The 115,066-nt window shown below is 33.5% G+C and overlaps 6 protein-coding genes across 15 annotated transcripts; 1 reads left to right on the top strand and 5 right to left on the bottom strand.

Moving 5' to 3' along the window:
• Window positions 1-774: 774 nt before the first annotated feature.
• On the bottom strand, window positions 775-4,062 carry LOC133175777 (uncharacterized). The gene is made up of 5 exons (XM_061310889.1): window positions 3,964-4,062; window positions 3,284-3,386; window positions 2,587-2,726; window positions 2,049-2,177; window positions 775-1,742 (listed from the first exon to the last, which is right to left on the bottom strand). The coding sequence occupies exons 1-5, from the start codon at window positions 4,033-4,035 to the stop codon at window positions 1,062-1,064; spliced, it is 1,125 nt and encodes a 374-aa protein (XP_061166873.1). The 5' UTR covers window positions 4,036-4,062; the 3' UTR covers window positions 775-1,061.
• Window positions 4,063-8,918: 4,856 nt separating this feature from the next.
• Window positions 8,919-12,545, bottom strand: LOC133175660 (uncharacterized). The gene is made up of 6 exons (XM_061310771.1): window positions 12,491-12,545; window positions 11,819-12,015; window positions 11,181-11,328; window positions 10,485-10,649; window positions 9,810-9,894; window positions 8,919-9,561 (listed from the first exon to the last, which is right to left on the bottom strand). Exons 1-6 carry the CDS (start codon window positions 12,543-12,545, stop codon window positions 8,919-8,921), a joined length of 1,293 nt encoding a protein of 430 aa, XP_061166755.1.
• Window positions 12,546-18,365: 5,820 nt separating this feature from the next.
• LOC133175659 (uncharacterized) lies at window positions 18,366-22,746 on the bottom strand. The gene is made up of 6 exons (XM_061310770.1): window positions 22,555-22,746; window positions 22,341-22,454; window positions 19,650-20,428; window positions 19,341-19,554; window positions 18,949-19,119; window positions 18,366-18,638 (listed from the first exon to the last, which is right to left on the bottom strand). The coding sequence occupies exons 1-6, from the start codon at window positions 22,744-22,746 to the stop codon at window positions 18,366-18,368; spliced, it is 1,743 nt and encodes a 580-aa protein (XP_061166754.1).
• A 2,143-nt stretch (window positions 22,747-24,889) lies between these two features.
• LOC133175658 (uncharacterized) lies at window positions 24,890-26,659 on the bottom strand. The gene has a single exon (XM_061310769.1). The coding sequence runs from the start codon at window positions 26,657-26,659 to the stop codon at window positions 24,890-24,892; it is 1,770 nt and encodes a 589-aa protein (XP_061166753.1).
• A 4,437-nt stretch (window positions 26,660-31,096) lies between these two features.
• On the bottom strand, window positions 31,097-110,416 carry LOC133175862 (twitchin-like). Of its 10 annotated transcripts, none has more exons than XM_061311000.1 (98): window positions 110,263-110,416; window positions 105,253-105,581; window positions 99,743-99,755; window positions 97,878-98,026; window positions 97,217-97,372; window positions 96,175-96,486; window positions 95,837-95,849; window positions 95,013-95,223; window positions 89,087-89,177; window positions 85,372-85,404; window positions 84,531-84,745; window positions 84,202-84,293; window positions 82,796-83,012; window positions 82,441-82,528; window positions 82,045-82,347; window positions 80,586-80,650; window positions 80,390-80,419; window positions 79,503-79,602; window positions 77,508-77,524; window positions 76,948-77,080; window positions 76,451-76,693; window positions 76,244-76,289; window positions 75,971-76,029; window positions 74,595-74,642; window positions 73,286-73,374; window positions 71,617-71,796; window positions 70,268-70,535; window positions 69,399-69,538; window positions 64,779-64,917; window positions 64,339-64,460; window positions 64,021-64,165; window positions 63,763-63,904; window positions 63,399-63,529; window positions 62,855-62,947; window positions 62,393-62,587; window positions 61,776-62,075; window positions 61,388-61,539; window positions 60,976-61,126; window positions 60,669-60,796; window positions 60,483-60,521; window positions 57,097-57,271; window positions 56,847-56,952; window positions 56,285-56,481; window positions 55,851-56,023; window positions 55,494-55,623; window positions 55,234-55,382; window positions 54,841-54,976; window positions 54,624-54,731; window positions 54,113-54,307; window positions 53,893-53,997; window positions 53,559-53,753; window positions 52,822-53,121; window positions 52,244-52,525; window positions 51,779-52,081; window positions 51,504-51,654; window positions 51,157-51,308; window positions 50,570-50,688; window positions 50,270-50,435; window positions 50,036-50,118; window positions 48,625-48,844; window positions 48,139-48,327; window positions 47,834-47,947; window positions 47,624-47,728; window positions 47,337-47,534; window positions 47,065-47,176; window positions 46,709-46,881; window positions 46,330-46,518; window positions 46,063-46,152; window positions 45,732-45,904; window positions 45,474-45,603; window positions 45,035-45,337; window positions 44,667-44,778; window positions 44,282-44,454; window positions 43,881-44,165; window positions 43,354-43,519; window positions 42,864-43,018; window positions 42,681-42,746; window positions 42,397-42,490; window positions 42,027-42,230; window positions 41,466-41,607; window positions 40,989-41,188; window positions 40,679-40,831; window positions 40,416-40,461; window positions 40,146-40,223; window positions 39,893-39,995; window positions 39,561-39,678; window positions 39,265-39,437; window positions 38,977-39,028; window positions 38,676-38,820; window positions 38,215-38,395; window positions 37,297-37,515; window positions 36,884-37,026; window positions 36,301-36,457; window positions 35,835-35,939; window positions 35,186-35,377; window positions 33,311-33,421; window positions 32,894-33,129; window positions 31,097-31,962 (listed from the first exon to the last, which is right to left on the bottom strand). In XM_061311000.1, the coding sequence occupies exons 2-98, from the start codon at window positions 105,563-105,565 to the stop codon at window positions 31,957-31,959; spliced, it is 14,397 nt and encodes a 4,798-aa protein (XP_061166984.1). In that variant the 5' UTR covers window positions 105,566-105,581; window positions 110,263-110,416; the 3' UTR covers window positions 31,097-31,956. The 10 variants fall into 10 exon arrangements, with proteins under 10 accessions (XP_061166984.1, XP_061166977.1, XP_061166982.1 ...); XM_061310993.1 differs by having other exon boundaries at window positions 79,503-79,820; window positions 80,398-80,419; XM_061310998.1 differs by having other exon boundaries at window positions 32,951-33,129; window positions 79,503-79,820; window positions 80,398-80,419.
• LOC133175865 (uncharacterized) lies at window positions 66,458-68,405 on the top strand. Its single transcript, XM_061311006.1, has one exon. It carries the CDS (start codon window positions 66,458-66,460, stop codon window positions 68,387-68,389), a length of 1,932 nt encoding a protein of 643 aa, XP_061166990.1. The 3' UTR covers window positions 68,390-68,405.
• Window positions 110,417-115,066: the final 4,650 nt, after the last annotated feature.

Raw genomic sequence — 115,066 nt, 5'->3', positions numbered from 1 at the left:
CTCAAACACTAGGATCTCAAATTATTCTCATAGTCTAGCATCTCAAATTATTCTCATAGTCTAGCATCTCAAATTATTATCATAGTTTACCACCTCAAATTATTCTCATAGACCTTAAATTAATATTTTTTTCGTGTATTAATTCTAAAATTCTCTTAAAATCTGCATTTCAATGCTCACATTGCTCAAAATTCACATCAATTGATATTCTTCTTTGAACAATGAACATGTTGAAGTCATTCAAAATTTTTGAATACACACTACTTATCAGATGATTTGGCTTTTTTCAAGTATATCTCATGTATTTCACTGACCTGCAATTACATATATCCTGCCTATATCATTGGAAATAACAATGTAGATTGTACTCCTAGAGCACTGAACTTCATCAAACCATTAATAAAATTCAAAAACTACCATCCATCTCAACACCCAATCATCAATAAATCAATCTAATATACCAGGGTCCAATTCTAGAGGTTTAAGGATGTTTGAAGTGGGCCTCGTGTAACTGAGTGACCCATAAACTTTTCTAAGTTCTTGTAGTTAGGGGGATCCAATTGATTTTTTTTAATCTGAATGAGAAATGAAAACATTGGTCACAGTATAATTACTATAATAATATTTCTTTTTTAAAAATAAGAATACAGATTTGCAGCTCATATTGTCTTTGTTAATGGTGACCATAAAATGGAATTAATATAATATTGTCTGTTTAAGCACTGTCCATTTCCTTGGATCTTATTCAGACTATGGGAAAATCTAATAGTTGCAAACACTTAGAAAAAACTTTAATTTTGATGTTATCAGTTTTTTCATAGGAGTGGAGTTAAAATTAAAAAGGAAGAGAGCTTTTCTACCAATTCTGACTTTTTTATAACATGATAAAAGAAACAAACATATACCGTGTCTTTGTTTTACACGGAAACTTTGAAGAGCACACACAAAATCACTTCACTGTATTGATTATAAATGAAGACTGAAAAGTTCTCATCACTTTCGAATGAAAAGTTGATAAAGTAATTTTATAGCAAAATCTGTCTTTAAATCACCACAGAAATTTAATTTTTATCACACCATTTTTCTATCACTTGCTTCTGTAAGTAACAATATAGAAGTTCAATATCTTTCTTTGTGTATTTGAATGCTGTTTGACTGACACATCTTCTGTATCCACTTTCATGTTCATATGTGTATTCCACAACATAAACCTGATGTCTTTGTACTAACAAACCAAACAGAGTCCCACATTTGTTCAGGCTTAACAGCATTTTGAGATGGAGTTCCTGTATTTTTCTACTTTCAAGTTCACAAAAACTAGCCACATCAGCAATCAAAACTAAATAATTCCCAATAGTGACAGAAACATCAGGTGTCACTTTTTGAGAAGTTTCCTTCAAGTCAAATGCGACTGTGTTCTGATTTTTTAACAACATCTTGTATTTCTCTTTAGAACTTAACTCTGTGTTCAATTTGAATTGATCAGCACTGTCACAGGACTGTTCTTCTGTGGGGCCTTTTAAGATATACCCACTCCGATCCAGGAAAGAATCTGGTCCTGTGGTAGAGTAGGTTACATTAACATTGTCTATTCCTGTGAACAGCATCCTAAGGAGAGACACGGTAAATAGTTTTCCTCTCAAATCCTGAAAGCCCTGAGCTCTGGCCTCCCAGTAAAATTTTGCTATATCAGAGGGACACACTATAGATTCTTCTGTTTGACTGATTAAACAGGGTGAACCCTGAAAGAATACAAAAATGAGAATGTCTTAATAAACCTGGCATGAAAAGTTTTCAGGGCAGACAGACAAATATATAGAATTGAGAAAATTAATACAAGTACATGGCTACAAACTGTGCTAAACACAATCATTTAGTTGCATTGTCCTAACTTTTAATTAACATTTCTACAAACTTTAAGTAAATATGGTCTGAGACCATTTAGTCTCAGTAATCTAAAGAAAACTTAAATCATTTTTTTTGTACAGAAATAGTTGGAAAAATAAAGAGATAATGATTATCTATTCCAAGACTTCTAATGCACTTACTGCTTGCAGATTCTGCATCCTTTCTGAAGATTCAGGGAGTTCCTCTAGTTGTGCTGTTTTAAATGCCATTGTCAAATGATGGATATCTGTCATCACATTCTCATCAATTAATAAATCTGTGTCTGTATTCTGGTAGAAGATACAAAAATTTATTTTGATCTAGATGGCTCAATTTCCTTTATTAAGTGATAAGTGGTTGATATATTCATTTTCTTGGTCCCATCAATTTTGAGATAACGAGGTTTGACTGTATTTGTACAGTAAAGAGGAGCGACAGTAAAAATTTTATAGGTAAATAGGAAAAAAAGAAAAGAACCCATTTTATATGTTGAATGCCTGAAAAAGGTGTAAAAACTATTATTTTGTACAATTGATTAAGTTCTCTTCATCTTAAAATTCATTTTCGGAAATACATGCAAATCTAAATACACTTGGCACGATAAATTAGTGACATAGATATACATTAACTAAAAGACTTGTTTTTGATAGTACTTCATTGTATTTTTAAATCTTATCAGGAATTTGTTTTCTCACAAACCTTTTTATACCAGCCTTCATCTCTCCTTTCCACTGGGCTGAAATAAAACCAGCTATCAAACATGTCCCCTGAGTAGTACATCATTCCCTCGCCTTCCAGTGCTCTGGACACTATCTCCTCTGTCTCTCTCACAAGGAAACCTATATTCAAATAAACTTATATTTAAGAGAAATCTAAACTGAACATAGATTAGAAATCTTTTTTTAGTGTACATGTTAATAAATGCAACGAGAAAAAAATTCGTGTCAAGTTTCACTTTAAAGTGCATGATGAAGCCTTCTTAGCATTTCAAAGATTTTAAATATTTGAACACAAATATGACAACAGTTCTCATTAGAAAGACCATCCAGTTACTTTCATCTACAAGGGGTATTCTTTAAAAGCTCTCCCATATTTTCTTTTAAAGCACTTAGACCTTTATTAATGGCAGACTCAGACAATGAAACTCAAACACAGGATGGGTACAGGAGGATATTGGCATATTTATTTGATAAAGTAATGTAATCTTATCATTCTTTTTTTTTTGTCTCTAAACATTCTAATATTGATATATCAAGTAAATTTCAAAAAAAATATTTAAAATAAAAAATAATCTATATGCCTGCATGTATTCACATGGTACTTAACCCTCTGAAGCATTTGTGGTATATATTACAGTACCCAGACATATCTATATGTTAATGATCAAATATTTCACCTTCACTCAAGTCTTCCCAGTGAACAAGCACTGTTCTCTTCATTGCCAGCTTTTCCCTTCTGTGGTTCAAAAAAATTCTGAAAGCCCTTTTCCATCTTTTAGTCTGAAACAAGAGGAAAGCTAAATACCATGTATGTATAAACTGTAGTAAAAATTTCACAAAATTCTTAGTCAATGTAACATTTTTTTTCTCTTTAGACTTGATGTAATTCTTTTAATTATGTACATATGGTGGTGTTTAGTGATTTATTCAAATTCGATTTTAACAAATTTTGACACTATGTTATATGGAATTCAAATATATTTTTTGATAGATCCTAAATTAGGTTCCTTTATTAAGAACTTGTGTTAAAAGAAGGAATGGACCTTTGTTAATGCTATAAAGGTTAGTATTATATACAACCAAAAAAAAAAAAAAACTTATCTCTTTTAAGTTTGGAAATTTTTGTAACAAAGATTAATGTCAAATTTCTCTGTACACATGGCGTGATAACTTTCCCTGAACTAAATGTTTAGTAGTATGTCAAAACTGAACGTACAGCAGCTGTACAAACCGTGAAACGTTGAAAATTAATGACTCTGCTGTTACAATGCAAAATAAAGAGGTGAAAAAGTGTATGTAAATAGATACTCTATAGTTTTAGTCTAAATCTATAAAAATCCAAGCTTTTGAAACATACTGTTTCTTCCGTTTCGTCGTCAGAAATAGAATTTCTTCTCCGACTTCTCTTCTCTCCGAAGTTTGACGCCATTTTTTTTTTAAATTTCTGTTTTCCGAGCCCGATTTAAAAGTTTTTGTTCTTTTTTTTACTCTATATACCATTAAGGATATCCGATCCTCAGCCAGGAAGGACAATTCTTAAATTTATTATTTTATTTCAAAAGTCTCAAAATGAAGCTTGAAATTGAGATCTTTTCGTGCAACAATTTTCTTTTTCATTTCAATTCATTTTATGTATCTCAGTATGATAAGGATTCTTTGAAGTCTTAGAAACGGGTCTTGTAAAAAGTTGACATTTGTACCACATAAAAGAAAAAAATTAATTAATTATTAGAGAAATTGAATTTCCTTTAATCTAGCATTAGATATCAATGCTTATTAGCATGATATGAAATTAGATGTAATTTGTGATGTCTAGCAATGATAGCACAAGCATCTCAGTTACACTATGTACATGTATTATATAACAATTGAAGTAAATAAAAGATGCAGTTTTCTCCAAATGCCTGGAAACCTATATCTTTTGATCCTAGAATATATTTGTTGATCAATTTTCAATTAGAAAATGCATATAGCTGGTGTTTTTATTCGCATTTCCTGAAAATATATTTGAGATTTGATAATTTTCCCTATATAATATGATTAACTATAATGATGAACTTTGAAGAAATACCATGGGTAAATTCATGTTACTTTATGAAATCAGAGATATTTTTTTGAGCATTTTTAATTTCTTAAAAGCTGATTTTCAGAACCTGAGGATCGGACTACCTTAAAAGGTATTGAACACAATAGATTAGAAATGTAGACTTTTGCCGGAGCATCGGCTCGAATCTCAACCGAGCTAAAGGACAGATGATCCCCACCCCCACCCCCCCCCCCCCACCCCACCCCCCGCCAAAAAAAAAATGGAAGCTATATTCTTGGACCTATTGCTGTCTGTTGTAGTATTTTAAAATATAGAGAAACATACATTGTAACTAATTACATCATGATTTCTGTATCCTTGGATCCAGTCTTCATATATCTTTGGATTTTGTTGCCCATGTCCCGTTCTTATTTTTTTTAAAAATACATATCTTGGAGCTACAGCAACAACAGAAAGAGGGGGAGATATCAAAAAGAGACCCTCAAAAGCAATGAACACCTTTACCAGATGTAAGAAGATTTATAACTGTAATAACATCAAAAGGAAAGCTAAAATGAAAACAATACTAAAAGTTTGTACTACCTGTAACCAGTACTTTTACATGTATTTGGAAGTGAAACATGGAAAATGATCAAAAGAGACAACATCGGTTACATCGTGAGCCCCTTGTAGTGATCCAATTACACAGAAGTCCTTTTACAATATGAAATAAATAGCCTAACAATTTGTATAAAAAACGTCAGTCGACTTAACGACAGATTGTAATTGCATACAGTGTCATTGTATTGACCTAGAATTTGCGAAATGTTAACCTTAATTGAGATTCTTGATACTCTTGTAACAGTATCATCAAGGTTTAAATTGTCAGTAATCTCTGTCGGATTAGAAATTGTTCATACGTAGAACATGCCAGGCTCATAGCAACGGTTTCAAAAAGGGGGGGGGACTTCCCCAAAAATCTTAATTACAAGCAAAAAAAAAAAAAAAAAAAAAAAAAATCTAATCTCACCAAAAGGGGGGGGGGGGGCAACTTACCATAATTATCTGACATGCTTATAACTTAAAAAAAGAAAGAAAAAAAAACTAATTTACCGTTCATATCCTGGAATTTACCAGTGCTCGACCTTACAACATCAAAAAGTGGGGGGAGGACAACCAGCATCTAAAGGACAATTCACTAAAGAAAAATTCTATACTCAGAAAAAAGTGAGTTGGGAGCCCCCCCCCCCCCTCCCCCCGCGTTCTACGGGCCTGCATGCTCTTGTCCCGATATGCAGATGATAACGGTACATAGATGTAAAAAAAAAAAGTTGGTCACCACGTTCGTCAGAAAGTTTAGTAATTAGTTTATACCATCAATATCTTTCTTTAGTTTAACATCCAAACATGAAACAGATGTGTCAGACTCCGTGATTTCTTTGATTTCGAATTCAGTGGGATATATGGAATTAACGTATATGAATGAAATTGAATACCGGGTATTGCCATTTTTAATTGATAAAATGTGGTCGATATGTCTTGAAATCAAACTGAAAGTCAAAGCAAGAGACTTCTTTTTTCGTGAAGTTGTTATATATATATATATATATATATATATATATATATATATATATATATATATATATATATATATATATATATATATATATATATATATATATATATACATATATATATATTTGCTTGATAAGAATGCAAAATCAGGTTTGGTAATAAAGGAACACAATTAGGACACAGGCATCGTCTCAAGCCACGGTCCGGAGTCCGCTCATAGCTCTCTCCAGAATGGGAGAGGATCGTACATTTTGGCCGTGGTTTGCGACAATGGGACACAGGGGAATTCCAACAGACTGTTGTAGGACTTGACATTGTAAAATAATTTGAGAAAGCAAAAATATGTCCGGGGTAACTAATTTTTCCTCTATTTCATTGAACACAGAAGTGCTAGTAATGAGATTTTTGTCTTAAAACTTTCTGAGGATGTATAAGGTGTGGTTTGGGCTTTGTAATGATCGAATAAACAGAGAAATCTGACAATTCAATATGAAATTAATAGTCTAACAATTTGTATAAGAAAACGTCAGTCGACTTATTTTTTAGGCACGGATTTAAAGAAAAGGATCTGAATACATGTATGTAGTGCTGGTTTAAGAATAGAAATTTTTCATTTAAATTTCTTAGGGTGTATACGGAGTGGTTTGGGTTTGTTTTTAGGCATAGATGGAAATAGAGGGTCTGAAAAAAATATACACTAGTACTTATTTATTGAAAATTTTCATAATGCGAAAGATATAAAAAAGAAATGTACGAGGTTTGTCCATTAAAGTTCGTGGACAATGACGTTTTTGTCAAAATGAATCGTTCTAGATATACTTCTTGTATATCAATTATCTGGTATGAAAATCCAAGCCAGAATAGATTGGTTTTTATTGTTTGAACTTAATATTTTTGTAAAATTCGCGGTCTTTATAGGTTGCAGATAGTGTGCACGGCCCAGGACTAAAATGCCATAAACTTTTAAATAAAGTGTTCTGATTAAAATGATTATTTTCTTTTAAAAACAAGTCAAAGCTTAGTAAAAATTAAATGTGTTGCAAATAAAACGGCTTTTCATTTTCTGATATCTTTAGTATCGCTTACTATACAGCCAGTGAAAATATTAGATAAAAATCTACAAGAAATATGTTTCAAAAATTAACAGAAAAGGCAGCGATCGGCCTTCCCAATGGAACAATAGAACCTAAATGTGTTTTAATAAGGTTGAAACAACGTCAGAAAAAAATATTTATTCAAGCAACTTAAAATTATTGGATTATACATTTTGTATTTAGTTCATTGACTTGATATTGATCTGTATCATTTTTCAACAGTGTGTACAATTTCGAAGACACTACAAGAAGTAAAAATTCATTGTTATGTGATGAAAATAGGATATGCCTATATTCATGACATTGTTATAAATCCAGAGCAACGTCGGTCTCGTGTGTGCAGCCTGTGTATATGAAGTGTTTATAAATATTGATGACGCTTGTAAATTATTGTTTATCGTTTTGAATTTTAAAATTTTTATCAATTATAGTCTATACATAAATATTATTGCACAAAATTGGCAGTGTGGCATAATAAAGAAAATGTGACATTTTCAAAATCCATATTTTTGACGTTATCTTGAAATTAGCTTTACGTCAGACTGGGCCATGCCACTTGAATAAACAAAGTATTTACACTATAACGTTTATAAAATAGTGTGTTTTTGATTTAATTTTTACATAATTTACTTTATTATGGTCTATATTATCGTACACAATTGCAAGTGCGAACTTTATTAAGAAAATTGTAAAGCCTTTTTCCACGAACTTCATGGACAACCCTTGTACACTTACAATATTTGAAATCTGTTTGGGTGTTACAAACGAACTCTGTAATGATCTACTTGTATGTACAAAACGTATGTCATCTCATAATCTAGCTTTTGAATACGGTCGCCACAGTTAAATAACAGATACATGTACCTGCATGTATTGTGAAATGGGCCTTTCAGATTTTTCATTTTTTCTTAAATATCCTCTGTTTTGTGATATTAGATGCCAATATATTTAGAAATCCTTCAGTTTTCAAGTTAATTCAGCCGCTAGGTGTAAAGAATTTTTGATAATTGTGTAATCCAGGCATTTATTTTCAATGTGCCTTTGAATTACGCAAACACTAAACCATTTTCTGTCAACAAAGGCGGATCCAGTGCCACTGCACTAGGAATAAAAAGACAATAGTAAAATGTTGCTAAATTATTTATTTCCCCCTGCTTTCGCCAAAAAACGAGGGAACATTAAATATCAATCATCTGTTAATCTGTCACAAAAACTTTAACATTGGTCATATTTTTTTAATGAAAGATAAAACTTTCGTATTTCACAGGTACATAACCTCTGAAAAACCCTTTCCAAAAATACTATGACTTTTGACCCCGTAACCTTGACCCTGAAGTTTGACCTACTTTTCAAGTATTTTAAAATTACTTTACCATGATCATAACTTTTGAATGCGAAGAGATAGGACTTTTATATTTCAAATGTACACTACCTGTAACAAGACTTTTCCAAAAATACTATTGATTTTTTACACCATGCCCTTGACGTTTGACACACTTTTCAAGGGGGGGGGGGGGTCCTGTCAACAAGTACCTGAGGTTCTGAATTTGTCATTCATAGTAATAAATTCAAAATTGACCGTTTACTATAAATTTTCTAAGTTATTGAAAATCACAATTAAGAATTCACAGCAACGTTTCTTCTTGCTGTGTTTTTCTTATTGGAGCATTGCAATCGTCTCCGTTGCTTTGTTTTATTTTCCACTGGTTTAGAATACCCTGACGACGTCATACTAGTAAAGCTATTACAGAGCAAAGCTTCGGTCCCATCACCCACCACCTCGATGTACGAGTGCGGTTTAGGTGTTACATTTAAATAATTATTTTCTTCTACTTTTTTGCTTTTGCTCCTTTTATTTCGTGGACGATTAACTCGCTTTTGAGCACTTTGTTTGGACGAGAACACAGCATTCCGTGACAGGGAATTGTCAAGATGTAAAGATCTCTTTCCTGATTTTTCCCCTTTCCCGACATCGGGTCGGATTACCATGGAAATATTCATATATTCGCATTCAACGTTCGTATTCACATTTTCAGATTCTATGGTCATATTGCCATAAATTGGAGTTTCATTGCCATCTGGCGAGTATGGTGTCGGTATGGCATACCCGGACGATGTTGTGCTTCTTGAGAAATTATCAACAGCTTCCGTAGTCAGTGCAAGGGGATAGTCATATACGGTTTGTGTTTCAGTTTCCAGCGAAGAAAATTCGGATGACGTGTAACTGATGGAGTATTCAGTCTTGTTTTCTGGTGGTGAACTATGCCATGAAAAATAAATATCATAGTTAGCGATTCAAGGAACATTAAAATTGAAAAAAAAAATGGTTTGACAAAGTTAACTCAAGATGTGAAACTAAGTTGTGGATGATCTGGCTTTTGTTATAAATTAGAATGGGCTTAATCTAATGCAAAAAGAAACCTGACAAAAAAATATATGGGATGGTGATTAAGATCATGATAATTTACACCGGTATTTTATGTGTTTTGAAAAGTGTTGTATGCGTACCTTTTCCTTCGGTGACAACAGAATGCCACAGTGACCACAAGTAGTGCTGTGGACAAAACACCTATGACCCCATCTTTTATGTATGCTGCATTGAAACAATCATAATTATTTTAATGTGTAAGTACTTTCAGAGATCTTAAATGGACTGCATCAATGACAGGGATGATACGAAGAATTCGAACAAGCATAGATTAAGATACATGTGTATTCCATTTACATCAAGATTAAGGTCTGTCGACACATTCCTCGATTATATTAGTTTGTATCTTCTCGAAATAAAGTGTTCTAATAAAGCCATCTAGAGTTGCTCCTAAATCGGTTTCAAAAAGTATATTCAATTATGTCACGTTTGAGTTTGGAGAGAGTTCAGGGATTTCCTTTATATAGGATTATATGGGTAATACCATCCTCTGGAATCTTGCAAAAAAGTCCTTAATTTTTTGTGATAAAAATTGTACAAGTAGCAGTTGAATAACAAAGTTTGGGGAAAACTATGTGCTTGTATTTTAAGGAACGTGTCATGAAATCTGATAATATATAGATCAGATGGTACAAATTTAGTGCAAATGTGTAAAAACGGTCACCAAGAGCAAAGCTCTAGAGATTCTAGTTAAAGATTTATACATGTATGTATGATATTAAATATATATAGACAATCATAAAAAAAATCCTTACATATTGTTGAAGTTTGACAATAGAGCAGCTTCTCGATGTGTTCTGTTGGTTCATTTGCAAGTTTGCTTGCTTCTGTTGTTAATGGAGATCTGGCTGTAACTGGGAAAGGGGGACAGAAAAGTACTTTGACGATTGGATCTTTGCCCTCTTTTCTGTAGTCTCTGACTGATAACGATAAAAAAGGGCGTAAATGATGTTTCTTGTAAAAGGATCAAGTTCACAACGTAAGTCAATATTTTTGTGATGGGTCATTAATTGCTTTTGATTGATTTTTATGAGATTAATGCCTGCTTTCTCTCAAGATGTTTAAATACATACGAAGGGAGCAAAATACAATTCTGTCAGTTTCCTGCAAACATCGTGTATCTGTCTTTGGGATTTAAAAAAAATGTTTTCTTTGTAAATCAAAATCAGAACTTTCAAATGTTTGAGGAATTTTAAGACTGCAATCTGCAGCGCATTGCCATCTCAGCTCAAAGTATTATTTCAAAGGGAGATTATTCTTAATGAAACATACAGTACAGAATACATGTAAACTGGTCCATAGACAAAGAATTAGGCCTATATAGGTCTAGATTCCTTCCTTAATTTCATTTTTGACATCGGAAAATTCCTGTTTTCAAAGATTAATTTTTGGAAGTATAGAGATAATGGAATCGGTTTTCATAATTTTACGCAGTAGGTTACTTTCTTTACCTTCCCAGTGAATCCGAAAGCCTTGAGCATTGTTTTCTCCGTCAGTTCTGAATGTGAACTTCAATTTGTTTCCAAGTAAAATGTAGTTTGTTTTAGGGATGGTTCCACATCGGTTAAAAAAGTCAAAGTTCGTCTCCACCTCAGTAATCTAATATAAAAAAATTAAATAATTCAATCTTGAAAAATACAACAGTGAAGAGGGATTTTTTTTTTTCAATATAATGTATGAAACTTTTTGTCGGTCGGTTAAGTTCAGCACTCCATGATCTATTTTCTCTCAACTTATTTGATGGGTATGAATATATTTCTTTGTTAATTTAACACATATATAGTGAATACTGTAGTAGCTTTCAAAGAGAAGTCTGTTATGAAAATACTACACTCTTACGACTTCTTGTTGTATTACATCACTGCACCACAAGGTATGGTGAACTTATGTGCAATTAATTTAGATTTAATATAATTACCATAAATAAAATTTTATATAAGTGAGAAAAGGGGCGATGGACCGCTTTAATTGAATCATTGAAAGTCTATGCAAACAAAAAGATTTTTAATGCGAATTTCAGAGCAAACTTGTGGTAATTGAAACGTACATGTATTCCAACACTTTAGTAAGCTGCATATAAAACTTATACCGTCAGAAGATCCTGGCACGGAAATCTAGGATCGTAGTAGACGTCAAATTGAAGAATGGTCACCATCAATGATATGGCATCTATGGGTCCGTACGTCTCCCACGTGATATTGAGGTTGTTTGAGTAGTTTTTAGGAAAGCTTGGAGATTCTATTGTCCCGTAAGTACCGTGCCGTACAATGGGTTGTGAACTACTGCCTACTTGTAGAAATTATAAGTAAATACAATGAGTTAAATCTTTTCCTCGACCATTTTCTATTTTTTTTTAAAGAGTATAAATGTTTGAACTAAGGACAGATGATACAAACAAACTTTTATCAAAAATCTTGAAATAACAACTTAAGTCATGTTTATATGAGTGAAATGAATAAATTTAATTGCATAGTTTTTGAGTTTTTCATTCAAAGTTTCACAATAATGGGATTTAAATTGACAAAAAATTGTATAGATTAATAAGGATGGTTTCAGAAAGGTAGAATTTTGAACATCATAGAAAGTTTACAATTTCTTAATACCTTGTAGATTAGAAATGCATCTTTTACAACCAAATACATGTAGATCCAAATATATATACCAATCCAGGCATCCATTTTTTTGTTTGTATCATCTGTCCTTAAATATCATTTTCCTTCTTTCAACATTAAGATTTATTGGCAAAAAGCATTCGACTTACCTTTTACAATCAAAACAAAAAACACATAAACTATTACGCCCAATTTTACTTTCATCTTGTTCTTATGTATATACTAGCAGTTTATTGTATCATGATGTATCCACGCAAATGAGCGAACAAAAATATGCTAGAGTGAACCATTCATAGTACCAAATATAGACAAAACATGCTTGTGTTGACACTGAGAAAAATGCTGTTTCGGAAATTTAGTCTATGAATGTTTTCCTGCAATTGTACTTTTGTCTAAGGGCCTTTATTTCAGAACTTTTAATTAATTCCTGATTAAGTACAATATTAAAACATAAGATGAGTCAGGTGTACCTTGTTTTTAACTTAACTAAATATAATCATAGACTAATTTGGAATTTAAATATCTGCATGATTAAAGGTCTATGGCTGAGATATTTCTACTTTGTCAACATAGCTGTTACTTAGATCTCCGTTACTCTACTTCCGATGTTAATTCTGCTGTTCCTAAAATAGCCTTCTATGTGCATACATCTAATTATGTCTCTTCATATTTTGTTGTATTTTATCTGTATAATTTATATTAATTTAGTTTAATAACACGCAATTTTAAAAATATCACAGGATCAGTAAAAGGAGTTTTTTTCGAATTTGTTACAAAACTAGGAAACGATAGCATATTTATTAAATTGTACAATTCTCCTCCACAACATTTATATTTTAGTGAGGAGTAAGGATAGGGTCTTATTGAAAGTTTACAGGATTACAAATTGGCTTATTATACAATGGCTTACTGCATGAGATGTAATTTTCGACCCCCATTTAACCCTCAGGGTAAAAATGAAAATTCCGAAACCTTATTGCACCATTGATTTGATTTGGCTCTTGCATAAAATGTAAGAAGAGTTTTGGGACCCAGGTTTTTGTAAAAAAAAAAAAAAACAAAAAAAAAAACAAACAAACAAACAAACAAACAAAAAAAAAAAACACACACACAAAGTCGTTTTCTTCTTTCATTTGGCTCCTAGGATGAAAATGAATACTTTGAAACCTTAAAGACAAATTTCCTCATTTTGCAAAGTCATGGAACTCCGTGCATGTCCGCCAGAATTATTGTCATACCTTTGAGCTTTGCTGAAAACATCTGTAAAGCATAAGCATCCCATTAATTTTTTTTTTGCTGTTTAAAGATAAAATATAAAATTAAAAATAAACATTATCATGCAAACGTTACTGTTGCTTTACAATTTTATTTACACTTTTTTTTTTATTTTGACAGCAGAAAATAATTCCTAGGTAAATCCATTTCCTTCTTACAAGAGCCATTTACAAAATATCGTTCTGAGAATCATAAGCAGCACAGAATTAAAAAAAAAACATCAAAAATTAAGAAAAAACAAAACATAACAAAAAACAAAACATAACAAAAACAAAACAAAACAAAAAAAAGGAAAACAGAATGCATACAATACAAAAAGTTATTAAATAGCTAATTCAAATACATGTTTTCTAATATGTGCAGTAAAAATAAACAACGAATAATAATATTTTTGCTGACTTCACTTTTATCTTTAATTAAGTGTTTTAAAATATTGAAGAACATGAGATATTATTTGTGTTCTATACAATAGTGTCTTGATGTAAAAAAGAACAATAAGAGTTTGATATCGGTAGAACATTATGGAAAAAAAAATAATGTAAACTAAAGCTATAAAATTAGGCACATTTATTTTAGATGATGCATTATCTATTAAAAAGTGATCGAAAAGGTAGGTCTGTATTCAAGTTACTAGCCCTGTTTTAATTGACAATGCAAAAGACCTTCCTCCTGATTCCTACAATCAAATATTCCATTCTTTTTCAGTGTTATCTCCTATCCAATTTACATTTAAATGCAGGTACGGGTGCGACTTATTTTACTTCTATTTGTAGTTAATTCCAAAGTTTAATTGTAGATAGTAAAAACCTATTTATGCAAGATGCAGTTCTAATTTTAGAAAGTCAATAGTCCCTATCTAATTAGATTGTACATGATTTTGAAAATGTTTAATTGGTTCCAACAGTTCAAACTACTAGTATATATATATATATATATATATATATATATATATATATAATTAGGGATGTCAATTTTATTCGGAGAGCTTAGTCGAATAGTCGGAGGCTTTAGTCGAACGATAGTCGAATATTCGTTGAAATTTAAATCAATTTTTCATGTCATTTTCACTATTAGCCTTTTATAGACTACTTGTACAATATTTAACCTACGCTATCACCATTATACAGCGAATTTATGAATCGTAAACATTTACGTAGTACAATGAATACTGTACATCTACATTTATCCAATGCATTTGATTTCAAAATTAATATAGTATTTAATGCACATTTTATATAAATGCAGGATATCAAACGCTTGCATTTGTCCTTTCTTTTCATAACGATAGTACATGCACCCATTAATTGAAGCCATTTCTACGTGTCATGTCAGTGACCTTTGACTGGTAAACAATTAAAGCGTGCCTCTTCTAAAAACAGAGAGAGGTTGCAATAAATTTTAATTATGAGATTTTGTGCAAATAATTAATACAGTCTTAAAAAGACTGCATGATATTAATATCAGAAAGAAACACCATTTAATTACGCTCATAACTGTCCCCCAATTTACATGTATTTACAATTTTGTAACAGCTGTTTAATTATTCTTTATGAATAGTTGCATTACGTCAGATCTTATGGAATTGCAGGTTGAAACTTTATAATTTGAATCTACAAAACCAAACAATTCTTGAACGTCCTCTCCATCAATAAGTGGTAGACAATCCTTGATAATCATGTTTGTGATAGCAACATCTGCTTTTTTTTTTTAGGGGGGGGGGGCATTTTGAGGAGAACTTACTTATCCCATATTTTTCTTGTCATAATACAATGTACATGTAGGACCATAATATGACAACTTTCCAAAGAAATTAGAATTCAAGAAAAGTTGTATATTAACATTGTGTAGAGTTTACTCAATATGAGTTTAAAAATGATGATAAAGATGAAGATAGGACCATCTTTAAAAAAAATTGTTTGGTTGCCCTCTCCCGATCGACTGGCTAAAAATGGCCCGACTCAAAATTTTTTATAACCTCCAGGAAGCAATTGTTTTTTATGCATTCTGGAAAATAGATTTTGAAAATTCAGCATTGATTTTGAAATTTCCTTTAAAAAAAATGACTCAATTTTCTCATCCCGAGTCGGGAGAGGGCAAGCAAACATTATTTTAAAGTTGGCCTAACGGACAGTGATCGATCTCAAAAAAATTTTTCCTACAAACAGTACAAATCTATGAACAGGGCATAAAACACGGAAACCCTGGAAATTCTAGAAGTGTGATCAGGTGGGGTAAGAACCTCTGTTGGCCGGTCGCACCCACCGTGAGCCCTTAACAATTGGTACGAATAGTTCATACCAATTGTTAAATACGACCCAAATGATACGTTAAACATGTATTTGCTATCAAGGTCATCATAATGACCATAGAATTTACGAAATGCTGACTTTGAACGAGGTTGTTGAAATCCCTGTGACATCTACTTATCTGTCAGTAGCCCGCCTCGGTTTAAAAATTTACCGTACTCAGAGCTTTTGAGTATCGAACAGTTTTACCCTGTTATCTTATTTGAAAGATTTTTTTCAAACTTTCCCCTACAAATTTCCTTGGAAATGGTGACTATGTCATTCCTTTGTGGTGACTATGTCATTGCTCGGGGGTGGGGTGGGGGGGGGGTATACATACTGAACAATCTTGAATCTCATAACATAAATGGCCTTGTAATTAAAATTTAGCATTTTGAAAATAATTCTCCTTGAAAATTAGATATGTTGATAGTTCGTATTTTGTTTTGTTTTTTTAATAATCCCTTTATGGCCTCATTCCAGCCCCGGGAAAGATATCTTAATTCGACAAATTTGAATCGGTATCACTCGAGCAGTATCACTCGAGCACGCTGAATTTTTAATTCTGTAATCCTCAATAAAGAATTTTAAAGGAAAATTCAATATTGCAGGGTGTCTACATATTTCTTTTGTAAAAATATGAATTGTTTCTCCATAGCAGAGTTAGATGAATCCTTATGTCAGCAACTTATTTGTCAATAGCGTGCCTTCTTTTAGAAATTGTTTGTACGTAGAACATGCTCTTACGTATCGAATCAACTGGGATACATAAAACCCATATGCAGGTGATAATGGTATATTGGCACATAAATAAGGGAAGGTAGGAAAAAAAATTATCACGTTTATCATAAAGTTTGCTCATTAGTTTGCAATCAATGTCTTTCTCTACTAAAATATCCAAATATGAAATAGATGTGTCAGACTCGACTCTGTGGAGTCTTTTATTTCGATTTCAAAGGGATTATATCGAATCATTGTAGGGATGAAAATAAATATTGTTTACTGATAAAACATCATCGATGTATCGTAATGCCGAATTGAAGGCCACAGAAAGAGACTTTTCTTTTCATGTAGAAGTTTTTGAATAAATTCTGCTTCATATGAATGCAAGAAAAAGTCTGCTAAAAACAGGGAGCAATTAGTACCTATGGGAATTAGGTGGATTCCTCTGGGAAATTGGAACAGAGGTTTCCGTTCAATAGCTGGAGAAAAACAAGGAGTAAGGAATTATACGAGACTGGAACACGCTGAAATGAGAAAAAGAAGAGCAGGAGGTGGGGGACAACTGTGACATCCCCATATTTCAGAAGGAGCGAAGAGGATCAAGTCCTGAAATCATTTTTGTTCATTTGTCGACTCAATATATCCCAGTGAACACGAAATAAAGGTCACAACAGAATTTGCCTCATCTGCTACATATTTGGATGTTTTACAGACAATAGTCGTTAAATGCCAACTAATAACTAACCTATATGAGAAACGGGATAACTTCTTCTATTGATGTAGTAATATTTCACTATCATATGTCATGTATGCCTCCCAGCTGATTCGATGATCAAAAGCGTGTTCTGAGGACGATAAAACCGAGGCAGGCTGACAAATAAGTTGATATCACAGGGCTTTCAACAACCTCAATTAAAGTAGGCATTTTGCAAATTGTATGGTCATTATAATGACTTTATTAGTATCACAACATATCGTTGTGTCGTATTTTGACTGACGTGTTCCCAATTATTTGATAGGCTGTTGTTTTTATATCAATTTTGACTGCAAACTACTCCGTTAACCTGATCAATACAAAAGTGACCGGTCGACAGGGTATGCTTACTCATACTAGGCATCAGATCCTATCTCTAGTGTTTCCAGAGGTCTGTGTTTTGTTTTGTTTGTTTGTTTGTTTTTTTTTTTGCTGTTCATGTTTTGTATTATTTACATGATTCATTACATTGATCACTTAGATTATCTCTACCTTTTTCATTAATAAAACTTTTCATCACGATAAATTAAAGACCTGGCTCCTTGACAAAGACAACGGCTTCTTTAATGAAAATTGAATTTGAAAATCTTTATATTTTGTGATGTCATCACAAATTATCTCGTAAATTTGTTTCATTTGGTAGTTATATGCTTCCGTAGTACCGGTAATGTTTTTTATTGTAGAAAAATAGAACAGAAAAAGACTCTGTAATTATTTTCATGTAACTTTGTTCTGTGTTCTGTGTACCGGTATTTACCAGTAAATGAATTTAATCAGATCAATAATATGCAGTTATTTTAATTACTCGATATCAATAAAGGCTTTAGAAATTACAACTTTGTTCACCAACTCTTGAACATGGTGGCATATCAATTACAATTTACAAGTCTGTATATTGTATCATGCGATTTATTTAATGAATTCAATATTTCTACTTTGGTTCAGAAATCTATTAAGCGGTCTAAAGTTTTACAGCTAATTCTGTAGCTAGCCTCTTCCTTGAACTACTCCTTTTGATAATATAGCGCCCTCTTCTGAGAGAAGTAACGCAGGCCAAACGACATAGTCTACGTAATGTCCGCTCCGAGTATAGAATGTAAACCGACTTGTATCAACAAGACTGCCTTGTGGGATCCTCCACTCCAAAACCAAAGGTGGATGATGGACGTTCATGAACCAGCAGAGCTCTGTACACCTATCGAAGAATCGGATGACTTGTTTTGGGTACGATTTAAGATTGGTCAAAATACTCCGGCATGTCTGCAAAAATGAAAAGAATTACGAGTAAATTATGAATATAATTCATCATCATTATAACGACATTTCTTTTTTCAATTCTTAAAATACACACAGTTAACACAAAATGAACAAAAAAAAATTATAATAGTGGATGAGTTTGGATGTTGCAGTTTCAAGATGGATATGATGTTATGCTAAGGCAAACTTGTTATTTTAAACTAAAAACTTCAATCACACGTATTGTAGCAATATCTGTAATAAGATAGCTTTTAATATGCAAGCATAAATTTTTTCTTTGTATTGCTTTTGTAGAATCGATCCGCTTCAGCACCTTCTTAATTTCCGGTAGATCCTCTAGAACACGTTCACGCTGTAGCTCTATGATCTGGATTGGAACTTCCAGAAGATTATCTGGATTTAGTAATCCATCCACCAGTTTACTATCACGGTGAAGTTGACGTCTTTGTTTCTCTGCCATATCCTTACACTTCAAGTAAATATTCTAAAACAAAGCTTCAAGGTCATCAGTAATTCAAACTGGAACAATCTTGATTGAAAGAACGGCTTATTTTGTAGATTTTTGCATGCTTAAAACATCGAAGTATTGTCAAAATGATTGACCGCCACCGTCTTTGACAGAGTTACTGTTTCAAAATCTAAACTTGGCACTTGACCTTGGCATTGCATCATCACAAAAGCAACAGAGTCATAGAAAAATCTCACCGTCATACAGCTTAAGAGATCTGCGACCACCTTTCTCTCATTGAATACTTTGGATATCATGGATTCGTAGGCGAGAATCCATTCATTGTTGTAGAGTTCGGACAGATGGAGGGTCAGGGCTGTCGGTCTGATCAGGTCACTGAGGTCGGCCATAAACGTCTGTGTGTCTCCGTTCTCATCCTCCCCAACATGGCTGTTGACGAGCCGCCCTAATCTACAAAATCATCCATATCTATAGATATTTTGACAATAACAATATTTTATTATTACAGTTGTATAGATGTTGTTAACCTGACGACTACGAAGTACCTGTTGAGTAAATATTTGCGCTCTGTTTCTAGTGTTTGGACTAATTTCCACAGTCCCTGAACTTGGCTCCTTAACTCCAACAGTTCCTTTTCCTCTGTCTCATTTCTTGGAGTATCCGCCATCTTTTCCTTCATCAGTCTGTTCACTTCTGCTTGTAGGTACTCATTCTGTTTGACCAGGTGCGAGTTCTGCTCTTTAAGATTAGCAATTGTGTTCTGAAGATGTTTTTCATATTCTTTGTGTCTTTTCTTGGGATTGTTTGTTGTTTTCATTGAGCTAAAGTCACTGAAGCTTGCTCTCAAAGTTTTTTGCCCATCTTGAAATTCCTTTGATTTCCCAGTTTCGGAGGTGCTATTTGTTTCCTGAGTTTTTAAGATAGTTTTTAAATCTTTTGTTTTGTCTCGGTTCTGGTTTCTCGGGGATTCATTTTTTTCTGATAAAACTGGCTTCTCCATTTTATCTCTTTTTAAGGGCAGTATGAGAACCTTACTCTCAGCTTTTTCTATAGACTGTTTCCTTGGTATTTCTCTAGGAGTTGAATCTTTTTCTATAGACTGTTTCTTTGGTATTTCTCTAGGAGTTGAATCTTTTTCCATTCTTGAGGATACCTCTTCAATTGCAAAAAGAGATTTGTAAGCGTTATCTAATTCTCTGGACAACAGTAATCCACTTCTCAAGTCTTCATGTGTATCCTCTGTCGTCTGCGTTGTGTCTTCTGTCGTCTGCGAGTCAGTTTCCTGTAGCTCTCTAATGTTTCTGTTGGCAGATTCTAAAAGCACCTATTCAGAGCTTTAAAATTAATCAAGAGTTTCAAAACGTTTTACAAGCATTATAATCAATTTTTAACAAAAACATCTTTTTTAACTCTAGTCCGAAATATCTGACGTATTCCAAGCGTTTTTTCACGATTTTTGATTTGACGTGCCAAGAAAACCTCAGAACCGGCACCATTATGAAAAGTGGAAATTTCGCCGCCCCCAACTGAACTCGATTTTCAATACTTGCAAATCGAATAAAATATCAAACTCACAACTTATCAACAGCCCAATGCTTCTAGTTCTCACCAAGATCGCTTAAAAGAAAATATCACTCCACATTTCCAGGTCTCACGAGTTTTCAGAATGCACGAAATCGGAGCAATTTAAATCTCGGCAGTTTGATAAAACGTTTTCACCAGACACTTATGTTATACAGTCATTCTACGATATATGGACCAATCAGGGTATAAAACAGGAAAAAATAAATGGACCAATTCAGGGTATAAAACAGGAAAAAATAATTAATTGTTTCAAATAGCAAAATGAACATCATAATTCTCTAAAGGACGTATCAGTGAACTTGAAAAAAAAGAATTGTTCACAAATCTGGTATCGTTACATTCTTACAACAATTTTAATATTCCATTGATTTTAAGGTAATGTTACGGAAGTTAATGCTTGAGCATGTCTTATTATTTTTTAAATAAAGCTGAATTTGACCAATTTTTCGTTTCTGATGTTCAGTAAAAAAGTATGATTCATGAAGTCTTGCATGAATCCGATATTAAGTTAAAATTTCGGGGAAAATATCGTTACGGAAGTTAATCGTTAGGGAAGTTAATTCCCAGCAATAAAAGTTAAAATTCTCGGCAATAGTTAAAATTTAAGTTTGTTTTAGGATATTTAACTAAAGTATGAAGCATTTCGCTCCCAAAATAACAAAAAAATTATACCTTTAATGCAAAAACGTTCCTTAATTACCGTTATGGAAGTTAAATTTTTAAGAGAAACAACTGTTTTTTTTTCTAATTCATTTTGTTATGTCGAAAATGCAATGGTCTAAAATAGCTGATTCGCAACTAGAATCAATGATATAAGGTTCCGTGGTCACTTTCAGATAAGTTTTAGCTCTTTTTGAAATCTGCATTCTGTGCGTGAAATTTAAATCAAAATCGTTACGGAAGTTAATCGATTTTTAGCGACATGCTATAATTTCGCATGAAAGAAGATCCATGAATTTCTTTGCGAGAAGTAGTTTGATTTCTTTTAATATAGGATAAAAACCTTTTTAAACATTTATTACAATATATTCGGAACGCTTTTACGGCTGACAATTTCATCCTGAAATTTGTAAATAAATGAAGCAACATTGAGATTTGCAGTGGAATACATTTTTCAACATTACATTATGTTCATATCAAAACTTTAACTGCATATACATGTATATCGGTGAATATTTACAAAACCATGTGTGTATGTTAAGTCTTAGAGTTGAAATCGATCTTTAAATTCATAGTTTAGATATTACAAATTAAAGTAAATTTGTAAGCGACATAAAAAATTCTTAATTGGTCATGTTTTTGTAGAATGACTGTACAAAGGAACTATACTAGCGGTATTGGTAAGTACTAAAAACATTGTAGTGTTGATAAGATGTGAGATAAATTTTTACTTCGGTTCGTATGTCGAAAATCGACCCGAGAATGCAGCCTCCGGTTGAAGGCGGCGAATTTCCACTTTTCATATGGCGCCGGTTTTGACGTTTTCCTGGCACGTCAAATATCAAAATCATGAAAACGCCTGGTTAACGTCAGATATATTTCAGACTACTTTTATCCCTAATAGTAAATTTTCTGGAAGATAAATTTAGGCTGTTACATGTATTTATTGTTTAAGAATGTTACTAAGTAATTAATATTCAGTTAATATTTACCGACAATCTCATCTGCTCAGTGTTCAAAGTGTGAACCTGCTTCTTCAAAATTCTGTTTTCTTTTTGGAGATTGTTCCATGTTGGTAAATTTGAAAAAGACACTTCTACTGGAAGCTAAAAATTAAAATTTTGTTTAGATTGTTCCGTCTTTTTTGCAGTCTTTACTAATCAGCAAATCATAATCATTGAAATTTCTTTCTCTAACAAGCCTTACATTTTCTGCTCTCTTCACTGCAAATTCCAGTAACTCTATAACTATACAACAATATCGTCGTTTTTCTGTCTCCGTGATGTCGGGGTAGGGAGCATCTACTTTCAGCATAAAAGATTCTAGGTCACAACGTAGGCGCTGTAACTTATTAGAAAATGTTCTTTTCTCGTCTGAGTGTGTCGTGCTTACAAACATTTTGCCGCTGGAATTACAGATTTTTAAAAACAATTTTATTTATTTTGAAAGAGAGGTATTTAAAAATAATGAAAATGAAACAGTATTGACTAATGTTGTGTGAAGTAACAGCAATCATAATGGTATTTATATCACTTTAACGAATATCTGAAATAATTTAATGCACAAAAAAGGAAGATATTTAACACTACCTTGCTATTTTTCTTACCTCAGAAATAGAAAAGACGCCGGCCCGCTCCTTTCATTTGAAAGTTTATGAACGAATGCTCTCAAGCATGTTTTAAAAACAATAGAAATTTATGACTTATTTTGATTGATTACTGATCTGGAAAAATAACTTCCATTAAAGATTACCTTGCTAAATTTAAAGGACATGCAACGCTCTGTACTTTGTTATAGATAGTTTTTTTTTTAAATTAATATATGTTTGTCTTGCTAAAACCTGCTGCAAATTTGGAAACATATCAGAAAATGTCTTGTAGAAAAATTATTTGAGCATACCTGGTAGGTATTTGTAAGTCAACGTTTCATGGAGCACCAAATTTGCATGAACTAAAATAATTGTAGATAACTTTAAATATTTGCAATGCACATGCACAACAATTCCATTAAAGATTTCTTCAATACTCTTAGTAATTCATGATTTCTTCCATTCTGAATTATGGCGTGCATTAATTCAATTGTTGAAATCAATATTTAAATTGCTGAATTGGTTCGCACAATAATTGAATATTACTCTTTTCAAAGCATTTGATTAATACACAAATGATTCAATAAAAGAGGTGATTAATTTATCTTATATCTAATTGAATGTTTGCTTTCTTCAATTGAATTATTGCATGCATCAATTTAATTAAAGCGTGCAAAATCTGAACAATTGCTCTCTTGATATCACCAATTTATTTAATGCGAAAAAACAATTTGTGGAGAAAAATCAATTATCTAATTAGTGTTATCTCTATAACTGAAATAATGATCTTTTTCATTGAATCATTGATATCTTTAAAATAATTTACGAGCCCATTAATTCCTCTAACAAATTTGTTGTGTCGTGCTTACAAACATTTTACAGCTAAAAGGACAGAAAAATAAAATTAAAGACATTCCACCTGAGTTTTATGAAGCGCAATATTAAAATAAACTCAAATATTTGAAAATATCTTTAATTTTAAGAAGATAACATCAAATTTCAATTTCGCTTGTAATTGAATAAATGCGCATAAATAATCAATTAATGAAATTTTGCGCGCACCAAATCAATTCCTGTTCCCATCAACTGAATTTATGCGTGCAATTATTGTTCCCATTCATTCAATTGATGCGCACCTCAATTCCACTGATAAGAATAATTGATTTTATGTATGCAATTCGATTTTTGTGCACTATAATTTATTAAAGGTATCTTTAAATAATTTAATATATCTTCAGTTATTTGAGTTTATGCTAATTTGAAGATTACTAAAGCTCGGGTGGATATTGGATTTCATTCAATCAGTGACCAACCTAAAATATGAAGATATTATTTTTTAATATGTCCAAAGTATATAGAAGCCAGAAAAGATTTTTTTGGATAAATTTCTTATTACTATTTATTATTTGATAAAATTCACATTTTAGATACACATGTCTTATTATGGGGGAAAGATTCTATGAGTTCTGATGAGAATAAACGTCTTTTCTCCATTGTTCAAACGTTTATCAAACATTCTGGCAGATTCACATGTTAGTATTATTATTATTTAATAAATTTATTTATATATACATGTATATACAAAATTACATGTATGTTTCTTTAAAATGCGTTGATTTGTAAATTTGGCAAATACATGTATTGAATATTTTGAATGTACATATTTAACTGTGACCTAATTTAATCTTTGTAATTAACATTTAGGGAGAAGGCTTAATAAGTTTTTAGAACTTGTACCCAATCCCTTTGTAATTAGAAATTACAATAAAATATGTTCAACCCAAACGCAGGCTAATTCATCAATAACTTTAAACTGTTTAGCCAACACCTGCGCGTCACATATAGCATGACTGACATCTTAATTTAAAAAGATTTTTCTATAGTAGTTTAATTAAAATTTTTGTCATATTCCAAACATGAGAAAAAAATTTTCTAAAGCAACACTAGTATCATTTATTCAAGGGTAACTTTAATAACAGCTATGATATTGTTCAATCGATTTCCAATCCATAGGTTCCCTTTTGCGCCAAAACAAATTGATAACAGTCCCTCTACCCCGTGGTCTTCTGTTGAGATTAATGCCAGCTGTTTGCCGTCTGCTCCAAGAACGTGCACTGCATCGCTCCATCCATCAAGGACATAAATCCGGCCTGTGTCATCTGTGGCAATCCCTCGTGGATAAAACCTAGATCCACTCCCCGAGTATGAAAATTTGTGCTTTCCGCTTCTGTCTGTAACGATTAAACACTCTCCGTTCCAATCGGACACGCAAATATCTCTGTTTATATTTTCGGTTATATAGCAGGGATTGCGATATAGATTAACACCGTTGGCATCTCTCTGGCTATCGCACAGTTCTCTTCCCTTATCATCATATCGTACGATCCTTGCATCGTGTTTGAAGTACATACCTATCAGAATATCTCCATTTCGCGTGGAACAGTGGAGAGTAGTTGGGGTCCATTTCCCTGTGTTGATGAGAGGAATAGATTTCTTTTCCTGTGTGACTTTGTAGATTTGGTGTTTGGGGAGATCTATAATTAACAGATCTTTTTCTATAGTAACTGCATGGCAGCCGTAACCACTACTCACCATAACAGCTTTCTCCTTCACCATCTCTCCTCTCGAATTTGCGAGAACTAAACTAGAGTTGTTGTCACTGAAAAAAGCCATCCCATCCCTTACATAAGAAATGTGACTAGTATGAGAGATTCCCGATACTTCAAAACTCAAGACTCTCTCCACGACAGGAGTGAATTCGAACTGGATTTGTCCTTTCTTGAGTGCAACTTCCTTCAAGCGCCTCAGTTCGTTGACGCTTCCAGGCTTAACTGTAATACATCCAAAAAGCTTGCTGACTTCTTCCAGTGTTAATGATTTATTAGAATTATAGTTCATTTTGGAGACTAAGGCTTTACTACACCTTATAGGATTATTTTGCAGACTTGTGTGGAAATTGACCATTTCTGCAAATTTATTTGACGTTTTCATTTCATTATAATACCGCACTGCACATTGCAGATCCGAAACTTTGCCTTTAATATCATTTTCTCTTTGAATGTAATCTGCAGTCAACATAATTTGAATATCGTTTATTACTTTCAAACCACTTGCCAGGCTTTCATCAAGCAGCTTCTTTGCCCGTTCGGCATCTGACGCTAGTTGAGACTTTACCTTTTCGATGTCAACAATACAGTCCATTCGCCCCTGTATTGCATGGTCAAGAAATCCTTGAGTTTGTGGGATCTTAGAAGAATTCATATCGAATACGCACCTTTCTATCTCTTCTTTTATCATCTCATAGAACTCTTTTATTTCTATAAATACGTGACCGTTGTGTTTCTCTTTTATACATCGGATGCAGACGGGCACCTTGCATTCTTTACAGCATACTCCGTAGGTCATGCTAGGGTGAATACTGCACATCTCAGAGATCTCAACATTTCGTCCAGAGATGATTTTCTCTTCTATCAATGTTAATTTGTCCTCTACGAATACCTCAATATTTTGACCGGATACACAACTTTCTTTACTATCACACTTGTATTTCTGACTGTATATGACCACTTGGTGAGAACAATCCTCTTCTTTTTCTCTAGTATGTTCGAGGACACACTCCTCGCAAAGATCCATTTTGCATGTTTTGCAGAAAAACGTAACATTTTGTTCACAGCAAGAACACCTGATGAAATCTTGTGCATGCACAATTTCTTTGGCCGCCATTTTATACTTCCTTTTACATGACTTTACACATATGTAACAAGTGTGCACTTTTACTGATATTGAGTGGTTTTTCAACAATCATGCATGGACATCAATTTGTACTTTGATTACTTCCTCCTTTAATATTCGCTGAAAGTAGATAAAACCAATTTTTTTTAAAAAAAATATGACTCTTTTGAAGCTTAATTAGATATCAAACTAAGTCAGATTTCTGTTCTTTAGACAAGTAGGTCTGAAGAAACCGGGGATTCGTGCCCCCCCCCCCTCCTTCATAATTTCGCCAGCATATATTTTACAATAGAAAACAAAGCTACAATTTTGTATGTGTAAATTGTGTGGTCATCTACCTTATTTACTTTAAAAAATTACCTTCAGTAATTAATACAAAGTGATATTATTTTTACAGTCTATTACAAGCAGTGAAATTAAAATTCACTTTGAATTATTTCAGATTTTCCAAGGACATGTGGAATCTAATGAAAAAAGCCACTGGACACATTCCAGTATGTGAAAATCTTTTTTGTCGTTAATTCTTCTCTTAAGTTATTATGTGTCCTTCTCTTCTATTCATTTTTATTTTCTTGTTTCTTTACTGTCTATCTCAGCAAACTCATATCAGTATAACTAATGGCTATGTTGTCCTTGAACAGAAATTTAAAAAAAAAAAATTAAGATTTTTTCCCCTATATATTCCTTTGTAAAAATTTGACCCCCTACTCATGGCTTCGCTGTTCTTGAGAAGAAGATTTTTAAAGATATTTTCCTATATATTCTTATGTAAAACTTTGATCCCATATTATGGCCCCATCATACCCCCGGGGATCATCATTTGAACAAATCACACTACCTGAGGATGTTTCCATATCATTACATGTATGACTACCCATGCCTTTGCTGTTCTTGAGAAGAAGATTATTTTTAGTCCCTATTTATTCCTATATAAAATTTTGATCCCCTATTGTGGCCCCACCCCCAGGGGTCATGATTTGAACAAACTTGAATCTACACTATGTAATGAAGGTTTCACATAAGTTTGAATTTTTTTGGCTTAGTGGTTCTTGAGAAGAAGATTTTTAAAAGATGCCCCAAAATTTCTTTTTTTAATTATCTCCCCTTGAAAGAGGGCGTGGTCCTTCATTTGAAAAACTTGAATCCCCTTCATCTAAGGATGTTTTGTGGCAAGTTTGGTTGAAATATGCCCAGTGGTTCTTGAGAAGATGAAAATGTGAATAGCTTACGACGACAACGACAAATTTCGATCAGAAAAGCTCACTTGAGCTTTTGGCTCAGGTGAGCTTAAAATATATAGCATCCATAATTGTAATCCTCTTTGATTTAACTCTAGATAAATGCAAAAAAATCAATACAAAGTCTTCTTTTTTTCTTCAACAGTTATAAGAAAAATTAACGTTTTTGAACCCTTCCCAAGTAGATTTGGGTGGAAAAAAAATGAGTGATTGTTAAGAAAATTCGATACACGAAAAATAACCGATATATGGATTGTTCTGTGTATTTTTGGATCAGTTCATGTCTTGCATAACTACACTTTTTGAGTTCAGGTAAGATATTCTAATAAAATAGACACTGATAATTTGAGCTGAAGTCTGTACGCACTTGTACCACTACGGAGATCCTAAGGAGTTGTAGCCCACTCTAAATTGAGATAGCTACATTATTGCAGCTAATATTGAAATTTGTAGTCCAGGGTCAGGTTTTCTCTGTGGGATGAAAATGCGTTTAGAAAAAAAAATTCCGGAAAACCCTGAAAAATGGAAATGGTCGTAATTCCGTCAAAAATCATTGAAGCGGAACGAAATGCAAACTTGATCTGTAACTCATCAAGATACACTCACATACCAAATATCAGCTTAATATCTGCGGAAAACCAAGTGGGACAGACTGACAGAGGGACAGCTAGACGGACGGACAGACAGACGGACGGACAGACTCAGAGGAAACCTATAGTCCCCTCCGGTTTCACCGGTAGGGGACTAATAAATTATCAATCCTGTGCTCAATTAATGTGTAAAATGATAGAGTCATATATATATATATATATATATATATATATATATATATATATATATATATATATATATATATATATATATATATATATATATATATATATATATATATAAGAAGTGGCGTTAAATAGGGGGAAGGTTATTTGCTCCCTCACCAACAAGTATATGACGCGTAATTTGACTATAAAAAAGAATAAAGTTTACTTCCGCGAAAGTGCAAGGATATGTGTCAATCAAACGCGCCCCAAAATTCGTAGTTTTAATAATTTCCAAATAAAAGAAGTTTCTGTACACGCTTTTTTCATATTTCGACATGAAATGCTCTAGCAACATACAAATTATTATATTATACTGAAAATTTTAGAAAATATTAACTTCAAATCTGTGCCCAAGCCCCTTTAATTTCTGTCGTACTAGGGATACTGCATATAAATGTGTATTGTACAAATTATTTTTTTCAATGCCTATATATGAAATAAAAGGAGAAATGTAATTATAATAACTTAAGATGATTTAGCAACATAATGAAAGGATGGAGCTCATACCGGATATTAACACTTGTTAGAATTTGAAATGCACTCGTTCGCCGATACATTTGAAAAGACAACATCCAATAATACATACGCTTTTGGGTAGTTATTTAAACAGTCCTGTTTGCATCTTACTATATGCGTCGGTTGAGAAATAAATATCTAAAGGGAAATGATGATTTCACATTAAACCGCTAATATCTTGGGAACATGTGCATATCGAATTTTGGAAAACCAAAAAAGCTCAAAAGTTGCTGCAATGCCTGTAAAAAGTTGCAAGAATTGATTTTGATTTTTAAAAAAAAAACTATAATCATGACCCTGTGGTTAAATGTAAAGGAAATGTTTTCCCTATTACATGTATGTATGTATTTCATTGGATAAACGTCAAAATGCTAGTTAAGTTTAGGGAAGTATTGCATAAAAACAACTAAGGCAAAAATGATAAAATTGTTATATCATAACTTGTAAATTCTAATGAAGATTTTGAACGAATTTTTAGGGTATGTTTTCTGTAACCCCCCCCCCTTAAACCCGCGAGCTAACTTAAGAAATGTAATTGAAAGTGAGGGTATTACTTAATGCCTTCAACAGACATAATTTATATTCTATGAAGCTCATTAATAGCTGACACTTTTCTATAACATGTTCTTCCCTCACTGAGTACTTTGTTGAGTATACACTTATTTATATGAAAAAGTCTATTCCTATGACCACTATCATTATGGTGATACATTTATAATCAAGGAAAATGTAACATTTATATGGAACAAGACTTAACTTTTATGACATGTACATCACAATAACTTCAGGCCCGTAGCAACAGTTTCAAAAGTGGGAGAGAGGGGAAACTTCCCAAAAAAAAAAAAAATCTGACAAGCAAAAAAAAAAAATCTCAACTGAACAAAAGTAGTGGTGGTGGGGGGGGGGCAACTTCCCAAAATCATCTGACAGGCCAAACATTTTTTTTTTTAATTTACCGTCCAAATCCTGGAATTTGCCAGTGCTCGACCTTACAACATCAAAAAGTGAGGGGGGAGGGGGCACCAGCATGTAAAGGAAAATTTACTATGGCGGAATTCTATACTCAGAAAATTTGGGGGGGGGGGCGTTCTACGGGCCTGAACTTCGTTCAGCAAATATCCTGCGCGCGACAAAGTACATATTTGACATTGATAAGACACATACAAAATCTGTTCCTTACAATCACTGCCCAATTAACGAACAGCGATTCAGATGACTTACCAGAAGAACCCTGATCCCAGAGGGTGGTAATCTCCCTTAATCTTGATAAGCTATTTGCATAATGTAAATGAATAATGACCAAAATTAAGAAACGTCTTTTCCCTTCCTTTAATGTTCAGCCCAATGTCTTGATCTAAGTTATATATAGAGAATGCATTGGTTCTTAAGGTCTCTTTACTTGCTGACACCTTGCATGTTTTCTTCTACAATGATAGCGTTTCCTACTTTTCAAAAGGAACTAAAGAAATTTACAGATTCTGAAAACTGTGTGAGTTAATCATTTCAATATTTCCTGAAGATCATTATGATACCGTCTTCTCTGTTGAGTAGGTAAGTTTACTGTTAAATACTTCCCTTAGCACATTATTCAATTTAAAGAATTACAGCAAGTACTGTATGTGCAGTTTTCTTTCCACTGGATCAAATTCAAATCCACTTTGTACAGATAACTTAATGTGGCTCATTATTCAATTTAAAGAATTACAGCAAGTACTGTATGTGCAGTTTTCTTTCCACTGGATCAAATTCAAATCCACTTTGTACAGATAACTTAATGTGGCTCATATCTTCTGTGTTCACATTTCCTTATGAAATTCATGTTGCTATGGCTCTCCATAATAAAAGACAAACAACAGTTTTGTGGAAAACAGCATTTATATGTGAACATTTGTCATGGAGTACAAAGCAGGGGAGGAAACTGATACAAGATTCCTAATGGAGAAATTCCATGTACAACAGCAATTATCTACCTTTGACAGTGGGCAACAATTTTGATGATATTTCCTTTGTCTATAAAATATGCTGTGTACTTGGTTTATTCTGCACAAGAATCTAGAAGGGATTAGCACATCACTCTAAGCATTAAATTTTAATAGCTACTGGTGAACTTTTCTTCGAAAAATCACAAGCCAGATCGAATGTCAATTCATACATTATAAGATTTTCATTCCTCATACAACAAGATTCTCTCAGATATTTATCAAGTTGGTGTGCTGTTTTATGTAACTGACAAATAAATAAAAAATAGTCTACTGTTGAACAGGGCTATGTCCATTAAAATAAATAAAAAATATACAATGAAAATATAGTTTAACTCTTCAAACCGATAATGAAAGACGTAAATGGTTTTTCATATATTCAACAATATTTAAATATATTAAAATTTAATCTGTATATGATAAAATAGAAAAAAAAACACATTTTATGAGAATAACATTCCACATTTATCAACTCATTCAACTGTCTGTGAATTTCTGATGAGAGTTCATCAGATAGAATTGATTTGAAAATCTCCAATGCAAGTCAAAACAAGCCAAAGTCTGCAGCCAATATTTGCACAGTCATATTGGTATTATTCTGTCTTTCTGTACGGTCATCTGGTTCCCATTATCAGAAAGACCCTAAACTGGTTCACCAAATTGATGATCACGTGGATGGAATCCATGACTTTTGGCAAACAAGTGGACAATGTCTATGATGATAACTATCAGAAACTTCATTGCTGTAAAAACAAATTTTTGCATAAAAATAAATTTTTAAACAAAGCAAAAGGATATGACACTATACAGAGTTTCTCTTTACATTCATTGATAGTTGACAGGTAAATAAAACTTGTTTTAAAAAATTAAAAATTTAGATATATTATTTGAAATGAACCATGAAAAGATTACATTAATTTTTTTTTTTTACAGGAATAATTATTTAAACCTTTATAATATACAAATACTTACTTACTATGGGTACATTTCACAAACACAATACGTGCATGCAAAGACAAGAGGTTAAAGGTCAGACAAGCTCTATTATATTGTCAATACTTTAATGTTCACCATACGATTTTTTAAACAATAAGCTTACTAGTATATAACTGAAGTAGATTTTTCTTTTCAAAATATATATGATACATATGTGAGTTTTTAGAATATATACTAATACATCATCTAGACTACTTGTGCTATAATTAATCCATTACAAATATATCAAAATAGTTAAATGTTAGAAATTATCAATTAGTTGCAAATTATGCATATCTGTATTAAATGCCAGCATATAGGATTTAGCAATAATTATAATTCAGGAAGTCTACCTAAAACAAATAACAAAAAAACTAGGCTATGAATCTCTTTATAATGTGGTTTCAAGGTTCTTAAAATCTAAATACAAGATTTACTTCTCTCCACATCAGATCTTGTCAACAATGAATGTAAACACAGAAAAAAAAATGCTTTTCAATGGATACTTTTCAATGAGAATATAAATCCAAAATCAGTTAAAGTACAAAGCTGAGCAAAATTTTGATCATAATTACTTCAAGTATAAGTATTCTAAAATCATTCCATTTAGACAATTTTAAGATGTGAGTAGAATTCCAATTCTAGTGACCTCAAAACCACGGGTTACAGTGTAATTGTCTGTGACCTTTGACCTCTCACCTGCATTGACTTGATCAGTTGCAGAACATCAATATCAGCACAAGGGGAAGAACTTACTCGCACTACGAGTGTGAACTGCCACTCGGCCTTTCCTTTACTACTTGTTGCCTTGGCACAGTAAACACCAGAATCTGTTGCCAGTGCTGCAGGTATCTCAAAGGTGAAAGAGTTACCATCTTGGCTGAATTTGAATCTACCTGTGTCTTCTATTTCCCGACCATCTTTGGTCCAAACAACTAAAAAAAAAGAAATCAAGACATAATATCCTAACTATTCATGAATGATACTAGTAAATTCAAGTGTCATACCATTCAAATATATTTTATTAACCTAAATTTCATAAAGCTAATCTTGGTTCCAAATGATTGCTGCCTATGCTTTTTCTTTCATAGTTATAAAATAGGGTTTTTGACATACCAGATTCCACATCGTCTAAATTAGCAGTGGCTGTGAAGGAGGATCCCTCATCTACAGTTCTGGATTGGGGGAATTTCTTAAATTGGGGACCTTGGGGTTCCTCATCAGGCACTGCAAGGAGATTAGAGATTATTTAGACTGTATTGCAAAAATCAAAAGAGTATGGCAGTCCAAGAGATTAAAATAAAACAAATGATTTTAAAGAAAGAATGTGTGATGACTACAAAATAAATGTATATAAAGTTCATCCGCAAAGTCCAAGAATCATATGTTTATGTGACAGAAGCAGAAAGCTGCATTTTTTCTATAACAATATTTGACAATTAATTTCAGTTGAATAACTCTTTGATCTAAACAACAACTCTTCAAGGATCATTTTGAGGTTTTGACCATATTTCTAAGTACATCTATGATAAAATCTGCCATCTGCGTTCTCTACAGGATTCGGAACAAGAGACTCATGGATCACAATGCTCACTGCAAGTCACAGCAGCAGGGTTGTCCCCAAGAATTGAAATAGCAGGGGATATTAAAATAGTAGAAGGGTGTCTGAGGCTCCCCTAACAGAGGGTTGAAGGGGGAATTTCAGAATAACCGGGGAACTACATCAAATAGGTGGGGAAATTCCCCGGCTCCTGCGTCTTAGGGACAACCTTGCAGCAGAGTTCACCAACTTCTTTATCTCATTAATCATTATATTGTACTTGTTTATTAAGTCTTACAAATAGAAAACTCAACCAATTGGGAGATGAAAATTTAATTTTTTAATTTACATCTGTTCAGCTATCCTCAATTTTTGATCAGCAATGGAAAACCCATTCTGAGGAATCAAAAAAGAATGACTTACAAAGTTGTCAGTCTGGAATTTCAAACGTGCTTCAAAATAATCTCTTCAGGACTATTATGATAAGTTTGCTGACTACTCTTTCAAAGTAATCAAATTTTAACAGACAGAAATTATAACAGACACACAACAGACAATTTATATCAGAAAAGTTCATTTGAACCTATGGCTCAGATGAACTAATTAAAGACCAAGAATGCCAAATACAAGATCTCACAAAACATATTCACTTCATTCAGAGGATAAAAGTATGTTGCAATTTTTCAAAAATGTCACAGTTCAAGGGAAAAAATGGTACTGGTTTGTCTAAAGTAATACTTAGAGGAATCTTGGTCATGCTCTCAAAGCAGTTGTGTCAAATATTGGTCCGAAATAATTTGATTCATTCAATGGATTCATTCAATAGACAGGTATTTTAGGAAGAAACCTTTGAGTTCTAACACAGTTTTTTTTTCTTTTTGTCTTTTCCTTTTTTTTTTTTGGGGGGGGGGGGGGTGTCTAGGGAGAACACAAAAACTATATACATGTATATAACTTGCAAAGTAACAACCAGATAGGTACAAATGTAGAAATATATACTGTTGGTAAAACATCACAGCACCCAATTACATATATTACCTGATTTTCCTGTTAAAGAAAAAGTTTAATTTAATAAAAAAATTAAATATTTTATCTTTATTATCTCATCCAAATTCAGTTTACCTTTGTTCAAATGTAAACTACTGAACTACAATGTTATGAAGGGGATAGCACTCTCCAAGATCAAAATATTTTCAAAGACACATTATAATTCTTATTATAACAATTATAATTTAAATGTTGAAAATTATCAAATGTTCCAAATCCAAATATAATATTCTCAACTGATGTTTTTCAGCTTTGTCTTTGTAAAACATGCTCAAGGTTAAAATTGAGGACTGTTGCATGAAAAATGAAAAAGTTGACATTCCAATGTTACATGATCATGTTTATCTCCTGTAAACAAAAAAAAAACCCTGTGAGCAAAAGCCTGAAAATTTCCCCTCGTGTACCTTCTACGAAAACAGTGAAGCTGCTAGAGGTGGAGCCAGCCTCATTTTCAGCCACACACTTGTACATTCCACTGTCCTCAGGGAACACTTCAGCTATTACCAGTCTGTATGTGTCACCATCGTTTTCATAACGGAAGTCTTCGCTGTCCATGATTTGTTCTCGACCTTTGTACCATTTAACCTCAGGTGAGCCTAAAACAGGGTCACTTACCATAAACAATCTCCAGAAAATGCTACTGCTATATGCTTTCCCTCACCATTGCAAAACCACTTTTCCTGTTGGTCTTGATATTTTTTTGCCTGACCTAGTTTCTGAAAACTGTGCCTACCATCATGGTCTCCCATTTTATGAAATCAGTGTTTATTTTTTGGAAAACTCAGGATTTAGGACAAGATTTGAATTCAAACAGGAAAGGAAAAGAGGGTTTCAAAGGTGAGGCTTCATTACAATCCAGGAATAGATTTTATATGAATATATACATGTAGTTCTGGCATGTTATATAAATTTTGATATACATTTACCTTAAATTTACATTTGTTTTAATTTTTATTTGTCTTTTTCTTTCTTTTTTTTTTTCAATTATGATTTTGTTTAACATTTTCCATCAAATTTGCAAAAAAAAAGAGATTTTCTGTAGTTCATGTGTACCTGAAATTTGACATTCTAATGTGGCTGGGTCGCCATCTTTTAATCTTAGACCTAAGGGGTGGGTAATAAACCGGGGAGGTTCAGCTAATTTCTCTTGTGGCTTGGCTGTAACAAAAATTGATAGGTAAAGCATATCACAGATAGTTTCTGCAGTTGCTGAATATTTTTGTGGTCCAACCAAAATTTGCTTAATCTGAGAATCTCTCAAGCATTTGTTGTGGTAAATTTGTGAAACTGAAAAAGAATTGAATGCTGTAACCTTTGAAGGTTTAGTTTTTAATATTTTGAACTGCAGAAACTACCTATACATGTTTTATTTCGATACATATCAAAGGTAGCATTTTGAATGGACACAAGGAATGGTTTTCAGTGGCTTAACATTCGATCAATTTCATGCTTGTATTTTTGGTAATGGATTTCAAAGAAAACGAGGAAGAAAGGAATGATTCAGAAAGGGCTGACCCACCAGTGACTTGTACACTAGTTTTAGTGGACGCTACTCCTGCTGAGTTGAGGGCTTTACACGTGTAGGTTCCGTCATCATCCATTGAAACCTCGTTAATTTCTAAAGAACAGCTACCAGCAATGTTCCTGATCTTCACAGAACCACCACTCTTTAACAGCTGAAACACAAAAATATCAAAGCATAAACACTGTGATGTACCATCATATTTCATCACCTTCAGACTGTATGGTTAACTCCTGAAAGGTGATTTCAAACATGGAATGGTCTGCCTTTCAAGAGTCACAGCTCTGTGGCAAACAAAACTGTTTTATTGAGGGAGCTATTTTTTTCTAGTATGTAAATGCCGGTACATGAATTTACTTCAAAAATGAAGCAGATCAAACAGCAAGTTCTAGTCTATAAATGCTCTCTCCTTCTTGAGGCTAGAGGTTCTAAGGTATCTGTGCAATACTCCCCCCCCCCCCCCCCCCCTTCCATAAAAAATTCCTAGAGGGAAATCTTCGCAATATTCCTCTCTGCAACAATCAATTTTCCTAAGGAGGAAATCTTCATAAGGATCACATAACCCTGTTAAGTTTAGTACCTGTCCATTGAAGTACCACTCAATGTCTGGGTCTGGGGTTCCTTTGACTGAGCAGGTCAGCTTTAAGCGATCTCCTTCCTTAAGAATTTCTGGGGACAGGTTTGATGTAAAGGCAGGGGCTACTTCTTCTGGTTCCTCTCTCTCTGTAAAATTGTTAAATCATTGTATCATCATAGATCATAGATAAATCACAGAGTGTTAAAACATTCTCTTGTAACTGTTTCACTGAAGAACAACTTAACTACATGTATTAAAAAATAAATAAAGACAATGCACAAACTTGCTTAAAGAGAAGCATTTATGAAATACATGTGTATCAGACATGGCTTTCAGCATATCTGCACACAAATGAAATTTTGAATGCTTTGAAAAACATCATTGAAAAAATAAATGATATTGAATATTAGGCTTACTTTTCCTCTCTGAGCGGTCAGATCGCCTGGAGGAATAGGAGCTTTCCTCGACAGTTTCTTCAGTGTATTTCCTTGAGGAGCGACTTGTCTTCGTGGATGAGGAGTAGGAAGATTCGCTGTAGCTGGAATCCTCATATCGACTGCTGTAACCAGATTTTGTCTGGCGTACACTGCGAGATTTAGCACTCTTCCTCAAGTCAAGTCCCTCATGAGCTCGGTCTGAAGGGAATTTTTTTTTTTTTGACATTTCAGTTTCAAAATTATATTTTGCAATATGAACAAGTCAACTGATAGTGTAGAACATGAAATATCAAATTCATATCTGATTACACTAAGGACAAATGTGATTCACATACATGTACACACACACACACACGTAACACATGTGGGACTTCAAGTTTCTTAGGTGGTAATACAATCTACACGTAATGTGTCAAAGACTACTTATTATATTTCACACATAAATATGAAAAGGTAAATAATCATTCTAATGTTTAGAAGGCTAGAATATGTTATAAGTATTGTCAGGCATCTATCTGTTGAAACTATTAGAAGACATATTATGGTGTGAAATATTGTCCATTACAATGTATGTCTTGTTGTTTTCCTATATATAGATATACAGTATTCTATTTGTGCTATCTATAAGACTAGCTACAGTGTTGATCAGAATCAACCTAAACCATCTGTATAATACCTTTTCTGTCTGTTCCTGCACAACAAAATCAAGCCTAAAGATTTGCTCATTGTGGTCATGTTTATGTAAGTGTAACCTTCTTTGAATAAAATTTATCAATATACACATATCCTCAATCATAAATTCACTTATAAAAAAAGCATTAAAATTTGTATTGAAAAAATTCCTTCAGAGTTTTGATTTTTCATGGAAATTGTTCAATAAGCTTTAAATGTTTTTACCTTCTACAACAACGTAGCTGGATGTTTCCTCTGTTCCAAGTTCATTGACAGCAATACATGTGTACGTTCCGGTGTCTGACACATGTGCACACTGTACTTCCATTGTACACACACCACTGGAATATGTACACAAGTAGTGGTCACTGTGGGTGATGTCACGACCATCCTTTGTCCAGGTCACCTGATATAAATAAATTTTTCAGTTTATACCTTATATGGACAAACAGTAAAATTTTTTCTTCATCAAATCTAACTTACAAGTGTTTAATGAGTGTTTTACATAATAATGTATTTCAACATTGTCTGTCCATCTTTAGAAATTTATTGCTGGAAAAACTTCATGTACCAGTAACTTTTCTTGAATTTTCTAAGATACTTGTCAGAGGCCATCGTAACAAGTATGATCTTTACCATTATTAAACATCTTTTTACTGTGTAAATTTTCTATAGATAACATCTACCTTTGGTGTTGGTGTACACTGAACACAACAGATAAGTTTAAACTCCTGTCCAGCCTGGATCAGACGAGGACGCAGGCCAAAGTTGAAGTCAGGCCGTTCCTCTTTTGGTTTCTCTATCTCTCTCACCATGGACGGTGGTCTGGATCTAAGTACAAAATCAATGGAGGTGATTTACCATTCTTCCATGTAACATTTTTTTATCTGTTGATACTTTTTTGTTATTTTGTTATAATACAGAAAATACAGTATCCATGTATCTAAGATAGCAAACTAATAATGGAAGGAAAAAATGTTGTTCTACCTGCGCATTGGTGTGGTATCCCTGCTGAGGGGAATCTCTCTCTTAGGAGCAGCTGAAATTTTAACAAAGAATACACTGTGATATTAATCTATTAAGATACATGACAAAAAACAAATGTCATTGTTAGGTTATTTACCAGATTTTTAAACAAAAACAAATTGGTAATACATGTGTGAGGTCAAAAAAAGCACCAAAATCAATGTTAACACCTTTATAAAGATCTTAAAACGTCACCAAAATCAAGTATAAATCAGTTCTAAACAAAAAGATCATTAATTACAGACTTACGTTCTACTTTGAGTGATGCCTTCTCTTCACGTTTTCCAAACGAGTTCTCGGCTATAACAGTATAAGTTCCAGCATCCTCCTTCTTGCACCGACTGACCTTTAACTCGTACTCGGTGCCCGAATATTTCTGCATGTGCTTCACACTCTGAGAAAGAGCACCTCCATCAAAATGCCTGAAAAAAAAAAACTCCAAGAATTTCAAATCAAATATTGAGACTAGAATCCATATAACTTACTGATGCAGTATACACTACTGACACAACTACATACAGTTTTTGTTTGTAGACAGATCTTACCAGGTGACAATGGGCGCAGAGGCAGCAATAATTCTACAGTCAAACTTAGCAATATTGCCTTCTCCAACAATAACATTTCTTGGACGCCTGATAAACCTTGGAGCAGCCTCCTTGCGATCTATATAATAAAACATACATTATTTCATACAGTTTTTAAACTTACATTATTTATGAAATATGGGTTTAAATTGAAAATCTTCAGTTGTCAGTAGTTTTCTTTACATGAATCCAGATCATTTTCTCTCCCCTGCAACTTAAAATTAGATACAAATGCACCTATGTAAATGTTTTTGTAAAAAGTATTATATTTCATGTAATGGAAAAAAAATTACCAAAGTAGGCATCATAGATGTTGTATTCCTTGGGACGATGTTTCCTGAGGGAGCTGAAGTTAGCCAAGCGTCCGATAGCTGGCATAGGTTGTGGCCAGTCAGCCTGTATACAAAATAAATCAATCAAGGTTTATTTGCTGTACATCCTTCATTTTTTATTACATCACTGCATGCTATATCTCTTTAATACACAACAAGTGTAATTTTTTCAAGTTTTCCGAGAGAAATTTATTAATCCAATCAGCTGACTTACATATCGTTCCTTGATCCTGGCTCTGATTGCATCATAACGACTAGATGGAATTCTGGTAGTCCTACTGCTAAGATCACCCTGATAAAAAACAATAACATATAAATATCAGTCATATTGTGCTAATACATGTACTTTACAACAAGCTTTTAAATTAGAATTGGAAAAAAAAATTTACTATATCTGAAACCATGTTGTCAGTGCAAGCAAAAGATTTATCTAATGTTCCTATAAGAATAAAATTTATGAGCAAGCAACCACAGAAAAGTTTACCTTCAGCCATGCATGATCTAAGCAGTCATGGACAGTCATTCTTTCTCTGTTGAAAAAAAGAAACATGCATTACCACAAGTAAGAACTTAAAACTTTTTTTTGTATAATATTACTTGTAACCTGAATCAACTGATTTTTGGAAAAAATCTATTGTGTAACATTTTTGTGTAGTCCTGTAGCAAGAAAAACTATTTGTAACATTTTTTTGATAGAGATCCTATAAAGCCTTTTTTGTATTATTTTTGTGAGGATACTATACTTACTGAGGCCTTCTGACGAGGAGTCTCCTAATGAAGTCCTTGGCCTCAGGAGAGACTTGAGAGAAAGCCTCCTCAGCAAACTCCCAGTCACAGCGACCTACATTCTGTAGAGTCTCCAAATCATCTTCACCAGCAAAGGGAGATAATCCACTCAACCTAAACAGAAGAAACACATGGTACAACGTACAATTATAAAATAAGAAGAAACAATATTCTTTAAGACACTTGTATACAAAAAATGGGCCTCTAACTCAATGTTGATATTACATAAGACCTCAAAAAGAAGAATTTTCCTTATTCCAAATGTACTCACAGTACGTAAGCCAGCACTCCAACAGCCCACATATCTGTGTAGAAACCAATGGGTTCTGAGTCTACAATTTCAGGGGCAGCAAACTCTGCTGTGGCTGTGGTCACTTTAACTATCTCATCAGGATTCAGTTTGGTGGCCAAGCCAAAGTCAATCATCTTCACATTGGTGGACTTCTTTGTTTCACACATCACATTTTCAGGCTACAAAAAGTAAAAAGAAGTCAAATCACAATATGGAATATTTTTTATATGATTTACACAATTTTACCCCTAACAATATTCTACAAAATCAGTGTCTATTAATTTTACTTTACTGGTACATCCTTTTAATCTTCTACGTTTTTTGCAAAACTTGCCACTTACACCTAACTATGCAATTACTTTTGATCATGAACTAAATAAATTTAGTTAAATTTTCTCTCTTGTTTTGTAAGTTAATGTGAAATGCACAAAGGTCCAACAATTAGAATCAACTGACCTTGACGTCAAGATGGACAATGCTGTTCTCGTGCATGTGTTTGAGTCCCTCGCAGACTTGTCTCATGTAGTTTATCACCTCAGCCTCAGTCATCTTGTAATCCTCCGCAGCTATTCTGTCAAACAACTCTCCCCCAGACAGGCTGGAATCAAACAGAAAGAACTGTAGACTCTACATTCACAGAAGACTGTAAACATGGGTATATTGATGGATTGAAAGTCGGATGATTTCCTAATTTTAGAAAGTTGGCAAATGGAAACTATGAAGGTCTAGAAGTGTCTAAATGATTTCTTTAATGACAATGAGAAAACTGACAAGTGAAACCACTGACAATTTTGTCACTCTTTCTACTTCCACATTTACAGTATACTGACAGTATCACAGGCCTGAATTTGTGCTATCACTGAATGGATACATGTATCAAAAACTAACAAATGAAGTGCATTAAAGGTTAAGTTTCTTTTTTTTATTTAGAAATTGATCATAAATATTTGTGTAATAGTGTGAAGCACATTTTTTTAAAAAAAAACTTCTTACTTGTGCAGATTTAGTTTAACTTACAATTCTAAGATTAAGATCATTTCATGACGATCATCAAATGCATCCTTGAGTTGAAGGAGTTTAGGATGATGAAGCTGGTTCATGATGTTGATTTCATTTTTGACTGTAGCCTTGTCCAGTGGGTAAGGAGTGTTGATAAATTTGGCCACAAACACTCGGCCAGTGGCCTTCTCAACACAACGATGGACTACTCCAAAAGCACCACTGTAAAACAAATTGCAAATCATTTTAAATGTTGAAAATAAACAGAAACCTGTACTTGCAAGTCAATGTTTATCATATTAAACTATCTGTTAATAATTCTTTTATGTCAATGACTAAAAGCTTCTGGCCAAAGACAGAACTGCAGTGTGATTTTAATTTTCATTACCTGCCGAGTTCCTCCAGAATATCATAATAATCGTACACATTGTCTGTTCGGACCTGGACTGGTTGGGGTACATACTTTTTCCACAAATCCTCATCTGTAAGACATGACAATGTAAAATACCCACTCCTAGATTTCTGTTTTTCTTGTAAGTATGTATATATATATATATATATTTTGGGCATCTTAACTTATATTTACTTTAGACAATATTCAGAATTTTTTTTTATTGGATAGGGCATCAGGAATGCCTCTACATTTTTTGCAAATACCCTATGCATACTTACAGAATTTGTCGTAGTCATTAATCTTGGGACCATCATATTTTCCTCTGACTTTTCTTCCCATCTCATCTATAAAGGCAGAGAATTAGACATTCTTAGTTCTGGTATATAATTTAACAATCACTAAACAGCATTGATCTATAAACCCATCCTTAAAGACAAGAAGTAAATAAACTGGTGCTCTACCTTCATGCTTCTTTCTCTTCTTGTCCTCAGAGTCCTCCATTTTGATGGTAGATGTGGGCTCACAAGGGTCACTCTTGCCGTAGAAGTTCTCAGCGATGACTCGGAATTGGTATTCCTTACCAGCTGACAGACCCTGAATGTTGTGGAAGGTCATCCTACACACACAAATACATGTTACTAATTAAGTAATTCACTGCTTACTTAAGCAAGTTATCAATGAGGCTCTCATAAATATACCTTAATAGGCTCAGTATATTGCTGTTTACTACTTCAAGCATTGATGTTTTTCTTTGTTTCATTCATTCAAATGATACATAAAGCTTTTCACAAAGAAATTCAAAAATCCTTAAAATACATATTTGTCTGCCAGAAATTAAAATTTTCTTTCTCAAAGATTGGCATAGCTGTTTACAGTGTTTTTAATAAAGACATAAAAAGGTTGAAAACTCTTATTATTTTATGTAGAAATAACGATTCACATTCTTCATACCTTGTGTTAGCCACTCTGACCCAGTTAGTTCCTGGTGGTTCACATTTTTCAATGTCATATCCAGTGATAAAGCTACCACCATCATTCAGTGGTGCCTTCCAGGAGAGGACCACAGAGTCACTTCTAATGTTCTCCACCACAGGGAATCGTGGTGGGTCAGGACGATCTGAAACACCACAAAATTACACTTAGATATTGCAGATTTACAGTCACTGTGTTAACTAAGACTCAAAATAACATAGCATCAATACACTGACAAGTTACAAAGGATGTCAGTTTAGTAAACCAGATCCACAATATTGTCTGTACAACATGGATGTTCATGGATTCGTGGACTGCATACCCACAAATTAACATCCATACAAATGATGTTTTTGTACATATCAGTTCAGAGTCTTCTGTGTGTATGAGTTCCCACGAAATAACATCCCCATGAGCCAGTAAAATTTTGGTTTCCAATGAACATTGACCTTCATGACTAAAACAATTCCAGAGTATCCACTATATTACAGTTATGTTACACCCACCATTGACCTGGATCTTAATAACAGCTGTGTCAGTTCCAAGTTCATTCTCCAAGGTCAGTCTGTAAGGACCATCATTATCCTTGTTAGCCTCCTTGATGGTCAGAATGGCATGGCGGTCAGTCACTTCCTGAACGTAGTTACGGCCCTTGACCTCCTCTCCATCTCTGACCCATTTTACGGTCGGTTTGGGGTTACCTGTAAATGGTATCTTGATGACAACTGGCTCTCCCTTCTCGAATGTGCTGACGTCCTTAAATCTGGATGGTACATTAATTTTGGGTGGAGCTGTAAAAAAGTATTAACAAATGAAAGGATACGTAACATCTCTACAAACTATTTAAACACAGTGCTTATAGAACAAATTAATTTATTGGCTGATGTCTAAGAGTGAATTAACCTACCTCTGATGCTCAAATTGGCCCTTGACACCTTAGATCCACCTTTGTTGAAGACTTTAGCAGAATATTCATCAGCATCCTCTCCGTATACATCCTTGATAGACAATATATGAAGATTTCCTTCTTCAATGATCTCAAACTTCTTATCATCATAGATTTCTCGAGATCCTTTGTACCTGATAACAGAAAATAGGAATTGCACAAAGTTATCTATATATAGTCAGAATATCAGCCATTTTTGAAAATAAAAATATTTCAACATTTCAAGGAGCTAAGCACCTAGCAATATTTCATTTACACTAGCTTTGTATTTCTGTGCTCTTCAGATTTTCCATAAGGTTACCTTGAAAAAATTTGGAATAATCAGGATTGACTGTATTTGACTTACCATTGAACCTCTGGTTTGGGATTGCCAGAGACTTCCAGCTCAAAGGTGGCATTTTTGCCAGCCACTGTCTGAATGTCTCTAAGACCTTCTACAATCTCAGGGGCTACAGCAGCTGCAACAGATTATGTACACGTATTCAGTGAAACAACTTCAAAATTCATTATTACATTGATTACCATTAGTATTATTATAGCAGATGTCGACAGCTCAGTCAGTTAAATTTGTTCAGGAAAAATGTCATTTCAAGGCAAAATTAAGCTACTAGGATATGAACCTTTGAGTTATAAGTTATTTATTGTTTCAATTAAAACATGTATTTGAAAAAAAAACTTACATGTATTTATTAAAAACAGAGGAATGAAACTTACCATGAGGATCCTTGATTTTCACACTGGTGGATGCTAGTGATGGTTTACTCATTCCTGCTTCATTCTCAGCAAACACTCGGAATTCATATCTTTTATCCTCGATAAGGTTTGGAATATTGATCATGTTTGTAAGACAGGGAGTAAGATTGACACGATGCCAGTTTTCGGTTCCATGCTCACGTTTGTCAACCCAGTAAGACTTGATCCTTCCCCCTCCATCAGACTTAGGTTTATCCCATTTGAGGCTAACGAAATCTCCACCCACTTCTGTGACTTCAGGGGTGCCAGGAGTATCTGGTGCATCTAAAAATACGCATAGGAAAAAAAATTAATAAAATACATGTATGTCAAGAAAAATAAACATTTTGTGGTTTTTACTTAGTGAAGTTTTTCTGTATCTTTTTACAGAGGTAAATCTTATTCAATAAGTTTCACTTACCAAATGGCATTTTAGCTACAATAGGATTCTCAGCTTGCAGAGGTTCCGATTGTCCATGCTCATTCACAGCCATGACCCTGAACAAATACTTCTCATTTTCAAACAGGCCTTGGACATCTTGGTGAGTGTCCTGTCAACATAAATGAACAGGTTATTGATAAATATTCCTTTTATGTAATAAAAGGGTATATCAGGCAAATTTAACATATTCAAATTTGCTCCTGCTTCTAAGACCTTATTTTTGGTTCTTGTTCTTACCCTACAGTGGGAGGATACAGTGACCCAGTAAGGTTTGCCCACTTCCTGACGTTCAACAACGTAACCAGTTATCTTGGCACCGCCTGTCTCCTTGGGAGGTTTCCAAGACAATCTGCAGGCATTCTTTGTAATGTCACTGATTTCCAAAGGTCCAGTGGGGGCAGAAGGAGCACCTGTTACAAAGGAAATCAACACATTCACAAACATTGGCATCAAATTTCAGCCACTAAATAGTTGTTCACTTTACATGAAACAAAAACTACTAAATACATGTAATATTCACAAAACCAAAAAGTACGACTATTAGTATAGCAATAACTGAGTGACTTACTGACAACATTGAGTCCAAAACCAATCGAAGCACTTCCAGAAGGATTGCTGGCCTCCAACTGGTATCTACCTGTGTCATCTCTGGTACAATCTAAAAGTCAATTAAAAAACTCATGATTTAACCAAAGGAGAAGTACATGTAATGTCAATCAGACTGCACAGATAAATAGAATAAACTGCACACTTCAACAATTTTTCTACAATAAAAACTTTTTTCACGTAAATGGTAAAAATATCAGATCTAATGATTGATGTTAATATGAATTACCTTTGATTATTAGTATTAAGTAATCATCAAATGGTGTGATCTTCACCCTGTCACTTTCTTTCACTTCACGATTATCTTTCTTGAGTTTGATATCGAATGGTCCAGTGCCTGAGTAAGGAATCTTAATCTTGAGTTGTTCTCCAAGCTCTACATTCTGGTCTTTGATGTCTCTGTCAAATTTGGGTGGATCTGAAAAAGGTATATTTATAATTCAGTGATTAGTAATAAATTGTGATATTTATAAAATTTCCTGGATATAATTTGTTCTTGTCCATTTGAAAAAAAAAAGAAGAAAAAAAGCAAACACCTATAATTCAACAAGGTAACTGTTAATTTTTTTTTAACTTTCAATCCATTTGATTTATTCAAATTGACATACTTTGAAGTTCTAATCGACAAGTTGCTTTTTCTGATCCAAGTGGGTTTGAAATTTCACAGGTAAATTCTCCCTCGTCTTTATCATAAATTTCATTAATAACGAAAATAAAGACGTCATCCTCTTTAATCATTCTCATACGGCCACCAGTGCCCACAGGAATGCCATTCTTGTACCTGAAAAATTTAATTCAACAAGGATATATTAAACTAAATGTATAGAGCTTCTAAATATACATGTATGTATGTTTAAACTATTACAGATAAAAATTTTCAGGATTTACTGGTTTTGCTTTCAAATGGCATACAAAACAAAGCCAAAACAAAAAAATAAAAAAGAAAACAAAATGCTCTGCTTACCACTGACAAGTAGGGAAAGGTTTGCCATGAACCTCAGCCGTGAAGGAAACTTCTCCTCCAATAGGTGCCTTGCTGTCTGCAGGCTTCTTGATAAATTCTGGGGCTGAGCCAACTACAGAAAAGAATGGTATGAATTTACTTTACATACAAGAAATTCAAATCATGGTCTAAAAATAGCAAAGTAACTCCAAAGAAAAAATTATTAAGGTTTTGAGAAAAACAACGTTTGATTTGATGGTTGAATCTTTTTTGGATAAAAATTGACAACATACCAATCTTTTCCTTGATCTTGTATGCTGGTGAGCACAGACTGGGTTCACTATTTCCAGCAGCATTAACAGCCATAACTCTAAACTCCCACTCTGAGTCCTCGGGAAGGTTGGCGACAGTAAAAGCAGGGTCAGTGCAGGGGTAGTCATTACACTTGGACCACATCTCTGCTCCCTTTGGTCTCTTCTCAACAAGATAGCCTATAAAGTTCATTATTATCATCAATGCTTTGTTGAATACAATCACCATTTGTTTTTCTTCTCCTTTAAAACTTGTAATGTACATGTACCTGTAATTTTAGCTCCACCATCATGTTTAGGTGGCTCCCATTTAAGATCAACATATGTTTTGCCAGTGTTGACGGCCTCTGGTACTCCTGGTGGAGATGCCTTGGCTAAAATAAAAGTTTTAAAAATTGAGGAAAATAAGCATGTAAGATTACTTCATAACAATTTAGCCATTCTTTTAAATATATAAATATTTTTCCAAATATACTTACTGTATTTAGGCTTAGGAGTAATGGGACCGACCATATCACTAGGCTCGCTGAGGCCTGCGATGTTCTTTGCCCTTATGCGGAAATCATATTCCTTGTCCTTCTTCAATCCCTTCACTGTTACCAAAAAAAAAAAAATCCTCTCATCCAACTTTCGAAAAGTAGTACACATTTTAAAAATATTCTTGTAAAGCATCTTATCAGTTTCATATTTCATTAATATGCTAACCACACAACTACAAAGAAATTCACCTTGCAATTCACAAAAATAGATTCCTACATCAGATATCTTGTAAATCTGTACTCACCCTGATAAACACATTCATCCACTGGGTAGTCGTTAGCTTCCTTCCAGCGACCAGTGGTGGGGTCTTTGTATTCCACGACATATCCTATGATCTTCTTTCCACCATCATTTCTTGGTTTGGTCCAAGACAGAGTAACAGAAGCTTCGTCAATGTCTAACACACTGGGATGTCCAGGAGGATCAGGGCGTGCTGAAGAAAATGGAAAGTTGGTTCATAGAATTTTACAACTCCACTCATCAAACACAACACAATTACTTTAAATATATGCACCATTCAATGATGAAAAACCAATGCTAAAACTTTTAGAAATCTCCTGGTATTAACACTCATTCTTAATTTCAGAATAAAATTGATAGTAGAGAAACACTTCATCTCCAATATAAATTATCTCTAAACTACAGTTAAGCCTAAAAAGAACAGTGATCATTTATTCAACAATTCTAAAGCTCAAGAAATGTAAAACGCTTATTGTACAACTGGACATACTGTATGGATGCTGAGCCACAATAGGAAGAGAGGTTTCCAGTGGTTCACTGACACCAAACTGGTTCTCCGCTGAAACCCTAAACTTGTACTCATGTCCCTCAGTGAGACCCATTACTTCATAGTTGGTACCCCGTACAAATTTGCTGACTGGTTCCCACTTTCCAGTGTCAAGATCCATCTTCTCAACAACATAGTTAGAAATCGGACTTCCTCCATCATCCTGCAATGAAACGGACATTAACATAAAGATCCTTTTATCAATTTGACAGCCTCGAAGCTATTCCATTCACTCAAGTTTCTCAGATATTAAACTTTGTGGTCGTAAAATTTTGCTTATTTTTCCCAAGTATCTAATCACAGGTGTTTAATTTACCCAAACATAAAGTTTGTCTTCAATGTGTAAGTTTTGACCTTTTAAATACAGGTAACTCTCGATACCTCGAAGTCTGCGGGACCGAGGAAAAACTTCGAGAGATCAAGAGTTCGAGTTTTCAAGAGTCTGGAATTTTCTGGGTTTGTTGACAGGTTTTAAAATTAGTTTTACTGGATGTAATGATTTTCATGCAGCGCTAACCTTTTATAAAACAACCATATTTTTTCGTAATTCAGATGAATATTTCATTAAACTGAGTAAAGCAAAAAGCAAAAAATGTATATCGTCATTTCATGTATATTTATTTATTCTTCGTAATACGGACATCATACTATGCATTCGTTACATGAAAACAACATTTTACAGCATCGTACATAGCTTTGACTATTCCAAAAATGATCATTGAATGCAGTTCTGTAAGTATTTGTCCAATAATAGTCGTCATATTGACACTGAGGCTGTTTCTGCTTTTTTCAAATTTCATTTAACTTTGACATGACTCGAAATAAAAATTAAATTAGTGTTTTGCCTTTTAATCAATCACTACTTTTCAATGACACTGTGTCTCTAAATTATTGCAAGACAGTTGATGAAAATTATATTAATAGCATATAGGCAAAATATGATTAATTATAAATCAGTTATCACCTTGCAGCATAAGTGTCACCTGAATAAACATAACGTTCCTCGAGACCCGCGTCTTCTACCTGGGGCCATTTAAATGTCCAGGTAAAGGTGCTAATTATATAATCTTGTATACACAAAGCCACTTCGAGGTATCGAGGGTAAATTCTAATAGAATATGCATAGCGGGACTGCATTTTGACTTCGAGGGATCAAGGGTTTCAAGAGATCAAGAGTTTGAGAAATCAAGAGTAAATTTGCTTAGTTATATAGTGGAAAAATTCCGGACCGGAGACTCACTTCGAGCGATCAAGAACTTCGAGAGATCGAAGTTTGAGCCATCAAGAGTTACCTGTATAAAGATATACATGTACACGTACACTTAAATGCTGCAGTACAAATTGACAAACTTACCTTTGGAGCATTCCAGGTGAGGACACAGGAGTCAGGGGTGATGCTTCCAACCTCCAGTGGTCCCTCAGGCTTAGTGGGGGAATCTATAAAGCGGGGACATTTATTTTATGATTATACCAGAAATTCTTGAGAAGAGTGATTCTTTAAAACTATAGATTGCAAGCCATATACATGTATGAGATGGTATGCATAAATCTATCATAAGTATATACTAGAAAAGAGTAGGTTACTGACCGACGACATTAACGTTGATAGAGGCAGAGTCGCTGCCCTTGTCTGTTGACAGGAGGACACTATATCTTCCGGAATCTGATTTTTCAGCTGCTTTATTGAACAGCTTGATTTCTGTAGGGGTGTTCTCAAAACTCACACGACCACCTTGGGAGAGAGGTTTACCAGCCTAAAAAAATCATGTTAACAAAAAATACATTTACGTTCCAATACATTCATTGACATTTTAAGGTCTTGTGCCAAAAAAAACGTTATAACATCCATAAAAACAGATCCCCCCTTTTTGTTAAAATAGAGACTTACCACAGACCAGTCTGCTTTAGGAATAGGATTACCATCATAAGGAATAACAATCTTAAACTCTTCTCCTCTCTTGACAGTGATATCCTTAGGAAGGAAGTTTGGACTGACTTTTGGTGCAACTGAAAAAAAAAGACATTTCAAACTTACTTTAAAATTCAAGGAAATACTATAGATGGCGAAAAATTTAGCGCCCCGTTAACTTAGTTCAATTGTGTAATTACTTAGGTAAATTCTTGAATCCAAAATTTGCAAAATGAATTGTGTAGATTCAAAAATGAGCTTCCATAAAGAACCAACCCTTCTGAGCCCATGGGGAGCCCTGGGGGTCATGGGGCAGAGATCAAAATAAAAAAAAAAAACCTTGTGGCACATCAACAATGAATGGCCAATCTCATGCAAAAAAATATTTTTTCTACCACTTAAATTTTGCATGAGTTCTATTAATAAGAGAGTGGGACACACATGAAGTGGGTTCAAAAGACAGGGATGCAATAATATACTCAAACTTTCTTTGAAAAAATACCGAGCTGATAGATTCCCACCATACCTGGGAACAGAGAGGTTCTGGCAAACTTAATCACACAAACCTGGAGGTTGCTGAGCCTTGATAGCATCTGATGTTTCAGCAAAGTCTCCCAGTCCAGCATTATTAATAGCCGCCACACGGAACTCGTATTCTTTACCCTCAGTCAGACCCTTCACTGTGAACTCGTTGTCCAAAACATCAGCAAAGTTTGCTCTATTATAGCAAGTAAAACATGCACAGAGTATGTCTTTGAGCATTTTCTAAAATTTAGACTAACATGAACATGTATTGACTTTACGTTTAAATCATATTTCATTTTAACTTTTAAAAAATATATAACATACACTGTACATATAAATTTAAGGCCAAAAAACAGAGAATACAGTAAAATCTTCGAAAGAGACTTACTTGGTCCACTTTTTCTCCCCAACTTCCCTCTTCTCCACCTGATATCCTTTGATGGGGTTCCCTCCATCTTTCAGAGGTGGACTCCATTCCAGGGTGATAGAATCAGGGGTGTAAGCTGAGCATTTAGGAGTGCCTGGGGCACCAGGAGTATCTATCAAAGAAAAATAAACATTATTTATAAATGCAACCAAACTTTTTTTTCAATCTTGGACAAAAGATGATTATTATTTTTTTCCTAGAAATTAAAACCAGAAATAATGAAAACTGTTACTAACCATAAGGCAATCTAGCCAAAACTGGTTCAGATGTTTCTAAAGCATCACTGACTCCAAGCTTGTTTTCTGCCATCACTCGGAACTCATACTCAGTACCAGGCTCGAGATTCCTGACAATACATTCTGGAGTATTTATAAAACTGGACACCTTCTGCCATTTCTTGCTGCCAGCTTTGCGTTTCTCCAGAATGTAATTATTGATCTTTTCTCCTCCGTCATCATCAGGAGCATTCCATTGAAGAGTCAGTTCTTCTCCCATGATGTCAACAGCAGTCAGGGGCCCTTTAGGAGCTGCGGGGCGATCTGAAAAAAAGCAAGGGGACAAAAATAGAAACATTAACAAATAGATATTTGTACAATTTATGTCACATTATAAATTATTGATAATTTTTCGAAGGTTTCTGTCCAAAATGACCTGGTAAAACTCCTCTTTTTCTTCACTCTGTTAAAGACTAAATCATTTACCTATAACATTGACATTAAGAGAGCCAGAGTCCTGTCCTGATGGATTTTTCAGTGTCAATCTGTATCTACCAGCGTCTCCTCTCTCAGCCTTTGTGTTTGTAAGGGTAACATGATCAGCAGCCACTTTCAAATGTACACGCATGTCATCTTCAATCTCTTTGTTTCCATTCATCCATACAGCCTTTGGTTTGGGGAATCCTGTGTATGGAACTTCGATCTGGAAGTGCTGTCCAGCTTTTACATTGATGTCCTTCACGCCAGACATGCTCAAGTTTGGCCTTTCTGTTAATTTTAAGAGAAAATCTGATATAAACTACCATGTTAATGTATCATTATGTATAACAACCATATTACCTTAGAACTTCATTGTTGTAATTTTCAATGGTAATGAAATGCAATATACATGTATACATGTAGCTCTCTAGTTTGGGAACAGTTGTTAGACACCTGCATCTACATGTATATGCTCAGGAGGAAGTGTTGTAATACACTGTTAATATATTTAATACAAATATACTAACAGATAACTAGATCACTTGGGCAAAACAAAATGAAACTGTACATTCAGTAAGACAGACCTGGTTGTTGTTCCACAGTGATCATGTTGGTAGGCCTGCTGGGCTCCCCTTGACCGGCCTCGTTCACTGCGATCACACGGAACTGCACCTCGTCCTTCTCCTTCAGATTAGGTACCGTGCACCTCGTCTCATTACCAGGCACCTCCTTACAATCCTCCCAGTCGCCTCCCTTGGATTTCTTCTGAATGATGTAAGAAGTTGGTTTTTTGCCACCATCCTTAGCTGGTTTAATCCATGAAAGGTCTACAGAGTCCTTGGTGATCTTGTCGATATTTGGTTGTCCTGGGGCTCCAGAAGGGACTAAAAATACAATATGTAATGATTTCTTTTTTAATGACATGTTAACATTTTGATCTCTTGAAGAATACTAATCACAAGATTTTATGCTAATTCTGTAGGAAATGCTTCTATAACTGCAATTTAAGAAATGTGTGAACCATAAATAATCCGTTTATTTGTAATGTTATTTCAATATGATAATTTAAAGTAATAAATTTTGAGGTTCAACATTTATTGACTATCTTCAGCCACCAGGTCCTCAACAAAACGCAATCATTAAGGACATGCTCTTGTTCGGGTGAATGGACCATCTATACAGTCTTCATCCTTGACTCAATAGTTTTCATTCCCTGAGAATTTCTATTCATATGAGATGGTCATTGTACCAAATTTTACAAAAACTCTATTTAACTTCTACTCAGAGACATCCTTTCATTCTTAGAAAGAGATATACTTACAGACTTGGTCCCTGACTTGATGTGGGGGCGTCGCCTTGCTGAATTTTCCTGGTCCTCCATCATTAACTGCTGCCACTCTGAATTCTACAACAGTTCCCTCCTGAAGACCCATGACAGTGAACTTATTTTCCTTCACTGGGAAGTTGTTAACTGGTACCCAGTCACCTCCCCTACTTCTCTTCTCAACAACATACCCTGTATTGGAAAGTTTAACAAAATAATGTAGGGAAATTATCAAAAAAGGAAAAGAAAATTATCCAACAGATCTGTGGTACTTTTTATTTATTCTTTGTCTTGAATGCCAAAAGAATTGGTTATTATGAATATTCTTTACCAGAGATGGGATTTCCTCCATCAGAATCGGGTTTGTCCCATGTCAGATCACATGATCTCTTATCATAATTGGGAATCTGGAGATTCTTAGGAGCATCAGGAGTGTCTGGAAATAATTTCAAAAATATGTTTATTGTAGGTAAAATTTCTTTCATCTAATAATAAAGTTCTCTCACTGTAATCTGGTTTATAAATTACAGTTCATTAATATAATTACTAACCAAATGGATTCTTGGCAACAATAGGTCTGTGTGTTTCCAAAGGTTCTCCAGCTCCATAGATATTTTCAGCTTTGACACGGAATTTGTATTTTTTGCCCTCCTTCAGACCCTTGACTGGCATAGTGGTTCCTGATCCCAGTCCTGTCACCTTCTCCCAAGTTGGCGAACCTTCTTCTTGTTTCTCAACAACATAGCCTGTACACACAAAGGTTTAAAAATGCATTAAATGCATTAATTTTTTTCTCCGACTTTATAAAAGTACATACATGTATATATATGTACAAAACATAGATTATGTAAAGTTGTTCTCTAAATATTTATATTTAACTTTTTTTTACCTCATTATTTATGAACATAATTTTCAAAACCATTTTTTTAAAAAATTAAAGTAACATTTGAATTTTCTACATAATAATATACATGTATATGCTGAAATTGCAAATGTTTTTGTGAGATATGTATAAGCATAAATATATATATATATAAATGCACTAGTATAAGTGTATATTACCAGTAATTTCAGCTCCTCCATTGTCCAGAGGTGGTTTCCAGGAGAGTTTACAGGAATCGGCCATCAAGTCAAAGACCTCCAGGGGTCCCTCTGGGGCACCAGGCTTATCTGTCATCAGAAGAATATTAGTGCATTAAATGGTAATACAGTGATGTATAGTAAATGGGAAATTATTCTTATTGAGTAAAGTTCTAGAGATGATATTGAGTATGCATACCAAGGACCACTACAGGGATATCAGCGGACTGTGTGCCGTACTGGTTGGACACAGTGATGGTGTATTTGCCGGTATCCTTCCTCTCGCATTTTGGAATGTGAAGTTTAGCCTCATCTTCATTGCTGGTGCATTGGGCCTGTCGAAAACACCAAATCAATAAACTATACATCTCTGTTGTTAACAACTGCTCATCTTTAGCACAGTACTGAAGTGGACTTTTAATCTATTGCATAGTATTGTAGTGGATTCTTAATTAATTGCATAGTATTGTGGTGGACTTTTAATGTATTGCATAGATTGTGGTGGACTTTTAATCTATTGCATAGATTGTGGTGGAGTTTTAATCTATTGCATAGTACTGTGGTGGACTTTCAGATCTGATAAGATACTTACCCTGTTATCCACTGGACCTCCATTCTTATTCCAGGAACACGTTGGGGTTGGGGCACCAGAGATTCCTATTGGAATAGTCAGTGGCTCTCCAGCCTTGACTCGAATCTCTTTAGCACCAAACAAGGCATCTAGGTTAACTTTAGGAGCCTCTGTGTGACAAATTCAAAGTTACAGACTAACAATTTTCATCAGCATATCATTTTCTTCAAATTTTTGTACAAAACTAAAAATTTTAATTATTTGTAAAATCAGAGACTAACCTTTGGTAGGCTTGGCAGTGATTGGTTTACATGGTACACTAGGTTCAGAATTTCCAGCATCGTTGACGGCCAGAATTCTGTATTCATATTCCTTCCCTTCTGTCACCTTCTCGTCTTCAAACTCACAGTCCTAGTTTAATTAACAAACAATTACAATTACAATCCTTAATGATTATGTCAATGCTACATTACATAAAAATCATGCTTTTTTCATCAGTATTTAATGTATCTCATATATTGAATTACAAAAAAATAAATAAATAAAAGGGAAAATTATGCATGTAAAATTTCTATAAAAAGTAATGGAAACATTCAAAATTGCACTGGCATTAACATTCAGAATTTGATATTACGTACGGGAACAAGTCCTCTGTTGATTGGCGTCCATCTGTTGGACCTGGGTTCCTTTCTCTCCACTATGTACCCCTTGACTGGATTTCCACCATCATTCTCCGGAGGTTCCCAGGCGATGACAATGTGATCCTTGTCCTGTTCAATACATTTGGGCTGACTTGGAGGGAAGGGCTCATCTGAGAGTACAAAGGAGAAATATCATTGATAGTCAATACTTCAAAATTTTATCTTAATTGAGGACTTCTCTATTACTCTGACTTTTTTTTCTGTCTCATTTGCAGAATTACATCAGAATATATGCTTATGAAGATTTCAAAGAGTGCAGCAATGTCTGCAACCTCTATAAAGTATTAAAGCTTAATTCAAATCCAATCATAAATACAATTTACCATCTTTCTAACTTTTCTTAAATAAAACAAGCATGTTAATAACATTACCAAATGGATTTTTGGCAGTGATAGCAAAATCTGTTTCCAAGAACTCTGATTCCCCGTTCTCATTGACGGCAGACACTCTGAAGTGATAGTCATGTCCTTCGGTGAGTTTGGGGACGGTAAATGGACTTCCACTAATATTATCCTTGACTGGTTCCCATCTCCCTTTTTGTGTGTCCTTCTTTTCCACTCGGTAGCCACTGGAATTTGTTGAAACGTTTTTTATTAACTAGATAACAGAACGTTAACATGATGCATGTTTCTGATTGAAAGATATTTTTCCAGCCCCTCTCCCCCCCCCCCCCCCCCCTCCTTTTTCAAAAAATAACCATCTTTCATCTGTAGAATGCTTTTTACCTTTTCAGATTAAGTATTTTATACAACCAAACCTCATTATTTCAAACTTGATGGGACAGAGATAAAACTTATATTCAAGGGTTTGAAATATTGAGGATAATGGTCGCTGTTATAGAAAATAACTTTGACATATCCATGATGTTTGAGATGTCAAAGTTCAAAATACCAAAGTTCAACCATATTTAGTCTAGTTCCCTGATGAACGAACCTGATGGGATTGCCACCAGTGTCTGTGGGCTCCTTCCAGCTCAGGGTAGCAGTGTCCTTGGTAACATTATCCACAATCAAAGGTCCATTTGGCTTAGTAGGTGGACCTGAATAAAACAAAATGTCACAGAATATACCAAAGGTTTTACTACGTTTTATAAATCTTTATGATTTCCTCATGAATTTCCAAAAGGTTTTTCTGCAAAAATTTGAAACTTTATGTGCCAAACATTATCAGAGCAAATACCTACCAAGAACAACAACTTCAATGTTGGCGTCGTCTGAGCCATGTTTGTTGGCTACTATCACTGTGTATTCACCAGTGTCCTTTCGATCCCCTGATGTGTATTTGAGACTTGTCTTCTTTGGCGTGCTGTTGTCGATGCGTACGTTAGAATCGGGTGTTATCTCCTCCTCTTTGCCTTCCTAATTTATTCAAAACAAACAGATTTCAATGAAAACCAACTGAAACAATATGTTTGCCTTAAAACATGTCATGCAAAAAACTGTGTTAAATAATTATGTTAAAAAAATCTCTGTTAAAGAATTAGAGTATGCCGTTTAGCTTCAACATATTAAAATTTCAACATGAGCGCTTTCTTTCTTTTTTTCTTGCACATGATTTGTTTGCCATTGCAGTAAAAGTGCTGCTCAAAATTAAGCTGCTTGCCTTTAAAAGTTTTATCTTTGCTGCTGCACTAGTTTTTCAATAGCTCTGCTTAATACATGTAGCTTGTTACATGGCTGAATGTTTTATGATATGACCCATTATTTGATTCATGTGCTTATTAAATATTTTTATCATTTACTGTATACATTTTAAGGATTTGCAATGAAAAAAAGTAACCAGAGCAAGGAACTGGTTAAAAACAGTAAACAAGAGGCCCATTGGCCAAAATGCTCACCTGAGTCACTTTGACCCTGTTGTTTTTCACAGTTCACAGTTGATTTTTATTTTAATTTCCCCCTTTAATTTCATAAAAATTTTGACTTCATATTGTGGACTTAAACCTAGCCCTAAAAGAACTATGATTTAATCAAAGTTGAATCCACACAACATTGGGATGCTACAATATCAGTATGTCCAACATAGCCCTCTTGTTCTGGAGAAGGTGTTTTTTCCTATTCACATACATTAAGTAAAGTTTGAATCTCTACTTTCAGCCCAAACAAAACACCATAATTAAAAAAAAAAAATTATTCCACATAACTTAGGTATGTTTTGCTTTTTAATATGATTTAATGTAGTCTTGCCACTCTTGAACAAATTTCTTTCTATATACTCTCTTGTAAAACTCTGATTCCCATATTGTAGCCTCAACCTATTCTTGAGGGCCTTGATCTGAACAAACTTGAATATAAACCATGTGAGGATGCTTCCATATAACTATGACTATCAAGTACTTTGCTGTTCATAAGAGGAATGATTTAAAGATTTTCCTTATATATATAAAATTTTGATTGCCTAATGTAGCCCCACCCTACTCCCAGTGGGTATGATTTGTACAAACTTAATTCTACACTATGTAATGAAGCTTTCAATAACGTTTAATCTTTTCTGGCCAAGTGGTTGTTGAGAAGGAATATTTTTAAAAGATGCATTTAAATATTCACTAAGTTCTAAATTATCTCCTTTTGAAAGAAGGCATGGCTTTCATTTGAACAAACCTGAATTCCTTGCACCCAGGAATGCTAAATTTGGTTGAAATTTGCCCAGTGATTCAGGAAAAGAAAATGATTTTGTGGAAAGATTATGAGACAATGGATACGAAAGACAACGGAAAATTTTGATCAGAAAGACTCACTTGAGCCTTTGGTTCAGGTGAGCTAAAAAGGAACAGTATTTCTTGGCCAAGAAAAATGTGTAATTCATGTGATTTATTGGAGAAAATATGGGTCAAAGGTATTAAAATGTTGTCAGAAGCTTGTAGCAAATGTGCCAATGGAAACATGGTAGAATAGTTTATGTTAGGATGAAACTCAAGCTGTGTAAACTTTGATCACATTTTGAACTATTATCTTACCCTGTGACCTACAACCTGAAATAATGTTAACCAGTATATATAAGTGTACATCAGAATGTGAAATAAGATTAACCAGTATTTATGTGTACCTCAGAATGCTGTTTGGAATATGAAAAACTCTCAAGTATCGAGCAATAGGATATCGATGTTCCTTCTTCTAAGATACATGTACATTGCAAAAAATCCAATTAATCAGTTTTTTGGATGAATTTTCCTACCAAGCATCAATGTTTTAAAAAAATGTAAAAATGTATTTCAATAGCTATCATACATAGCTTGTAACTTATAACATCCTCAAAACCGAGATAATATGCGCAGTTGTTATTTCGCATGCGGCATACCTGTATACAGTAAAACTCGTTATAGCGAAGTCATGGGGACCTGTGAATTTACTTGGCTATATCTGTAATTCATTATATTCGTATAACGTATACATGTATATAACAAATTTGCAATATGCATCTTTTCCTTCAAGTATGACTACCAAATATGTTCTGGGAGGTATTAAATACAAAATTTTACTTGGGGTACTAAATATTTCTGACAAATGGAATTTAAAATCTAAATACTTAAATAAAAATAATGTCAGTTTAATATTTTGAATTTTAAGATATTGAAAATTAGTTATAAAAGATGTAATTTTTGTTATTTTTAACTTCTACTGGACAGAAAATCACTTCGCTATATCCTTAAATTTGTTATATCAGAGTTGGTTATAAACGTAATATTTTCCTAGGATTTGTTAAGAATTTCGAAGGGGATTCCAACAAATTTTGCTATATCAGTAAATTCGCTATATCTGTCTTAGCACTAAACGAGTTTTACCATATATTTCCAGGTATCATAATAGACAAGCTGTATGCTTAATATGGCTTAGTGTTTTCTACTAAAAAGTTACAAATAAATTAATAACTAATTCTACTTGGATATGCCTGTAAAAAAAATATTATAGATTAAAGAAAAAACTAACATAAAGGTATTCTATTAAACAAACTATAGATAAATATCAATACGATATAAAATATGAAATATAGAATAAAAATTGATTACTGTAGAGTGAAACAATGTAGTGCAAACCCAGGCAGAATTAAGACACTCGTAGTCCTTTAGGTACAATTAAGCACAGCTTGAAATTTTTACATAAAATGTTTAGTATACAAGGTTTGTTACTCTTGTAACTCTTTGCAGAATGCTAGATTTTAGCCCAAAAGAGCCAGTCCAAATTTGATGTGCTGAACATCACTGAGATAATTATATATCTATTCCTTAGATGATGTCTATGCAAAAAGTTTCTCTGCTTGCCTTTAATGTCATTAAAAATTCATACAGTCATCAAACGCCAGATTTCAAACCACTGAATCTTAGATGTACTAATGTTTGTGAGCACATATGTCCAGTGCTGCACTTTATAAATTAGATGGTTTAATCTGCAATCTGACTGTTTCACTAATTTGAAAAGTATACATTCATTGAAGTAATGCATTTCCACTGAAGCTGTTAAAAAAAATTTGCACTAATTGTCTCAGTTTACAGTGTACTTCAGAGAGAAAGAGGTCTCTACAAGTAATAACCGTGCAGGCCTAGATGTATAGATCTAAACACCAAATATAAACCTTAAAGTCTATTTCTGTATCTGAATCTGAGTCTATATCCTGTAAAAAAAATGTAAATGTTTCTCTGCAGATCGTATTCACAAACAGCTTAGAAAGCATTTGTTCTTCAACTTTTAAATATATTTACAGATTTTCATTGTCATTATTTATACTTTAGCCACTCAAAGCATTCATAAATCAGCATACCAGTGTCTTTCTCTTCCATGTGATAGTTGGTGTAGGTTCTCCAATGTAGCTGACATCAATATTAAATGGCTGACCTCTCTTGATTCGGATTGGTAACAATTTGTTTTTGTCCATAATTCTTGGTTTGACTGTATGGTTAAAATAAACATTTTTATTCCTGTTGACTTGGGTGTTTGTATTACTACAACATCATCAAAGCTTCTGAAATTTCATTATTCTAACTTTATCTTCTTGATCACAATATATAACAGAACAGAGATATCCATTTAAAGAGTGACATACAGCAATGTGTAAGGTATACTAGTACCTCTGCGAGCCTTTGTGACAACAGGAGGTGACACTGTACTGGGCTGTGATAGGCCAGCACGATTTTTGGCCAGGACACGGAACTCATATTCCTTTCCTTCTGTCAGTCCCTCTACAGTCCCTGTAGTATCATTGCCATCCACTTCTACGCCCTGATGATACAACGAAATTCATTACATGCTGCCTACACTAATATCATACTGACAATAGTTCAATCAATGATCAATAATACTATCATTAATAAAATTCATAAACAACAAAATATATTCTATTTTTCAATAATTACTGTACTTTCACAGCTCTTAAGGCATTAAAATAAAGAAAATTTCGATTCAATGGCTAGCAAATCATTTTGTCAATCACTCCAAAGAAGGATACTCAGCTTGTGAACAAGTACAGAGTATCTTACCCACCTTTTCCCATTTATCAGATCCTTTCTCTTTCTTCTCAATGATGTACTTTTCAATAGGAGCCCCTCCGTCATTGCGTGGGGGTTTCCAGGAGATCTCTACATAATCCTTATCATAGTCAATAATCTCTGGTTTCTCCGGGGGATCAGATGGATCTAAACAAAAATTTTATCACAATTAATAATTTCATCGCATCTTTCAATCTGATCATTCCTTAAACCTATTGAGATTAACCAATCAGAACCTGGTATCTCAGAGTAATGTGAAGAAAAAATCCTATATGAATATTATATTAAAAAGTTTAACTCTCAAAAAATTTAAAGATAACAGTCGAACTTTGCTCCATTTAGACCCAGAGTCTACTATATAAGTAAAGAAGTAAAAAGTTTACCCCAAGGATCCTTGGCAATGATTTCACCATCAGCCACAAGAGGGTCACTAATTCCTTGAGCATTAACTGCCTTAACTTGGAACTGGTAGCGATGACCTTCCTTGAGTCCAGTGACATCAATCTCTAAGTCCTCTGTGGTGCACACATCCTCCCAAGTATCCTTGGCGGCATCTTTCTTCTCCACTGCGTAATGCTTGATGGGGCTGCCACCATCATCCTTGGGTCTGTCCCACAGCAGTGAACATCGGTCACAATACACATCCACAACATCCAAGGGACCCTCAGGTTTACCAGGACGATCTAAAAGAAGAGGATAACAAAGTGTTATAAATTTTTCATTCTTTTGAGCATGCATTTGTGTTAATTTATTTTCTTACAGTGATAAAATCCTGTCCAATTTATATGATTGTATCACAAAAAAAGTTCATAGTTAGTACTATGACTAATTTTTTAACTTCTTTTAATAAGATGTCTGCAGACTTAGCATCTTTTCACTTCCAAATTACACAGTCAATCCAACCATAACTCACCTTTCTCCAGCCAAAATAGACTTCGCAAAAAAAATTTAAAATACATGGAGTGCTACATAAAAAAAAATTCTATTTTTAGAATCTTACCCAGAACTCTAACGGGAACAGGAATGATTTCAGATCCCACTTCATTGGTGAGTGTCAGCTCGTACTCCCCAGTGTCACTTCTCTGAGCATCAGGAATCCTGAGTTTAGCTGATCTGTCTGTTGTTTGTATGTCAGTATCAGCTTCACTGAGGCCTGTACCATCCTTCTTCCACTGAGCAACAGGTTTAGGTGTACCTAAAGAACAAACATTTACATTTTACACATTACAAAGCACCAGTGTCAGGCATACTCACACCGCTATGAAGGACAGTGGTGTTATTCTAGGATACACTAAACTGAAAGCTTCTATTAACTTTTCAAAAATCGTTCTTTCTCTCAATTTTCATTATCTATGAATAAATTGGTATTAATTCTTCTCAAAAATGAATGTATAATACAACTGTAAAATGCTTAAAAGCAAATTTCTTGGCTCAATTAACACAATAAAGCTCTTGTACACACCAACATATGGAATTTCCAATTCAATGCACTCTCCTTTTTTGACAACAATTTCTTCTGGGATGTATTTGGGATCCACTTTTGGTGGTTTTGGCACTGTAACAGATAAATACATAAACTATTAACAGATAAATTCTGCTTTCAATGTGTACTATGATATTCCTATACTAGTACAGTGTCTCTCTTTCATGTTGTACATGTATTTTAGAGGTAATCATGTTTTGGTGCCTTTTATGCTAGTTCATGTCCTCTTATTCATGTACACACTAATATATGATTTAAACCAACACTGGTAGTTTTTAAGACTTAAATGTACTAATTTATGATTGTGCTGATCAGTTGAAGAGAAACATCACACTAAATTTTGAGTCTGCTAATTTATGTACGCTTCCAGTACTTAAATAATTATCCTAGTACTAATTTTACTTCAATACTAAATTCTACACTCAAAATAGAAAGGAAGCTGTCATAAATCTGGATTAAAATCACTTCAGTATCCATGATTAAAATTCTCTTTGAACTATCCATTACATTTCTTTTAACTTACATTCTTCAACAACAACATCAGCCTTGGTTGGTCTCTCTCCAACTTGACATGTGTACTGGCCAGCATCATCGCGATTCAGATTTGTGATGACAAGTTTATGCATCTCACCCTTCCTGGTTACCTCTATTCTCCTGCAAAACATAAAGGCAAAAACTAGATAAAAAATTATTTAAAGAAGTGCTCTTGACGGTTAATTTTTGAAAACCTCCCTTCCATAGGAAATTTTATTATGGGTGCAATTTTCATCTCATGATAATATATTGAAAATTCTAACATTCCAACACTGAAAATAATAAAAATTACATGTATGAACAGTTTTCTTTTCTCAAAACGATCTTTAAATTTTAGATTTATCAGGACTTACGAATCATCCTTGTTTATGGGGAAGCCATCTTTCAGCCATTTGACAGGCTGGTTGTGTGGATTAGAAGCTTTACACTCTAACACTAATGTTCCTGTTTCCCTCTCTTTCTTGTTTTCCAGCTTCTTGAAGAATTTGATGTCAGCTGAAACAGTCATAACATATCTAAGTACCGGTACTAATTTAACTACGTAAGTTGAATCAATCTTCTATGTTGAGAGATGTCAAATCATGCTACCAGCTAACAAGAAATCAACCTACGTTCCACAAAGAGGTTGGCAGTGGTTGATTTATCCAAGACTTTACAGGTGTATTCTCCATCATCCTTCATGTGACAATTCTTGACCACGAGTCGACGTTTGAAGTTGTCTTTCTGGATCTCATATTTTCCACCTCCACTCAGCTCCTGTTCAACACAAATACATCCTTTAGTTATAGATAGTACAGCAATGTTGCAAACTTAAGCAAACAAATGGACAAGATTCCCCTTATGTATGATTTTTAGGCATGTAAATAATTATAACAGTATTTTGAAGTGAATTCTTTGTTTTAAAAGGGTGTACTTTATGCACAACTAACCTTGTTTCCTTTCCACCATGTGACCTCAGCCTCAGGGTCGTTGACGTCACACTCAAACACGGCCTTATCACGTTCCACTCCCTCTACATCCTCTAACAGCTTCATAAAGTCCCACTCAGGTTCTGTCAGGGACACACAAGTATGAAGTACACATTGATTTCACATTTTGTTTTTGTATAGTATTTGTTTTATTTATGAGGATTTCAAAATTGAAGCAATTTCAACATCAGGACTGCAATTTTTTGTTTGCCAAAAAATTGTTTTAAGCTTCATTTCTCTATGATTTATTCCAATTTTCTAAATTTTGCAATCACTATTACAACATTTTCCAATGAATACATTCATTTGGAATAAATTGTTAACACAGTATCAGATCTCTCAAAATTTATAAACACACCATGAAAAAAGTCTAAATTAGGTTTCTAACATTCTGTACTGACCTTCGACCTTGAGTTTACAGGCAGTGGTGGCGGCACCACACTCGCACATGAACTCGGCCTCATCCTCGGGCTGTGCGTCTTTGACCCTCAGGATACAGCGGTTCTCTCTTCTTTGGATCTCCAATTTTCCAGGTGTGTACTGTAGCCAAGGAAATAAAAGTGATGTGTAGTTATTGCTTATTATGTTTTCTGAGTTGTTGATTAAAAAAATAATGAAGGAAAAAATGTCTGTCAGTTTTCAATGAAAATGACTTGCTGCATGTAACTTGAGGGTTTTGTGCACTCAGGGTAATGCTTGATGCTTCGTCAAAATTTACTGAGAAATATCAACATCATTTTAATAAAAATTACCAGTATACATGATTATAAGAAATTACAGAATAAGAAACACTAAGTATGATAAGTGACTTCTGTAGACTTTTATAAATTGTATCATATACATTATCTATATCACTGACAGTTAAAAGAATACACAAAATTCAATTTAAAAGGCAACAACACAGGTTTAAACATTTAAAAAAAAAACTTTCAAATATGAAAATTGATATCTTTCTTACTTGACCTTAAATTTCTTTATGCATGAACAGATAAAAACATTTGATGGATAAGGGGAATGATTATAAATAAAAGCTTTGTCATTATGAACTGAAATACAACTGAATGCTTTAAATCTTCAGCATACACGAACACAAACTATAAATTTAATACAGTGGAAGTGGTGGTGATATTGATATCTAAAGGTAACACATTTTAACATTAATCATGTTAATCTAGTACCCTTACATTAAGAAGCAACTGTTTAAAATATGGGCCAGGTTAGATAAATGCTTTTTTACAGAATTCAATGGCTCTGCATAATACTGCTATCAAAATCATTTTAACCTGTCAATAAAACTCTTCAAACAATGGTAGATTACTACTTAATAGTCTGAAATTAAAATGTTTGGTAAAACTGACAAGGAAAAGTTTTCAGCTATTACATGAAAAGCAGATTAATGGCCATAAACATGTGGCAGTTTGATAAACACATGAGTATAATTAAATAAATATTTCATATAAGAATTATTTTCTGATCTACAGATGTGTATGATGACACATGCATAAGTTGTGTATTCTGGTGAAGAATAATGGACCAGTTTTATGAGAAGCCTGTGATACAGAGTGATATTATTTTACCTACTTTACCACCAAAGGTAACAAATTCTCTATGATCAAATTAAATATTTCAAACACCTAGAAAATTAGTTTAAATACATTGTAATGTTCATCTTTAGAAATATAAAATAAAATTGTCTCTCAGAAAAACAAATACATCTTTTTTTAAAATATTCCCTGGCCCTGTAAAACAAATAATAAATTCAAAGTTTTTTTTTTCCCTCTACATGAAGGGATCGTCTATACTGATACAACCCCAGGGACTGAGCGGTTTTACCAGGGACCCTGACGACGACCGGAGTGAATCCTCTTTCTCCAGTGATTCATCAGAAACCTACAAGAATGAACTCATCTACCCTGTCCTTAACTCCAAAGGTCCAACAGCCCAGACAACTGCAGTCTGGAGTTACCTCAAACCTGACAGCATCGCAATCTTCCCTCCAGGAGAATCAAACCTCATGTCACGGATAGTGAAATATTCACAAAATAATCTCGGCTATGAAAGACACCAACACAAACTGATGATGCTGACCCCCGGGCAGTTATCTCCCTTAGATCTTAAAAGTGTATACAGTGTCAGACCAGGATCAGTTGTCATGATTTTTCCACGGAGTCGTGATCATGTGACCATCGATATTGCTCAATTGGATGTAAATTTCACACTGTCTGTTGATCCTTCTATGACGGTGTACAGTCTCAAAAAGCACATCAGGAAGATGCGAGGGATTCCAATTGATAGACAGGAACTGCTTTATATGGATCAAGCCTTAGAGAACAATCGCCGTCTGCTGGAATACAAGGTCAAGAACAGGTCCATCCTGTATGTAATGATTCAAGCTCATTTTGATTTGTTGATTAATGTGGATACATTTTGGGGGATCACCTACAGATTTTATGTGGATCCCTGCAGCACTGGCACTGACGTTGTCCACAATGTGTTCAGTCGTACATTTAGTCCCTCAGGTCCCAGGGAATATAATGGTGTTCATGAATTCTTTATCCCACTACACACTTTAGTTCTGAGTCACAAATCCAGATTTGTTCTTTGGGATTACTGCCTAGCTGGAATGGCCATCAAATCAGGTGACAGACTTTCACTTACTACTGTTGGCCATCAAAACCACATGAAATCACAAGCCATTTCAGTAGTTACAGACAATGGACAAAGATATGAAGTCAAGGCTTCTAGATATGACCGATGGTCAGTGGTAGCATTTCTGATGCATGGATTAACAAATGTTCCTGTGGATTTCATTAAACTTTACAAAGATAAAGAACTGCTGAATTTTATGAGAATGATTGGTGAAGTCCCTAAAGGTACTGCAATTGTCATGAATGTTGTCATGACACATGTAGATGGGGACCTCATGTTTGGGGTACCTTTGAGGGTGAGTCTAGGGAATGGAATAATAGAAAACGTAAAAATTTCTGCAAATAAGACTGTTAGGAGCATCAAAAAGAAGCTAGAACATTTTGGGGTCCCAAATGCCTCGCAGTATCAACTTCTCATTGGAAATAAAAAACTTCCAAACAGCAATATTATTCAGAATGTTGTGTACGATCTTAAAACACCCCTCGCGTTAAAACTTGAGGAGTTTGCCGTGTTTGTCCATACACCTGATGGAGTCATTTACAAAACTTATGCATCAGTGATGCAAAGTATTGGTCAGTTTAAAGAAAAGATTCAGACAAAATCTGGTTTTGATATGCGTCAAAGTCGTCTTTTAATAGCTGGAGAAGAACTTCATGAATATGACTCCGCCATCTTATATGATGCAGGAGTTAGCGTAAGAACATCTATATTTGTCAAAACAGGAAGTGAATATGAGGTATTTCATGTCCTTGGAAGTTCATTTGTCACTAAGGTCATTCTTCCAATCAAACCTTTGACCTCTGACATTGAGAAAGCTCTGAAAAACAGGAGAGACATTCCAGAGGGCAGTGTAAATTGCATGTTGACATTCATGTACTGGTTCTTTGTTCATAGATTGATTAAAACGAACAAGATAACTCACAGGAAACGTATCAAGAAACGTTTGCCAAAAGCTAAGGAAATGTTGTTCATATTCAAATCTGGACGTAACCTTCAGGATGTTTACCAACGTGGCAGCCTCAGAGCTGAAGCTCTATCCCCCGCCTTCTTTCCTGGTGGCATGGGCAGTGAAAAAGTTTACCCAAAACTTCAGCACCATATCAAGTTCCAAGCCAATCCGTCATTTGAACCTAGCCAGTTTTTAGATGTTGCAGGTGATATTGTAATACAAGGACAAAATCTGAACTCCAGTGTGGTTCCCTTTCCAGACATTCACCACATTCCCACCACTATAGATCCACCACATAGGGCTAGGACCCAGACCTTCTTAAAGGGTCCAGATCGATTTAATCACAACAGGAAACAGTTTATTTACATTGGGTCAGATGATGAAGTTGGGCGGGAAACCCCTGCTCAACCTTGACAGATCAAGATTGAAAAACACTGTTTGTTTTTTTTAATACAGGTACAGAGCTATAATATATCATAGATCATATAATAAAAACAGTTGAAAAAAACATCTTTGAAAGAAAATGCATGTTTCTTGTAAACAGAATTACAAAAATAAGACAAAATATTAATTCACTGTGGAATATTTGGTGTGGCTGAGAGATTTCAATGAGGATCTGATAACAGACGTACAATTATATTACCGTAAATCTTAAGGAACTTGACTACAACAATTTAGGGAGGGGTAACCTGCACCTGTGCAGTAAATAAACAAAAATAAGTAGAACAGAAGTGGGAGATAAACTGTTAGCTGATACAAGAACATGTACTTAAACAGTGCTGGGTATGAAGGCTTAATTATACATTTATATGTCTATGTGAACTGTAAAAGAAGTCATAAGGTTCTTATATTAAAGTGCTTGAAATATTTTGAATTGTATTAAAAGGAAATGGTATAAGAAGGCAACCTACCCATCTGATGCTTGGAAAAACATTTCACTAAATATCAAATATTCAAGATAAAATGAGAAAAGATTCACCAAGCATCAAGATGTGAATAGATTGGTGCAAAAGAGGCACGTTTGTAACTTACAAAGAGATTGTTATTTTTAGAGTTTTGTGCAGTGTCTATTAATGAGAAAGCTCTTAGTTTACTTTGAGAGGGAGTGCATTTTGTGACTTTTCTTACCTTATCAGGATTTTCTTTAATTATTTTTCTCTACATTTATACAATGAAAGTACATGAAGACTCTGTACAAATCTTCCAAAAAACGCTTTATCTGATATCATAATTTTACAAACTGTTCATTAACTCTAAATCAGTTCTTAAGAAATATCTAGTCAATCCTACACTCTTTTTACCTGATGTCCAAAGAAGCTTTCAGAAAATAATAAATATAGATAATAAGATACAAAGTCAAATATATATCTAACCATATAAAAAGATTCAGGTGCCAGTGTACTATTTTTAGAATTATACTTACATCAATATGTTCTCCATTACGGTACCATTTGACCTTTGCCCTTGGGTCAGAGATGAAGCATTCTAGGACAGCTTCTTTTCTTCTGGTGACAGAGTATTTCTCAGGTAATTTCTGGGTGAAAAAGTACTCAGGTTCCTTGGCTGCAACAATATGTAAAATGGAATCAAAACACTAGCCAGAAAGAAAATATCCCAGAAAATTCTGCTGTTAGCATTAATTGTTGCAACTAAAACACACCATGTATATTCCACTGTTAGGTGGATATTCATTTAATAATATAATTGAACACTTACTTTTCCAGAAAAATTTTAAATCAATTTCTTAACTTTAAAGAAAACTCATTTAAATGCAACAATTCAAAACTATAGGCAGAAAAATCTCAAGATATTATTTGAGGAGATTTTTCAGAGTTTATTTATTCCTCATATTTGCCTAAATAATGAGACTATTTCTAGTATTCACAAGCAAGTTTTTCTAAAAACGCTGCTAAGGACTGCCCTGTTTATACTAGCGCAGCTAAAGAAATCAATGCATCTCATTAAAAAGATGTATTCTCTAAAGCAATTCATGCACATAAATATGTATCATGCAGTAGATACATAATATAATAATTATGCAAAACCAACCAGAGAGGAAAAAAAGAGTATAGAAGAAATAGAAGTTCTGGTTGAATTTACCTGAAATTGTAGTGAAGAGTGACTATAACGGGAGGCCAGGGAAGGGGCTGGGAATTTGGGGCGCGGGGGGCACTGGAGCAGTATCAAGCGCTGCTTTCATATTGTGCAAATATCGCTGGACATAATTTTCCATACATTTCCCAGGGATTAAATTCACATACATGATTATCTCCCTTAACTTTGATTACCTACCTTCTACATACAACCAAGCGGATGTTTTGACACCATTACATTCCAATGTGTACTTTCCTCCATCTTCCAGTTTGACATTATTAAGTATAAGTTTATAGATGTTGCCCTCGTTTTTGAAGTGATATTTGTGACCACTGAAAATTTCCAGTTTGTTTTTGAACCATTTGATTTTGGCATTGGGTTTACAGAATTCACACTGGAATACACATTCCTTCGTGCCTTCCTTGATTTTCATGTCCTGCAGATCTTGTATAAACTTGTCTGGTTCCTAAATAATAACAAACATATATTACCATTCAAGAACTTTACGTTTTCATAAGGTTTTCTTTTTCATACAGAACATTCAATTATCTCTCTTTTATTTTTAAGTAAAAGAATAATTTAAAATCATAAAAATAACAACTTCTATACTTTGCTTTCTCTTTAAATAGATTGAATCTGTAGACAAAATGTCTTCTAATATTTATAAATAACTGAAGAAGAAAGATAAAAGATTTTTTTTCATTGTTATAGGCCATCATTAAAAAAAATTATTGTATTCCGACCTGCATTTTTCAAGTTGGGTAGGTAGGTAGGGCTTTTTTTTTTTAATATCTAACACATTGATAAACATAAAAAAATCTAAGTCTTAAAAAAAAATTTACTGATGTTTTCATTATACACCTGACAACTAGACAGATTTATTGCTTCTTTCAATCTTAAAAGCATCTTAGACAGATGATAAACCAAATTTTAAAAATGATAGAGGCAATCTGTATTTTTGCAGACCCCCCCCCCCCCCCCCAAAAAAAAAGAAATTAAAGTTCTTAAAAAAAGATCAGGTAGAGGTAATTTTTACAGGTCCACTGGAATAAATCACACAGATCTTTTCTTTTTATTGTTGGCCTTAAGATTTAGTCCACACTTTCACTAAAGCTAAGAAACCTGCAAACCATGCTTCTATCCTAAAGAAAACATCTCAGTTTACAGTACCTTGTAAAGTGGCTGAAATTCTAAGTCTTTCGAAGCAAGTGCAGAGTATCATTTAACCGTTGATTAAAATAAATCAGTTTTCTACCAAAGAAGTTTTCAAGACTAAAAAAATCTTCAAAAGAGAGTTTGTGCAGAGAAAAAAAGCATGTGTTTCATTTTTTTCAAGCAAGTGTATGATCTTGAAAAAAGTAGTATTGGAATAGGAACTTGCTGAAAATAAACATTGAAATAAAAGAAGGTTGAAGGAAATATAACTTTAAAAACTGGTGTTTTGCTCAGGCATAAGTGAAGGATAGAGAAGTCTTAAAAAAGTTAAGAAAGCATTATAAGCTAAAGGTTACATATTTTGTTAAGGATATAGCGCACATGTCTGATACCTCTTTTTTGACCTCCCTATGCTGAAGAGTTGGCCAGTCAGGAATGAGCTCTACCAAAGAGGCTCTGCGCTGATTCATTGAGGATCTACGTTTTTGGTCTATAGCCTCCAGTTTGTCAGCTGATGGTTTTTTAATTGGAATATCGAGTGTTTCAACCGACTGTCTCCTACTTCCTTTATCCTAATGAAAACACACACACAGACAAACTTAACACACTCCTATAACTACAGCTAAGGGGAGAAGCATTTACTCTAATGGTACGTACATCCTCACGTCTGGTCTTTAGACAGCATTTTTTCAACCATTTTAAAGGAAATGGCATATTACTTAGCTTATTTATACAGTCTAAAAACCAGAAACCAGAAGATCTACCTATAACATGAAAGCATATCATACGTGTATTACTAACTAATATGACACTTATTTTTTCAACTGATGAAGCAACATTGTAGACTACACTACCAGCATTGATTGGTAAGCAGAAGCAAAAATAAAACGTTCACTCCCTAACATCTAATCAGTCTTGCCAAATTGTTTTGACTTTCACTGCAAAAATCCTCTAAAAGGCAGTCTCGTGTAGTAGAAACAATAGAGAATTATTGTGATCTCAACTTCTCTACCACACCCACACGAGGGCACTGGATGCAGTCACACAAGACCTGCCTTATCAACAGTTTTTCTGTGTTTTAAAACAACATGAAAAGGGTCTCCTTGTGAATCTGTTGAGGCATTGGACCAGCGGCGTTGTGACATATCTTTGCGTGAGGAGGGGTAATACGGCTGATCATCCGAGATCAGGGAACCTCTTCTGGAAGGCCCTCTACTGGGGCACTGATAATTCAATTAACAAATAATTAACTATTCTACATTAATAACAATAAAACCAGCAATATGACTTCCTAAGAAACAATTCAGCATTCTGCAAGTCTGTCCTGGGGCTGTTGATAAATATGGGGTATGATGTGATATTCAAACTGTTAATAATGTAACTTTTGGCAAAACAATGTCATATAATTAGTTCTATGGTGCAATGGCAAGATGATTTTTACATGTATGTTCAATATGAACTTGTTAAACAACTGAATGTAAAAATTAAAGGTTGCTTCTAAAAACAACAAAATAATTTTGATAGAAATTTGTGCAGCCTCTGTAACATTGTGGCCAATGGATAAGTTGTTACTCTCTAGGGTGCAGCTTCAAGTGTTCAAAGTGAAGTGGAAGCATCTAGGAATAATCTCAAGATTAAAAAGGATTAATGAATTTGTTAAAGGGACTTTAAATATACCTCGTCTTCCTCATAAATAACAGCATTGCCACTAGATGAACGCAACTGTAACAGAATAATTTATGTACAAACTAATGCTTTTTTTTTTTGCAAGTCTATGAAAAAGATTTTAATTGCTCATTAAAAGGTTCAATTTAAAATAGTCTCTGAAAAATTGTTGGTCCTTGATCTGTGTTGCTGGGGTTTACCTTAAATCATTACTACAACATTACTATATCTGCCTGAAGCTCAATTCATATTGCTTAACAGTACTGGTATTTGAAAAATCAAATACTGTACTTCAAAGACTTCCTCTACTGTACCGTCATGAACCTGATTCTAGAAAATAGCTTCTTGAAAACTCCATGTTCTACAAGCTACATGTAACATGACAGAGAAATTCACCTTTTCATCTTCACTGTCACTTCCTGGCACCTTCTTCAGCTGTTTTTTCATCATTTCTATCTCTGATGGGCGTCGCCCTTTCTTATCCACTGTAAAATATCATTTCAACCAAATTATAACCACAAAGACACTAAAACTACTACTTCTTTTCCTTAAAATACTCTTGAAATGCTGCTAAATGTTTTAAAAATGATTTTGTAAAGGGAAAATTGCACAGACAACATAGGAATTTTACCATATTACATGTGTGGATAGGGGGAAAGTGTGAACAAACACCACAGTGGATGTGCAGATTTCATTTAACTTTACATACTATTTATAGAAATTACGTGTCTGAAATTTAACATGAGTTCCAAGGTATAACATGTCTAACTAAGTACAAAAATATGCAGGGTAGATAGAAATAAATACATGTACACTAATGTCTATGGAACATATCTGACAACTTGTGATGAAATCTTAAGTGCTAGCACGAAGATAATCACAAGAATTTCTACCTTTTTTACAGAATAAAGTTGTCAAAAATGTTTGGTTGAAACTATACAACTACCATAATCTAGGACTTTGTAAGCTTATCTAAAATAAGTGAAATTAAGAATACAGTCACTGCAAACCTAATAAAATGAACACAATTAACATAGAGAAAAGGATTCCCAAGACTAGAATTTTCAACAATTTACAAACTTTTTGCTCAATTAAGTTTTGCAAAAAAATTTTCTACTCTACATAATAAACACCTATATTACCCGCTGGAAAATAAAATGAACTACCTGGTATACATCAACACACTGATTTAGCAAGGAGCTTGAATTTTCTAAGTACATATTATATCAAATAGTTTGAAGCATTCATATAATAATCTACTGAGCAATTTTCTTTGTCATTCAATTTGTTCTTGAAATCCATAACAGACATAAACACAAAGCCTATGTCACATAAGCATTGTACTCGAGACATATATAGATTAATACTGATACATATTGATACTAAAATATTATAATTATCAATATATGTATATTTTCAGTAAAATTTATGCACAAGAAAAATAAGTTATATTTCATTTCCTATAGATTGTCACCTTACCAATGGAAAAAATTGTGTTTCTTGTATAAGATTTATGATTTACAACATCTGAAATTATAAAATACGGAGTCTGCTTGTTCAATGTTACCTAGAAATTCAAGCTCATTATTCTGTATATAAATCCCTGATTGTCTTTCTACCTGGCTTTACTTGAAACCACACAATCAAACCCACACATTAACAAAAAGAAAATTTCTATCTCCAAAACAACCATCCTGATACAAACCCGTGGTTTGGGGTTTTGACTGAAGAGAAGGGTTTTGTTGATTACTGCCTAGATAATTACAAAATAAAATTAGAATACTGCTCCTTACAATATTGATTTATTTAATGAAAAGCCAAGGCTGTGTGTCATTAAGAAAATCTCAAGTAATTTTTTTTTTCATTTCTTTAGAAAAGTTGACTTTTAAAAATGTAAAATATGAAATTATTTTATACTGATTTACAAATCTCGATCAATTCAATTTTTAATAGGTGAAAATGGCCTATCAAAGTTTTCGCTATATATGCTGTCAAGATTCAATACTTTAAATCAGATCATTCTATATGTACTTTTGTCCTAAATGACTAATGGTATCTACACCACTCACTCCTAACTAAAATCTTAAGAATAATTAAAGAAAAACCAAATTCAGCGGTGCCAACTACCAAATGTCCCAGTAAAAAACACATCAAAAGACTATGCCTATAATATTTTATATTTTTTTTTATGAAATCAACGTATATTCAATCAAATTTTTGCAACATCAAACTACATATCCTGAGTAAATATATAAACATTTAATATTTGTTTAATAAAAAGGAAAAAAGAAGAAGAAAAACTTTACAAAGAGTATAAAGATAGATATATTTGGCCTGGCCAAGAGATTAACAGCACAAAAGCTAATGGATTAAAAAGACAGAAAGATAGAAGAACTAGGGTACAACAAATTCATGACAGCAATAGCCTGACAAGATGGGCACTTATTTCAATGAAAAGGATGTTCTTTGAAATCTGCATTAAAAAAAATTATGGTATTTTTTTGGTTGAGAATTTGGAGTACCCTGTCCAGAGAAGTCGCATAAGAACAACAGCGCACAAAGAATGCTACATGTGAATATGCTTAGTCTACTATGCTATGCACCCATTATATTGTATATAAATACTAAAGGCTAGCGCACAAAATATTGATTTGCAGTTTGTTACAGCGCAATGCAAAAATGAACAGCACTTATTTTCCGCATAAAGACATACTCGGCCCATCTGAAATTAAAATTAATTATATGACATATGGCAACCAAAGTACGGCAGAAATATTGCTTTAGCATTGGAATTGGCAAGTACTTACAGCATGATAAGCACAGATGGTATTATTAAATTATTTTTTTTTAAAACAAGATGATTCATTTTAAATTGGTCTTAATCACAACAAAAACAGCTTTCATAAAACTGCTTGGCTTGAAAATTTTAAAGAAACACATTTTTAGTTGTAAGCCAGCTGTAATGTTTATTCAGCTTCAGTGCAATAAAGACTTTTTGTCTCGCAATAAAAATAAGCTGTGAATTTTCTTCTAGATATTATATATCTAACACATGTAACAAAAAATACAAAATGTTTGTACCTGGTTTAAGTGATCCCCAGTCAATGTCTTCCTCTTCCTTTTCATTTTTCTTGTGATCTCTGTGGAATAATTTAAAGCAGATTTAGTTTCTCACATCAAAAAAATTTTAGGAAGCTGTAATTAAAACATTTAAGATATTTTTAATCCACTGACTTCATTCAGTTTTGGCTAGAATGGATTGGAAACTTTTTTTTTCATCATGTTAAATCTTACAGAGTAATGATTATTTCAGATAAAAGATACTTCTAACAAGTAAATGATCATATATTAAACCTGTGTTTCAATAAATTTCTGTAATCCAGCTGGGAGTCTTTGGGATCTGAAATTACAAGGAAAAAGTATTGTAAGGTAGGTTTCAAAATATACCAGGATATCATTGACTCTGATCAAAGTGATAATCAGAAAGCAGAAAAATACAGACTTTACATGTACATGAATTACAAGCCAGCTGATAAGAACAATAGAATAAAACACCTTTACCTTTGACAAACACGCTCCAAGTTGCCTCATCAACTGGAACTCCATCCTGTTCCAAAATAGCCGTATACTTGGCCTCGTCTGTGAATCGTGATCGTCTGATTTGGATGGAACTCTTGTCTCCCTTGGTGACGATCTTGGTACGACTGTCGTTCTTTAGTTCTCGGCCTCCTCGAAGATAGCGGACTTCGGGAGCAGGGGCATCAGGCAGAACTTCAATGTCCAACTTACACGAAATGTCATTTCCTGCATATCAATTAATAATTTAGATAATTAATTTACACTTCTTTCATATTGAAGTGTACTTGTATTTGGGAAAATGGTTGAAATAGAAATCTTAAAGTACATTTACCATGAAAGGGTCACAAGGTAAGGTATATATTAAATTGAAAATGCTACTTGTTTCTTATTTCTTACATAATACTTCAACTTTTTTTCTCTTTTGCACAGTATACTAAAATCTCTTTTGCACAGTATACTAAAATCTTTGATCCACCTACCTTCTTCCACACTCTGATTGGAGGGCTTCCCTTTGAATTTGTGAGTTGGTCCTTCAATCTTTTTAGGAGGTTCTGCACCTTGTTTCTTTTTTACCACAATTCTCTTGGGTCCTTGTGTTTCATATTCCCCATTCTGTAAAAAAAAATATCAATTTCATTCCATGATAAGTTTTAGAATAGGTTAAAAAATTCTCTATTCAGCACTTTTAAACACATAAAGCCATACATTTCAATAGAAATTTATTGTAAATATAGAGCATAATAAATATTTCATAAACTTGTTCTTTTGTAAATCTGAAGGAAACTGTGATGCCATCTTTCAAATAGCATACAGCAACTCTTGCAGTTCTAAACTTTTGCTGTTTACATGTGGCCGATATTGAATGACTGATAATAATGTGTGACATAGCTGTGACATTGCAGTATAACAATTCTTATGTTGAACTGATAGATCAGTCAACATTGAAATTGTTAGACCGATGTGAAAAACATTTAGATTATTGGAGTTTTTATTGGTCATAAAAATTCAATGTTCGATAAATAGATAGAATTGAACTTGCCTTTTCAGGTGTTCCTTCTACAAAGAAAACAAGAGAAAAAAACTTAAAACTTTGTATTGTCAAAGACAAATATCAAATACAAATGTTAATATATATATTAGAGGAAATGTACAAAAAATTGTGGGGGGTAAAAAGAACAGAAACAAAATACAATATAAAATAAAAATTTATTAATTTGTATCGATGTGGGACAGGTTTTATAAAGTAATATATCATGCAACAACATTTATAAATGCAGGTAGGGATACTTTACAAACTACAGGAATTTTACTATATCAGCAATTATCAAAAACACAACACCTATACCTAAAATAAATTGTAAAATAAAAAAATGGATACTTACCTTGCCTCGGCCATCTTTTATAGTATGGTTTTTAGTGAGATACTTAAGACTTTGTTTTAACAGAACTAAATTCATATTGCATTCCTTTTCTCATGAAATAAAACTGAAGCATGATTGAGTACCAAGCGATCCACAACAGAATGATTAAATTCCACGGAAGCTGCACAACATTGAGTCGTAATTTTTGTTTTCCTCTACACCTACCGTCATTTGTGATGATGAGCGGAATATCGGGTTTATCATCATCCGCTTCGTATCCATCTTCCTCCGAGTCCACTATGCCATGGACCTCGTCTTAGGAACCAAAATTCTATGTCAGCTAATTTTTTTTTTACATCACATCATGTATATAAAAAACTGCTGTTATATCAACATTAAACAAATGACATTGAAATAACTTACTTTTAGTGTGCACGTGTGATTAATAGAAAGACATTTATGTTGTATATAATTTTTTAAATTGTTTGTGACATAAATTTATGGAGATTACTGTGCAAAGATATGTTTAGATATATGATAATATTGCAGATCAAAATATAAATGCTTTCACTACTGTGTGGGTTCCATTTTTTATACATTAACTATAAAATATATAATAACTTCTGTATACTTGAAAAAAAAAAAAGAAAAGAAAAAAAAGACCTGGACTGATTTCAAATTTATGAAAATTAATTCTAGCAGACACTTTTAAAAATAAATAATTGTGATATGTTACACATTCTTCCAACTACATGAAATTAGTAAACTATAAATAATTCTATAAATACATTCAAGAATGTATGCTGTGTACAAAAGAAAGAAAATATATACAAAAGAAGCTTAAATGTTTAAGTTAGAAATGAACACAAGTTACACCTTGCTTTATTTTCTGCTTTTGGCAGTACTGCAGTGCTGAAACACATCTATAGTAATGTGCAAGAGTTATTTCCCTTAGTACAGACTACATTGATACATGTACTAGACAGTATTTAAGTAAGAGTGACATTCATTTTTCAGTATTGATATAACAAGCAGTGTATACATGAGTGTTACATTTATTTACAGTTTATACACATTTCATGCTAGTCAACAGGGTGAATATGACAGATTTTGCTATCAGTCTTTGCTTTGTTAGTATATAAATGTAGTGTCTATGATGAAGTACCATGGCAATTGACATGGCTGGCATTCTGAAAAACTCCATTTCTGTGAAAAAATATTCATGTTCTGTAATTTCTCATTCATTTCTTGATTGAGGAAAGAAATGAAAAAAAGAAAAAGTACATTTCTTTTTGTGAATATTTCAGTGTCCACCACATGTCTTATACAATGTAAACAAGACACAGCACAGAGAGACAGTGTACATCATAGTGAACAACATCAATTAAAAAAAAAATCTTGTCACCCTGTTGACTTTAAGCTATTTTGAGACTTACCCTCTTCCAATATGGTGGTAGGTTTCTTCTGGTATGGTTTTATTTGCCTTGGTGAATTCTTATTGGCTGTTGACAAATGACATCATTTACATGGAAAATAATTGACATGACTGTACATAGAATGATGGACCACAACATGAAGGGGGCAGGGACACCTTACCCACAACAAGCCTACAACAGTGAGGGGAAACCTTGGAGCGATTTTCTCTTCGAAAGGCCCTACCAACCAAAATTTACCTTCATCATCAATAACAATTTTGGGGGCTTCGGGCTTAGTCTCCTCTTTAGGTTTTTCTGGAGCCTTAGGCTCTTCCTTAGGTTTTTCTGGAGCCTTAGGCTCTTCCTTAGGTTTTTCTGGAGCCTTAGGTTCTTCCTTAGGCTTTTCTGGGGCCTTAGGTTCTTCCTTAGGCTTTTCAGGAGCCTTAGGTTCTTCCTTAGGTTTTTCTGGAGCCTTAGGTTCTTCCTTAGGCTTTACTGGAGCCTTAGGTTCTTCCTTAGGCTTTTCAGGAGCCTTAGGTTCTTCCTTAGGCTTTACTGGAGCCTTACGTTCTTCAACTATAGGTGTTTAACAGGTTGTTTGTACAAAGAAGGAAAGGAGAAAGACAAAGAAAAATTGCATAAATAAAAATAAAAAAACAGAATAAATAAACTGAATTAAACTATAGTTTAAATACAAAGGAGAGAAAAACCTCAACAAATCAAAATAATATTTTTTGAAACTAACATGCTGGTAAAATAATATATAATATGTTTGTGAGAAAACCAAAAAAGAAAAAAAGATTAAAGACATTTGCAGGCATGATAGACTTCCACACAAGAAAAAAATAACCCAAGCAATCTATGCTGTTCTAGTGTGGTAATTCAAACTCTACGGTATAAGTCACCGCTATCATCTACCTAACAATATCTTGGTAACGTTGTAAGAATAATTTGTAGTTTCAATTACACTAAAAGTCTCGTCTTTTTAAATTTACCTGAAGAAATATGTCATGAATTCTTTTGTTTTTTGCTTTTTTCTTTTTTTTTGCTTTTGTTTTGGCTTTTTTTATTCTCTGTTCATATATATTTTTGATTTCTAAACAATAATCCTGTGTTATATTGACTGATTACATGTACAAAGGTACAAGCCTACCTTTTTGTTGTTCTTCTTTTTTCTACAAAATAAAAGGCTAAATGGTAAAATACCTGGCATTTATTTCAATCTTAGTTTTATCAAATGATCTTGTGAAAACAATGGATTTTAGCTTAGTTGAAAGAACATTGGTTTAAACCCCCCAACCCGATTCTCCCAAGTTTTAAATCTGGTGGTCTGGTAGTCACCTCAACTTTCTTTTCTTCTGGTTTCTTTTCCTCTGGTTTCTTTTCTTCTGGTTTCTTTGGTGCAGCTGTATAAAATTACAACACAAAATATCCATTAAAAAGCCAATATATATGTATGTATCAGTGCACGTCTTTTAAATCAAAATATCCATGTATATTTATTTTCTGGAGCAGATTGAATGTCACACATTCATTGGTTTAGACTCAAGATATATTCCATATTCTTATGTCCGACAGTTGAGAATTAATATCTGGAAATATGGCCTATGCATTGCATTTACACTTCGATGTTATTAAAAATAAAAAGAGTAGCAGATTTGTTGTGACTGCATCACAAATGATGGTAGTGTCAAGACTGGCTCAAACAAGATCAACTTCAAGATAGGAAAAACGTTGTAAATTAGAATCTTAACAGAAACAATTTTGTTAAATGTAAATAAAGGTGCCAGAAAGATTTATCAAGATTACTTGATGGCAAAAGGCTAAGATTGCTAATTTTTTTTTTTAATTTTTTTTTTTTGGGGGGGGGGGGGGGGGGTCCCCACTATTTTAAGAATGGTGTTTTGTTGTAGACTCCATTGTATGTATCATTCAAACGCCGTGCTCCCCCCCCCCCCCCCCCATTTTGTGCGGTAGGTCAGAAAGTGTACCAAGTTATTGCAAAAAAATATTTCCCCAATATTTAGATGAAGATTCTGCTCCCCCACTCCCTTTTTGATAAACATTGCTATGGGCCTGTCTTGTGTTTATGTCTCTCACTCTATGATCCCCAAGAAAATAAATCACTTATATTAGGATTGTTACTGACTGTCTATAGAAATATATCAGGTTGATCAATCTCAAAGATGGCTTGACTCCATCTCACTGTCTATGAGATTGATAAACCCAATATATTTCTGTAGACAGTCAGTAACAAACCTAGTAAGTAATAGTATCTTTGCATCCTACTAATAATGTAACATTGAAGATGTAATGATCTTCATGGAATACCATGAACATATTCTGAAATTCAATTTAAAATTTACCATCATGCAGACACTAATATACAGCCATGTATATATACTGAACAAACTCATAAAAATTACAAGAAAATGGCCCCTTTTTATAATTATATGTTTAGAATGAGTCTCAGAGATTTATCTTGTGCTTGAAAATCATGGGTAGGCATGACTGCATAATATTTTCCAAAGCAAAAGTTTCTAAAGTTTATGTAAAAGTCAGAAAAACATCCTCCAAAATGAAAATTTTAAAACCGTCTGTATCTTTTTGTTCATATATGAATAATAAAATATACTGCATTTTAAACCAGGCATCAATTTTGACTTTTTAATAAAAACTTTCACAATTTTGACCGTGATTTTTGATTTTGTTTGTCAAATTATGGGGATAAATTTAGGCTCTCGTCGTACTTATCCTTCCTTTTCAGAAATACCCTTTCTGACAACTCAGAAGTACTGACCTTTGACTCCCAAACTAGCAGAACAGAAGGCAGACCCAAACTGGTTCTTTACTTCCACCTTGAATTCACCAGAATCAGACGGCTTGACATCTGCTATATAAAGCCGACAGGTGCCCTTTTCATAGGTTATCTTGTATCCATCGGAAGGTTTGATTGGCTTACGATCCTTTGTCCAGGTGGCTGTGATTGGTTCAGTTCCAGTCACCTTGGCGATCAGATCCAGAGCTTCACCCTCTGTCACTGTTTTAGGGGTCAACTTCTGTGTGAAATTGGCACCCTCACCTTTTATTTGTGGTTGAAGAGCTGTGATGAAAATTTTTTTCACTTTTTATTTTTATCTCTCTCCCTCTCTCTAATTATCCTGCTTTCTACATATTAGATATACAAATGTGTTACCTTTCATGTTGATTTTAGCAGTAGATGTAATTTCTCCTGATGGATTCTTGATAACACACTTGTAATCACCAGAGTCTGCATCAGTTGGCTAAAAAACAAAATCATTTGTTAATTAGAACTACACCTTAGTCTATACATAAAGACCATATTTCTTTTAGAGATCATATGCACTGAAAAATTTCTGCATTTTCTAGGAAAATCAATCATTTCTATCAATTTAAACATGTAATAATAATTTTTAGAATTGCATTTCCCCCCCAAATTCAATCTTATTAAAGATTTATCTGAATAGTAGATTATATGCAGCCAAGTGTATATTTGTCCAGATGTAAAATATAAATAGATTGAAACTAACATTGGCAATTTCCAAAAAGATGAGGAAAACCCCTGGAGATTCCTCCTTCACATCCAGCTTGTAGCGACCACCAGACTTGAGAGGGGAATTTCCAAAATACCACATGGCAGTGGGTTTGGTCTTGGAGTTGATTCTCATGTCACAGAGCAGTCTCTTGCCATTGTCTAGAAGTCGGACATTTGGCATGTCCTTGATGGAAGGCGGGCTCTCCTTGGGTCTGCAAGTGCACGATTAATTAACAATCATATATTCAAGTATGTACCAGCCAAATAATTGAAGATTGATTGATGGCCATATGACCCTGGACTCAAAGTTTTAATGTCATTTTATGCAAAATAATGTTGCCTATTCTAAAACTGTTATAAAGAAACAAAAGTTTTCAATGAGGGAAGAATGATTTTCTTGAGAAAATGTCTGCCAGAAGAAAAAGACAATTTAATCGCACTTAACCTGGCTTATCTCTTAATAAGTTCCTGTCAGTTTGCTTTGTAAAGAAGAGAGAATTTCCATTCATGTTGCAACAAAGTAGCAATTAAACAGACATAAATAACTCTCATGATAGCCCAACTAAACGACCTTGACCTTATGAGGCTTAAGGTGGTAAATGTATATTGCTTTATCTGAGTTTATCTCTATAATTTTGGTGCAAGGCAACACTCAGCACTCATCAAGCTTCAGTACCTCATGTGGATCTTGATATTACTTTAGTGAAAACTTCATCAAACAGATCAAACAAAAAAGACCTAATTTTTCTCTCAAGAATTCAATTAATCTTTGCTAAGTGTTAGACAGTAAAATCTTTATTGCTTGTCTAGATAACTGGGTTATGAAAGCAAATAGTATTAGATGAGCACCAGCAGTTTCTAGCTTCAATAAAGGGTTTAAGCTCTAACTATTACTATCATAAATATAGAAATTAATTCCCTTTGATATACCATGATTACTTTAATAGTCAAAGGGGAAATAACTGCATTAATCATATGTATCCCAATGGTTGAATTCTCAAGGATTATCTCAAATTAGTTTTCTTAAGTTGATATCACTAATCATATGTTTAAAAAAATATTTAATGGTCTTTTTGAACCCCAATTTAAAGTACTGAAGATACTTGTGAAAGCAAAATCAGTCCCTCCTTTTCCACAATAACAAACAATCAAAATTTATTTTGTCATCCATTTATATTAGAATTATATCAACTACACTTTAACATCTTTTGTTTTGTCCAATAATTGGGATCTGAAATGAGTCAGGAAAGTAGCTGCTTATAAATTATTAATATCCAAAGATATTTAACAGCATCTAATTTACCAACTGTTCTTGATAATAAACTGGGAGAAAAAATATAATGAAGGCAAAAAAAAAAAAAAAAAGAATTCAGAATACACCAGCTTTCTTGGGATGCTTACGGTTCTAGATTGATGTTTATGGTGGCTGTGCCTTCCCCAGCATCATTCTTAGCAATAACCTTGTAGTTCCCACTATCAGCAGCTGAGAAGTTCTGAAAATTGTCCAAAAAAAAAAAAAGAGGCATTTTGTATGACATTTCTTTATAGATTGAATCAAATATACACATGGGATATAGGGAATTTAAAATCATGAATAATGCTTTTTTTCCTAAAATAATGACAGTTATATTTAGTTAGGATCTATTACTTATAAATCATAGATACAGGTGTCATAAATACTGATAAAAATAGTTTTCATTTTTAAATTTGCTTCTTATACATTTACTTACCAAAATATCAAGGTAAAAGGTGTAATCATTTCCTTTTTCTGTGGAGCGCATCTTGTAGCGTGGGCCCTGGTTCAGGACCTGTGTTTCCTTGTACCAGGTCAAGGTCGGTTTAGGACTAGCATTACAGTTACATTCAATGATAAGGTTCTTGTCCTTCTGAGTGACCTTGGGTTTCTCCTTAAAGGTCGGAGGTGTTCCTTTTGGTTTATCCATACCTGCATTGTAAGATTGTTTATTTTTAGGGAAGATGTCTTAAAACTTTGCATCTGTATGAAAATGATGTTGTAAATTTAGAATTGAAATTCAAATTATAAATAATATTTAAACTTTTGAGCATATCAAAATTAAGAGAAAGATGAAAACATAGGATGTAGGGAGGTAGAAATTGACAAAATCATTTATATCAATATATAAAAGATGGGAATAAAGTGGAATGATTTTAGAATTGGTGAACATTTGGAGATATATCCTTGGTGACAGATTGGAAACTGGAAGAAAACTGGAAAAAAGATGAGGTGATTGTACAGGTGTATACAAATATACAAATATCATTACAACATCATTACGACATCAATTGTACTAAACTATATCTACTGTATAATGTATCATGTAGACAACAATGCAAGTAAATGGTATGAAATAAAAACTGAAACTTATTTTTAATTTAGACTACTTATAAATATGGAGCAGGATGACATATGGACTAGTATGAAGATATTGTGAAATGAATGTTAATGAAGCTGGGTAACATATGATTATGGGGCAGACTTTTGTGTGGACACACTGTGGGTTTGTGGTCACACTTGAGTAGTGACAACACCAAGGATTACGTAGATCTCACCGATAATCATCGCTACTGCCAGGCCGTGTCGAACTGAAAGTGAGTCATGATGTAAATACAGAGTAAAAAAAATGTATTACAGAAAAAGAATTAGGTATTCCAAAGTTAAGCATGGAAGATATTTTCTTAACGAGTACTTTCACAAAAGATGAGTTGCTTTTCTTCTTGCCAGGTGGGATCAGGGAATATCTATTTTTAGCAAAAACTTTGGCATTTATGGTCAATTATCCTCAAGTCAGAGTACTTAGTATAAAACAACTAATTATCCTTGTGCATAACCATTATCCCCCTCCACTCTTTGTTATTGCTATTAAGTGGTATTACCAGTACTTTCAGTTTTTTTATTTCTTGTTCACATTTAATTACACTTAACCTTGGTAAATCAAGCCTCTCCTCTTCTTGCTAATTGTTGTCTTTGGCTGCTTGTAACTGTTTTGTTTTGTCTAATTATTCTACAGTTCTGTTTTGAGGGCTATTTGATAGTCGTACAAAATGCTCATCCAAAGTTCCCATGACACCTGCACATAACAAAACACAGCCAGGGAATTTCCAGCCAAGTTTTGACAAGAGTATCAATTCTTTATGGGAAAATGCCTCTTCTTGTCATCCCCAGATAAGATGGTGAAAAAATATTATGAAAAACTTGACTGTATCTTGTTGCCAGCTGCCTGTAAATGTAGCCTAATAAATCTCCCACTGAAGAAAATGTCCCAATAAACTTCAGTTTCCCGACAACTTACATTTACAAGGCATACCAAAAAATGTGTGGTAATGTGTATCTTTATAAATTTCCCCTTCACAAATGCTTTGATAATTTGATAAAATATAATTTCAAAGACCTGGTTATGCTAAATCTAACTACCAGAGAAGCTCAGAAACTTCAGATCAAATGGTGCAACCTGCATCTTGATGCTTGATCTAATCTCAAGTATTTTTAGATCATAAAATGAATTAGGGAATGATTTAGGTTAATATCTCTAAATAGCTAAAGAGATGCAAGGAATCTACACTCTGAATGCCTACACTGATGTTTATATCTAATGTGAAAAAAGAAGATATTTTAGACCCTATAAAATAATTAAAATAAAAACAACCATACATAATCTATATTGGAAGTCTATATATATAAACACTACATTATGCACTTCTTCTTTATAATTTCAGTATTTTAGAAGATTATATAATTAAGACATAAATAACAAGGTTAAAAATTTCTCTGGGAAATGTACTTGGTTGATCATGTGATCAAATCCTATAAAGCCCAAAGGGCTTCTCAGTAGATTTGATCATGTACCAACCAAGTTCATTTCTCAATGAACTTTTTAACCTTGTTATTTATTACTTATATTTACATTTGGAGATGAATATTCGAATAGAAATATTACACGAACGGCCTGCCGTATCACTAAGTTGTGACAAGCAGTGACCAAGAAGTTATTTGGTCATGAAAGATTGCCTAATTTCAATATTTGAATGTTAACGTTAATGTTAAATTAGCAATCAAGTTATGGAAATCACTGTTTAAAATGATAGAACAATGAGTGGTATTGAGAATAATCTTACTATTTTCTGAGTTCTTTAAATGTGAAGTCAAAAGCAGTGGTATCGTTTTTTTTCAGTTTTAATACCTTCGAAGGAATTTAGAGTTAAAAAGGTGCTATTTTGATACTATTATTCAAACCATTTGAAGATCTAATAGACATCTGTTGATAGAAAAAAATATCCATATTTTTCAATTATTTCATCTTCATCATTGCTATCAATTTAGTTCTCAGCTGAAACCAGTTTCACTGGGACAGAAATATGTAGGCAAGATATCATCTCACTGTATGATACGGTCATGCCATGACCTCTGACCCCTTGATAAGTTCATACAGAATTGAACATACCAGTATTTTCTCTTCAGTAAGTTTGACTGGGGAAAATAATTGCAAATGTAAATATTAAATATTGACATGTTCTTGTGTACAAAACCTGGGTTGCATTTAATTGATTACAAAAGAACTTAGGATCAAGACAAAGATTTATTTTTGCAATGTACGTATTTTATTTTTTATATTGATTTGTGATTTTAGTGTAAATAAGAAGAATTTAGTTATGTAAACTCATACATGTATATCTCACAAAATCCTGAAATGAAAATTTAGCACATGAAATTTTCAGACATAGTATTAAGTTCTTTTGTAAAACAAAACCCTGACACAAGACCATAAACTGACAACAGACCTAACTTAAAATTTTGATTTTAAATATCTTTGATTTTATTTTCTACACACACAAGTTTAAAAAAAAGAAAGATTTATTTTGTAAAATATTCTTATACAAATACACAATTAACAAAAGGCCCATGGGCCACATCGCTCACCTGAGCGCATTGGCTTGAATTTTAAACTACCTGATGATGCTTCCATGTCAATATAACAAATGGCTTTGCCGTACTTGAGAAGATTTTTAAAAAATTTTCCCATATATTCCTTTGTAAAAATTTGATCCCCCATTGTGGCTCCTCCCTATCCCAGGGGGTCATCATTTGAACAAACTTGAACCTACACTACCTGAAGATGCTTCCATATCAATATGACTAAACATAACTTTTCTGTTCTTGAGAAGAAGATTTTTAAAGATTTTTCCTATATATTTCTATGTAAAACTTTGATCCTCCATTGTGGCCCCGCCCTACCCCCGGGGGTCATGGTTTGAACAAACTTGAATCTACACTACTTGAGGATGCTTCCATATAAATATGACTCATCATGGCTTTGCTGTTCTTGAGAAAAAGATTTTTAAAGATTTTTTCCTATATATTTCTATGTAAAACTTTGATCCTCCATTGTGGCCCCGCCCTACCCCCGGGGGTCATGGTTTGAACAAACTTGAATCTGCACTACCTGAGGATGCTTCCATATAAATATGACTCATCATGGCTTTGCTGTTCTTGAGAAGAAGATTTTTAAAGATTTTTCCTATATATTTCTATGTAAAACTTTGATCCTCCATTGTGGCCCAGCCCTACCCCCGGGGGTCATGGTTTGAACAAACTTGAATCTACACTACCTGAGGATGCTTCCATATAAATATGACTCATCATGGCTTTGCTGTTCTTGAGAAGAAGATTTTTAAAGATTTTTCCTATATATTTCTATGTAAAACTTTGATCCTCCATTGTGGCCCAGCCCTACCCCCGGGGCTAATGGTTTGAACAAACTTGAATGTACACTACTTAAGGATGCTTTCACATGAGTTTCATCTTTCCTGGCCCTATGGTTCTTGAGAAGAAGATTTTTAAATGATGCCATTATTTTTTCACTAATTCCTTATTATCTCCCCTTGGAAGAGGGCATGGCCCTTCATTTGAACAAACTTGAATCCCCTTTACCCAAGGATACTTTGTGGCAAGTTTGGTTGAAATTGGCCCAGTGGTTCTTGAGAAGAAGTCGAAAATGTGAAAAGTTTACAGACAGAGGGACAGACGGACGCCGGACAAAATGTGATCAGAAAAGCTCACTTGAGCTTTCAGCTCAGGTGAGCTAAAAATATTATTTCATTATTAAAATTATTTCAAATATATCTCAATTTTAAAAATGTTGACTTTATTCTGTTCTCAGTTAATGGTCTGGAGACCTGTCGTCTTTCAATTAGTAGTATGAACAATCTTATACAAAGGACAAAATATATTGCTTGGTATATGACTTTTCATTCCTGACATAAGATTTACCTTGGAAGTTAAGGGTGATTGTAGCATTGGATTCTCCCAATTCATTGACAGCTGTAGCTTTATACTGACCGCCATCATCCGCTTTTGGATCCTATAAAGAAGAGACATAAAACATCTTATATCCATATTACCAAACAAAGCCTTACATCACAGATTAACAGTAAATTATCACACATTCTTTACTTTCTAATAATGACTACTTTTCCAAGTTGCCCCAAACATTTTTACTACTTCAGAGGTATATTAATTGGTATATGCCTTCAGCATAATTAAATCAACTCCAATTCAAATTGCACTTGTTATACATGTACCAAGCTTGATAAGAAACAAAATCTCCTTTTCCCAATAATGAAATCAAAAAAGAAAAAAAAAGTTCCACTTTGCACCCAAATCTTACTTATCTGTGATATAGATAAAATTCCCTTCGAATTCTTTCATTTTCATTTAGTACCACCCTTCATACAATCAATTAAAATTTAGAATGACGAGAACATTCAAAAATCTGTTTCATTTACACAAGAACTTTATAATAAAATGGAGTTTTATTGCAACAAAAATTGTGTATTTTTTTTCTTTATCTCATAATTGGCTGTGTGCAGTAAACAAATACACTTTGAATGGCATTTGAGATAAATTGGAGTTGACTGCAGATTTCAGAGTGAGATGTGAAAATTTTTTTTGGTCGAAAAAGCATTTTATTGTAATGGAACTTCCTCTTTCCATTGGTTTTCAACAAGGAAAATATTTTAAGGCTTGACGCCTATAACAAATTAAATGCATGTCAGATGGTTTCTTTCAACAAGGAATTTATCTGTGGAAAGCTTATCGCTACTATCTGGGTTCAATTCTAGTGTAAAATAATTAAATATGTAAACAATGGGATACCTGCAGTTCTGTATCTGGCATTCATGAATTTTTAGATACAATGTCCTGTCTAAATCTTTCTTATTTTTCCATACATACGTTACCAAAAAAATGTACTAAGTATTTTGGCAGACTAGGTAGTCTTGCATAAACAGTTTACTATACAAGTCAGAGCAATTTTGAAAAAAAAAAAATAAATAGGCTTGTGGGCTCGACTTAGGACAAGAAGTACAGAAATGTGTAGCATGTTGACTGCTATACTTGTGGAATGCATTCAGAAGCCAATCAACTTCTAGACAAATTACAGGAACAAGCCCATTGTGACAGCTTAAAGTATATGCTTGTTCAACAGAGCAAAGTGTGTTCAATTCTCCAGCCCTGTCTAACATCACCGTCAGTCCAGCTGATTTAAACTAACAGATTTTTCAGAGACATTCAATAAACAAAATCACTGAAAAACAAATTTTTTAACAAACAAGAGTATATCAATTGGACATCAGTCAAGAATTTTCCCATTGACAAGAATAGAAAAGATTTCCTATTTATACTCCATCTTTAGATGCTTCACATAAGCCGGTTCTGTAAAAGTTTCCGAATCCATTTTGCTGCAATTTACTGCACCATGGAAACACAAAGTAGAAATGAGATCTATACATAGAAACCAGACATATCATAAACAGGTTTTTATGGGTTTATATACGTAAATTCCTCCTCCCTATTTCTTCGTATCAGTGATATAAAGTTTAAAGCTTGAACTGCTGGGATTGCATCTAACTTGAAAACATTAAGTAATAAAAATAAAGATTGATAGCCACAAATTTCAACAATAGTCTATATGTTATTTAATAGGTTAATACCTTTTTATTTCAAGGGGTTTATTTATGTTGCTTATTAATTTTGATATCAAATGAATATTATAGCCTGCTGTTTTTGTCAATTATATAGCCATAAAATTAAAAAAAAACAACTTTTTTTTCCATTTCATTGTCACTTTTGCTTTATTTCATAAGAAATTCATCTTAATTTCTCTATTTTTCCTTATTTTTCTATCTGTTCAAAAAATTCCACACAATCTTCAGTCCATTCATGTTACACATATACCGGTATGTACCGTATATACTCGCCTATCAGTCGGTTTTTGGGGAGTTAAACTTAGGTCCAAAACTCTTTATCTGACTTATACGCGAGTTATAAAAAGATTGATATTTTAGCGAGTCAATCACTCCAATTTAAGCTTAAAAAATACAACCAACTTATAGGCGGACCGACTTATAGGCGAGTATATACGGTATGCATATTGAGGAGATAAAGGAAGTCCAATACCTGCATGAGGATAAAACACTGAAGTTTAATTTTTTAGGCACTATTTTAGAAGATGATCTTTAAAAATGTTTAGTTAGCATGTAAAAGTTCCTTACGACATCACAATGATAAAACACACCTAATATACATAGCAGTTTTCCTGCACAACTAAAAACAGCTTTCTTTATCATCATGCTTGAGTACAAGCATTCACTGCAGTGTAAACTCACCACAATGTTATGCTTTCTCTATGCTAAACAGGTTTCCATAAATGACTGTGTATTCCCCTATCTTGGCAAACACGTAGTCATGTCTTCATTGATAAACCCGATTGTGTGCAGATAACCTTATTTCCTTGTTTTTTCTGTAAATCCTGATAAAATTATGATGCATCCTCACTGCTGCACCTCCCACTATTACTCAAATTCTCCCTCTTCATCTTGATAAACTAATTCAGTTACAAAGTGTTTATTGTGGGAAAACATAAATGGAGATAATACTACAAGGTAATTCAACTGCAAGACAATTACCTTTAGTTAAATAAAAATGAGGCATTTAAACTCCATTCCACTTGGTAATGGTATTCATTATTCCTGATTCAAGTTTATCAAATAAATGTTTACTTAATGGCTACTTAGAAATGCGATGAACTCATCAAACTAATCAACTTGGCAATCACTTAAAATGTCCACCTAGAATTAATTATATCATCTTGCCACTTTATCTTCATTTCTGAGATCTTTTTGATCTTAAAAAATAAAGTTACAGTGATGTTTTTTTAAATCTTCTTTAAACTACTTTTTCAACCATTTCTCTTCCAAATTCTTTCCAATTCATTAAATGTACAAAATAACTTCTCTATATTTCTTCATTTAATCTTATTAGTTTGGATGCCATTTAACATACAGCATGTCTAGGATGAAAAAGTTTGCTTACAAAAGTGAGAAAAATTACACCAATAGACGTAAATTATGTAGAAATAATATTCATTATAGTTATAAATAAAAAAATAAAGAGACCTAGAAATTGATTTTCAAGGAGTATAAACCCTTGCACTGAACAGTAGCACAGAATATGCTCATAGACACAAGTAAGCTAAGTCCTATTTTAATTCTCCACTGATTATATGAAGCAAAATGCAGGGCACCTTAAATTGGTACTATAGTGTACAACACATACATGTACATCCCTGATTAATATATCAAGGTCAGGACCTCTATAGATGCTCTTGCCAAGCCTTGCCAGAAACCCAGTAAATGTTTAGATACCAGGATACTCTCCACTGCAATACCAGAGACAAGCATCTTTATGACTTTTCCTACTTAGTCTGCTTTAGCTTTTTGTTATTAATAAACTGCTGAGGAAGCACAAATTAAGCTGTAGAAGGGAAAACATGGAGACTTGCCACAGCAAAGTATCAAAGTGACAAAGATCATTTTGGGGTTTTTAGATACAAGGTAAAAAATCAAGTCTTGCAGTGTTTATTTTTTTCTGCACCTGAAGGCAATCAGAATCTCACTGAGTTATACATAAAGAATTGATACCACTGGCAATGTTTATCTGTAATGAAGTAATATATTCATGTGTACATGATGATCACTTAGCAGAGAGAGATTAAAGCTTTCTTACTGGCCACCTCTGATTTACATGCCCTGCACACAGATGTCTGCCTATGTCAATAAACATTCCTCTACAGTACAGCTTTGAACCTACTGATACCTACATCTTTTGAGCTGATCTGACTCATTAATGTGCAGCTAAATGAGAAAACAAAAAGCTTGAGAAGAAGAAAAATTCAGTCAATGCTTCATTCATTGTTAAATCTTTCACAGGTGTTTTGACCATTACATTAAAAGTTTAAATAGAAATAATCTTGTGTGTACTTTTATTTTATCTCTAGATTCCAAGATGTCTCATCTACGAAGTAGAGCATGAAAAAAAAGATAATAAACTTCATAAAAAAAAATACACAAGACAAAATTTTGAATTCTTTCCTATCCCCTACAAGTTCTTGATCAGCCCTGTGATAAAAACAAGGTGACTGAACTTCACACGAATATGATAACCTCCTCTTGGGAACTCACCCAAATCATGAGAGCCATATCAAAATCAGTCATAAAATTCCAATTAAATTTGAAAATCTCACTTGACTTCCTATCATTGTTTTAATCCAAATTCTGATTAGCCCTCATAAAAAAGTGATCATTTTTATCAATTTGAGACAAAACTCCTCATAAATCTCCAGGTACTTAGTTTAGAGCATTTTACATAAAGTGAGAAAAAAAAACCCCAGATCACTTTAACCTTCTTGAAGATTAATAAAATCTTTTTCAAGTAGCAACATTAAAAATTTTACTGACTTGGGATGCATTAGCTTTAAGTTTATTGAATAAGAAACATTTTTTCCTGAGTGGAACTAATCAATTTTGGCAGTTGTTTAATTACCTGATCAGTTTACATACACTAAAGCTTGAACTACGGTACCTCACGTAAACTAATAGAATGCGTAGGAGTAAGGACGTTTATTTTTCTATGTATATGACACTATACCTCGGCAGTGTTTGATGTAACTCGTTAATGCTTATGGCATTGATAATATGATGGAGTCATACTATGGAGGTCTGTAAGAAGGTTAATTAATAACAGAACATCTTTATATCCATCCAAAATAGTTTAATAATTGCATTATTTGAAAGTTAATTTGTTCATGTCAAACTTGTTTTATAAAAATGGAGTTAATTATTAAAAGTGCAATTCCATTTCTTTTTTACGAGTAAATACACAAAAATACTTAGTTTTCCTGTTGTTCCATGTTACGTACACAGTAAATCATTGATAGACAATCTTCATTACTTCCCTGCTGAGAGAAGGGAACAGATTATTCTATAAATCCTAAGTAAGCACTCGAAAATTCACTATGTAGAACATTAATTATTACTTGTGAATATGGCTGCCAGCTAACCAAGAAATTGCATCATAGTAATGATCTGAGAGGTCTTTTGAGTTTCCTAGGCAATGAAGAGTTTTCAAAAAGAACAGAAGATTCCATCAAAACTAATGGTAATTGCCTATTGATTCAGATATTCAATGTTTATAACAAATATTTTGTGTTTTCCATTATAAATGAATTGTTTTTCTTCACAGTTTTTTTTTTTCAATGCAGTAAGTTGTGCCAATGTTCTTTCAGGATATTGAAAGAATGAACTTTACCAACAACCCAACATTGAAAATCTTATAAATTTATGCTTTTTGTATCAGTTTTAAATCTAATAAAATGGCACCACATATCCTATAACAAGATATATCTTGTGTTTATTCAACACCTATCGACACTGAAAAACATGCATTTATCACTTGTTAAAACACAAAAACCAGCAGAGACTCTCCGTGCCAAAATGGCAGTGACTATAAAATCCATGTAAATACGAAACACGCTGAAAAAGTTATAGCTTTATCAGCTGTACCAAGGGAGATGAGAAGATACTGCCCCAGGTAACTGGTCACTTAAAAGTTCCCAATGAACTGTAAGCATGTGAAATATGTGAAGAATCTTTTTTTTTCAGAGAAAAGAAAGCTATGTTATGCTTATCAAGAATAGGCAGAATACCATTTGAATTTCTTTGATCTTAGGACCTAAACAAATTGTTTAAATTACAACAAGCAGACAGGGATACATTTATATAATGGTCTTATTCTACCCCAAGACTCAGTTTTAATCTTTCCACTCTGGATTCTCAAGTCTTCAAACTGAAAATGTTACCTTGATGGTAAGTGTGGCGACATATCTGTCTGGTCCCGAGGCGTCTTTTTTCAGAGCAATGATGTAACGTCCCCCAGGGGTGATTTCGGTATTGTCCCTGAACCAAGATAGCTTAGGTTCTGGTTTGGCCTCCACGTTACAGGTCATTAAGAGCTGCATTCTCTCTTGTTTGATGGTTGGTTTTGACAGGAAATGAGGTGCTTTGCCTTGCCTACAATAATGATTTTCAACTTGCACTTTTGATTCATTAAAACAATTTCTTTCTTCGCATTTTTTTCAAACAATTAATTCTTTTGACTTTTTTTGCAAAAACAAGTCCTCATAATATAGCAGTACATGTGAAATAAAATATTCAAGGATTTTGAGTGTAAATCTTGTTCACTGTTTCAATTTGTAAAAGATTTTTTCTTTAAATCAGTTACTTTACAGTAAATTTACATGATTCTGTCTACATGTATATGTGTTACACATAAAATGCATCTATCATGCAAATCTGTAACTTCTGTACGTCTAGCCACCAGGTAAATTATGTATATACTATCTCATCTTTTATCTGATGATTCTTTTTTTCACCTAACAATATGAAGTCAGTATTTCTACATTGTAAAGCTGCCAAAGCTATCCAGGAATCATTTACGTGTTTTCCCTATGCTTTTAAACCTTTCAGACATGTGATTAATGTAATGTTTCTCCTTGTATACTGAAGAGATTCTTGTAAACTCTATAGTTTCCATAGATACGCGATGAGCATGTAAACTTATGCAACTATATCATCCCCTTAGTGTGCAGGTGTTACCATTCAAAATTCCCACAAAAATACTCACGGAGGCTTTTTTCCTGAAAAAGAAATACGAAAATTTAAAATTCAAATCCTTTTCCAATTCAAACTTATGCAAATTCAAATATTATTATTGCAGTATCATTCACAAAAACTTGTAATACATTTCTATTGTTATTCATTAATTTCTTCAAATTTTCTCAGTCTTTAACTTTCAAAACTTTCTTTCAAAATTATCCTAAGTGTCCTGATAGACATCCCTTATCATTAGAGAGTCATGTTATTTTTTTAACTTTTCTGATTCCCTAAGCTTTACAGAAAAAGCCGTGTCTTCATGACATAAAAATTTAGAGCATTCCATATAGACAGCTGGACAATAAATACCTTCAAAGTTCAATGTAATAGTTGCTGTGGATTCTCCAAGGTTATTTTTGGCCACTGCCTTGTACTCCCCTCCATCTTGCATCCCCCCACCAGATATCTCCATGGAAACACTGTGGGTGTTCTTGTCTGAGGTCATTTTCATGTTGTATCGACCCCCTTCCTTTAGAACTTCACTTCCCTTGTACCAAGTGATGGTGGGTTTGGGGTCTGCTGTGAGTTTGCAGTCAAAAATGATCTTGCCACCATCCTGTCGAATTGTCGGCTTGGTTGTAAATTTAGGTGGCTGTCCTTGTGGCTTCTTTGATTCGTCAGCTGAATTTCAAACAAATAAATTCTTTTAATAAGTTAAGGTGCAATGACAATCCCAAAAGCTCTGTCACTTGTAACAGAACATGGTGATACATGTATCGTCCATACCTTTGTGTTTGTTTCGAAAGAGAAAAATACTTGGCAAGTAATTGTTTTTTTTTTTAACCAAAATTTTGGTGATTGTAATAATTACAAAATTTCAAACCTCAGATGTAATGGAAAAAATGGATATAAATTCAACTGCAACCTCCTCAACACTACTTACATAAGAGAAGTGAAACATAGTGAAAATGAGTAGAACAAGGATTACAGATATAGACTGGGTCTTGAATAGAAATTCTGAAGTTTCATGTGACATAAAAAGTGTGGTCATTCACGAGTTTCACCAATTTGTTGTTGGTTGTCACATGTGGTCACTCATGAAATCTTTGTTTACACACATGCTCTTGTATTTGCACAGTATCTCTACATACATGTTAAAATTAATGAAGTTTTCTCCAGAGGGTCATTTTTAAACACACATTAACCATATTTTGAACTTCAATCACAAACTTAAGAATTTACAAAATTATGGACCATGTAACTTTAAAATATGTGCTTTTGGTCATACATCATTACTTTTCTTTATTCTCTAAACAGTTGATAAGTTTACATTTCCAACTGTCAGTTAATTAATGAAGTTTATGAATATGGGTATTTTACACATCTAAATTCTTTAAATCAGTATACTAACTATCAAAATTGAGTCTGATAGTAGCATTGCTTTCTCCTAAAGCATTCTTTGCAGTAACTTTGTAGTTTCCAGCGTCTTTTACATTCACATCATTAATTTCTAGTACCAAGAGGTATTTCTTGTTAGGTTGTGGATCTGTTCGAATCTTAATGCGACCTGAAACATACAAAAAAAATCAATAAGCCTCAAGAAAAGAATATCAAGATTTATTTTGAAAATAAAGTTTCTATTACTGTCTCATTACTTAATTTGAAGATGACTTAATTTTATTAATATATGCTTATGCATAGAGCAGATGGATATGCATGTAAAAATTACTGATGTTCATTACTATAAACATACAGTTGAACTTCGGTATCTTGAACATCAATATCTCAAATACCATGGATATGTCAAAGTGATTTGGAAGTTCCAATCATTTATTAATTAAGAATTTTACCATCGATAATCCTCGGTTTTTTCTCAGTCCCATCTCATTTGAGATAACAAGATTAGACTCTACTTGCATTTGTTTAAAGAAAATAAATTTGTACATCACTGAACAAGTTACATCAGCAAAAGTTCTTTGAAAAAAAATTGAATTCATTCTCTACTTCATTATAATCTGTAAAATAAATATAACGGTAAATAACCAGTAATGAAATAATTAATAAAAACAAACCTCCAGGTGTAATTTGCTGTTCGTCCTTGAACCAAGTAATCTGAGGGGCGGGGTCTGCCGTGAGTTGACCTTCAAACAACAGCTTTTTACCATTATCTGCTTGTTTGGTGACAGGTTTCTGTATAAAGTTTGGAGCAATTCCATCTTGTCTAGAGAAAGAACAAAAAACAGACTTCACACAAGCATTAAATCATGGATAAGAATCTATCTATTGGAATATTGGTTTGTTAGTATGTTTAGACAAGTTTACAGTCAGTTTAAGAAAAGCAATAATGTCTGTTATTACTTTCTGGTTTGGGTGTCATTTATCTTTTGCTTTCTTCCTTGCTTGTGTCTAAAATATCTGGTAAATTTTCCACTCTGAAGGCTAACAAATTAAATGATGCACTTCAGAAATGATTGTAACAGTGTATTTCAGTCCTTCTGGGAATTGAAAATAAATTGGAAGTGGCAGAAAAATGCAGGTGGATGAGAAAAGATTAAATATTTCCACCCATCACTATGTAACATTGGGACCGAAGCTGTTGGCAAAATGAATGGAATCTTCATGATGGTAATTCACAGCTGTTATGATATGGAAACTATTGCAAGAACAAACTTTAGCAGGTGTTGATTTCAGAGGATCACGATTTAAACTATAAACAATATGTGAGGTAGCCTTACCATGAAGCTCTCACTTCCACTGTGGGGGGTTCCGATATGGAGAAAAATTATCAAAACACACACTTTGTAACTCAGTGCTTCTTGTCTCCTAATTTATACAAAGCACTGATGATACAGGATATTTTTATCTAACATCCAAATTTACTCAAGAATGATGGAACTTACATGTCAACTCCCCGTTCCAAAACAATATACTCTTAGTGCTCAGATTATCAGCTGATGATGTAAATCTTAGACACTGTATATATAAAAGTGCTTGCACTTTGGAAAGAAATCAGATCATACCATTTTTCATTGTTTTAATTAATATGTGGAAATTTTTGCTACTGTAATTTTGTAACCTAGTACATGTATATCTTTTGTTTGATGTACAACTGCATAGGAAATGCAGTTCACTTGTACTGTTGTTTTTACAATACATTTATTACATTTTCCTTGAATGCAGTGGTCAATATTCTGCTTCCAATTACATTTTATACCTCTTTAAAAAAAAAAAAAGGTTGAACTCCCATTATTTTGAATAGTCTTTTAAATTTCTATTGGTATCTTCAAATTATTGGAAGATTTTAAAAGTGTAAAAGATGTATTGTGAAACAGGACATTTTCTGGATCTGCAACTCAATTAATGAAAAAAGACTTTAAGCTACAATTCATAAACTGGTATAATCTAAGCCATGTTAATTGAAATGTTAGAAACATATCACAGAAATGATTTGCATAAAATCATTTTCACAAGAACTCGACCATATTTTGTATTCAAACATGTACTTAGTACAAATACATACAACATGTACATGTTGTTTTGATATAGAATGTAAAACCCTTCATGTCTGGAAAATTTTTCCAACAATTAACTCTGATTGCTCTCTGTTCTGAATCTGACCCACTGGTGGATGTTAGATATAGAAACAGCTATCTTTACAGATCAAAGGCTCAGGAATTTACAGCAAGCTGATTTTAAGAATAGAATAGAGATGAATGAAATTACGCTAAAACAAGAATAATAGTTGTGGGCAATTTGTACATGCCATCAATCAAATCAAATCATGAAACAAAACTATGTATAACAAGAAGTGTTAGGTGTTGCTGTTTCAATGTTTGTGAATTCATATATGAAATACATGTGTATGGCACTAACAACTGAATTAAAGAAAATCTAGCACATGCAGACTAATAAATTTAATGTTTGAAATTATACTCACTGTTTTTGACTACCTGTAAGAAAACAAAAAGAAAAAATAACAAAAATTAAAAATACAGTGAAACTTTTCAAATTTGGGTGTAGTCTATTCCGAAATCTTGTCTAATATGATTGAAAGTTCTAGTCCCTTTCAGTTAATATTCTAGTCAGGGTTGTCCTTAAGAATTGAAATAGGAGGGGACATTTAAAAAGTAGAAGGGGTTCTGGGGTTCTTCCACTAAAAGGAGGTTGCTGGGGTATACCAGAATAACTGGGGGATGTCATTATAGGAAGGGAAATTCCCCGGCCCCTGGGCCTTAGGGACAACCCTACTAGTGTTTAAAATGTTGTATAATCCAGAATATTGTCTAATCCGCTCAAGTGGTGTTTCCAGATTAGACAAGTTCTACTTAACAATGGATAGAACACTTATTTAAATCTTGCATTTTGTACATGGTGATCTTAAAGGACTTATACTCTTATATAAAAGTTGTATGAAAATAGAAATGTATGGTACATTTGCTGTCTGTAACATTCAATGATGAATTAAAAATTGGACCCAGAAATAATTACATGTAATATCATAATCAAATATATATAGCATTCAAAGGATAAAAACCAAAATTGAATCTGAGCCCCTTGAACTCTACACTTGTACTCTAATAACTTCTCTATGCAACAACCAGCAAATGAATCCATACCATCATTTAATTTAATTAGCCCTTTCATGGTAACTGTGATACTGCTCCTTTGCAGGGCAAATTAATAACGCTTAGTGAAGTTTTTTAGGTAATAATTAAATGACATTTATTAAACAATTGTTGCTATGTCATATTTCACCAAACTATATTATCGTGAAACAGTCTATTATGGCATTAGAGATGGGACAATATACTGATACACCAATATATACCAATATTTCTTGCTAAGATATGGTTTACAATTCATGCATTGAAATATTGGTATGACAAGATACACAAACGACCTATTAAAAAATTGAAAATGAAAATAGTTGTCTTGGAAAAAAGGCAATGGGTAATGAAACTTTATGAAGCAAAGAGATGAATTTCAAATTGAAAATGTGCTTTATCACTAACAAGTCATAGATATGGGGGAAACATTTTCACTTTTTAGCATTCTCGGAAGACTGCACAAGTAAAGTTTACAAAAGCCAAGCAATCTGTAAGGCGTGTTATATACAGAAAATATCTTTTTCCACAACAAGGGATATTATTATTTATTAGTGCCCATCTGGCACTAACAGTTTTGAACAAAGCATAGATTCTCTAATTTTCATTAAAAAGAAATTTTAAAACAAATTGTTAATTTATTTGTAAACTCAACTTAGTTATAGACTTTCAGCAATTAATAATTATGTACATGTGGTACTGTTTTTGATGAATTTTTAGTCAATGATATTGATAAACTACATAATTATTTGAAAACTCAACTTATTTATAGACATTTGGCAATACGTACATATAATATTGTTTTTGTGAATTCTTAGTCAATGAAATTGATGAACTACTTGTATTAATTTCAAAGCACATATGATTTGATATAAATTTTGTGGATTTATCGTCTAGAAGACAAATAAAATACTAAGTTTATTATAGTTTTTCTAATATATCATAATATCGAAATATGTGCATCATATTAAATGTATCGAGATATGTATCGTATCACAAGACCTGTGTTACTTAAAAATAGATTTTAGTGTCTTCAGTTAATTATAGCCTTATACCAGAGAGCGATATACTTAGTATATAGGTCCCTGCTTATACATTTCACTTTTACCGACACCATTTTCCCTACAAAAACATTTTCATTTATCTTAATTTTTTTCATTAGATCTTACTTTATTTATGTCACCGGGTTCACAGGTGCGTGAAAGTCAGTCAATATATCTGGTCTCAGTAGCTCAGTGGTTAGAGTGCTGGCACGGTATGCCAGAGGCCCTGGGTTCGAGCACAGGAGTTCGCAATTTTATCAATAAAGTCAATAAAAATCACTCGATTGACCAAGCCATGAGCTATGCGTTAGCATAGCGAACAGGAATGCAACACGTTTTTGGAGAAATCAATCAATTTGCTGTTACCCACCACTTATTCAATACAGCTCGTCAGCATTCGTATCAAACAACATTTCTCTACTAAAATTTGCTTTCTAACCCTTCTCGAATGCTGTCAATACCCACTTTCTTCGATTTCGTGTAACATTCGTTTTACCAAGAAGCCATTGCATGATGTCACATCAAACCCGAACCCGACAGGTAATTATTCGATTGTCTTAAATAAAAAAAAAAAAATAAATACATTGTCAATTATTGTACATATTTTATTTTATAATTAAATTGAATAAATCATAATACTTAATATCCCCCAATTATTTTTTTATGGTGAGAAACCATGTCAAGTTGTTCAAAAACAAAGGGCGATAATTTCAGTTGCATGTGCGCGCAAATTGAAATATTGAGTAAGTAAAAAGAAATTCGTCGTGTCCCACAACTTTGTTGATATACTTTGGTAAGTTGGTGATAATACAAAGCAACAGGAAATAATTTAAAGTTTATTCTCTATCTTTTTTTAATTTAATAATTATCTTTCAGGTTCGGGTTTGATGTGACGTCACGCAATGGCTTCTCGGTAAAACGAATGTTTACGCGAAATCGAAGAAAGTGGGTATTGACAGCAATCGAGAAGGGTTAGAGAGCAAATTTTAGTAGAGAAATGTTTGATACGAATGCTGACGAGCTGTATTGAATAAGCGGTGGGTAACAACAAATTGATTGATTTCTCCAAAAACGTGTTGCATTCCTGTTCGCTATGCTAACGCATAGCTCATGGCTTGGTCAATCAAGTGATTTTTATTGACTTTATTGATAAAATTGCGAACTCCTGTGGTTCGAGTCCCGGTTGAGACTTGATTTTTCACCACCTGTGACATTTATTTTGCTATTAGTGTAAATTTATCTTCGACTATCATATCTAACGTTTATTATCTATGTTCAGAGACCAGAAATTAAATTTCGTCATTGATTCCATAATCTCTATTTTTTATAATGAAAAATAGCTCTAAATTACCATCACAATCACAATAACCTTCACTAATTTCATTGAATTCTAAATCCTTACATCAACGTTTTAGACGTATATGATTTAGGTCTGCTGCTGTATAAAATAATAAACAAAACTCAAAATTCCCGCTGCAACAGGAAGTAAAGCTCGAGTAATAATATATAAAACACTCCTGACAACTTCGAAAATTCCGGTATGTGCTAGCGGCATCTGACCTCAATTGTCCGCAAAATTAGCTATGATAATTGGGATTTTCTGAAACAGCTACATTATGATTTTTAACACTCTGATTTGTTTTTAAATAATGTTTACGAATAACAAGAGTAAAAGACTGTAAAGAAAATCCGCTGCTTTTTTAAACAAACAACATGGCAAATTAGAGGTAGAGAAATAATGTGACCTCTAGTCGAAGTCAGACATCTATTTCTAATATATAACTTTTGAAGATTTTTTCAACCATTGAATTATCTCTCTAATCAAAAAGAGGAATGCGGCAAATTTGCTATAGGCAAATGTGTACTCTGACGTAAATCACAATTTATCTGCCTTTGCGTTCATATTTCCTTTTTTCAATAGGTTTTTCAGGATGTTCTACAAAGGTAGCTTGTTATCTAATTGATTCCAAAATTGCCTATGTACACGGAAACTAATTGCAAGGGATAAATTTTCCTTATAATTCCAAGAAGATGGGCGAACAAGCCGAGAAAAATGCCTATAGTTCGACAATAATTAAGAAAGTGAAAAATAAAATTTCAATTAAAACACTATTTTCTTTGGTATGTCAACACAGATGTATACTTCATGTAAAATCCCCAGAATTTGAAACAGTCTCACAAGTATTAAAATTATTCGTCTGTGAAATAAAATGCACATACCAAAGAGGGCAAAAATCATTTAGTCATACTATAACTGAATTTTTCTGTATAAGTGAGTCTTCGCTCCATTTTTTGAAAGTATATCTTTAACGTATTGTGAGAATATATTTTTTTGTTTAACAAAAACATGGAGCACATGGAGCACTCTGCCTTAAAAATTCACTCTTATAACACAAAAATCGTATCTTTCCGAGCAATATTTAAAGTTCAGCTATTCAGAGGTCATATTACAAACAAGATTTAAATTCCGCTACTTCTTATGAGTTGTATGTCAGTATCTAAGAAAGAAAATTGTTGCTCGGGAGTTGTATTACTTGGGTTTAAATCTCAACAAATCTTTAAGGTCTGACGACACGTTCCTCAAATACCCGTTTTGTTTCTCTTCGTTATTATATAAAAATATTCACAATATTAACATTATCTTGTGATTTCTAAACCGTTTTCAAAATGTCTAAAAAAATAAATACGACAAAAATTGGGCCCAAAAATTGTGATATTGACCATTCAAGTTATTTCAAATAGAATAATAAAGGAAATATCACCCTCTGGTATCTTGCACAAATGCCTGGTAAGGTACCTCAACTTTTTGTGTAGAAACTTGTTAAAGTAGCAATACTTCAATCGACAAATTCTTGGGAAAAATTATATATTATTGAGGAACGTGTCGTCTGACCATAACTTTCTTTATATACCTTAGAAGAATTTTTGCCGAGAGAATTTTTCCACAGAAAAGTTTTGTTTTATACCATTAAGTATTTAGAACTTTGTTCTAAGTATTTAGTTCACAAATTGAATTTGATTTTTATACACATTTGAAGCTATAGGCCAGTCTAATTAAATTAGATCTTCCATCCGCTCCCCGGTTTTCTATGCGCCGCATGCGACATATAGAAAAGAGGACAGCGGGTGGAAGATCTAATTTTAATTAGATTGAGCTATAGACATTTTGCACGCCTTGTTCGTCCATCTTCTTTCGCATCAATGATATCAAAGTAAATTTTAAAAAAAAAATCAAACAATATCTATGTTCATATCCTTCTTCGTTATTTTCATTGTTTTAACAAAAAACGTATTCGAAAATATTGAATTACAAATGTTTGCATGAGAACTAATTGCAAATAACCAGAATATCAAACTTGATCATTGTGTAACAACACAAACTGCTGATGCATATATATGTATTTTATCACTTATTGAGAGAGAGAGAGAGAGAGAGAGAGAGAGAGAGAGAGAGAGAGAATAAGGAAGGAACAGTGATAGGGTGCACTTAAAAAACGTAACTGCATCTTTTGTATTGGCAGTTTGTTCAATAATGGTACTGATATATACAATGGGTCCTCAATCATAGACCATTGACCTGCATCAGTATACAAAAATAATCCTGACACCTTCAGGCCTAGTCCGAAATATCTGACGTTTTCCAGGCGTTTTTCACGGTTTTGTTTTCCTGTCACGTCAAATATTAAAATCGTGAAAAACGCCTGGAAAACGTCAGATATTTCGGACTACTTCAGACCAAACTCATCTGAACCATATCTCGATAAAAAAGAAAGAAAAGAAAAAAAAACCTTTGTTCTTACCACTAAAGTTAAGGTTGATAGAGGCCGACACTTCCCCTAATTTATTTTTGGCCACCACTTTGTACGTCCCAGCGTCCGCAGCAGTGACACCTAAAATGTCCATCATCACATTGTATTTGTTGCCCCCGGCGGGTTCCACGCGCATCTTAATCCTATTGGACTGCGAGATTGGTGATGTCCCTTGGAACCACTGAATATCCGGTTTAGGGGAAGCCTCCAGAGTACACTGAAACACCAGCTTTGCGCCATTATCCTCCTGTTTAAGAACTGGTTTCTGGGTGAAACGTGGTGCGATGTCGTCACCAACCCCCATTGTTGCCCACTTTTAACTAAAAGTAACAAAAATATATATTACAATTACATTTTAGTTAAACATTCATACATATAACCAACGACTTCCCGAGCTATTGGCTGATACGTTCGCACTATATACATACATCTGCCTCCTCCACAGAATTTGAGCCGGTTTGCAAAGAACAACTATCAGAATAAATGCATTGCTAGGGACCGCAGTACCCCCTGGGGTTAACCAAATACCAGTAAGTCACATGTGCATAGTATAATCAGCTACACGTGTTAATGAAGGATGCTAATTAATTGCGCGTGCAGTGGACACCAGACAAGAAAAAAAATCAACTGAAGTGGTTATCACCCCCATTTAGATATGATCCGAACCCCCCACCCCCACCCACCCCCTATCCCTTTCACACACCACATACACCCCAAGGGCTAGGGATTAAATAATGAAAAATAATTTCCCTTCATACAGAGAACCATTTAGGATTCTTGCCGACCTGATTTGCTTCTATATTTCAATGTTTTCTGTTACATGCCAAGGGGATTACCAAAATCCGAAGTTAATTTCAAAACAGATAGACAGATTTAACACCCCTCTCTAATTTAGGTGCTATTAACTCTGTACAGTCTGACGTTTATAACGATTTAGTCTGTAGGTTCACTACAAAAGTTAAAAATGAAAAGTTTTTTTCTCTTTTTTTTTGTGGAGAAAATTCTAAAAATGTGAACACCAACTCCAAGTTTAAAACTACCAAACAACATATCAAAAGTACATATTTAAAACCCTGCATTAAGAACAATTACATTGATTTTTAATACACTTTAAAATGATGATTAATTAACATAATTACACAAATTCTAGGTGAAAATATCATTGCAAAAGTTGATTTAATCAATAAAACAAAGCTTGCACACAAGATACTAGTAATGTTCCAATGTCTTCGGATTAATTCAACAGGTACATTTGATGGTAGGGTTGTGAGAAACAAAATCTATTGCCGAATTACGATTGCTTAAAAAGAAATCAAATTGTCATTCATTTTAACACCAATATCTGGCTCACACAACTCACCTAACCGTTTAAAACCGCATTTCCCAAATCTAAGAGAAAATATGCAATTAAACGATCAAAATGGCTTGACTCCACCAGTATGTAATTTTCCCAATCGTGCAGATGTTAGAGGGAAGACCTCGAGAACATAAACGAACGATCTTCGTCTAACATGCACTCGGTTCCAATCAGCACAAGCATAAACATCTAGAATATTAAATTGCTAAAAATGTAAATTAGTGTTGTTCTATCCACGGGGTGTATGTTTTCCGGTTTCCAGCCACAATCTGATAAATAATTTGATCTCTCGCTGCAAATGAGATACCGCCTGCTCAGTAATGTTTATTTTTCAACTAATTTTCTTTAATTTGTAAACAACCAAAATTGCCAGCACGCAATGGACTAAATACAGTTGTGTCGTTCTAACAGAGATTAAAGACTTTTTGTAAGATTGGTGATTTAACCCGGTTCCAATGTCGCATTACTGTATGTTTTCATCATACGACCATATTATTTTATAGCTGAAAAATTACGAAATACCAACAATAAAATGCAAGAATCAATATAGAAAATAAAATAAAAAACTATGTATATTGTTTCAGAGGCTCGAAAAAGATCACTTTCTTTAAATTCATAATTCAGGCTCAATGAATATTATTATAAATGACCTCAGAGAGAATTCTCCATATTTTTAGCACTCGGGATAAATCTAAATAGAATATGTTAGAATAAAAGTGTATCAATTTAAAAGCATTGTAAAAAGTGCTTGCATTGCAGATTGTTTCATTTGCGCATCGTCGTCTGCTCCGATGCTTTGCCTCATATATACTTTGCAATTGTGCTATAATATTTCGTTTGTAAGATCTTTTCTTGGCTCCCATAGATAGCAGCTAAACTTTCCAGAAAGCTAAAGAAAAACGAATGCGAGATTGATGGCGCACGCGCTGGTCGTCTGCCAAGCATATGCAGAAATCTGTCATTGTTTCCCTTCCTTCGTGAAAAGAAATATGGACAAAAAACAAAACATTTGGTAAATTAAAATTTTCCTGTTTGCAAGTACACAAGAAATCTAATTCTGAAGGGGAAAAAATGTAATTGCCAAATTCTAATCCAAACTCAAAGAACCAATACATTTTCCAGAAATCTCCTGCTATGAGCGTATTATGTACAGAGAAATGCACTGCTGTTGCCCTCTTTGTGCACATTTTATCTTAACAAAATTTCGAGTATAATTTTCCCGTTTATTAGAATACAAAATCCGTCAGCAGCGATTATCTACATTTCCTTCCATAATATATGTATCATAAGAAATATAGAAATTTTATTTCAAATTCCTTCACATTAGCTTTAAGATCAAAGAGCATACTAATTGAAGTAACAATTATCTGGGAACATGTCCAAACGATATTATTAAGAATTGATCCTATGTAAATTACTTTAATCTAGAGTCCGAAAGTATGCAATGTATTTTTTGTTCTTCTCAGCACAAACTGCAATTTCATTTACCTGCCTGGGAATAAGCTGATGAAGAAACAGGTCTAATATACTCAAAGGTATCCAGCAGAGACATCAGTCATTGTCAGGTTTAATTAACTACAGAGATTTGCCAAGGAAACTGCTGTTCTTGTCTTTCTAGGAAATCATAACCTTGAGAGAGAGAGAGAGAGAGAGAGAGAGAGAGCTTTTTTACTTTCAAGGCAATCTTTCTCTCGGCGTTTAAATCTTGCAAGAAATTTCTGTTTTATCAAAGAATGCACGATTCCAATCATAAACGGTTTTGACAAAAAGAAATACAACGCTTTCCCGTGTTCTGACAAACTGATCGGGATCACTGAAGATCTGCACTCAAGTCAAACATCACTTGTAAACTTAAGGATAACTGTACCAGACAAGATAAATAAATAAAACTGAACAAAAACCAACCCCCGCCTTGATACATTTAGGTTTCTTGTAGGCAGGGCCTGTATTGTAAGTGCTGGCCTGCAGTCAAGTAAGACTTTTGATGAACATGCAGTGATAAAATGAAGACAATAAAGGAAATTTAATATTTGATACATCTACCTAGTCCTATCACACATACAGAGAGAGAGAGAGAGAGAGAGAGAGAGAGAGAGAGAGAGTAAATGAATGTCTTCCATATAGGATGAATAATATAGCATATCTTAAATATTCTTCTTTTGAACACAAGGGAGCAAAATATTATAATACTCTCTCGAATAACCTTTACTCAACTGTCTCTTTACTTAATTGCCAACTCTCGTGATATTTCAGGTATATATAATCTTAATGATATGTTGTTATATAAGATTTAGGTATGAGGAATCAACCCGATACTACGCATAAAGCACATTGCTCCGGAGTGATAACAGATATTGTTGATTTGATCTGATAACTTGTATTTCATTATTCACGGGTCAATCACCTACGTCTAATTACTTCCACTTTGGCATATTCACAGAATATCTGTATACATCATACAAAGTGACAAATTACAGACAATGATCTCATAAAACTATCATTTCTTGATAATTTTCAGGAAGTGATGATGTAGCCATTGGCTCAGTGGTTAAGGTTGATCAACTTTGTAGTTCGAATTAGGGAAGAGTTCCACTTATATACAGGTGGCAATGGTTTACCTAAAAAGCTAATTGGATATTTAAGTTTGTCTACAGCAAGGAACAATTAAAAGCTACCTTCCATCTTAAAGCCGAATTAGGCATATAAAGTGTTGAAATATACTCGCATTTCTCTTGGATTTTCTTTAAGATATCAAATATATGATGGAAATTTATTTGCAATGATGGCAATGATATCTTTTTGATAGATAATATGCAAAACAATCAATTACTGCAAAACGTTTTTATCACAAATTTACTGAGGAAATTTAAACTCATTCTATTTCAAGTATAAGGGTAATGTAGTAGAGTACAACACTTACAAAACAACTACAAAGTCATTGCGTAATATGCTTACGGTAAGGCAATATATGTATAAGCACTTAAGTTCAGCTTAATTTGACGTTACACTCAACAGAGGAAATTCTGGTGCGCCCATAGACTTAGACAGAGAAATATTGCAAATAAAGATAAACATGATTGTTTTTGTGCATTCCATATCGATGTCTAACATAAAACCAAACGCCAAGTTTGTTACGCTTCCCTGCAGGAGAAAAGGTATTTTGAATTTTTTGGACAGGGCGCAGCACTTTATAACAGTGAGTTTGCATCGTGTTGCAGAATGATAAATTTCAAATGATTTAAAGGAAAAAAAAAGTTTCATTTACATGAACAATTATTCATGATGATTATTAAATCACTCCCTAACATTTGATTAGTTTGAATTATTTCCATGACAACCAATTAAATCCCATCTCTGGAATTGAAAAAAAAAGAAGTTTTATTTGTTTTAGTTTGTTATCAAGAACACATGCATAATGAGTAAAAGCATTTTCGTTGAAGAAACTGCGAGGTTTACCTGTTTGTTGTGTTTATCTAACGCTTCCGCTCTGAAAATGAACTCCAGTAGCAGACGATACCACTGTTTTCTGTTTTAACGTATAAGGTACTTGGACACAAGTGATTGGATAGCACTGCATTCACTGATTAATAAGCAAAAATTAGTGACATTTCACAATCATAAGAGAACGTACTTCTAGAACTTACCAATATCCAACTAGTGAAATTATTCCATAGACTGAAAAAGAAACCTGCATTAAAAGAGAGAACTAAAGAAGAGGCGATAGTCGTAATCTCAGACGGCAGCCATGAGGCTTTCAGAGTGGAAGTAGATATTACAAGTATGCAAAAAATCCCATTTTTTCTCGAAGAAATCTAATATCACCAGCAACGGTTCCCATATTTGTATTAGCCAATCAGAGTGGGTGTCACTTCTAATCACGGCACGCGTGAGGGGCTGGGCTAGACAAAATTACGGTTTGCGTAATGAGTAACTGGCAATACATTGATATTATCTAGAAAGTAGGTTGAGAGTAGCTGTGCTTTTTTCGCTTGAAGTACGTGTATATCTATTATATGCATCAACTCTTGTCGGTGACTCTTTACGCAACAGTTCGTGATGGTGGTAGTTAGAAATAATATTTGGGGTATCAACACTTCTTCTCAAGCCTAAGCAAACACTAATCGAATTTTCATCATTCTTGCATCGTTTCTGCAAACCCTGAATAATGCTGATAACATTCGTGAGGAAAAACATACTTCAGATGGAGAAAAAATTGACGAATTGCATTATAGGAAGGTTTTTTTTCTTAGGGAAAAGTAAAACCAGAGCACAGCAGATTTTGGTATAAAGTTTGTGACTGCTGTCATTTTTACACCAGTATTGATAGCACTTTGGAATGACATGCTTGTCTCTTGTCCAATCAGATCTAAGAACACTATATTATTGTGGTTTTTGAAAATTTAATACAAGGAAAATTGATATGGACGTAAAAATACAATAAATTATACAAGTATAGGTCTTTCATGTAAAATAATATATGCATGTATGTTATTTTGTGTAAAATGGATGGATGTTTTCATTAAACCACAGTGGCTTTGGTGCCGACTTCAGCAGAAAAATAATATACTTCTATCAAGCTACCTGTTTGTGAGTACGTATAAGAGTGTTTGAATGACGATTCTTTCAGGTGCATGACTATGTCAATCAGACAGACATACACTAGGATAAAGAAAAAGGTGACGTTATATATAAGTTAATTTTAAAATTAGCAATATACCCATTTACTACTTCCAAGAGGATACACATGTGCTTATAATTTTATTCCGTGCAAGATTTCATGGCTCAATTAATTATGCACTAAATAAACAGTGTTTGTTTTTAAATTATTGAGTGGTTTGAAACAGTATTTTTTATCACCATCCTTGGTGTTCTTGCCTCTGACAGACTGACACTGACGTATTTAACAGTGTGAGCAATAATAGGTTTATACAGACTCGTTGACCCTCCCGTCACAGCATGCCGGTGTTGTTATCATCCTGTATACCCCAGACAGTATTGTTGTTGCCTGTTGTTGTTGGCTTACGTCTTCAATCTTGTTCACTGATTTTTGTAGCACTGGTCAATGTTACTGTCACCTTTCCGTGTAAAAGTTCAGCCGTTACAATTGCTTCAGTTCAGTTCTTTATTTCGTGGGACAAACATCCCGCATGCAGGTTTGAGGTATCCGATCCATAAACGGACCTAATTTTCTAACCTTATATATCCATCTTGTATTAAATAGTTGGAAATTAATTCAAAGCATTTTAGAGTAGAAAGGATTTACCAGGAGAATTTTTCAAAAATATAATTACCTAAGCAGTAATTAATTAATGAAGAATGCATTGAGGGCTATTGGGACAAGCAAATTTTTGAAAATAAAAAATTAAATACTAAGAATATAAAAAAAAATGCTGTGGTGGAAAGATGTATTTAATTATTAGGAATAGAAAAATGATTGAAAACTAATTTTTTACTGGATAGATTTTTTTTAGAATTGATTTTTATTGATTAAAAGCAAAGGAGGACAACTCTTCAAGGACAAGACAAGGTCAAAAATTAGGACACATTCCGCTCTTACATACTAATACTAAAACATGAAGATTATGTCTACATATACTGATTATTCAGCCAATATATATCTGTTATGCATTCAAATTCATTGAATATGAGGCTATTATGGGTCGGATACCTTAACAATGCATATACAGGTATATCAAACAATAACATGCATAATATATCAACAAAATAAGACATTGATTTTTTAAAAACACTAGTCGTATTTTGATAGTAATGAATAAACATTTTCCTAAAACTTTTTTAGCATTTTGTACTATAGAACAATTATATTGCTTTCAAGACGCTTGGTCTTCGTGAGAAATAATGTTGAATATACAGTGTTCTTATCTCTTAATTCGAGAAAACTGATCAGATTAGTAAAATAAGATATACATCTTCGATAAGCAAAGATCTAAGCTGGAAAAGCCAATTTTGAAGTTGGAATTACCACTAATACGCTTCCGTAGATATCATTTAAGTTGTTAAGTTATCATACCTTCCGGTCTCAATCTTTAAGTCATGTGACGATAACCTAAAATTTGTGGTAGCTTTAATATATATTCTTGAAAACCCCTTACGAACAATTGTTTATGGTGTTCCACATATTTTAGTTATAATTTTCTGTTTAATAATATCGTACATTTTATATGTTAAATATTACGTAAAATAATAATTGTCTGATTAAAATACGATATAAGTCAGACCTAGAGTATACTAGTACATGTATTTGTAATACTCGTAATTTAGGTACCATTGTTGTCCATCATATCTTGATATCATGTCCTCAATATAAAGTAGGTTCTTTTTCTTATTTTTAACCTACATTGAAATATTTTGAGCTTCTTAGATATTCAACCTATCCATAATACCCTTTCTTCTTCAGTTGCACCGTAGCATAACACGCTTTTAACATAGTACCAAATACATTAATCAAATACATTAATATGGTTGTCAACATTTAAATCTTTCATTTTGCTATGGACACAAAACATCGCGTTATTACCATGTGTTACACAATGCTTCGACGCTTAGATAAAAAAAAATTATGAAATAATTAAATAACTTCCCTAAATAATCCAATTGATCAACCACATACGTCAGCGAAAAAAATAAAACATTTGCAGTTCAATTAATGTGCAATCACTTTTTTTAAACAAAAAAATGTCTTTCAAAGTCATTAAGATGCATGGAAAATAACACAGAAAACATTATTTCTCCTTGTGGAACACCAGCTAAAATACAAAATATGTCTGTCAATATTGATTGATGTTGCTTAAATTTTTACAAAGTGACTGAATACATGTACATGTGTAATATCTGTTAGTGCTTAGATGAAATGCCTTTGTACATGTACGTATATTCAACAAAGCAACAGCACAGTCTTTTTATTTTTGTTTCTCAAAGTTATGCTTATCAAATTTCGAAGGACAGATACATGTAGCGTTAATTGTATTTCAACAACTTACTGAAATTATACCTTGTATTTCACCCTTTTAACAAGAATTGGCAAAAAAAAAAACCCCCTTACCAAATATTTGGATACTCAGTATTTACCAGAATCAAAGTTATTGTTAATAATCTATATTAATTCAAACTCTGATATCTTTGGCAGTAGTCAACTAATTTTTTCGAATATGATTTATTTGTGGTGTCCAGTAGATGTGCAATATTACTTTGGAATTTTCAGTTTCGGGATTAGGGGCCGAAAAACAACGTTTATCACAAAAACTAGGTTTCAAGAACTCCTCTTACAATTTATGCAATATAGCCAAATCATCATTTTATATATGTTAACTGATGTGCTGTAGATGTGCAATAAGGTTTGTAATTCTCTCCAGTACTCAGTATATGAACGTAGTATTTTTAAAATTCGTTTTTATGACGAAAATGGTACATGATTTTTTTAAATCATCATGCAGTTTGAAAATCAAAAATAGTATCTATGTTTGTGTTAGTCAATAGACTTTCCATGATACTCGTGCCATTTGCATTATAAAACCTGATACTACAATTACAATCTTCTCTTTTCCTACCATTTGCAATTCGTAATCCTATTGTTCTATACAAACTGATCAACTTTTTAAAATTATTAATTTCATATCCAAATTATATCTACAGGGTTTTTTTTAAACAGTATCATACAATGTGGTCTATGATTGATTGTTTGTTGTTTTACGTCCCATTCGAAAAATTTTCATTCATATAGAGACGTCACCATATACCGGTGAAGAACTTCAAATTTAGACCTATACTCGGCACTCAGGGCCATTGAACAGTGAGGGTTCTTTATCGTGCCAAAGCCTACCGTGACACGGGACTCGATTTTTAAGGTCTCATCCGAAAAACCGCAAAGGCATTTGCTTTCCACTTCTTATGCCGGGCGCTTGGCGAAGGAACAGTCACAGCCGGGCGGCTCAAAACAGTATCTACCTACGTCTTAGGTTTGACGTGGCGCGGCGAACGAGAATTGAACTCTGGTGTTTCGTAAGATCGCCCTTGTGCTTTCACTGGCTACGCGTATGTTTCCATAGGTTACGTATATGTGCCCATACGGCACGTGTGTTTTCGTGGGTCAGGCGTAGGCATAATGCGGTTCTGTGGTCTCTAACTGCTGTCGAATCTCCTGTGTTTGCGTTCCATTGTGAGGTGTACTGATTTCTTGGTTTTGCATTCGATTTTTTGCTTCTATTGCGTATGTATTTTCCCGTTTACATATAGACAATCTTTGACCAGCCTCCGTGTTCTACAGGTATTTCCTTGCTTTCTCATATCTTTCGTCATCGGGAATATAGCTATTTCCTGCATGCATTATTCAAAATCTGTTCGTATATTCCAAATACTGTTCCTTTTCATCGCTTTACTCTTTATTTGGAATGCATGTGATCGTTCACTTTTCAATTGTAAAAAATAAAA

This window comes from Saccostrea echinata, unplaced genomic scaffold, assembly GCF_033153115.1.
Source record: "Saccostrea echinata isolate AGI-Se365-2 ecotype Australia unplaced genomic scaffold, CSIRO_AGI_Sech_v1 ptg000064l, whole genome shotgun sequence".
NCBI lineage: Eukaryota > Metazoa > Mollusca > Bivalvia > Ostreida > Ostreidae > Saccostrea > Saccostrea echinata.
This window is presented reverse-complemented; position numbering and strand designations above follow the sequence as displayed.

Bases quoted from the DNA above. Each gene is read 5' to 3' on its own strand.
- LOC133175777 (XM_061310889.1), bottom strand. From the start codon at position 4,035: ATGGCGTCAAACTTCGGAGAGAAGAGAAGTCGGAGAAGAAATTCTATT. The intron at 3,387-3,963 runs GTATGTTTCAAA...CTCTTGTTTCAG, and splicing joins ACGACGAAACGGAAGAAACA to ACTAAAAGATGGAAAAGGGC. The intron at 2,727-3,283 runs GTGAAATATTTG...ATTTGAATATAG, and splicing joins CTGGGAAGACTTGAGTGAAG to GTTTCCTTGTGAGAGAGACA.
- LOC133175660 (XM_061310771.1), bottom strand. From the start codon at position 12,545: ATGAAAGTAAAATTGGGCGTAATAGTTTATGTGTTTTTTGTTTTGATT. The intron at 11,329-11,818 runs GTATAAGTTTTA...TTTTTATATTAG, and splicing joins CGTGCCAGGATCTTCTGACG to ATTACTGAGGTGGAGACGAA. The intron at 9,895-10,484 runs GTAAGGATTTTT...GTTTCAATGCAG, and splicing joins TTGTCAAACTTCAACAATAT to CATACATAAAAGATGGGGTC.
- LOC133175659 (XM_061310770.1), bottom strand. From the start codon at position 22,746: ATGTTTGTAAGCACGACACACTCAGACGAGAAAAGAACATTTTCTAAT. The intron at 22,455-22,554 runs GTAAGGCTTGTT...TTTAATTTTTAG, and splicing joins CAGTGAAGAGAGCAGAAAAT to CTTCCAGTAGAAGTGTCTTT. The intron at 19,555-19,649 runs GTACTTCGTAGT...ATGATTTTGTAG, and splicing joins CGCAAATATTTACTCAACAG to ATTAGGGCGGCTCGTCAACA.
- LOC133175658 (XM_061310769.1), bottom strand. From the start codon at position 26,659: ATGGCGGCCAAAGAAATTGTGCATGCACAAGATTTCATCAGGTGTTCT.
- LOC133175865 (XM_061311006.1), top strand. From the start codon at position 66,458: ATGCTGACCCCCGGGCAGTTATCTCCCTTAGATCTTAAAAGTGTATAC.
- LOC133175862 (XM_061310993.1), bottom strand. From the start codon at position 105,565: ATGGGGGTTGGTGACGACATCGCACCACGTTTCACCCAGAAACCAGTT. The intron at 54,732-54,840 runs GTATGCATACTC...TTCTGATGACAG, and splicing joins TATCCCTGTAGTGGTCCTTG to ATAAGCCTGGTGCCCCAGAG. The intron at 39,679-39,892 runs GTAATTTTTTTT...TTTATTATATAG, and splicing joins CATCTATGATGCCTACTTTG to ATCGCAAGGAGGCTGCTCCA.